The sequence below is a fragment of the Sturnus vulgaris genome, chromosome W (assembly GCF_052056855.1).
Source record: "Sturnus vulgaris isolate bStuVul1 chromosome W, bStuVul1.hap1, whole genome shotgun sequence".
NCBI lineage: Eukaryota > Metazoa > Chordata > Aves > Passeriformes > Sturnidae > Sturnus > Sturnus vulgaris.
Genome location: NC_142282.1, coordinates 37367559 through 37511737, shown reverse-complemented (window position 1 = coordinate 37511737; position 144179 = coordinate 37367559). Strand labels below are relative to the sequence as shown.

Here is a 144179-nt window from a genome sequence, read left to right as displayed (position 1 = left end):
ACCTCTCTCGAGCGAGCGGTGCCACAAGATAGGGGCAGTTGTCAAAAATCAGCTGGAGAAACAAATCTAACAGAGAAACAGGTGATCTTGGCACAGGAAATGGAAGAACTAAGGGAAGAAGATGAGGAGAGGATTCCTTTTAAAAGTGAAGAAAATGAGCATGCAGAAAAGGGACTAAGCATTATGCAGGTACGTGAGCAAGAGAATAAGTTTGAAAGTGAAGGCAGTTTTGTCCAAAAGAAGGAGGAATAGGAAGTATTTTTGCTGAGAATGAATAGAAAGGTTTTTTGCCGTTTAGTTTGTAAACGAAGCACACAGGGCTCTAGATCCTTTTGTGGGAAAATGGAGTGTGTCAAGTTGCCAATCATTTTGGAGCGAATTTTTTAGGTTTTTGGGGTCGTAGGTGAATTTTGGGTCGAATTCTGTGGATTTGGGGGTTCCCAGGTGAATTGGGGGGGGGGGGGCAATCTGGGGAGATCCAGGTGAGTTTTGAGGGGTCCCAAGTTGATTTTGGGGGAGAATTTTTGGAATTTTGAGGGATCCCGGGTAGCGAGGTTTGGGGTGATTTTGTGGAATGTGAGGACTCCCAGTTGAATTTTAGGGGGAATTTGTGGAATTCTAGGCATCTCAGGGGAATTTTGGTGGTAATTTCGTGAATTTTAGGATATACATGTGAATTTTAGGGTTCTCAGGTGAGTTTTGGGGATGCCAGGAAGATTTTGGGGTGAATTCTGTCGATTTTGGGGTATCCAGGTAAGCATTTGGGAGTCGTGGGAGAATTTATGGATGAATTTGGGGGGATGCAGGTGGATTTTCCGGGGAATTTTGGTGATTTTTGGGAGTTCCAGATGGGTCTTAAAGTGAATTTGATGGAATTGGGGGTATCTGGGTGGGTTTTGAGGTGGATTGGAGAGATTTTGGGGTGAATTTGGGAGGTGTTGGGGAAACTGGGTCTTGGGGGCGATTTGAGGGATTTTGGGGGTTGCAGGTGGGATTTTGGGGTGAAGCCCTGGGATTTGGGGGTCCCCCGTTATTTTTGGGGTGAATTTGTGGAATTCTGGGAGTGGCCAGGTGAGTGCTCAGCATCCCAGGGAGGATGTCGGGGTGACTTTTGGGGATTTTGGGTTTCCCAGGTGAATTTCTGAGGTTAAAAGGTTCAAAAGGTTTTTTTTTTTTTGAAAACAAGTTAAATCCAGAAGGTTATTGAAAATTAATAGATGTGATGCAAGTAGCTAATATGCAGACAATACACAGCGAGACAAATCATGGGAAAAATACAGTGGTAACACATGAGTGTGTGAGGATGGGATCAGTATAGCTAAGGCTCAGTTGAAGCTGAATTTGGAAAAGCATGCCAAAAATAAGAATAATAAAGGCACCTACGGGTATTTCAGTGGGGAAAGGGAGATGAAAAGAAACCTATCACACCTCCCCTATCCCCCCCCAGCCCCATAAGCCAGACAGGACTAGGGACAACAGACAAGGAGAAGGCTGAGGTACTCAACAAGTGTTGGTCTCAATTTTTACTGCCAGTCACTATTTCCACATCTGTCAAGTTATTGGACTGGTGGACTTGATTCTAAGCCATTGTAGCAGGTCAGCTTTCAGACCGCTTGAGGAACCTCAACATGCAAGGCCATGGGACCCACCCAGAGGCATGTCAGGGCCCTGAGAGAACTGGCAGCTGTAGTTGCTAAGGTGCTTCCTCCATCATATTTGAGAAAACAAGGCAACCAGCTGAAGTCTCCAGACACTGTGTTGTATTGACTCCAATACTCTTGGTCTTTTTTGTAAATCTTAGAGCTCTGAGTCAATTTCTGCAGAGGATTCCCAATGCAGTTTCAAAAATGGAATCTTTGTTTTTGGTCCTCATATTGATCTTGGATATTTCCATTTTCTGCACTCCTATATTTTTGAAACATTTGTAATGACTGAAAAGAAAGCTGAGATGAGGCATTATGCTCTTTCCAGTGATATAAATGGACCAGAATTCTTTTCAGACAAATATATTTTTGCTGTGTCTAAGCACATGTGCATACCTGTGCTTGATTTATGTGTCCAGGTTTTGGCAATGGGGCAGCCACAGGGCCGTCCTGTGACAATGGCCCGGGTGCTGCCCTATCCCGCTTTCTTCGAAATGCCTCCACTTCAGGATGTCCTCCCTGCTGAGAGAAGAGGCTGGGACAGCACCTTTAGAAATGTGACATTCTGGGTTTGTTTTGTTTTGTTATTTTTAAAGTTACTAAAAACATTCACCCTAATTTTTTGATGTGTTGGGTTTGGAGGTTTTTTTCAGTTTTGGGTGGGTTTTTTTGTGGGCTTTTTGTCTCTTTGTGGATTATTGGTTGGGTTTTTTTCTGTGTTTGTTTGGTCTACTTTGTTTGTTTGTTTGTTTGTTTGTTACTGTTTTGTCGTGTTTTTTAAGCAAATTGATTGGAAAACTGAATAGTCCTCCACTAAAGTCTCCTGGATTCACCTGAGACTCTTCCTAGGCATTACCCTGATCCTTTTTGCAATGAGTCTCACATCATTGTCCTGAGGAAACTGTCTGCTTATGGTTTGGATGGGTGGGCTGTTTGCTGGGTGACAAACTGGGTGATGGCCAGGCCCACAGAGTGGTGGGAAATAGAGTTCATCCAGCTGGTCCCCAAGGCTCAGTCTTGGGTCCAGTCCTGTTTAATATCTTTATCAGTGATCTGGACAAGGGGATAGAGTACATGCCCAGGAAGTTCACAGATGATGCAAAGTTGGCTGGTAGTGTTTTTTTCTTCTGGAGGACAGCACCCTCTGCTTCTTCTTCCTCCTCTTCTGAGGTGGCTGCTCCCTCTTCATCCCTCATTAAGTGTGCTGATTTTGTCACTTGGATGAGAAAACAAACAATTTTAGCAACAATACTAGTGGCAGGGTAAAAGAAAGGAAGAGTTCACATGAATCCCCCCCCAACAACAGACAATACCTGATGGCTCCTCTGCCCAGCTTACTGACTACACCGGAACCCACTGTCCCCCAAAGATACTCCCTTCTCCCTGCCCCCAGCCATGATGTGAGATGGAATAGAATAACTAAGATTAAGATTCTCCCTATGCAACTCCATCATACTTCGATTCTGGGAAAAAAAATTTCTTGAAGTTCTGTCATTTCAGATCGTTTGAATTTGAATTTGCATACTAAAAAGTCTAGCAAGAAACTCATGACAATATTAATAGCCCATTCTAGAATGTCCGAGATGATATACACTTCTTTCAAGAGAATGTGATACCTCACGTGACTTCTCCAGAATTTAAATGAAAAGCAGGAGTAGTCTACAAGATTCTTGTTGCCATCTGGATTTCCTGGTATTTGGCTGGTCTATGTAAGCCAACCAGCTACTCAGTAGAGGGAATATTAGTGTGATACTTGATGGTATGTGAGATGGAACACAGTAATTATGGCTTTTTGCATAGTGATGAAGCTGTAAAGAAAGCTCCATAATGGTCAGAAAAGGAAGCTGCTGGACTTCAAGCAGCAAAGGCCCAAAACTCACCAGTGAAAAGGTGCCATTGAAATAGAAAAAAAAGTCAGGTGGGGAGCAAAGTGATACTTAAGGGCACTTTACTGAAAGAGGAAATCTAGTGAAAAAAAGGCCAAGAGTGAAGGAATAACAGGGAAAATGAAACTAAGGAAGGAAATCAATCTCAGCTCATCATTTCAGAAGCTAACAAGTTGTCCTTGCAATGATGCATAAAGTGAGAAATAATAAATATGTCTGCACCAAAATCTGTAATATGACCTTTATTGCATTCTGTCTTTCACGGAATCGTACAACAGTCTGTGATTAAAGATCATCTACTCCACCTTCCTTGCCAGGCAGATCTTACAGTAGATCAAATTGCTCAAGACTAGCCAAACTGATAAGGAGCACTCTCAATGATGGGGCATCCACAACTTCTCTGGAACACCCGTTTGAGTGTCTCACCAGCTTCATTGTAGGAAAGTTGTCCTTTTCGCCAATCTAAACCTAGTCTCAGTTTGAAAGCATGGCCCCTTGTCCTCTCTATGCCAACCTTCCTAAAAAGTCTTTCTCCATTTGTCTTATACCCTCTTTACATATTCAAAGGCCACAATACTGTCTCTCCAGAAACCTCTCTTCTCCAGGCTGAAAGATCCTACTTTTCACAAGAACCAGGTCATAAACTGAGATGGAAGACATCTCAGGAGATCAGATCATCCAACAGCTCAGCATAAGAATAGCTCTGAAGTCAGATCAACTAGCTTAGGGCTGTGTCGATTTAAATTTTGAAAATTGCCAGGAATTGAAATACTTCAAGGAAGAGAACTCTGCGTGGCTCCAGAAACAGCCTGAGAAACTCTAGCAAATTCGAAACCTCAGAAACTACCACTGCTTTCTCTCCCTCAGCCCAAGCAGTCACAAAGAAGAAGTGCTCCCAGAAGGCTGGGATAGCACACATATACACTACATATACATGACAGGCATTGCCAGCAGCCACATCCTGCTCCTTTCTGTGGCTGGCAAGAGTGAGACTGGATGTTTACATGTGGGCAAACTGGGTCCCTCCAGCAGCTCAGACACTCAGCCTGCCCAGTGACCCCACTGAATTCCAGTATTTGCACTGTCCCAAGGCCAGAGTACTACTCCTCTTGCTGGCACAGACCATCACACACCTCCTAAATCAGTCAGGACTCCCCTGGTCCCACAGCCAGCACCTCACGTGCTCACCCCCAGTCCACTGCCATTGTTCACCAACTTCTCCACTTTGATCTTTGCTGGTGCTCTCAACACTGGCACACCCAGATGTTCTGCAGCTGTTGTCTCCTGGTGGAAAGGACTTGTAAAGCCATGTTTCCTAACAGGACTTCCACAACCTTTCAAAGCAACTTTTTCTGGGGTATGAACAATCTCATTCAAATGTCAACATTTCTTTTCCCATATGTGAAATCAGAATTTACTTCTTGCGGGCATGCCCAAAACAAGGCACAAACTACATTGCGCTTTCTGTTTCACATGATGACTTATTTGTAAACAATGCTAGGAGAATACCTGTTTTGATCCAAGCTAATCTTTGGCCCTTATAGTGCTTTCGGTAGTTAGTTTTACTTTGCTATTTACTTGATGTCCCACTGAATTGTTGAATCATAAACAGACTATCTGTCTGTATAGCAGCGTAGCAGTGATGAATAAATGCAAGAGAAGGAGCAAGGTGATTGTTTGCTAGACTCTTCCTAGAAACTGAGAAATCTGTTACTTAATGCTGACCACAGCAGATGGAGGAAACGTCCTACATGATGTCTAAGCAATCAAACTGTAATCACTTTTATGATTACAGTCAAGGCACTGCTTTTTCCACCATAAGTGGAGTGCAGGGAATCTTAAAAGACGACACTGTAACTGTTGTCCATGCTCACTGAGAAAATATGCTTTTACAGTGGAGCACGTCTCACCGCAGCTAAATCATGGCTTCAACTGTACACCGCCTTCAAAAAAGCCCACAAAAACACAAATGAAAGGATTTGGAACCCAAGGGAATCTCGGATGGTGACATCAGCTCACTTTGGTTTCTTTCCAAAATCTCAATTCCATTTTCTTCCGAGCCAATTATCCCACCTAACCTGAGATGTAATTTATGGATTTCCAACACATCCAGTTACCTTAGAATTAGATTGCCACTAGGCAAAAAGACAGAAACAAGCAGTTAATTTCAGACTGAAACCAAGGGTGTTTAGAAGAGCAATACTTGGACGAAACTATTCTTAATAAAACAAAAACTTTTAGGACTTAGCCATGTATTTTTGGAGGTGGAAAAAGTTTTACATCCAAATGTCCCTAGGTTCTGCCCGAAACCCCAAGTAAAACACAAACTAACAGAGTGTCAGTTTATGCGGTGCTTTATTCAGGGCCCGGGGACCTGCGGACTCGCGTCCCAAGTCAGGATCCCGCTGGGTCCCTTTTTAAAGGGTTTTTTATACCCTTTTTACAAATGGTTTATGTGCAGAAGTACACATTCTTCTGTAGATACTTTCACCTTGAAGATAGCATTTTGGCGTCATAAATCCTACATGGTTGCTTATTTTAGGACTATAGTGTTCTCCTCCTCAATCTCTCTCTGGCGCCACTGCCTTAGGACTATAGTGTTCTCCCCCTCAATCTCTCTCTTATGCCACTGCCCACCACCAGTACTTTATGTTTATACTTTAACCTTATCACTAACGGTTCTGCATGCTCTTAGCACAGCACATTCTTAAGTTAGTTTCCCAGGGCCTACTCTGGGGACTGCAGTCTTCAAGCCTTAGCATTACTACTACTATTATGGTTTATACACTTTATATTCTAATATTCAGGATTTCTAGTCCATACGGTAACAACTCCCCCCTTTTGAGCATTCTTTAGAGTCTTCTGCAAGGATGCTCAATTCTTCCAAGTGATAGTTTCCAGATATGATGGTGGAGGGTTGTTTCAGGAAGTTGGTTGAATCACTTCTTTTCGAGTCAGGGCCTTCATGATTTGCCGTGTATGTGTTCCTTCTTTAGCAATTATTCCTAAAAGACACCTATACATAATCACAATTACTACAATGATTATTACAATCATTATTCCATTTTGAATAATTGAGGATAACCAACCAGAGACCTGGATTCCTAAAGAACTGAATAAAGCTCCAACCCAATTATGTTCTGCATTCTTTTGTACTTCATGTATGTTTAGTTCAATTCGCTCCAATTGACCTATATCCTTTTCTACTTCCTTCGTGACATTTGGGATATGTACACAACAGTGATCATCCCTTCCTTGTAAATATCCACAAACTCCGTGTTCCTTTAATAAGAGCAGATCTAATGCCATTCTATTCTGGATTGTCATCCTGGTTGTGGCTTGTAATTCTATATTAAGATCTCTAAATCCCTTTTTGTTACTGCTGCCAATCTTTATGTCCGCTCTAGTAATTTATATAACATTTCCCGGTTTCTATATGTAGATACAGGTGCAAATAAAGATTCAAGCATCCAACTGAATTTTACACTTTCCCCTGGCTCGTGCCATTCATTCTCTAGATTTACTGCTTCGACTGTCTCAGGGCTTAATCCTCTTTTTGTCCTTTTCTCTTGGTCCTCCTTGGTTAATTTGGACTGTTTCCAAAATGGACATAAGGTTGGTATCCCTAACGTTATTTGAATAATCGGACCACCTATCGGTAGATGTGTAGTCCATTGGCCATGTCCCATTACCCAGACTGAATTTTCGGGGCTTCGTACTGTGGTTGATTGACAATCTTTCCGAGCTCCTTTTAATTCTCCCGTTATTGTATGGTTGTATCTCTGACATTCACATCCCCATTTCAACAACACCCGAATGGGTACTAATCCAATTTGGGATTCTGGGGTATCACAGGTTATGACTTTACTACAGTTCCAACCTGATATTCGGGCTAGTCTGTTGTGGTGCACTGTTTCAGCTTCAAGGGCCCCTGGATATTCCTGTTTTCTTGACCACTCGATACACCAGTGTATTGATCCGATATAACTATAGGGTTCCAGTAGGCTAGGACCCCAAATTGCTTTCCATTGCTCCCACTCTTCTTTCCCTTCTTGACACACTATCTCATGATAATAATCTACTACAGGTTTTCTTCTTTTCTGATTTACTTCAAATGTGCACCACCCAACATTTTTGTATTGACCTATTTCAGTGAATACAGAATTTGGAAATTTTAAACATTCCGATCTTTGCCCTGGGGTTGACCACCGTCTTCCATAGGTATAAACCTCTTCTACTATTCTAGTGCGATTTCGTAGCTCTCTGTGGCATTTCCTCGTTCCATTTACTATTTTTGGGGGCATTTCTCCTAATGGGATGATTCCCCACGGTATAGGGTCACTTGCTGCCTTTGGCAAGGGCAAACACGCTGTTATCGCTGTTACATTTTGCATTTTCCCAAAATCCCTAATTAATCCCACTACCAAATTCTCTTGCCCCAATTCCTGTTTCACATTTTCCATTTCTTTTGCTTGTTGGACCATTCTAGTTTCTCTCATCCTGCAAAGATTCCCTAATTTGAGAGTGCAATTGATTCTCAATGAAGGACCATCCCACATGTCAATTCTCATACTTGTGGGTGTTACTTGTATTGGATAAGAATACCCTTTTGTCTTAAAACCCTCCGCCAAAATTTTTACATCTAAGTTCCCATAATCGAAGCTTTCCCTGATCCATACCATGCATGAAAATTGACCAACCTGGGCTTTTTGCAAGTGTGAGATCATTAGGGTAGTATTACCTTTCTGCTGTTTCATATCCCAAATTGTCACAATTCCTTCTGAAAATACCTTATTTGTAGTGATCAATTTCCATTTCGTCTTTACTTCATCGAATCCAGCTCCCTGGTCATCAGAAAACAAACAGGTTACATTTACATTTGCCCCTTGTGGTACAATCACTGTTGGTTTAGGGACAGTAACTTTAACAAAGGCATCTCCGATACGAGCAATGCTCAACATTAACATCGCAATCGAGGCCTTGCCCTGAACACCAGTTTTGTGTCGGTTAAAGGTTGGACTTCCCATCGTGACGGGACTTTCTTGATTCGGGTGTAGTGTATCCAATTGTCGATCCCTTGGACCTTTACGGCTGTGTATGTAGTCATAATCACTTGTCGGGGGCCTTCCCATGTTTCTTTTAGTGGTTCCACATTCCAGTTTTTTATGTAGACTTGGTCTCCAGGCTGTATATTGTGGACGGGATTCTCCAGAGGCAAAGGTCGATTCCACTGCAACGCCCCCCGTAGTGCTGTAAGAGTCTTATTGAGAGACAAAATGTAATTTACCAGTACCTGATCTCCCACCACATTAGGGTCCCCTTTGTAAGTTGCAGCATGATAGGGTTTGCCGTATAAAATTTCATACGGACTTACTCCTACCTTGTCTCTAGGTTTGATTCTGACCCTTAACAGAGCTAAAGGTAATGCTTGAGGCCATTGTATCTTTGCTTCTTGGCAGATTTTCTTAATTTGGCCTTTTAGTGTCTGATTCATTTTTTCTACTTGTCCACTAGACTGAGGTCTCCAAGGTGTATGGAGATTCCATGTTATCCCAAGTACCTTAGCCACTTCTTGCACTATTCCTGCCACAAAATGAGGTCCCCTATCTGAGGACATCCCTAGCGGGATTCCAAACCTAGGGATGATTTCTCGAAGTAAAGTTTTAATCACTTCTTTTGCTTGGTTTGTTCTACATGGGAATGCCTCTGGCCAGCCTGAGAAGGTACATACATAGACTAAAACATACTTATACCCCTGTGCTTTTGGTAATTCTGAAAAATCTATCTGCCAATAATCTCCTGGTTGTGGGCCTATTTGCAATTTTCCCATTTGCACTTGCCTACGTGTCATTGGGTTGTTCTTAATACAAACTGGACACATTGCATTGATCCTTTTGGCCATTGTTAACATCTGATTGGAGATTATTTCTTGTTTTATAAATTGCACTAAAGCTTCTGCTCCCCAATGGCATTTGTTATGTTCAATTTCTAATATCATTTTCATTATTTTTGTTGGCAATATCACTTGTCCTACGGCAGTTACATACCATCCGGCCGCATTCTTCTTAGCTTGTACTAGCCGTGCTAATTTTTCGTCTTCTGGTAGGTATACTGGTACTTGGTCCATAAAAGCTTCCGCAGGGTTGGTACGTGCTGGTAGCAACGCCATTTGGGTCCATACCTCGCGAGCAGCCTGTCTGGCTGTTCTGTCAGCCATACGATTTCCCTGGAATGCTCTTTCTTCTCCCTGCTGGTGTCCTTTTACATGCATTACTGCCACCGCCTGGGGCTTATGTACTGCTTCCAGTAGTTGCACAATTTGTTCTCGGTGTTTAATTGACGAACCCTGTGAATTTAATAGTCCTCTCTCCTTCCATAATGCCCCATGTACATGTAGTACCCCAAATGCATATTTAGAATCAGTCCAAATATTTACTCTTTTCCCTTGACTCAATTCCAAGGCTCGGATGAGGCTTGGATTTCAGCTTTTTGTGCTGATGTTCCGGGAGCCAAGGCTCTGGCTTCTATAACCTGTCTTAGAGTTACCACTGCATACCCGGCGTACCTGGTTCCATTCTCCACGAAACTAGATCCATCGGTATACAGCTCCCATTCAGGTTTGTCTAAGGGCTCATCCTTTAGATCCTTGCGGGTAGCGTATACCTGTTCGATGGTCTCCACACAGTCGTGTACCAGGTTGCCTTCTTCTTGGGTGGCTCTAAGAAATTCGGCTGGATTGAGATGGTTAGTTACCTTCATTTCAACATCATCATGTTCTCTAAGGATTGCCTGGTATTGCAGCATACGGCTAGAGGAGAGCCAATGCCCCCCTTTTTGTTCCAACACTGCTATTACCATATGTGGGACAAACACTTCCATTTTCTGCCCCATAGTTAGTTTTCTAGCTTCTTGTATCAGAAGCACTGTTGCAGCAACAGCTCTAAGGCAGCCAGGCCATCCAGCGCTTACTGGATCCAGTTGTTTTGAGAAGTACCCCACCGGGCGCTTCCATGTTCCCAATTTTTGTGTCAACACCCCAATCCCCAGTCTTTGCCTTTCATTTACATATAGTTGAAAGGGTTTTGTGAGATCTGGCAACCCTAATGCAGGTGCCTCTTTTAGAGCTTGCTTCAAGTTCTGAAATGCCTTTTCTTGTATTTTATTCCATTTAAATTCAGGATCCTTGACTGCCTCATACAGAGGTTTTGCTTTTAGTCCAAATTCTGGAATCCACAACCGGCACCACCCTGCCATTCCTAAAAAGGACCTTAACTCTTGTGGATTTCGAGGTGTCGGTATAGCACATATTGCCTGGATCCGGTTCACCCCTAATTTCCGAACTCCTTGTGATATCTCGCATCCCAAATAAATGACTTGTGTTCTTACTAGCTGGGCCTTTTCTTTTGACACTCGGTATCCAGCTTGTCCGAGCATGTTGAGGAGTTCAATGCTGAGTCTTTGACAGATGTCTTCTTCTGTTGAGGCTAGAAAAATATCATCTACGTACTGTAGAAGAATAAATGAGGAAGGTGACTCCTTTACCTGGATTAGTCTCCATTCTTCCAGTTCCCGGGCTGATTGGTTTCTGAAGATGGTTGGAGAATTCTTGAATCCTTGTGGTAAACGTGTCCAGGTGAGCTGTCTTTTCCGTCCTGTAGCAGGGTTTTCCCATTCGAAAGCAAAAATTTTCCTACTTTCAAATGCCAAAGGGATACAGAAGAATGCATCTTTCAAGTCAATTACTGTGAACCATTTAAATTTCTCCGAGACAGCTGTTAGCAATGTATATGGATTTGCTACTACTGGATGAATATCCTTTGTTATATTATTAATTGCCCTCAGATCTTGAACTAACCTGTACTTACTATTGGACTTCTTTACCGGAAATATGGGGGTATTGAATTCTGATTCACATTCCTGTAATATCCCTAAACTAACAAACTGATCTATTAAGGGTGCTACTCCTTTCCGAGCCTCTAGTTTCAGAGGATACTGCCTTATCCGTACGGGTTGTGCTCCTTCCTTCAATTCCACAACTACCGGTTGTGCTGCTTTTGATTTTCCAGGAATCCCTGTTTCCCATACCCATGGTACCACAGCCTGTTCTATTTCTGTGGGGATTTCTGTTGCCTCTACTTCTTTCACTGTAAATAATTTGGCTATATTATCTTCTGGAATTTCTAATTTTACTCTTCCTTTTTCAAAGATTATTTTTGCCTCTAACATTGATAACAAATCCCTCCCCATTAATGATTCTGGGCTATTTGGCATGTATAAAAATTGATGATCAAATTCTTTCCCCCCAAACTTTATATCCAACGGACGTAAAACTGCCCTTTCTTCCACCTGTCCCGTAACCCCTACCACCCGAATGGTAGAATCACTTAGAGGTCCTAATTTGGTGTTAATTGCAGAATATGTAGCCCCCGTATCTACTCTAAATTCCAATGGTTCCCCGTCTACTTCTAAAACTACCTTCAGATCCCGATCTAGTCAGCTTTGTCTGGTAGCTTCCCATCATAAAGGCTTGGGCGACACCTTGTGGCCCTCCCTGAACTGCACTTGAATTATTTGTCAACCCCTCCCCGCTATTCAGCCCGAATCCCATACCTTAATTAAGTGGACATTCGTTTTTCCAGTGTCCTCTGTTCTTGCACAAGGCACACTGATCCAATCCCAATCTCATTTTTCCTTGTCCCATTTGTAATTGGTTTGGGAATCCCCTTCCACCCATCGAAATTCCTCCCCTAGCCATTCCTCGCCCCCGTCCGCGCCCCCGGCCACCTCCCCACATACCATTCCCCGTTATCTGCTGTAGTACTGCCAACATACTAGCTTGTTGCTTCTTAGCAGTCTCTTTTTCCCTATTATTATATACCTTCCAGGCAACTTTAAAAGTTTATCCAAATTCCATGTATCTTCCCCTTCTAATTTCTGCAACTTTTTCCGAATATCCTCTTGGGATTGTCCCATAAAAATTAAAGCTAGCTGCAATTTCCCTGATTCCCCTTCAATTTCTAAACTGGTATATTTTCGAGCAGTTTCCTTAAGCCTTTCTAAGAAAGCTGACGGGGACTCATTTTTCTCCTGCCTTACTGAATACAGCTTGGACCAGTTTAACGTCTTAGGTATCCCGCTCCGTATTCCTTCTATCAACAATTCTTGATAAGCCTTAAGTCTATGGTTACCCCCTGTTGAATTAACATTCCACTCTGGATCCTCCCGCGGCACCAAATCATTTAATGTACCGTCCGCTATTTGCAACCTAATCATTTCTCGTGCCTTTTCCCTCATAGCTTTAAACACCATCTCTTTCTCAGTAGAGTCCATTATTGTATCCAGTAAGACCTGTAAATCATTCCAGTCTGGATTCTGTGTTTTCATCACCATTTTCACTACCCTTGCCGCCCGTTCAGGATCCTCCCGATAAGCCCCCACAGACTGCTTCCAAATTAACAAATCATTAAGAGAAAAGGGAACTTTCACCATTACTCGTTCCCCGTGGGGTCCGACCACTTCCCGCAACGGAGCCATCAATTGTGCACCCCTTTTTCCCTTCTTCTCCCGCCCGCTACGGGTCCTTTCACATAGAGGAGTACGCGGCTTATCAACGACTTTTCCTTTCTCTAAATCCCCCCCCCCCCCTTTTCTTCCTCATTCACCTCTTCGTCCGACTCACTCGGTTCACTCTCTTCCGGGGGGGGGGTGCACTAGGTGCTACCAACAGAGAAACATCCTCCTCAGGGTCTGACAATTTAACAGAATACTCCTTCCCTTTTTGCCACCCTTTGCAGCCCGCACAACCATCTGTTGCTGTTTTTAAGACCATGATGCCACACTCCTTCTGCCATTCTGGCTTATTTTTCAAATAATAAAACAAATCAAGATACGGGATTTCTTCCCATTTCTCATTATTTTGTAAGAAATGCATAAGAGGAGTTATAATATCAGGATTTAGAGTACCATTTCGGGGCTATTGCATACCCTCAGGTTCGTATTGGGGCCACACATGATTACAAAAATCAATCAATTTCTTTTTACTCAGTTCTTGACCAAATTTCCCCACCTTCCAATGTTGCAACAAACAGCCCAAGGGTGAATCATTCGGAATTTCCATCCCCGAACTAGCCAGAACTTTAAAGGTTTTAAAAGGCATCATAACACACACACTCACACACTTTACTATTATTTCCACACTCACACACCCTTTACCACAATTCTTGCCTTTCTCGTCGCCGCGAGTGGCAAGTGCTGGATCTGCGCAATCACTGTTGCGTCTGACGACCAGCGCCTAGGCTTCCTTTTCCACAACCTTTAAGACGTCCTTTGCTCCCGGTGCGGGATCACCGTCCCGTCTTAATCGGCGGGCTTTCCCTTTCAATAAAGAATAAAGCACCTTGCGGGCTTACCTCACAGTCGTCCGTCAGGCGCGGGGTTGGGCACGGGTTGATGTCTCCCCAGAAATCACCTGGTCTCCGGAGTGGAGTAGATCAGCTCGCGAACCGCCCCTGCCGCCTCCGGAGTCCTGCCGCGGTCGCCAAAACTGCTGCCCGAAACCCCAAGTAAAACACAAACTAACAGAGTGTCAGTTTATGCGGTGCTTTATTCAGGGCCCGGGGACCTGCGGACTCGCCTCCCAAGTCAGGATCCCACCGGTTCCCTTTTTAGAGGGTTTTTTATACCCTTTTTACAAATGGTTTATGTGCAGAAGTACACATTCTTCTATAGATACATTCACCTTGAAGATAGCATTTTGGCGTCATAAATCTTACATGGTTGCTTATCTTAGGACTATAGTGTTCTCCCCCTCAATCTCTCTTACGCCACTGCCCACCACCAGTACTTTATTTATGTTTATACTTTAACCTTATCACTAACGGTTCTGCATGCTCTTAGCACAGCACATTCTTAAGTTAGTTTCCCAGGGCCTACTCTGGGGACTGCAGTCTTCAAGCCTTAGCATTACTACTACTATTATGGTTTATACACTTTATATTCTAATATTCAGGATTTCTAGTCCATACGGTAACAACAACAGACAAGGAGAAGGCTGAGGTACTCAACAAGTGTTGGTCTCAATTTTTACTGCCAGTCACTATTTCCACATCTCTCAGGTTATTGGACTGGTGGACTTGATTCTAAGCCCTAGTAGCAGGTCAGCTTTCAGACCACTTGAGGAACCTGAGCATTCAGGACCATGGGACCCACCCAGAGGCATGTCAGGGCCCTGAGAGAACTGGCAGCTGTAGTTGCTAAGGTGCTTCCTCCATCATATTTGAGAAATCAAGGCAACCAGCTGAAGTCTCCAGACACTGTGTTGTATTGACTCCAATACTCTTGGTCTTTTTTGTAAATCTTAGAGCTCTGAGTCAATTACTGCAGGGGATTCCCAATGCAGTTTCAAAAATGGAATCTTTGTCATTGGTCCTCATGTTGATCTTGGATATTTCCATTTTCTGCACTCCTATGTTTTCGAAACATTTGTAATGACTGAAAAGAAAGCTGAGACGAGGCATTATGCTCTTTCCAGTGATATAAATGGACCAGTATTCTTTTCAGACAAATATATTTTTGCTGTGTCTAAGCACATGTGCATACGTGTGCTTGATTTATGTGTCCAGGTTTTGGCAATGGGGCAGCCACAGGGCCGTCCTGTGACAATGGTGTTGCCCCGTCCCGCTTTCTTCCAACGGGCTCCACTTCAGGATGTCTTCCCTGCTGAGAGAAGAGGCTGGGACAGCACCTTTAGAAATGTGACTTTCTGGGGTTTTTTTTTTTGTTTTGTTTTGTTATTTTTAAAGTTACTAAAAGCATTCACACTGGTTTTTTATGTGTTGGGTTTGGAGTTTTCTTTCAGTTTAGGTTTTTTTGTGGGCTTTTTTGTATCTTTGGGGATTATTGGTTGGGGTTTTTTGTGTGTTTGATTGGTCTGCTTTTTTTGTTTGTTTGTTTGTTTGTTTGTTTTTTTATTATGGTTTTGTGGAGTTTTTTAAGCAAATAGATTGGAAAACTGAATAGTCCTCCACTATAGTCTCCTGGATTCACCTGAGACTCTTCCTAGGCATCTCCCTGATCCATTTTGCAATGAGTCTCACATCATTCTCCTGAAGAAACTGTCTGCTTATGGTTTGGATGGGTGGGCTGTTTGCTGGCTGACAAACTGGGTGATGGCCAGGCCCACAGAGTGGTGGGAAATAGAATTCATCCAGCTGGTCCCCAATGTTCAGTCTTGGGCCCAGTCCTGTTTAATATCTTTATCAGTGATCTGGACAAGGGGATAGAGTACACGCCCAGGAAGTTCACAGATGATGCAAAGTTGGCTGGTAGTGTTTTTTTCTTCTAGAGGACAGCACCCTCTGCTTCTTGTTCCCCCTGTTCTGAGGTCGCAGCTCCCTCTTCATCCCTCATTAAGTGTGCTGATTTTGTCACTTGGATGAGAAAACAAACAATTTTAGCAACAATACTAGTGGCAGGGTACAAGAAAGGAAGAGTTCACATGAATCCCCCCCCAACAACAGACAATACCTGATGGCTCCTATGCACAGCTTACTGACTACACTGGAACCCATTGTCCCCCAAAGATACTCCCTTCTCCCTGCCCCCAGCCATGATGTGAGATGGAATAGAATAACTAAGATTAAGATTCTCCCTATGCAACTCCATCATACTTCGATTCTGGGAAAAATATTTCTTGAAGTTCTATCATTTCAGATCATTTGAATTTGAATTTGCATACTAAAAAGTCTAGCCAGAAACTCATTACAATATTAATAGCTCATTCTAGAATGTCCGAGATGATATACACTTCTTTCAAGAGAATGTGATACCTCACGTGACTTCTCCAGAATTTAAATGAAAAGCAGGAGTAGTCTACAAGATTCTTGCTGCCATCTGGATTTCCTGGTATTTGGCTGGTCTATGTAAGCCAACCAGCTACTCAGTAGAGGGAATATTAGTGTGATACTTGATGGTATGTGAGATGGAACACAGTAATTATGGCTTTTTGCATAGTGATGAAGCTGTAAAGAAAGCTCCATAATGGTCAGAAAAGGAAGCTGCTGGACTTCAAGCAGCAAAGGCCCAAAACTCACCAGTGAAAAGGTGCCATTGAAATAGAAAAAAAAGTCAGGTGGGGAGCAAAGTGATACTTAAGGGCACTTTACTGAAAGAGGAAATCTAGTGAAAAAAAGGCCAAGAGTGAAGGAATAACAGGGAAAATGAAACTAAGGAAGGAAATCAATCTCATCTCATCATTTCAGAAGCTAACAAATTGTCCTTGCAATGCTGCATAAAGTGAGAAATAATAAATATGTCTGCACCAAAATCTGTAATATGACCTTTATTGCATTCTGTCTTTCACGGAATCGTACAACAGTCTGTGATTAAAGATCATCTAGTCCACCTTCCTTGCCAGGTAGATCTTACAGTCGATCAAATTGCTCAAGACTAGCCAATCTGATAAGGAGCACTCTTAATGATGGGGCATCCACAGCTTCTCTGGAACACCCGTTTGAGTGTCTCACCAGCTTCATTGTAGGAAAGTTGTCCTTTTAGCCAATCTAAACCTAGTCTCAGTTTGAAAGCATGGCCCCTTGTCCTGTCTCTGCAAACCTTCCTAAAAAGTCTTTCTCCATTTGTCTTATACCCTCTTTACATATTCAAAGGCCACCATCCTGTCTCTCCAGAAACCTCTCTTCTCCAGGCTAAAAGATCCTACTTTTCACAAGAACCAGGTCATAAACTGAGATGGAAGACATCTCAGGAGATCAGATCATCCAACAGCTCAGCATAAGAATAGCTCTGAAGTCAGATCAACTAGCTTAGGGCTGTGTCGGTTTGAATTTTGAAAATTACCAGGAATTGAAATGCTTCAAGGAAGAGAACTCTGGGTGGCTCCAGAAACAGCCTGAGAAACTCTAGCAAATTCGAAACCTCAGAAACTACCACTGCTTTCTCTCCCTCAGCCCAAGCAGTCACAAAGAAGAAGTGCTCCCAGAAGGCTGGGATAGCACACATATACACTACATATACACGACAGGCATCGCCAGCAGCCACATCCTGCTCCTTTCTGTGGCTGGCAAGAGTGAGACTGGATGTTTACATGTGGGCAAATTGGGTCCCTCCAGCAGCTCAGACACTCAGCCTGCCCAGTGACCCCACTGAATTCCAGTATTCGCAGTGTCCCAAGGCCACAGCACTACTCCTCTTGCTGGCACAGACCATCACACGCCTCCTAAATCAGTCAGGACTCCCCTTGTCCCACAGCCAGCAGCTCACGTGCTCTCCCCCAGGCCACTGCCATTGTTCACCAACTTCTCCACTTTGATCTTTGCTGGTGCTCTCAACACTGGCACACCCAGATGTTCTGCAGCTGTTGTCTCCTGGTGGAAAGGACTTGTAAAGCCATGTTTCCTAAAAGGACTTCCACCACATTTCAAAGCAACCTTTTCTGGGATATGAACAATCTCATTCAAATGTCAACATTTCTTTTCCCATATGTGAAATGAGAATTTCCTTCTTCCGGGCAAGCCCAAAACAAGGCACAAACTACATTGTGCCTTCTGTTTCACATGCTGACTTGTTTATAAACAGTGCTAGGAGAATACCTGTTTTGATCCAAGCTAATCTCTTGCCCTTATAGTGCTTTCAGTAGTTAGTTTTGCTTTGCTGTTTACTTGATGTCCCACTGAATTGTTGAATCATAAACAGACTATCTGTCTGTATAGCAGCGTAGCAGTGATGAATAAATGCAAGAGAAGGAGCAAGGTGATTGTTTGCTAGACTCTTCCTAGAAACTGAGAAATCTGTTACTTAATGCTGACCACAGCAGATGGAGGAAACGTCCTACATGATGTCTAAGCAATCAAACTGTAATCACTTTTATGATTACAGTCAAGGCACTGCTTTTTCCACCATAAGTGGAGTGCAGGGAATCTTAAAAGACGACACTGTAACTGTTGTCCATGCTCACTGAGAAAATATGCTTTTACAGTGGAGCACGTCTCACCGCAGCTAAATCATGGCTTCAACTGTACACCGCCTTCAAAAAAGCCCACAAAAACACAAATGAAAGGATTTGGAACCCAAGGGAATCTCGGATGGTGACATCAGCTCACTTTGGTTTCTTTCCAAAATCTCAATTCCATTTTCTTCCGAGCCAATTATCCCACCTAACCTGAGATGTAATTTATGGATTTCCAACACATCCAGTTACCTTAGAATTAGATTGCCACTAGGCAAAAAGACAGAAACAAGCAGTTAATTTCAGACTGAAACCAAGGGTGTTTAGAACAGAAATACTTGGACGAAACTATTCTTAATAAAACAAAAACTTTTAGGACTTAGCCATGTATTTTTGGAGGTGGAAAAAGTTTTACATCCAAAAGTCCCTAGGGAGCTCTCACTCAGTGCAATGTGCCTGGAAAGGAGCTCTCGTTCGTCTTTCAAGGAACGATTCGTCACAGCAGAGGCAGCAGGAGCACAAGCTTGATGACGAGAAGGGACAATGTAGAACACGTCCCTGTCGTGACACATTTTCGTGTGCGATATGTCCCTCCAGGTCTTGGGACCATGCGAAGCTCTCTGTACTGTGAGCGCTTCTACTTGCAGCTGAGAAGGACCGTGGAGCTAGCAGCGAATTCGGAGAGTGCTGAGCAGGTAGTCAAGGAGCGACATGTGCCCCTGCAATGCGGTGCTAATAGCAGCTTCCTCGCTGCGGGGGCGAGCTCCGGCCACAAGACCTTCACGTCCTGGCAACAGATCTCTGTGAAGGGTGTAGGCGAAAAGCTTTAGTTTTCCATTCGAACTGCGAGAGAGGCAGACTGTTGCACGGAGCTCTGAGAACAAAGGTGCACGCCCTAGGCGGGCTTGGGCAGAAGCAGCGTTCTCGAGCGCTTGGCTGCCTGCACACTGCTGGCTGTGTGGCTCGGCTTCAGCGGCTTCTGGCCGCCGGGGAGTGAAAGGGGCGCCAGGAGTGGGCGAGGGAGGTGAACGAAGAAGCACAAGTACCGTGCTTGTGTGCACCACGTTACAGGCTACTAGGAGAGGAAGGTGGCTGCCTCTCACTTGCCTTCCCAAGTGCCCTTAGCAGTCGAAAGGAGGAAGCTGAAGCACTGCTGCTTGTGCTGCTCCTTGTTTCCCTTGCAGTCCGCTGTGGAAACATTGGCGGTCACGTCTAGGCTCCGAGTTGCAGAGAGCACCACGGTAAATGCCGCGGAGAAGGGAAATACAGAGTGCAGCGAGGAGCTGGACAGGGCTTACGTGCAATAAGTACAAGGTGAACCTAGGCACTGCCTCTTCAATCTGGCCCCCTCAGTTTTGGTAGCAACTTTTGCAAGTAGGCAAAGGGCGTGGCGAGTATGTAGAAGAGAGGGCAGCGAGACGCCGTGTGTTATGCACCCTTTCAGCGCTGCTTGACAGAGGGCTACTTTAAGAACGCCTTCTTCTTCCTCGCGTCCTTCTCGCTTCACTCTAGCTGCATGGATTACACCATAACAAAGGTGTGAGGAAGGGCACTGCCCCAGCATTTTCCCTGCCGTGCAACGGCTGTGTGCTACTTTTCCGAGCAGCAAGAGCACTGAGAAGTGAAAGTGATTGTGAAGGAGCTATTTGGCTGCTCGTGTGCTCTTTGCTGCACTGCTCTCGCCAGCCCGGTGCGCTGCGGCTTCGTTCTTCGCCTTCTGCCGTCCAGACAGAGCTAAACTCCAGCGGACAGTTTCAGCTCTGCCCAACAGCTTCTCCTCAGTTCTGGGGGCAAGCAAGCCCTGTTGCCTTGGCTCCGAGTGCAAAGACCCTAGCAAGCTCTCACTCAATGCAATGCACCCAGAAAGACGCTCTCGCTCATCTTTCAAGGAGTGATTCCAACCAGAGTTTGTGTTGTACCACCAACTGAAGAGTGCTTGACCGTACCTGTCTCCTGCAGCACCACACAATGGTCCATAAATCTTCCCACCTCTTGGCCAGAGGCCACTCACTTTGGAGAAGGACTATAAAAGAGCAATCCTCTGAGAAAGACCCTTTGAGATCTCTCCACTGACGAAGACCCGTCTATCGGATGACCCATGAGGACGCCCGTCTCGTCTGTTGGTAGCTATTTTCCCATCCCTTTCTTACCTTCCCCTCTCCCTATACTTGGTTTCCTATACCTCTCCCCCTTACTGTAACTGAGGTGTTGGTATTTGATGAAATGCATTGCTGTTGTTGAATAAACTGATTTTCTGCTGTTGAATAAACTGATTTTGTCCCCTGCACTTTGCCTGTTTGCACCTTTAAGATCAAAAGAACCATCATGACCCCCGCTCTGTATTAATAGCGGATGGAGACATTAAATTGGCGTCACGGACAGGATATTCTGACAGACAGAAGGGATGCAAGGTTGTCTGTAGTCTGTATCAGAGGAAGGAAGTCTTACTCCAGCCTCACCTAGCTGGCCACCTTGGATGGGTGAGCCTGTCTAGAAAGCAAGGGGGGGTTTTCTGATTTCCCACAGACTGCAGACACCTTGGTGTGGAGCATCCCCAGACTCGCTTGAGGGCTCTGTCATCAGAATTTCACAAAAGATCTACTGGTGCAAAAGGCGGGACACTGTTGTTGTTGTTGTTGATGATGTTTTTGATACTTGGTGGAGTGAAGAGACAACCTGGTGTTTTGTAACTAAGGAGTGCCTCCCAAGTAGTTTGGTCTCTTCACCCGCGAAGGGGGGCACACAGCGCAAGCTGTTTCGTTGTGTGTGGTAACTTAAGCAATAGACCTCCCTGTTGTGGTTTTTACTTATCCCTTCACAAAATGACTGAGAATTCCACCGTAACAGATAAAGCTGCATTTTATGCTCTATTAGCTAAGTGTAGCACCAGACCGTCCCAAGGTGGGGAGGAATGGGCGATCAATAATTGGCTCAATCTGGAGAATGTGACTGATAGAATATATTCTTTGCAACATGAATCAAAGTTCAAACTGGACAAAAATAAAGCCATACTCTGCTCAGTTTTGGGAGCTTGTCTTACGGCAGCCATAGAAACTCCCTCTAAGCGAGTTAGTGAAGAAAGTACAATTATAGATTCTTTGCAAAATCTTGTTCAAATTCTGCAAAAACAATTAGATCCAGAAAGGAATGAGAGCCGTTTGTTGCGAGATGAAAATCATTTGCTACAGGCTGCCCCAAGAGAAGAAAATACCAAAAAAGTAAAGCAGAATGAAACACACGCAGAAACAGAAGAGAAGGAGATTGTTCACATTAATCAAATTTATCCCCAAAAGGAGTTAAGTATAATGAAAAATCTTGGGGAACACTGCTGTCCGAAGTTGAGACCTATGGTTAAAACACAATATACTTATCTTGGTCCTGATGATTTTCTACCAAATATTTCTACAAAAGAAATCCCATATTCTGCCACTGAATTAGCAAAACTGACAAAGGAATATGGGCGACTCCATCATGAGGCTTTTACTTGGCCCTAAAATGGGGTTTCCCCCTTTCTTCCAGTCTAGCTCAGGTGTTAGGGTGAAGTTTCCTTGGGCCCTTGCCTAATGGACGTAAATAAGATAACAAAGGAGGGTCTTTTCCCTAATGAATTTACAGGGTTTATTTCTCGTGGGTAGCGAGGGAAAGAGGGAGGGGGAGAAAAGAGGGGAAAAAGAGACAGAGGCCAGGGGGTACCGACCTTTTCTCAGGTCTGGAAAGGGGGGCTGGGAGAAATTGGATCCCAGCCAGCCCTGTATGGCCAGGAGGGGAGAGGGACCAAGATACAGGGCACAGCAGGGGTCACAGAATGTACCATTTACAATGTATCTAGGAAATGCAACAAAGTTGAAAGAAGGATATTAGTTTCATTCAAATTATGATTTTGCCCACCTCTTGCAGTTGGTGGGAGGGTTAGATTGTTCTAAGATTTTCATTTCTATGTGATTGACTACTGAGGTAGAGGGAATGATACCATTAATGGCCTTGAAAACTAAGTGACCTAGGGTCCCGAATGCCATTATTACAAGGAAAAGAATAAGAAAAATTAACATAATTGTTTTGACTATAGATGTCCACCACCCTGTGAGTCCCCAGCTTTTGAACAGTCCATTGAACCAATCTTCAGATTCTTGTTTCACTTGTCCGATTAAGTTGTTCATGTTTCGGAGGGCAGCATGGATGTTAGGAGCTCTCGAGGTCAGGTCCATACAGCAAAGTCCTTCAAATTCCTGGCACTCATGTCCGTGCAGTAGCAAGAGAAAATCTATAGCAGCACGATTTTGTAGTGTGGCCTGCCTGGTAATTTCCTCGTCTTCTAGGAGGGAGCTGATTGCGGTGCATGTTAAGTTTGCTTGTTTGACTACCCAACACTTTAGGTGGCCCAATTCACCTAGAGCTTTAGTTGCTGCAACCCACGGAAGAAACAGGGACACAGCAATTCTTTTGGACTTGGCCCAATGGAAAATTTCAGAATCACAGTTTGGGTCCAAATTGTCTGCACTTCTTTTTTGGATTTTATTACCTGATTTGTTTTTGTGAGTCCAGTCGTTTATTAAGGTTTCGTTGGGTGCCAAAAGGGACAACCGACCGAAGGTGCATGGCCCTCCTAAGACCCGAGAAGGAATCCCTGCCCACGCCCGGTCTCCACAAATTAAGAACAATCCCTTTGGGAGGCTTTTGGGGCTTGAATAAGTTGGGGTGTCAGCTGCAATATGGCTTATAGTATTGCACCACCTTTTGGCAGTGAATTCCCCACGATATTGCATTATGTTGTGGAATTCCTTTATGCTAGAAGGTTTTGGGAAGATCCTAAAGTGAATGCAATATTGTGCCGGGTAGGAACCTAACAGCTCTAGTTCTTGGGGTTCCTGAGTTGATTTGGGCAAACTTGGCAGCAACTCCTCTATGGGGTTCTTACTTACCCCAGCTTGCTGTCTATGATTTTTGTGTGATGAAATGGTGTGTGACTCAGGAATTTCATTGGACAAGTGTGTTTTAAAACTGGCTGAATATTCTCCAGCCTTCAATGGGATTCCTACCAGGCAGGTGGACATAGGGTTTGCTGTTTCTGCTGTGGACAGACATACGTTTTCTTGTTGGAGCGTTTGTGCCAGGGTCACCCAGATGTTCTGACGTGGTTGAGGGACGATCCATGCAGCTGCCAGACTGTTCAGTGTTAACAGGAAGACAGCTTGGATGGGGTTCATCAGGGGACTGAGAGAAGAGAAGCTTTTTTCTAAAAGGAAAGACAACCATTATAAAACCTGTTAAAAGTCTCTATCTGCCGCAATGCCAGCCTCGATGAGGATTTTTTTCCTTTTTTCTGGCGGCGTCTTCTTTTTGAAGCCACAGCCACCTGCTCCTCATTCCCCTCAGTTGGAGCAGGATGTTTGGGAACATACGGTTTCACCCACTTTTGGGGAATCCACCGAGGGCCTGAGGGAGTGGGTACACACGCATAGCCACGCCCCCAGGTAACAAGCTCATAGGGACCTTTGATTTCCCAGGTTTCTGGGTCCCTAATCAAAACTGGATTATGTTGGGATAACTTGAACTGTTTACCACTGTTAAAGTGACGTACCACAGGTGGACTCATGTTCTCAAATGAACAATTCAGGAAATTGATAGTGAACATGGCTTTGCAGAGCTTCTGCTGTGGAGACATCCACACAGTTGAACTGCTCTGTGTAGCCAAAACCTGCTTGAGTGTCTGATTAGCTCGCTCAACTACACCTTGGCCTGTGGGGGAGTGGGAGGTGCCAGTTTTATGTTCCACTCCCCACTGCTGGACGAATTCCAGGAACTCCTTGGACATACACGCTGCGCCCTGATCAGTTAAGATTTCCTTAGGGATCCCCAATACTGAAAAGGCTTGCACTAGGTGTTGTTTGGCGTGCACTGCCCTTTCTCCTGCATGGGCAGAGGCATAGACTGTGCCTGAATACGTGTCTATGCTAACATGCACATATTTGAGGTGACCAAAACTAGGAATGTGTGTGATGTCTGTCAGCCATACTTCACAACTGCTAAGACCTCTGGGGTTAACCCCCATGCCTACTGAGGGTATGGTGTGCAGCTGACAGTTGGGACAGGTGGCCACAATGGCTCGAGCCTGACTCCGTGTTAGCTGGAACTGACGCATTAGATCTGGTGTATTTTGGCGATACTGCTGGTGGCTCAGCTTTGCCTGTTGGAAGATGTCAGGAAGGCGTGCTTGTTCTGCTGGGGTTGCAAGGGAGTCTGCCTGATGGTTCCCTTCTGCAATTTCACCTGGCAAATCTGTGTGTGATCTCACATGCATCACATAGAACAGATGTTCTCTATGAGAAATCAAATAAATTAGTTTGGAAAGCAACCTGAAAAGCTGCTCATTTTTGATGTCTCTGAGCACTGCCTGCTCTGCCGGGGACACTATCTCTGCTACATAGGCTGAGTCTCTTACCAAGTTTATTGGCTCTGAGAACTTCTCAAAGGCTCTCACGACTGCTGCCAGTTCAGCTACCTGGGGTGATCCCTCTAGAAACTCAACATCAGCTTCCCAATGCTGAGTTTGAGGATCTCGCCAAGTCATCAGCAACTTGTGGGACGCCCCGGATGCATCCGTGAACACTGTGAGAGCTTTGAGTGGTCTCCGACTCCTCACGAGGAATGAGGTGGAATTCCTCATTAAACAGCTTGTGAGACGGGGCATGGACTGATATTTGTCCTCTATAGCTGTCCAGGGCTAATTGGAGACGGGCATTTCTCTGGAGCAAGTGCTCAAACATCTCTTTAGCCAATCTTTCAGGAGAGTTCCTTCCCTTTTCAGACAGTTTAACAGGGAGGTGAACACATGTGAAGTCAAAAACAGCTAGTTCATACAGTCTCATCCTTGCTTTCCGAATCAGCTGAGCTATTAACTCTTGTGGCTTAGTGGTAGTTATGGATCTTTGGTGGGAGGGGAAGACCCACTCTATGATTAAGAGTGACTCTCTCTGCTCCTTGATCCATTGGAATATTAACCTGTGTAAGTGTGGCAGTTTTCCTAAGACAATGAATTTGAAGGGCAGCTGGTAACGGTGAGCTTGCCTCTCGCCTAAGGTCTTTTGTACCTTTTAGATTGCAGTCTTTGCCTCTGGGGTCAGTTCCCTGGGAGAAAGCAGCTCTCTCTCCCCATTCAATAAATTGAAGAGAGGTTCTAGGTCCTCATTAGTGAGGCCTAGCCAGGGCCTAACCCAATTCAATGACCCACACAGGGAATGGAGATCTGCTAAGGTTTTTGGATTACAATTAATTTCCAATTTCTGCGGAACAATGGTCGGTGCAGTAATTTCCAGGCCCAGGTACTTCCAAGGTGGCATCCTTTGGACTTTGTCCTCCTGCAATTCAAATCCAGCAGAGGTTAAAACTTTAACCACTAGGTCAAGTGTGTCTTGGAGTAGAGAATTATCGGGGGCACACACAAGCACATCATCCATGCAATGAAGGATGATGGCCTCCCCTCTCTGGGCACGCACCTGGGACAGCAATGAGGCCACATGCCACTGGCAGATGGAGGGACTACATTTTAATCCCTGGGGCAAAACTTTCCAGTAGTAGGGCTTCATTGGGGCTTTCTCGATTGATGGTAGGAACCGAGAAGGCGAACCGTGGGGCATCCTCTGGGTGTAGGGGAATGTGGAAGAAACAGTCCTTGATGTCTAGAACAGCCAATTGCCAATCTTTAGGAAGCATTGTTGGAGAAGGCATTCCAGGTTGGAGAGACCCCATGTCCTCAATCACTTTGTTTATTTCCCAGAGGTCGTGGAGCAGCCTCCACTTGTCCTTCCCGGGTTTCTGTATCACAAAAACTGGGAAATTCCACTCACTTGTGGTCTCCTCTATGTGGCCTTTAGCCAATTGCTCCTCCACAAGCTCCTCAAGCGCCCTGAGCTTCTCCTTACTCATCGGCCACTGTGCTACCCACTTTGGGGTATCATCTAGCCATTTCAACTTTTGGGTAGAGGGCCCCACATTGGCCGCTTCTGAAAATCCTGAGAAGTTTTAGGACTAATTAATTTCACCCCCCACTGGGTCATGGTGTCTCTTCCACATAGAGGGCATTAATAGTCTGTAACAAATGGACGGATGCTAGACAATTTTCCATCTGGCCCCTCAATTTGTACGATGCTTTTTGATATTTTTGCCAATTTGACTCCACCTACACCCTGGGTTCTGCCTGCCACAGGCTGAAGTTTCCAATGTGACGGCCACATCCTTTCAGGTATGATAGTCACATGAGCATCTGTGTCCAGTACCCCCTCCACATGGAGGTGATCTCATCCACGGGTTAGGTTGCATGCCAGAGAAGGTTTGTCCTCACCCACCACTTCTGCCCAGTAGACTTCAGGTGATTTTCCATCTACTGGGAACTCTGCTGGAACAGGAATGGCCTGGGCAAGGATTTGTCCCTCCACCAGGTAATATGGTGGTAGAGAACATCGTGCCAGGAGAATGAGGCCAGTTATGCTTCCCTTGATGGTCATGGGAGCTACCTCAATCTCTGGGGGTGTGTGTGCTGTGTTCCCGACAACAAAGCACTCACTGTCCAGTTTCATGTGGTTTAACATCACGTCCTGTGTACTGTTAGGTAAGTCCACTGTAATGACTGTCCAATCAGGTGACCTGAAATGAAAACCTTTGATAGTCACAAGCCTAAAACGGCCTAGTGGCTTCCAAACCTTGTTAATTGAACATTTAATATTTTCATTGCCATGCATCCCCACACCCTCTATCCCATCCTCCCCCTTTTTGTTTATTAAGAGAGAGTCTTTTGCGAGTGTGGAGCCCGCAGTATTTATAACCGAGCGCGCTATTGTGGTAATGGCGGGTACACACTGTAAAGCTAGATTTTTGTTTGTTGGTCTTCTTCTGTTTCTGGTTGTGTGGACAGTCTCTGGCGAAGTGTCCTGGCTGCTTGCACTGGAAGCAGATGATGTGCTGCAGTTGCTCTGGTGACATTGGTTGCTTCTTGGCTTCTGGTGTTACAGCTGCCATGGTCTTTGGGTGTGCCAGTCCTGGATTTCTCTCGTGTCCACTGAGCAGTTCTGCTTTCCTGATGTAGGCTTCTATCATCTATGCTAAGCTAGGTGCTGGCTCCAGGGGAAGGCCAAGAATAACCCTACGGCAGGTATCGTTAGCATTCCTCTGAGCCATCTCTTTAATTAATTCAGCTTGTACCACTGGATCAGACACCTGTCTTTCCACTTGCGCACGAAGGCGGTCCACAAACTGTAAGAAATTCTCAGAAGCAAACTGTTTAATGTTAACATAACTGCCTTTAGTATCTACTGTTGGTAATTGATTATAAGCCTTTTCTGCAACATTGCTTATTTTATCCAGGACAGACTTGGATAGTACTCTGGTTTGGCTTTCGGGGCAATGCCAATCCTTTTCCCCACATAGGTCTTCATATGTTATGTCATTATTTTCAGCATCTTTTGCATCATCGGAGCTTTTCAAAAGCTCTAGTAAAAGCACTTTCAAAGATCTTTTCCACAGGCTTTCCCATAGATCATATTCTGAAGGAGTTAACAGACATCGGAAAAGCTCTTTGATATCATATGGAACCAGTTCGTTTGAGTTAAAGGTGGCTCTCATCATGCCTTTAAAGATGTCACTATTTCTACCAAATTCTCTCTGTACTTTACAAATTTCCTTTTTTATCTTGATAGGTCAAAGGTTGATAACTTCTTCTACCATTCCTCTTACCAAGATAAACTACAGGAGCAACTGATGCTATATACTCTTTTCACTGGTGTTGACTTTCAGGGCTGGGCATCCCCCCCCACCCGGACCGGGGGGCTGCCCACTCCCCCCCCACCACAGGGACACCATCCGTTCCGCAGGGGCTGTGAGCTGACCCCTCCCCACCCCCACCCCCACCGGTACTGAACTCATCAGGGGGTCCACTGCCCTCCCCCACCCCGCAGCAGCTTGGAGGGAAGGAATGTGAAACCGGAGCAGGGGAGGGGTGGTGGGATCCAGGGTTGCAACACCTGTGGGCGGGGTCGCTACGTGCCGTGCAGGGCTGGGTCTTGGAGGGGGGAGGGGACAGTGGAGCCGAGGGCGGGGATGGGTTATGGGAGGGGACAGGCTTAGGGGCAGGGACCAGAGGGTGAAGGGGGTTGTGGGATGAAGGAGGAGACACCCGGCTGCCACCATATGGGACCCCCCCCCTACGAGCTGTATCGCATGGCCAGAGCTATCTGGGACCCCGACACCTTCAGGCGTAGCCAAGTGGCCGTTGCCCAGAGGGGCAGGGAACACAGAAGGAGTGAGGGCAATTTTCGAAAAATTGTCAGAACCGGGATACCGGGGAGGACCCAGGGACTCAGAGCAGCCACAGCAGTGCTGGGAGCCCTGCACCCCCCAGGGAGACCCATGGGTCCCCTCCAGGTCCGGGTTATAGGGTTTTGGGATAAGGGAAGGTGAGTCTGAACCGTTTTGCTGCTGCTCCCTGCTGTTTTCTGTCTGAATTAAGTTTCCGAATTTGTAAGAAAATCAGGAGGAATACAGAAGCTCTTTTATCTCCATTTTCCACTTTTAAAGTAAATAAATCCCCTATTTCATCCCAAAATGAAATCGAATTCATATTTTGCAATTCAAGGTCAGATTTTTCAACAGACAACCAGCTGGCAAAACGGGCTAATTTTTTCTTAGATATTAAAACATTTCCTGAACTTAATATTTCCCTTAGTTGGTTTCTTATACTCTTTTGTAAGGCAGATTGCTGTAAGCCCATGATGTTTAGCAATTTGCCACTATATCTACCCCACTACAGTTAAAAACACAGGAAGAGAGTTAGTTGTTAAAACGTGCCAGGTACACTACGGTTTTCAGGCTTTACTGGATGCGGAGCCGATGTTAATTTTGCCGTTTCTGTCCGTAAAACCCACATGGCGCCCGCAGCGCTGTAGGGACCGACCCCGCCGCAAAAACCCGCAAAAACAGCAAAAAACCGCAAAAAAACCCTTCGTGACACCGCTTTGAAACCGATCAAATCTGCCTGCCTGTCGCTGCGCCTGTGTGACTGCATCCAGCCCCCCCAGTTCGCGCATCACACAACGTGGCCTCGGGCACACTGAGTTGCGCGCACACCTCACACACGCCCCCGCCGTCTCTCTCCTCGAGAGCTGTGCCCGTGCCAGACAAATGCCACCAGTGAGACCCCCACGCGGAGATCCAGGAACCCACCCGCCGCAAAAGGAGGCTTCCAGTCACCTTTTTTTTTCTTGCAGGCAGAGGCGTCTGAGTAACTGTAGTGGGTCTACGTCCAGAACCGACCTGCCTGGGCTTCTGACAGGCTCCCGGTTCGTGCTTAATCGTCATCGAACTGCACAAAATGCAGGTTAAAGGAATTTAAGCTAGTTTATCAGCTCCAAGGCTTCTTGAATCTAGAAAATAGGAGTCACAGCAGAACGTGGTGTGCTCTGTAGGGACGATTCAAGTTGGGAGCCAACTGAGGCTTTTTCTCGGCCCTAAAATGGGGTTCTTCGCCCTTCCTCTGTTCTAGCTCAGGTGTTAGGGTGATGGCTCCCGGAGCCCTTGCCTCATGGATGTAAATTAGATAACAAAAGAGGCTCTTTTCCCTGATGAAGTTACAGGGTTTATTTCTCCTGGGTAGCAAGGAAAAGAGGGAGCAAGAGTAAAAGAGACAGAGGTCAGGGGGCACAGATCTTTTCTAGGATCTGAAAAGAGGGTCTGGGAGAAATTGGATCCCAGCCAGCCCTGTATCGCCAGAAGGGGAGAGGGACCAAGCTACAGGGCATAGCAGGGGTCACGGAATGTACCATTTACAATGCATCTAGGAAATGCAACAGTCTTTCCTACCTGCTCGATCAGAGGCACATTAGAAGATCAGTATGGACCTGAGGGGCAGATGCACATACCTTCACACACCTCGCAGTGGGACTGTGGTTAGAGCTGGAGGTTTGATACTCTTCCTAACAATTTGAGCCGTTAAAACAAAGCCAGAGGCAACAGACCAAGTGAAAATACAATGCCAGGTTGCGGAAAGAGAATGTTACCTATCTGAACACCTACATAAATTCCCCATCATTCTCTTTGTTTAGGAGACCAAGCCAATGCCCGTGTAAATGAAAACAAGTGTGAATATTGATTTTTCTTGAATCAAGATTCAGCTTTATGTCCAAGTCAAAGGCCAATAAACCAGAAAGGCTCCGCTGAGCACAGTGCAGAACTAACATGGAAGACAGTAATTTGACCTCTTATGTAAGCAGTGTTTGCTGGGGTCTTCATGCTGGAGAACAGGAATCAATAACACACACTCAATATGAATGCAAAGAGCAGAGTCTTTATTTTTAACAAAGAGATGATTTTTATACGTTTTCAGTGGTTACTTAGAGTTTGTTACAAAGAGTACAAAAGACGTATTGTCTTGGGGTGACTGTATGATGCCTATATCCCCAAATCGTCTGTTCTGTTGGTGTTGAATATTAAATTCTTCAACTTTAAGACTGGTTCCAGGAGTGAAAGGGCAGAGGGGGGAAGAAGAAGTGCAGAGTTTGTTATCAGAGACTGCACTGGCTCCCCCGCATTCCTGCTCTCAGACTGTGTTGTCTGCGGTGGACAGCGAGAGAGAGCTCTCCTTTGCTCTTGGTTAGTTTTTTGGCTAGCTGAGGCAGAGAAGCCCCCTGGATTGTTTTTTTGTTGGTTTTTTTTTTTTTTTTTCTATTTTTTTTCCTGTTTTCCTGGAACTGTTTGAACCTGCTTTGGACTGAAAACCCAGAAGAGCACCGGGAGCTCACACCTGTGGCCCACTGGGCCTGGCCTGGGCCGCAGCATTCCCCAGCACAGGAGGGACTGAGAGCAGACTGAGTGAGCTGGGCAGCCCACGGAAAGAACTCTTCTAAATCTGCCATCTCCTCGGAACCGTGAGAGGTTTTGCTGTTTGATATTGTTCATTGTTGCACTGGGAAGTGTGTTGCCTGTTGAATAAACAGTTCTTTTTTTCCATTTCTCTCCAATTTTTTTTCCTTTTCCTTTTTCCCGAGGGACCTCATTCAGAGGTTTCCTCCCAAATTTGCCCTAAACCAGGACAAATACTTTTGTCGCCCAAACGCGGGGCTCGAGAAAGTGGAAAAAAAAACCTGTTCTGATTGCATTTTGATTATATTTACTCTGTATTGGGGTAAAGCAGCCAGTAACCATGTTGTTTGAAGTCATAATGTCTGCTGTGTCTGTCGGGGTAGAGGCCTTTATGGGTCTCGGGTCCCTAGGCTTTTTTGAGGTTTTAATACCTTTCTGGTCTCTAGGCTTATTTTCTTATCCAGAGATAGCTCCAGTAGTGTCCCTAACGTGCAGTTTTTTCAGTAGAGGAGCACGAATTAGAATAGCTATTGTGCTGGGCTCAGTGATAATGATTTATAGAAAGTTCATAAAGCTACTGGAGTTTGTTCTAGGTATCTATGGTTTATGGTTTCTTTGTCCTACCCTGCATCCCAGTTCTAATAGCATGTTTTGGGGGTTCATTAGTAATTGCACCCAGTTTGTTAGAGGAGGAGCAGGGGATGAGGCTTTTCAGCCTTTGCTTTCTTTTTTCTCCCTTGAATCTGTTAAGTCAATTTTTGAGGATGTTCAGTTTCCCCTGAATGTCAAGGAAACTGCAGTCCTGGTATTTAATCTAGTAAGCTTTCTCTACATAGTCTGCAGCCTCTCTAGAGTGAGGGCTGAGGTGTACCAGAGGAGCTGATGGGACCCCTGACCCAGGAGTACGCCCAGGTGTGGAAAATTCTGAGTGGTGTGGGGAATGGGAGAGAATGGGCAGAACCCTGAAGAAATTTTCTGATCCCCCAGCCTGGGAATTTTCACATGAACAAATTCAGAACCCAGACGAGGTGGGGAAATACCTGGAAGAGAAGTGTCATGATGATTCTAATGAGAAAAGGATCATTGCAATAAGCTGGGCCCTAGCATATGCTTATCGCACACTGCTAGATACTGTAGGGCAGCAGAGAGAGGCAGGGGGGCATGGAGATAAACCAGCCAATACCCCAGTCACTCCGGTTGTAGCTAAACCAGATAGTAAACCTAAGCCACTGGCAGTTGCTGCAGGAAGAAAACACACCAGCAAAACTGATCGGCCAGTGGACAATGATGATGAGGGGGAAGGACCCTCAAGGCAGGCTTCTGATACAAAATCAGAAGTCAGGACAACTGGCACAGGATCAGAAGCCAATATTGAGTCCCTATCTCTGAAAGACCTTCGTGGCCTGAGAAAGGATTACACCCGACGACCTGATGAATCTATAATTAGTTGGCTGGTCCGTCTCTGGGATGCTGCAGGCGAGGCTACAATTCTGGATGGCACTGAAGCCAGGCATTTGGGATCTGTGTCACATGATCCAGCTATTGACCAAGGAATGATGAGGGGGGCTAATCCTCAGAGTCTCTGGGCACGGGTCCTGGAAAGTGTGGCACAAAGATACCTGTGTGCAGACGATCTCTATATGGAGACCATAGAACAAGGGATTCAATGCTTGGGAGAAATGGCAGTGGCAGAGATTGTCTTTTCAGATGACCTAACAACTAGGAATCCAGACTTGGTACCATGTACACCTGTGATGTGGCAAAAAATTGTACGACTTGGGCCACAAGAATACTCTTCTGCTTTAGCAATAATGAAGGGGGATGACAGGGAGGAGACCGTGCTTGATATGGCGAAGAAGCTCTGAGCATATGCAGATGCTGTGCATGGCCCAACACATGCCAGAATTGCAGCTGTGGAAACACGTCTGCAGAAATTAGAAGATAGGATGGAGGAGAATCATAAGAGACTCAGGGAGGAGATTAAAGAGGACATTCTCCAAATCTCGGCTATACGGATCAAAGGTTCTGGCCCCAAACATAAACGCTCCCCAGATGGGGAGAGAAGACCCTTCTCACGAGCTGAATTGTGGTCTTTCCTGAGTGATTCTGGAGAAAACATGAAGAAGTGGGATGGAAAATCTACTACTGCTCTGGTAAAACGGGTGCTTGAATTGCAGGACAGCGAGATGCAGAGAGGGAGTTCCACTAAAAGGGAAGCAGCTCCAGTTGCCCGTAGCCAAACTGCCAAGTACGATGATGATGATGATGATATGTCCGATCCCCTTGAAGGAACCTCCAAGACATATGCTCAAGGAAAGAAGAATAACCAGGCTTAGAAGGGCCCTGCCTCTAGCCAGGTAGAGGCTAGGGAAAACCGTGTTTTTTGGACTGTGTGGATTCGTTGGCCTGGCACATCTGAACCACAAAAATATAAGGCCTTGGTTGACTGGTTCGCAGTGCACACTAATCCCATCCAGACATGTGGGGACAGAATCTGTTTCTATTGCTGGTATAACAGGGGGATCACAGGATTTTACTTTGGTGGAAGCAGAGGTGAGCTTGACTTAAAATGAATGGAAGAAACACCCTGTTGTGACTGGCCCAGGGGCCCCACGCATTTTGGGCATAGACTTCCTCCAAAATGGGTATTTTAAAGATCCAAAGGGACTCAGGTGGGCTTTTGGAATAGCTGCTGTAGAGGCAGAGGGCATTAAACGATTGAACACCTTGCCAGGACTATCAGAAAACCCATCTGCAGTAGGACTCCTGAAGGTGAAGGAGCAACAAGTGCCAATTGCCACCTCAACAGTGCACCGCCGGAAGTACCGGACGAATCGAGATGCTGTGGTCCCCATCCACAAAATGATCCGTGAGCTGGAGAGCCAAGGGGTGGTCAGCAAAACCCACTCACCCTTCAACAGCCCCATCTGGCCTGTGCGTAAATCTGAAGGAGAATAGAGATTGACCATAGACTATCGTGCATTAAATGAGGTGAATCCACCGCTGAGCGCTGCTGTGCCAGACATGCTGGAACTCCAGTACGAGCTGGAGTCCAAGGCAGCAAAGTGGTACGCCACCATTGACATCGCCAATGCATTTTTCTCCATTCCTCTGGCAGCAGAGTGCAGGCCTCAGTTTGCTTTCACCTGGAGGCGTGTGCAATACACGTGGAACCGACTGCCCCAGGGGTGGAAGCACAGCCCCACCATTTGCCATGGGCTGATCCAGGCTGCATTAGAAAAGGGTGATGCTCCAGAACATCTGCAGTACATGGATGATATCATCGTGTGGGGGAACACAGCAGCAGAAGTATTTGAGAAAGGAAAGAAAATCATCCAGATTCTCCTGAAAGCTGGTTTTGCCATCAAGAAAAGCAAAGTCAAAGGACCTGCCCGAGAGATCCAGTTCCTGGGAGTGAAGTGGCAAGATGGATGGCGCCAGATTCCCACTGAGATCATCAATAAGATCACTGCAATGTCTTCACCAACCAGCAAGAAGGAAACACAAGCTTTCCTAGGTGCCATAGGTTTTTGGAGAATGCACATTCCTGAGTACAGCCAGATTGTGAGCCCCCTTTACCTCGTTACCCGCAAGAAGAACGATTTCCACTGGGGCCCTGAGCAGCAGCAAGCCTTTGCCCAGATCAAGCAGGAGATCGCTCATGCAGTAGCCCTTGGCCCAGTCAGGACGGGACCAGAGGTGAAGAACGTTCTCTACTCTGCAGCTGGGAACCATGGTCTGTCCTGGAGCCTGTGGCCGAAGGTGCCTGGTGAGACGCAAGGCCAACCACTGGGATTCTGGAGTCGAAGCTACAGAGGGTCCGAGGCCAACTACACTCCAACAGAGAAGGAGATCTTGGCCACCTATGAAGGGGTCCAAGCTGCCTCAGAGGTGGTTGGCACAGAAACACAACTCCTTCTGGCACCCCGACTGCCAGTGCTGGGGTGGATGTTCAAAGCAAAGTTTCCTCCTACCCACCATGTCACTGACGCCACATGGAGTAAATGGATTGCCCTCATCACACAACGCGCCTGTATTGGAAACCCGAATCGCCCTGGGATTTTGGAGATAATTACCAACTGGCCGGAAGGTGAAAACTTCGGTCTTGCCGACGAAGAGGAACAGGAACAAGTGACCCTGGCCGAAGAAGCCCCACCGTATAACCAACTGCCAGCAGATGAAACATGCTATGCTCTTTTCACTGATGGTTCCTGCCGCATCGTGGGGATGAACCAGAAGTGGAAAGCATCCGTATGGAGCCCCACACGACAGGTCGCACAAGCTACCGAAGGAGAAGGTGGATCAAGTCAACTTGCTAAACTCAAAGCTGTTCAGCTGGCCCTGGACATTGCTGAAAGAGAGAAGTGGCCAAAGCTCTACCTTTACACTGATTCAGGGATGGTAGCCAATGCTCTGTGGGGTTGGCTGGAAAGGTGGAAAAAGGCTAACTGGCAACGTAGGGGAAAACCAATTTGGGCTGCTGACGAGTGGAAAGACATTGCCACTCGGGTAGAAAGGCTACCTGTGAAAGTCTGCCATGTAGATGCCCATGTCCCCAAAAGTAGAGCTAATGAGGAGCATCAATACAACAAACAGGTAGATCAGGCTGCACAGATAGAGGTGTCAAAGATAGACCTAGACTGGCAGCACAAGGGAGAGTTGTTCCTGGCTCGATGGGCCCATGATGCCTCAGGCCACCAGGGTAGAGATGCTACCTATAAGTGGGCACGAGACCGAGGGGTGGATCTAACCATGGACAGTATTTCTCAAGTTATCCATGACTGTGAGACGTGCGCTGCCATCAAGCAGGCCAAGCGGGTGAAGCTCCTCTGGTATGGGGGGCAATGGGCCAAATTTAAGTATGGAGAGGCCTGGCAGATTGACTACATCACACTGCCCCAGACACGCCAAGGTAAGCGCTATGTACTGACCATGGTGGAAGCCACCACTAGATGGTTAGAGACCTATCCTGTGCCTCATGCCACTGCTTGGAACACCATCTTGGGCCTTGAGAAACAAGTTTTGTGGAGGCATGGTACCCCTGAGAGAACTGAGTCAGACAATGGGACTCATTTCAAGAATAACCTTATCAACACCTGGGCCAAAGAACATGGTATTGAGTGGGTGTACCATATCCCCTACCATGCACCAGCTGCAGGGAAGGTGGAGAGGTACAATGGACTGTTAAAAAACACTTTGAAAGCATTGGGTGGGGGATCTTTTAAGAATTGGGAGCAGCATTTAGCAAAGGCCACTTGGTTAGTTAACACCCGAGGTTCCACAAATCGAGCAGGCCCTGCCCAGTCTGAGTCCTTGCATAAAGTAGATAAAGTCCCAGTGGTGCATGCCAGGGGTTTGTTAGGGAAGAGAGTTTGGATCAATTCTGCCTCAAATACAGACAAACCCATTCATGGGATTGTTTTTGCTCAAGGACCAGGTTGCACATGGTGGATAATTCAGAAGGATGGGACAACATGATGTGTACCTCAGGGAGATCTAATTGTTGGGTGACAACCATATGTAAATATTACTATTGAATATCACTGTCATTGTCTGTCTATAGTTGTACCTTGCATATATATATGTGTGTATGATAATGATGTATGTGTTTATAGAATTAGTGTGTGTATCAGATATGGTAGTAAGCTGACGATATGGGGAGGAATGTCTTGGGGTGACTGTATGATGCCTATATCCCCAAATCGTCTGTTCTGTTGGTGTTGAATATTAAATTCTTCAACTTTAAGACTGGTTCCAGGAGTGAAAGGGCAGAGGGGGGAAGAAGAAGTGCAGAGTTTGTTATCAGAGACTGCACTGGCTCCCCCGCATTCCTGCTCTCAGACTGTGTTGTCTGCGGTGGACAGCGAGAGAGAGCTCTCCTTTGCTCTTGGTTAGTTTTTTGGCTAGCTGAGGCAGAGAAGCCCCCTGGATTGTTTTTTTGTTGGTTTTTTTTTTTTTTTTTCTATTTTTTTTCCTGTTTTCCTGGAACTGTTTGAACCTGCTTTGGACTGAAAACCCAGAAGAGCACCGGGAGCTCACACCTGTGGCCCACTGGGCCTGGCCTGGGCCGCAGCATTCCCCAGCACAGGAGGGACTGAGAGCAGACTGAGTGAGCTGGGCAGCCCACGGAAAGAACTCTTCTAAATCTGCCATCTCCTCGGAACGGTGAGAGATTTTGCTGTTTGATATTGTTCATTGTTGCGCTGGGAAGTGTGTTGCCTGTTGAATAAACAGTTCTTTTTTTTCCACTTCTCTCCAATTTTTTTTTTCCTTTTCCTTTTTCCCGAGGGACCTCATTCAGAGGTTTCCTCTGAAATTTGCCCTAAACCAGGACACATATATATGTTAATAGTAATTCTATTGGTTCATCTAAGATCTATCTTTCTACAGTCTAGTTATTGCGTAAGATACTCTTTGAAGTGGACATGGTATGTCAACTAAACAGGATCTTGCTTCCCCAGATGTCTTTTCCTTTGTTCTTGCTTATCTCAATGTTAAAATTTATGATTTTGTTTTTCTCCTATAGTCACGCCAAGGACACGGTAACCTTGAACAGGCCTTTAACATAACTAAGGTAGTTTTCTATAGACAGGCTGCAGAGCCAGAGCTCCTACTAGGCCGCCAACATCTCCCCCTTTCTTTTCAAGAACAGCATTGGCCATACGTCGAATTTGAAAGGAAAAACTCTGGATGATGCAAGGTCCCATACATAACACAATTACTACAATAATAATTCCTATCTTAAGGATATCTTTTACCCATGCAGAAATCCTAAAAGACATTAACCCGTCATCAAGGGGGTTGTGATTGACAGTAATCTTCTTAGCGTGATCTTGAAGCCATTCTAGCTGCTTATGGATTGAATCACTATGATCAGACAAGTTAAAACAACACATTCCTTCAAAATCTTCACAGCCTTTACTTTGGGCCAACAAAAGGTAATCAATAGCTGCTCTGTTTTGAAGAATAGCTTGTCGGAGACTACTCATATCTTGAGCCATTTGGGACAGAACTTGTGTAGTGACATTGGCCTGTTTAGATGTCCAGCATGCTAGGTGTTGGATCTCAGTTAGCGCTTGTCTTGTTCCCTCTGGGGGTAGTAATGCTGAAAAAAATCGAGCGGTTCTACTCCATAGTTCCACTTCATCATCGCATTTATCATCTAATTCTGAGACTTGTCATTTTTTCCTTCGATTTTTGGAAATGTTCCAGGCAATCAAATGATTATAAGAGTTTAGCATTAAAGATAACTTGCCAAGGTAACAAGGATCCCCATAAGCATGATGAGGTATTCCTTGCCAGGCTCTATCTCCACAGATTAAATATAGGCCTTGAGGTAGGGAAAGGGGCTTAGAAATATCTAAGTGAATATGACCTGAACACCACCCATAGGGGGATGATCCACAATGTTCACTACTATTGTAAAACTTATGAGGGGTTAGCCAGACTTGTTTTTTAGATTCATTAATGTTCCAACTAGTCTGCCCAAAATACACACATCCGGAGTGATTTGCTTTTCGACTGTCTAGTAAATTTAACTCTTGAGGATCCCATGGCAGGGTTGTATTTAGAGATTTGATTATTTTTGCCAGGCAGTGACTGTTGTTTTTTTCTTCTGAGCAATTGATAGGGGGGGCTATAGTAATTTCTTGTGGTTGTACCGGTGACCCAATGAGGCAAGTTTTAAATGGTTCAGTGGCTGCAATAAGATGTAAACAAAAATTTGTGTTACCAGTTTTATTGGCCCAAGCGATCCAGAAGTTCTCTTGAGGGAGGGTGATTGCGAAAAGCACTGGGTAAGAGTCAAACATAGTGTTAGTAGCTTAATTAGCATCATTATTGCTATGGATTTTGCAGGCAACAGTATATTGGCTAGATATAATAATAGTACACCAAGCAGTCTCAACTAGCTTTGTATAATTTAAAATATACCACGCATGCAATGCTAAATTCCTTTCTTCTATTGATTCAAATAAACTTATAGCTTCACTAACAGTTAAGTCAGGCAGTTTTAACCACTTTCTAAGTGATTCTAAAGGTCTTACTGATTGGCGTTCCTGACATTCATTACATCCATAAAAGCAAGTATAAATATCACTGGAGTTATACTCCCTTTTACAATTTCCATGTAAGAAAGTTCCTAATTTCCATACTACACAACCGCAACGAGGAAATAATACTTCTTGTATTCTAGACCTAAGATATTTCTGTACTAGTCTACGCAAATCAATCACATCTGGAAAGTCTGGGATATTAGGGTGTGTTCTTATTGGTTCCTTGAGAATAATGATTAGGATCGGGATGAGATCTTGCACTCTATTCGTCCACCGTTGAATTTGGCTCCGTGTCTTCTCCAGTTTCCTCAATCTTTGATATCCAAGGCTTGACCCACTTGGCTGGGATCCAATTAGGTTTAGCACCTGTTAATACACAAGCATAACCCTGTCCCCATGTCAATAATTGGTGGGGACCAGTCCATTGTTGTGATTGGGGTTCCCATACAGATACTTGTATCTTATGAACAGTCAAAGATTCATCCTTGCAAAAATGCAGTGTAATGGGCAACATTTGGGTTTTTAGCTCAGGGCGTTCCATCCACATTTTCCAATTGTGGACATACAATGTTTTTGCTACGATTTCTTGTGGAGAGAGGGTGACATTCCCCTCCCTTTGTAAAGCAGAGAAAAGGCGTTTAAGGTCTTGATGTTTGCGTTCTACAATAGCTTGCCCAGTACTATTGTGAGGTACTCCTGTGACATGGGTAATGTTCCATCTACGTAGGAACTCACGTGAAGTAGAACTAACATAATTAGGACCGTTATCTGTTTTTATTTGTTGTGGGACACCAAGCACTGCAAAAGCTTCTAACCAGTGTCTGCAGGTTGCCTTACTTTTGGCGTTTATCATAGGCGTTGCCCATACTAGTCTGCTACAGGTATCAACAGTGACATGTACATGTTTAAAGCGTCCAAATGATGGCACGATTGTGACATCTGATTGAAACAATGTTCTAGGGTGGAGACCACGAGGGTTCACTCCTTGTAACTGAATTGGGGGTAGTTTTGCACAATCAGGACAACATGCTATGATACCTCATGCCTCTCGTTTTGTTAGATGGAATTCCTTCTGTAGGCTTAATGCTGACTGGTGAAAAAAGGCATGAGAGGCAACGGCAAGGTCAAAATTACTGAGTCCAATGGCTGGTGAACATACAATTTGGTCAATTTTGGCATTTCCTTCTGATAAAAACCCTGGTAGATTGAGATGGCTGCGGATATGTGTTGAGAAAAAGGAATGGTGCCTGATATTAATTACATTTACTAGAAGAATGAGTTCATGATAAATTAAGGAGTTTGAGATTCGACCTATTAATGCGTCCTCAATTCTTTCCAAGATAGAGGCAACATACAAGGAATCGCTAACGAGATTAATTTCTTGAAAGTCAAAGTGTTGAAAAGCTAAGGTTACAGCCTTGAGTTCAAGTAATTGCACTGATCCTTCCGGATGTTGGTAAACTACGACATCCCAGTTGCCATTTTTCCATATTGCATATCCGAACCTTTTGGTCCTTCCACTGGCATCAGTAAAAACAGTGATCGCATTGGGAATTGGCTTAGAGTTTCGCAATGCTTGACCTTTTAGTGGGAGGTTAGTGGAAAACAAGGCATGTGACGGATAATGATTATCAAGTTCTAAGCCAATAGTGGCTGTAGTGAATGTATACGATAGTGATTGCCATTCAGTGCAAAGAGACAAATTATTTATGGGCACATAAAGAGAAGATGCATCAACTCCAAAAACAGTACGCACTCGTTGGCGTGCTTTCAGAATTAAGGATCCTAAATGATCAATACGTCTTGTAACAGAGGAAGTGGGGCTACATGCTAAAAACACCCATTCCAATAAGAAGAAAGTATTGAATGATTCCTGCCCAATTATAGCAATTTGTTCAGCAGGGTAGTTAATGATACAAAGGTTTATTGGTATGGTAGGATCAAACCTAAAAGCAGTTGTACAATGCAACTTTTTAGCAATTATTTGCAGTGCTTGTTTCCCTTCTTGGGTTAATTCCCTTTTATCATTAATGTCCTTTGAACCTTGTAACAATTTTCTTAAAGGATCTAAGTCTTGATTTGAAATAGCTGCCCATGCACGTATGCTTTGAATGTCTCCTAGAAGCTTTTGCACATCATTGACTGTTTCAATATTTGCATGTAAAGTTACCTTTTGAGGCACAAAGCGAGCTTGTGTTATTTTAAAGCCCAAGTAAGACCAAGGGTTGGAGAATTGCACCTTTTTTTCTGCCACTTTCAATCCCCACTTTTCTAATTCTAGCAATAATTCCTTTTGTTTTAAGTGGGGTAATGGAAATTCACTTGCGACTAAAATGTCATCCATATAATGATATGTTAGAAAATTTGGATTATTAAGTCTCCATTGATGTAAGGCTTGGTCTACAAACCATTGACAAATTGTACGACTATTTTTCATACCTTGAGGGAGTACCACCCACTCATATCTTTTCATAGATGCACTGTGATTAATGGAGGGCACACTAAATGCAAATCGTTTGGTATCTTCAGGGTGCAACGGAATGCTAAAAAAGCAATCTTTGATATCAATAATAAACAGGTGATAGTTTTTTGGTAAACCAGCTGGCAATGGCAAACCTGGTTGCAGAATTCCTAAAGAGTGCATTTGATTATTGACTGCCCTTAAGTCATGTAAAAATCTCCATTTTCCCGACTTTTTTTAATAACAAAAACGGGGGTATTCCAGGGACTCATAGAAGGTTGTAAATGACCAAAGGCTAATTGTTCCTGTACTAATGAATGGAGATGCTCTAATTTATCTTTAGTGATGGGCCACTGAGCCACCCATACTGGTTGGCCAGATTTCCATGTTAGTTGTATAGTGGGTCGAGCACCTATCGGCTCAGTGGCCGCCCCTGAAAATGTTGGTTGGTTAAAATGGCATTCCATTGACTAAGCGTGTCTCTACCAAGGATCCAAAGAGGAGTGTCTAGTACATAAGGTTTTACTACAGCCTTGTTTCCCTCTTTATCAGTAATTTCTACGAATTCCTGACTTTGTAAAGTACGGGTGGTTCCAGCAACTCCTAAGATTTGCTCATTTAAGAGTGTAGTGGGCCACTGCTGAGGCCAAGCAGTTAGTGGTATTATGGTGACATCTGACCCAGTGTCTAGCATCATTGAATGTTCAAGCATTTTGGAATCATCGATATTATCAGAATACAATTTTACGGTTACTTGCCGGGTCGGTCTATCACTAGTCATGACTTGAGCAAAGGCAATTAAGGGTCCGGTACTACCAAAACCACCAGATCTTTGTGAATTAGTAGCTGTTGGAACCTGGGGAAGAAAAGGAACAAGTTGAGCAATTACACTACCTTGTGGAATGAACATTGGTGGGGAAAAGACTTTCACTACTATTCTGATAACACCACTATAATCAGCATCAATTACACCAGGTAAAACGAAAATGCTGTCTAAAGTGGCCGACGATCTCCCTAGCAATAATGCGGCCATAGAGACACCTAGTGGACGTTTGGTAGTACTATCAATGACGGTAACAGAATCATCAAAAATAGTCACGGAGTCTCTAGTTACCAAATCGACTCCAGCGCTCCTTTTTGTGGCGGGGAGCATGTTGTAGAGACAGCCATGGCTACTGAGGGGTTCTTTTTGTTCGCAGAGCCCCCCTCGTGGCTCATCTCGTTTCCCGCCAACGGTGTCCCATCCTTTTTAAATTTGGATCGGCATTCATTTGCCTTGTGGCCAAACTTTTCACATCGTCGGCAAGTGCCCACAAATGATGTAGATGTGAGGTTCGTATTGTTATTTTGTTGTTGTTTTGCCAAACTTGAAGGACAATGCTTTCTAATATGTCTGGTATGACGGCAATTATAGCATGTGTTGGGAGGGCCTTTGTCCCTGTTCCCTTGTTTGTGTGCTTGAGTGATGGCTGCAGCTAAAGCAGCAGCATGAATTCGAGCTTTGTCCTTTTCAATTTCTAAAGGGGCTCTTGAACATTGTTCAATCATTTGTATTATTGTCATATGAGCTGGTAATGCTGCTAATAATCGCTTGCAGGTGGCATTTGCATTTTGCATAGCTATTTCCTTTACTAAATTATCTTTCGTATCAGGAGGGACATCTGGTGCTACCTCTACTCCTTCTTTAATCCTGTCCACAAAAGACAAAAAGGATTCATCTTCCTTTTGCTGAATATGTAAATAAGGTTGTCCAGGCTTACCTACTTGGGGCAAGTTGTTAAAAGCTTCTAAAGCAGCAGACTTGCTTTGAGCTAAAATGCGAGCCCCTAACATTGCCTGTCTTTGTGGATCGATGAATTGACCATTTCCCATAAGCATATCTAGCGTGGCAAAGCGTAGAGGATCACCTTGCGGCAAATTGACATTATCTAATTGTTTAAGCTCCAATCTTTGTTGCCACTTTGCTAAAAATAACATATAACTAGTAGGTCCTAGTATAAGCTCAAACATAGCCTTAAGGTCGGCAGGGACGAGTTCTTGATATTTTAGCAATGCTTCTACTTGCCGCCTTACCAAGCGATTATCAACACCGTAGTCCATTACAGATTTTTGAACCCTTGCTATCATTTGCCAGTCTAAGGGCTGCCAAGCATTATTACCACCAGTTCCTCGCACCACCGGAGCTGAGACAAACTGAAAATCTCCCGTCAACTCAGCATTTGTTACCACTCCTTTCCACCTCTTATTCATGTCAAAAGAAGGGTCTTTGGGGATGGGAGTTAAGTCAGGACCTTTCCCTGAGCCTCCCTGAGCCTCCCAAGCCTCCCGAGCCTCCCGAGCCTCCCTCCCCTCCTTTGTTCCACCAACGCTGAAAAGAGTCATTAAAGGTAGTTAACAATCCCATCCCTTCCTTTTCTGTAGAATGAGAAACATTTGTGTTTTCAATTTCAGAAAGCATTATTGGGGGTAAACCTTTAGATGTTAGAAATTGATTTGCAGTAGGCATATCCCACTCCCCCGCCTTAACCAAATTGATAATGTTCTGTCGGCGTTGAGATGTAGAAGTATTCAGTGCAGAAAAAGAATTTTCCTCTAAAGTTTTGAGGCCGGAGAGAATGGCGTTAGGGGCCTTTTTATATGCTTCCCGAATCGTTTAACTTTTGGAACCCTTATCAAGCCGCTTCATTTCACCTAACAGTTCAAGCATGGTTTCGGTCTGCTTTTGCAGTGTGGACTGTAAATCGTCCGTGTCCATTTCTGTTTCTTCGGGAAGAGGCACAGTCGCTGGGTCGAAAGTGGGAGGTGAGGGCAGATGTAACACGGGGTCAGTATTAGTGGGATTAGTGGGCGCTACGCTCATTGTTACTGGGGGTGCCGTAGGTACTGAGGGCGCAGAGGGTGCCGTAGGTGCCGGGGGTGCAAAGGAAGGCACATTATGAACATCGGTAGGGTCCCAGGGTGGTATTAAATCATCATAGGGGCCACGGGCAGCAGGGGCTGACACGTACGCGGGTGGGACAGTAGCAGACTCTGGGGTGAGTTTACCAGCTACGGAAGTGACCATGGTCTATGCTGCGAGTTCCAGCTCAATTTCAGCACCCATTTGTTCAATTAACATGCGCAGCTGCCGGTACGTAGGAGCTAAGGATTTTACCTCCTTATTCCCAGTTTGTATAGCTTCCCACAAATCTGCCCCGACTTCTTGCCAAGTAGTCTCTTTAAAAACATCGGAAGAGTCTTTTAAAAAACCACGACGTTTAGCCCAATACAGTAAATGCACGAGCGAAGACCGATCAACAGTCTCTCCTTTCTTTTGGGCAAGTTTCATTAAGGCATCAACAGTAGCTTTCTCGATAGCTGATACCGTGTTTCCCATCCCGCAAATTTTTTACAGCCGTCTAAGGCTCTGACTCACTGGTCGACAGTGGCCACTCGCGCCTCTCTCGGATGCCCGGTCACAACCGCTGCGGGAAGTCAACGTTCTCCTAGGCAGCACGCACAAAGACCCTCCACATAAAAGTCCGTCTGTTAAGCAGTCTGGCCCCTTCAAATCATCACGTCAGGGTCACCAAGATGCTGGGGTTTTCATGCTGGAGAACAGGAATCAATAACACGCACTCAAGATGAATGCAAAGAGCCGAGACTTTATTTTTAAGAAAGAGATGATTTTTATACGTTTTCAGTGGTTACTTAGAGTTTGTTACAAAGAGTACGATTGGTTACACAAAAGACGTATATATGTTAATAGTAATTCTATTGGTTCATCTAACATCTATCTTTCTACAGTCTAGTTATTGCGTAAGATACTCTTTGAAGTGGACATGGTATGTCAACTAAATAGGATCTTGCTTCCCCAGATGTCTTTTCCTTTGTTCTTGCTTATCTCAACGTCAAAATTTATGATTTTGTTTTTCTCCTATAGTCACGCCAAGGACACGGTAACCTTGAACAGACCATTAACATAACTAAGGTAGTTTTCTATAGACAGGCTGCAGAGCCAGAGCTCCTACTAGGCCGCCAACAGTGTTGGAATGGTTCCCCATCCAAAAGGAAGGATGTCAAATGCTTCTTTGGAAATATTTTAACTTCTGTGCATTTCTTTCTTTGTAATGAACTAATCTCTAACAAGCCAGAACGTGATTGTGTTCAATAGAAACAGATCAATGGCAACATTTAGCCTAAAGGTTTTATGAGATTGATCAGGAAGTTCGATTTAGATTTAAAGGCACTGTAGTCATATTTAATTTTATTTCTCTCCGTACTTGAGTCTCTTAAACAGGGACCTTCAATTGGACAGGAACGGGACACTGAAGCAAATTTTAATGGATGACGTAATGGCTTACCCGGAAGCATTTTGTGGGAATTGATTTCTTCTAGGTATCCATCAGCCAGCATTTGAGTGTGAAGGAAATCTTCAAACAGGTAAAACAAAAATTCCCGTTGGTTTAAAACCTGACTGCTCCATTAATTTTTCACTTTTGAGAAAATTTTCATGACCTTTAAAATTCAGACTATATCAAGTATTGTTTCAGCCATTGAACAAAGTGCTTTTGAGAGAGATAGGAGAGGGAAACCAAAACATTTCTCAGAGCCACACTTTCAACTCTGTCCTTGTTACAAACGGCACTTGAGCAAATTCATTTGCCTTTGGAACAGAAAACGACAAGGTAACAGGCTTATCATTACGGATTTGAGTGTTCCAGGTTCTTTAGATAGTAAGTGATCTATTCAAGATGACCTCTTACTGAAGTAGATCCCTTTTGAGAAGGGATATGGATTTCTTAGAAGAAAGCTCATCCCTATGTTAAAACAGCGTGGTGGGTTGTTTTGCTTGTAATTTTCCTTTTATAACTTGCAAGGCACAATCGACTTCATAGTTCGAGATCCAAATACCACCACGACATTCCAAACAGTTGTTTCTTTTTGGTTGTTTTTCAATCGGTATATCTTTGGATTGCAACCAGTAGAACTGTGCATGAACTGGAAGGTAGTAGCTGAGGTTTCAGAAGTGGAACATGCAGTGGAACAGTAAGCTGAGAGCATTGTGCAAGGAGAGGAAAGAGGGGAAAATGGTAAGAGTTTCCTGAGTCAGAAGGGACCCCTAGGGATCGTCAAAGTCCAACTCCTGGCCCTGCACAGACACTCCAACAGTCCCACCCTCTGCATCCCTGAGAGCATTGGCCAAACGCTCCTGGATCTCTGTCAGCATTGGGGCTGTGCCCATTGCCTGGAGAACCTATTCAGTGCCTGACCAGCCTCTGAGGAAAAAAACCTTTCCCTGATAGCCAGCCTAATCGTCCCCTGACACAGCTCCTGGCATTCCCTTGGCTCCTGTCCCTGGTCGCAGAGAGCAGAGAGCAAAGCTGTCCCTGTGCTGCCCTTGAGGGGAGCTGAGAGGTCCCAAGTGAGGTGTGAGCTCAATGTCCTCTCTGCAGCTGAACCAAATGCCCTCAGCCACTCTTTGTATGGCTTCCCCTCCAGCCTCTTCACTATCTCGGTGTCCCTCCTTTGGACATTTCTCCATTAGCCTGAGGTCTTTCTGACGTTGTGGCATCCAAAATTGCCCCCAGGGCTTGAAGAGAGCGCAGTCCCAGCCCAGAGCAGAGCAGGACAATCACCTCTATCGAGCGAGCGGTGCCACAAGATAGGGACAGTTGTCAAAAATCAGCTGGAGAAACAAATCTAACAGAGAAACAAGTGATCTTGGCATAGGAAATGGAAGAAGCAGGGGAAAAAGAAGATGAGGAGTGGATTCCTTGTAAAAGTGAAGAAAATGAGCATGCAGAACAGGGACTAAGCATTATGCATGTAAGTGAGCAAGAGAATAAGTTTGAAAGTGAAGGCAGTTTTGTCCAAAAGACGGTGGAATAGGAAGTCTTTTTGCTGAGAATGAATAGAAAGTTTTTTTCCATTTAGTTTGTATACGAAGGGCACAGGGCTCTAGATCCTTTTGTGGGAAGGTGGAGTGTGTAAAGTTGCCAATCATTTTGGAGCGAATTTGGAGGTTTTTGGGGTCCCAGGTGAATTTTGGGTTGAATTCTGGGGACTTGGTGGTTCCCAGATGAATTGGGGGGGGGGAAGAGTGGGGATTTGGGGAGATCCAGGTGAGGGGTCCCAGGTTGATTTTGGGGGAGAATTTGTTGAATTTTGGGGGATCCCGGGTAGTGAGGATTAGGCTTGTGTTGGTTTGAATGTAAAACCAGTGCGAGACTCCAAGTCAGTAATATGATTACATAGGGGAAAAGAGAAAAAATAAAATACATGCAGTAATATAAAAGAAAAACCACCAACAAAGTCAGAAATGCAACCTGACACCCTGTCAGTCAGTGTGTTGGTAGCATTCCGTATAAATGGTGGCTGCAGTCCTCCTGGATGACAGATGTGGTTCAGTTGAAGCAGTGCTCCTGTAGAAGGTGCAGTTTTCCTCCAAAGATCCAGCGATGATGTGGAAAAAAGTCCAACTTTCCACTGGGATCGAGTAGCAAGGAGTGCCTTGGTGTTCCAAATCTCACTTTTTATCTAGGTAGGAAATGTTTGGCTCCTCCCCCTGTCTGGAGCATCTCCCAATGGGATGATGTAATCTTATCAGTCACACAATAGGATTTAATGGCCCATTAACAGAATATATCTCCCGGAGGAAGGATGGGTTGTAAAAAGATAATGATGATCATCCCCCTGATCTTATCAGATGGCACATCAGCAGAGGATATCTCCCACAGTGATAAGGATGACCACCCCTCCCACATTTTAACAGATGGTGATACAATACACATTTTTGCATTGTACCCCAGGACATAATCCACCCCTTATTCTATTACCATCTACATCAGACCCAAACCAATACCCTGTTACAGATATATAATACAAAATGAAACCTCACATACAGTTCTCTCTAACAATTAGGTCTCCTTGCAGGACACAACGGGTTTCCCCATCTTTCTGCATTACCCACCAAGTGCAAACAGGTCCTTGAGCAAAAACAATCCCACGGATTGGTTTGCCTTTGCCTGTGGTGGGATTAATCCAAACAGTCTTTCCTAAAATACCTTTCATGTGTGCCACAGGGACCTTGTCCCCATCCACTGTGTGCAGGGGTTCAGAGTGGGCAGGACAGGCTCGATTGATGGACCCTGGGGTGTTAACCATCCAGGTGGCTTTCGCCAAGTTCATTTCCCAATTTCTGAAGGTTCCACCACCTGGTGCTTTCAAAGTAGTCTTAAGGAGTCCATTAGACCTTTCAACTTTCCCGGCAGCTGGCGCGTGGTAAGGGATATGATATATCCATTCGATACCATGTTCTTTGGACCAGGTGTTGATAAGGCCGTTCTTGAAATGGGTTCCCTTGTCTGATTCAATTCTCTCGGGGGTACCATGCCTCCAAAGGACTTGTTTTTCTAGGCCCAAGATGGTGTTCCGGGCAGTGGCATGAGGCAGAGGGTAGGTTTCTAACCATCCTGTAGTTGCTTCCACCATGGTCAGTACGTAGCGCTTGCCCTGGTGGGTTTGGGGAAGGGTGATGTAGTCAATTTTCCAGGCTTCCCCATACCTGTACTTTGACCATCGTTCACCGTACCACAGAGCCTTCAACCGCTTGGCCTGTTTGATTGCGGCACAGGTCTCGCAATCGTGGATGACCTGTGAGATGCTGTCCATGGTAAGGTCCACCCCTCGGTCACGGGCCCATCGGTATGTTGCATCTCTCCCCTGATGACCAGAGGCATCATTGGCCCAACAAGCTAGGAATGATTCTCCCTTGTGCTGCCGGTCTAGATCCACCTGTGATACTTTCACTTTGGCAGCTCTGACCACCTGCTTGTTGTTGTGATATTCTTCATTAGCCCAGCTTTTGGGTACATGTGCATCCACGTGTTGAACCTTTATGGTCAATTTCTCTACTTGGGCAGCAATGTCCTGCCAAATTTCAGCTGTCCAGATGGGTTTCCCTCTGTGTTGTGTTTCCTAGATACATTGTAAATGGTACATTCCATGACCCCTGCTGTGCCCTGTGTCTTGGTCCCTCTCCCCTCCTGGCCACACAGAGCTGGCTGTGATCCAATTTCTCCCCCCCCCCCCCCTTTCCAGACCCTAGAAAAGGTCAGTACCCCCTGGCCTCGCTCTCTTTTCTCTCTTTTTCCCTCTTTCTGGATTTTTTCCCTCTTTTCCCCTCCCTTTTCCCTTCCCTTTTTCACTCGCTACCCACGAGAAATAAACCTGTAACTTTATTAGGGGAAAGAGCCTCTTTTGATATCTTATTTACGTCCATGAGGCAAGGGCCCAGGGGAACTTCACCCTAACACCTGAGCTAGACCGGAGGAAGGGTGAAAAACCCCATTTTGGGGCCAAGTAAAAGCCTCACCTCTGCGCGGCCAGTTGGCCTTTTTCCAGCGATCCAGCCATCCCCACAGAGCATTAGCTACCATCCATGAGTCAGTGTAGAGATAAAGCCTTGGCCACTTCTCTCGTTCAGCAATATCCAAAGCCAACTGGACGGCTTTTAGCTCTGCGACCTGACTCGATCCAACTTGTCCCTCTGTAGCTTGTGCAACTTGTCATGTGGGGCTCCATACGGATGCTTTCCATTTCCGGTTAGTGCCTACAATTCGGCAGGAACCATCAGTGAAGAGGGCATATTGTCTTTCATTCTCTGGTAGCTCATTATATGGTGGGGCTTCCTCAGCACGTGCCCCTTGCTCCTCTTCTTCTTCAGAAGACAATCCAAAAGTCTCACCTTCAGGCCAGTTTGTAATTATTTTCAGAATCCCAGGGTGATTTGGATTCCCAATATGAGCGCGCTGAGTGATGAGGGCAATCCACTTGCTCCATGTGGTGTCAGTGGCGTGATGTGTGGAAGGCACCTTTCCCTTGAACATCCAACCCAGCACTGGGAGTCGGGGTGCCAGGAGGAGTTGTGTTTCTGTGCCAATCACCTCTGAGGCAGCTTGAACTCCTTCATAGGCGGCCAAGATCTCCTTCTCTGTGGGAGTGTAGTTGGCTTCAGATCCTTTGTAGCTTCTGCTCCAGAATCCCAGTGGTCAGCCCCGAGTCTCACCAGGCACCTTCTGCCAAAGGCTCCAGGACAGACCATGGTTCCCGGCTGGAGAGTAGAGAACGTTCTTCACATCTGGTCCCGTCCTGACTGGGCCAAGGGCTACTGCATGAGCAATCTCCTGCTTGATCTGGGCAAAGGCTTGCTGCTGCTCAGGGCCCCAGTGGAAATCGTTCCTCTTGCGGGTAACCAGGTAGAGAGGGCTCACAATCGGACTGTACTCAGGAATGTGCATTCTCCAAAAGCCTATGGCACCTAGAAAAGCTTGTGTTTCCTTCTTGTTGGTAGGTGGAGACATAGCGGTGATATTATTAATTACCTCTGTTGGGATCTGACGACGTCCATCTTGCCACTTGACTCCTAGAAACTGAATTTCCTGAGCTGGTCCTTTAACTTTACTTCTCTTAATGGCAAAATCTGCTTTCAGCAGAATCTGGATAATCTTCTTTCCTTTCTCGATGACTTCCCCTGCTGTGCTGCCCCATACAATGATGTCATGGATATACTGTAGATGTTCGGGGGCTTCACCCTTTTCCAGTGCAGCCTGGATGAGTCCATGACAGATGGTGGGACTGTGCTTCCACCCCTGGGGCAGACGATTCCAGGTGTACTGCACGCCCCTCCAGGTGAAAGCAAACTGAGGCCTGCATTCTGCTGCCAGAGGAATGGAGAAAAATGCATTGGTGATGTCAATGGTGGCATACCACTTTGCTGCCTTGGACTCCAGCTCGTACTGGAGTTCCAGCATGTCCGGCACAGCAGGGCTCAGCGGTGGAGTCACCTCATTCAATGCACGATAGTCTACGGTCAATCTCCATTCTCCTTCAGATTTACGCACAGGCCAGATGGGGCTGTTGAAGGGTGAGTGGGTTTTGCTGACCACCCCTTGAATCTCCAGTTTACTGATCATTTCATGGATGGGAGTCACTGAGTCTCTGTCAGTATGGTATTGCCGATGGTGTACTGTTGTTCTGGCGATTGGTACCTGTTGCTCTTCAACTCTCAGTAGTCCCACAGCAGAGGAGTCATCTGCAAGACCAGTAAGGTGTTCCGTTTTCTAATGCTGTCTGTCTCTACAGCAGCTATCCCGAAAGCCCAGCGATATCCTTTTGGGTCTTTGAAGTATCCATTTCTAAGATAGTCTATGCCAAGGATGCATGGGGCCTCTGGGCCAGTCACGATGGGGTGTTTCTGCCACCTGTTCCCAGTTAAACTCACTTTGGCCTCCACTACAGTCAGCTGCTGGGATCCTCCTGTTACCCCAGAAATAGAGATGGATTCTTCTCCTACATACTTTGATGGCATCAGAGTACATGGGGCGCTGTTGACAACCAAAGCCTTATGTTTTTCTGGGTCGGATGTGCCAGGCCATTGGATCCACACAGTCCAATAGACCCGATTACCCCTCTCCTCTACCTGGCTGGAGGCAGGGCTCCTCTATTCCTGATCTTGGTACACGTCGCTCTCTTCCTGTAAATAGGTTCTTGAGGTCCCTTCAAGAGGATCAGTCATATCATCATTCTGATACTGTCTGGAGTTCTGTACACGAGAGACTGGAGCAGCATTGACTCTAGATGAGCTTCTTGTGGTAGGTGTCCCTCTTTTCAGCTCACGTACCCGGGCTGCTAAGGAGGAGGTGCGTTTTCCATCCCACTTCCTCATGTCTTCTCCATGCTTCTGAAGGAAAAAACCAGAGGTTACCTCGTGGAGTGTGTCTTCTCTCCCTGCCTGAGGATTGCCGGCTCCTAATGGCAGAAACTCTTGTTGGTTTTGGAGAGATCTGGTAGTTGTTTTCCTTAAGTTCTTTTTTTGGTTTCTGATGGCCCTCTTCAATCAAGCTTTGGACTTGCTCCACCAGCCTTGTTTCCACGGATGAGACATGGGTACGAAATGGGGCTGTGACAGTGTCCTCATAAATTCTTAGTTTATTGGCCAAGACGCCTACCATGTCCTCACCTTCCCTCCACTGCAGCGTTGCCAGGTAACGGGAATACATCTCTGATCTAAGCCATGCAAATCTCAACCACATCTGTGACGTGCACCGGACACAGTCTAGGCTCTTAGGAAATCTCTCATCTTCTGAGAAAATGATCTCCAGCATGGCCAATTCCCTCAGGCATCGGATACCTTGTTCTATTGTGCTCCATTTTCCTTGGTGCACCTGGAGATCTTCTTTACAAAGCTATCTGTCCTTCACACTTGTCAGCAGTCGCCGCCAGAGTCTGAGAGTTTCTTGGGTTCTCCCAATCCCCTGGTCAATGACCACATCCCGGGACAGAGATCCCAGTTGCCTGGCCTCACTTCCATCCAGAATGGTGTCATTGGCTGCAGCTCCCCGGTGCGGAGCAGCCAGGTCAAGATGGACTCATTTTTCTGGTGAGGGAATTCCCTCCGCAGGTCACGCAGCTCACCCAGGGATAGAGAGCGAGTGATGATTTCTGGCTCTGTCTCTTCCGCTGGGTGTGAAGGTCCTGCCACGTCCTCGTCAGTCACTATGTGGACTGATTTGCTCTTTGATTTCTTCTTCTGAAAGGGGGCAAATGCTACTGGTCTAGGCTGTTCTGGTGCAATGATGGTTTGTGTGGAGATGCTGATGGTGCTTCTGTCTTTTTTCTCCTCTGTGGCAGACTGCGTAGACACGGACACTGTTGCTTTGCTTTTGGCTTTTTCCTCCTTTGTGGCAGTCTGCATAGACACGGGCACTGTTGCTTTTTGCTTGGTTCTTCTCCTCTTTGTGACATTCTGTGCAGTCATGGACGAAGTTGATTTGTTTCTTTTTTCCTCTTCCTCAAGAATACGCATCAATACGCCATGTAGTGTTCTGTTTCTAAGCATGTTGTAGGCTGTAAAGGCTGTGCAGAGGAGACAAAGCAGAACTAACAACAATATTATGCTGTCCTTAGCATCCAGCGGGAACTCAACATTTCCAAAAACTACTGAATCAGGCCGGAAAGATTGGAAAAATCATTCTTTACCCCTCCCCCCAAGGGCTGGGTGTGATTGTTAAAACCCCGGATGTAGCAACCTAGACTAGGTCAAGCAAAAAAATTCGACTATATATTCGGAATTATGTTCATTGCCTCAGAAGTTATAATGCAGTAGACATAATAGGCCAATAAAGCAATTTTTATACCATATCCTGGTCTACACAGGAGCATTACAGCTGGCAGATAGTTCCCCATGTGCGGAAAAATATAGACAACAAGATATAAAACCCATGTAAGCATGTTGAGAATCATGGTGAATACAAAATTGTAATACTGACCTTTCTCAGTACCCTTCGTGCCCCACGTTGGGCGCCAATACATGTGTTGGTTTGAAAGTAAAACCAGTGCAAGACTCCAAGTCAGTAATACAATTTAATAGGAGAAAAGAGAAAAAATAAAATACATGCAATAATATAAAAGAAAAAACCACCAACAAAGTCAGAAATACAACCTGACACCCTGTCAGTCAGGGTGTTGGTAGCAGTCCGTATAAATGGTGGCTGCAGTCCTACTGGATGACAGATGTGGTTCAGTTGAAGCAGTGCTCCTGTAGAAGGCGCAGTTTTCCTCCGAAGATCCAGCGATGATGTGGAAAAAAGTCCAACTTTCCTCTGGGATCCAGTGGAAAGGACTGCCTTGGTGTTCCAAATCTCAGTTTTTATCTAGGTAGGAAGTGTTTGGCTCCTCCCCCTGGCTGGAGCATCTCCCAATGGGATGATGTAATCTTATCAGTCACACAGTAGGACTTAATGGCCCATTAACAGAATATATCTTCTGGAGGAAGGATGGTGTTGGGGGTTGAATGCTTCCCTTTTCTTTCTGTGGAATTTCTCCCATTGTTATACTAAGTAATTGCGGCTACACCTTAAAATGACAGATAATATTCTCTTGTAGGGGGGTGGGTGGAGGGGGAAGGGGGGGAACAGGAAAAGGAAGGGTGGGACGGAGGGTCTGGAGCAGGGGACTTGCTCTCGCTTGGCTCGTAGAGTGGGAGTACAGCCCGGGGCTCCGGTCTGGCATCTCCCCTGCCATCCCAGCACTGAGATCCACGCTCCTTGCCGTTGGACATCGCTCTGCTGCTCTCCCATCTCACCCTACTATCTCCAGACACCCTGCTGAGCATAACGAACGACACCGTGAGGGGGAGTCACTTTCCCAGCCTCTCTCACCCCTGGGACGCCGCCGCCATCACTCCAGCCCTCTTCAACTGCCCGGGAACTGCCCTGCCCCCACAGCAACGGTAACTGAGCGCAGGGAGACGGCCTGCCGCCAAAAGGGACTGGAGCTGAGCTATACTGTTCTGTTCTGTTGTCAATTTTTATAGCTGTTGTTGTTTTTTCTGCCTTGTTAGATATCAGTATAGAACTGTTACCCTTATGCCCACATCTCCTGCCTGAAGGCTTCTGATTTGGACCTAAAATAATTAAAAGGGAGGGGGTTGCATTCCGCATCTCAGGAAAGGGGTTCTTGCCTTTCCTTAGCAGATACCTGTCTTTCAAACCAAGACAATAATACAACATAATATAACATAACAAGGTGATTTTAAACAGAATTCTTTTATCATATAATTTCCTTTATCAAGTGTCCATGCTTCACTTCAGAGCTTAGTATTCTGGTTTATGCAAACCCCAATGCTTTTGTGATTAACACGAATCTTTTATTAATTGCCACAATTTCCCCACTTCTCTTTCTTTATCCCATTGATTCCTGTTCTGGTTTCAAATTTTATCAGTACCTCTTGTACTGCCATTAATTTTGTTGCCTTCTCAGGGTCTATTGGTATTGTAGCAACTTGCATTCCTTGAACCACCGACTGGATTAGTCAAATGAAGCATGGAACAAGACAAGGAATGAACAGTAGTCCTAATAATGCACATGTTAACATAAATCCTAATTTCTTCCACCAAGTTTCCCCCAACAGGTTATTCCACCAATTATCATTTAGCATAGAGTTCCCGGTTTGTACAGGTACATGGCTATTCGTTTTATTTCTTCTGCAATTTTAGTAATTACTTCACCATTATCATCAATTTCTAAGCAGCATTCAGAATTATTAAACTTTCCACACACTCCCCCTTCTTCAGCTAACAGATAGTCTAGAGCCAGTCAGTTTTGATATACTGCTGCTCTAGTTTGGGTAAGTTGTTTAGCTATCAATTCCATTGCTCGGGCTGTCCAGTTTGAAGTAATTTCTACCACGGCTTGTAGCCTGATAATTCTATTTAGCATATAAATTGGAGTGCGATAGCCCCAGCTCCCATCTTGAGCCCAGGTAGCTGGTCCATAATATTCAATAATTCGTTCTGGGGGCCATTCATCATCCTTCCATATTTGTGTTCCCCCTATGTCTATGCTCCTTTTATTTCGATACAAAGTTTCATACAAAGGAACTCCTAACACTCTATTACCCTTTTCCTTTGGTAATGTAAAAAACGCAGGCTGGATAATCCCTAGAGTACATGTCCCTCTCCATCTTTTTGGTAGGGTATTATAAGCTATTTTCCCACAGATCCAAAATATTCCATCTGGGGCTTTCCAGCTTAGTTTAACTGATTCAGGTTGTTGCCAATAGGTCCTTACACTTTTTACTTCTTCATATGGGTTGGCTCCATTTTTATTATACCAGCATAATCCTGTAAAATTGTTCTTTATACAATTACCTTTACTTAACTTTCCCCAATATCCTTCTGGAGCTTTGGGCCACCAAGACTGTTTGCTTGCATTTATAATCAGGATAGTCTTACAGGGGGTGTGCCCCACATATTGGGTAAAGTTAGTTCCCTGACATGTTATACATACCTCTCCTATTACCTCATGACTTAGAACCCACCCTTCAGGTCTATTGACTCCCCTCGATATTTCCATTTGATTCCACTGTAACAACTGCTCTGGGCCCAATCCCTCCCCCCTCCATGGCCATTGTTCAGTCATTTGCATTCCTCCACAGATCCAACAGTGAGTTCAGTTCAGTTCAGTAGTGATTTCTTTCATTAATTCTACAAATAAATTTTTCCCCAAGGTGGGTAAGTCCCGTTCGCTGAGTTGTTGTTTTGTTTTCTCATACAAGTTAAAATTTCCCCCATGGTTTGTCTTTGTTCCTTTGAACACCTTAGTTATATTTTTTATCAATTCTTCCTTGTAGTGATCTTGCACTCCTCCCTGATCTGAATATCCCCACATACCTTCTTTTGTGAAGCAGAGGTGTGTCTCTCCTACTGGACAACTTTGGTATGCTGATGGAGCCCACCCTCCTTTTCCCAAATTGGTGGCTACCCAGTAACTTCTTCCCATAATAGTGCAAGTTTCTAAGTTGTGTTTATTATAGCAGGCCGAATTGATATGTGTATGGAAGGCAAGGGTGGATACCTTGCGTCTGCCATACTTAATTGTCTGGTAACACTTGGAACAAGCTTCAGCACTATTTCCTTTTATCATCATTAGCAATAGGATGACTCCCATGACCATTTTCATCCCTCTGCCTCCCTCAAGGCCTACGGGGTTGCTGCCAGTAGCCGAGGTTTGTTTAATCTTCTCGGCAGCAGGGAATATGTCCTGGGGTCTCCCACATTGTCTTTCTCTTTTGGTAGTGTTTCTTAATTTTGTCCCAGCTTTTAGCTTTAACATTCCAGTACAAGGTACAGCAGTAACAGCACAGTATACACAACCCTTCTGACACTTTCTTGTCAATACCTCTGCTCTGGCTCTCTTTTTTTTCCTTATTCCTCTGTTGGAGGTTGAATTAAGCCCTTTTCTTTCAGTGGAATTTTCTCCCATTGTTATGCTAAGTAATTGTGGCTACATCTTAAAACGACAGATAATGTTCTCTCGTAGGGGGGTGGCTGGAGGGGGAGGGGGGGGGGGAACCGGAAAAGGAAAGGTGGGACGGGGGGGTCTGGAGCTGGGCTCTCTCTCTCTCTCTCGCTTGGCTCGTGGAGTGGGAAGACAACCTGGGCTCTGCTCTGGCATCTTCCCCTGCCATCCCAGCACTGAGATCCACGCTCCCTGCCTTTGGACATCGCTCTGCTGCTCTCCTAGCTCACCCTACTACCTCCGGACACTCTGCTGAGCACCACGACCGACACCGTGAGGGGGGAGTCACTTTCCCCATCCCCGCTCACCCCTGGGCCGCGGGCGCCATCACCCAGCCCTCTTCAACTGCGCGGGACCTGCCCTGCCCCCACAGCACCGGTAACAGCACAGGGAGACGGCCTGCGGCCAGAAGGGACTGGAGCGGAGCTAGACTGTTTCTGTTGCCAATTTTTATAGCTGTTGTTGTTTTTCTGCTTTGTTAGATACCAGTAAAGAACTGTTATTCTTATCCCCATATCTCCTGCCTGAAGGTGTCTGAATTGGACCTAAAATAATTAAAAGGGAGGGGGGTTGCAACTCTGCATCGCAGAAAAGGGGCTCCTGCCTTTCCTTAGACCATACCTGTCTTTCAAACCAAGACATCCTCCCACCAGTTATGATCATCAATTTCGATTTCTCCTTGTGCTGATAGGGTATTAATACTTTAATAGTTTCCTTACATTCATTTCTTCTACACTGGACACATAATGCGAATGGGGGATACCCACCATAGGAATAACACCACAACAACTCAGTACAATATGGACACCTTTTCTTGATGAACAGGCTACACCCGGGTTTGGGGCAGGTGACTTTCAGTCCTGATTAGGAGACCTTTCAGACGAATTGATCCGGTATTGACATCAAGTCTTCCGAATTCGCACTTTGAGGTCTCCAGGCTCAGATGTCACTGTCCAACCTGCAGTAGGAGGGGTTACAGGACCCTTGCCTCTACTCACATGTGTCCATCCCTTTTCAGCTGTCCTCACAGCTGTTTCAGTCGTTAACAGAACTAAATACGGTCCTTCCCATTTTGGAGCTAGATTTTCTTCTTTCCATACTTTCATTAACACATGTTGTCCTGGCTTAATTTTATGTATGGCAAATCCTAGAGGGACAGTTTGAGCTAAAATCCCCTTCTCTCTTAATTCTTCCAAGATTTTGCTGATTGTTATTATGTAATTCTGAAGAGAAGGGTCCTGAACTAACGTCGGATCAAGGTGTACTCCTTTAGGGTAAGGCATACCATACAGCATTTCATATGGTGAAATCCCTGTTTTTGAATTTGGCATTGTTCGTATATTAGACAGGGCTAGTGGGAGGCGCTTTGTCCATGGCATTTTAGTCTCAATCATTAATTTTGACAGCTGTTGTTTTAATGTTTGATTCATCCTTTCAACCCTCCCAGAACTCTGAGGGTGCCAAGGTGTATGATACTCCCAGCTGATGCCCAGCGCCAAGGTCAGTAACTTAAGCACCTTTGATGTAAAGTGCGTCCCCTGGTCTGAGTCTATTGCTTGAACCAGGCCATACCTTGGGATTATGTGTTCCAACAATATTTTGGCTACCACTTGTGATGCAGCCCTAGCTGCAGGGTATGCCTCTACCCAGTGGGTTAATTGGTCTACTCTCACTAGCAAGTATTTCCACCTTCCTATTTTTGGTAATTCTGTAAAATCTACTTGTATTCTTTCAAAGGGCCTGTAAGCAGTTTTCCGTCCTCCTAATGGACCTTGTCGCATACCTTTTTTATTAATTTTCTGACAAGTTAAACAACCCTGTACATTCTGCTTTGCAATATCAAAAATGCCGATGCATCCAAAAAATTTTAAAAACTGGTCTGCTAGCGCTCTGGTTCCCCAATGTGTTTGTTGGTGTAATTGTTCAATAATTTGTCTAGCCTGGGTCTTTGGTAAAATTTCCCTGCCATCTGGTAAAACTCATTTGTTCTCATGCTGTTCTGCCTTTAATTTTTTTATGGCTTCTTTTTCCTGAGGACTAAATACCTTCTGTAATTCCTGGTTGGGGCTGAGATCTTTAACTGTAGTACTTAATACGGAAACCGGTTTTTGCTCCAATGCTGCTTTTTTTGCTTCTTTGTCAGCCAGATTATTCCCCCTTGTATGGTAGCTTGTTCCTTTTTGGTGCCCTCTTATATGTGTTACCGTATGGACTAGAAATCCTGAATATTAGAATATAAAGTGTATAAACCATAATAGTAGTAGTAATGCTAAGGCTTGAAGACTGCAGTTCCCAGAGTAGGCCCTGGGAAACTAACTTAGGAATGTGCTGTGCTGAGAGCATGCAGAACCGTTAGTGATAAGGTTAAAGTATAATCATAAATAAAGTACTGGTGGTGGGCAGTGGCGTAAGAGAGAGATTGAGGGGGAGAACACTATAGTCCTAAGATAAGCAACCATGTAAGATTTATGACGCAAAATGCTATCTTCAAGGTGAATGTATCTATAGAAGAATGTGTACTTCTGCACATAAACCATTTGTAAAAAGGGGATAAAAAACCCTCTAAAAAGGGAACCAGTGGGATCCTGACTTGGGACGCGAGTCCGCAGATCCCCGGGCCCTGAATAAAGCACTGCATAAACTGACACTCTGTTAGTTTGTGTTTTACTTGGGGTTTCGGGCAGCATATGGACCACAGCAATTTCAGTGGGGCCCCTAAGAGCCTCTAGTATTCTAACAATTAATTCTTGATGTATCAACCCCTGTCCTTGAGTGTTAATTAACCCCCTTTCTTCCCAAATTTTACCAAATGTGTGGACTATGCCATAGGCATACTTAGAATCTGTATATATCATCCCTTTTTTATCTTCTAAATAAGATAATGCCCTATAAAGAGCAAATAGTTCACAAGCCTGAGCGGACCATGCTGCGTTTAAGGGTCCAGATTCTAATAATTTCAATTCTTCTCCTCCTACTATGGCATATCCGGATTATTTTCGTTTTCCTTCCACCACTCGAGAAGATCCATCTATAAACAATTTTACTCCATCCTTAAATTCAACTTCTCCCAAGTCAGGTCTAATTTTTGTTTGTAATTCTATAACATCCACACAATCATGTTCTAAATTTTCTCCTGGTTCCCCATATAGGAATTGTGCAGGACTTTGAGCAGTTGTTGTTTTTAGCTCCAAATCTGGGGAAGTGATTAGAATAGCTTCATATTTTAATATTGGGGCATCGGTTAAGCATTTCTCAGCTTTTTGATTCAGAATTCCCCTTACGTTATGAGGGGTGTGGACCACTAGGGGTGCCCCAAAGGTAATTTTTCGGGCTTCTTCAATTAAAAGTGCTGTGACCACTAGGGCCGGGAGGCATGTGGGCCAACCCCGACTGACAGGGTCGAGCACTTTAGAATAATATCCCACTGGCTTTCTACTGCCTGCCCATTCCTGGGTGAGTACCCCATATGCTGTTTGATCAGAGGTATTTACAAATAACTGAAATGGTCTCTCCAAGTCTGGGAGACTGAGTACAGGGGCTTGAATTAAAGCATGTTTGACCTTTTCAAAACTTTTATCATCCTCTTCTGTCCATTTTAGGCGATTAGTGGTAAGTTTTCCATATAGAAATTTTACTTTCCCACTAAATCCCTCTATCCATTGGCGACAATATCCCAGCAATCCCAAAATTTTCCTCACTTCTTTTTTGGTTTTTGGAGGTCCCAGACTTAATATTCCAGAGATTCTATTAGGATCCAATTTCTTTTTCCCTTTACTTAGCCAATGTCCCAAATATTTTACTTCTGGTTCTGTGAACTGTAATTTGGCTTTGGATACCTTCAATCCCTGTTGTCCCAAAAAGTTTAAAAGTTTTATAGTCCCATCTCTAGTAGATTTCTCATCCTTTCCTGCTATTAATAGATCATCTACATATTGTAACAATTTCACCCCGTCTGGTGACTCAAAAGACTGCATTAATTCTTCTAGGGCTTGTCCAAAGAGATTAGGGGATTCTGTAAAGCCCTGAGGCAATACTGTCCAAAGCAGTTGTTGTTTCCTGCCCTTATCAGGATCTTCTCATTAAAAGGCAAAGTAATCTCTACTACTTTCTTCTAATGGGCATGCCCAGAAGGCATCTTTTAGATCTATTACACTATACCAAGTGTAGTCAGGGGACAACTGGCTTAAGAGTGTGTAAGGGTTTGCTACTACGGGAAATTTGGTAACAGTTTGCTGATTTATAGCTCTCAAATCCTGTACCAATCTGTAATTCCCGTCTGTCTTTTTGACAGGCAGAATAGGAGTATTATGTGGGGACATACATGGTTCCAAAGCCCCCTGTTGCAAAAGGTTTTCTATGAGAGGCTTAAGGCCCCGTCTCCCTTCCAGAGATATTGGATATTGACGAACTCGGATAGGCAAATCGGGATCAGTGATTTTCACTTTGATAGGTTTCATTTTTAACTTCCCTATTTCTCCAGGGGTGTACCACACCTCAGGACATATTTGCTCCTCGTCCTTTTGAGTTAAAGCAAAAATTTTAAGCTGACCTTGGGACACTTCAATTTTCAAATCCAATGCTATTATTAAATCCCTCCCCAATAAATTATTTTCTGCCTCTGGCAGTAACAGCAGATCTTTTAATTCAATTTTGGTTTGGGTCTCAATTTGCACATTTTTAATAATAGGGACCCGAAATGGTTCACCTTTTGCTCCAACCACGAGTGCTGTTTCTCTACTAGGTTTACACCCTTTTGGTAGGTGTTTAATTGTGGAATTTTCGGCTCCTGTATCTACTAAAAATTCCACCTCCTCCCCCTGGGGACCAATCTTTAAATTTATCAAAGGCTCTTTGGATGCTATGGTCCCTAATACATACAGCCCCTGACACCCCTATTCATCTTCCTGGAACATTTTTTCATCCCGTATCCGTTCTTTATAATTTTTCTTTATATGACCTTTCTTGTTACAGTAAAAGCAGGTTCACCTTGGTGAATTATTTCCTGCTTTATTTCCTTGTTTTGGTGGGGGTTTTCGTGGTTTTCCTCCCCCTTTCTGCTGGGTTTCTTTCTGTGTTTCACGAACTGCAGCTATAAAGATTTTTGCTTTTGCTTTCTGCTTCTCTTCATCCCTCCTTACATAAACTTTTTGTGCTTCTCTTAGCAATTCTTGTAACCCCCGATCTTGCCAATCATCTAACTTGTCTAATTTCTTTCTAATATCTCCCCATGATGGAGCAACAAATTGGGTTTGGAGGAGTGCCTGACCCACTTGTGTATCAGGGTCTATCCCGGAGTACATTTGGAGATCTTTCCTCAGCCGCTCCAACCAGTCAGTCGGGATTCATCCTTTTTTTGTTGTTCACTAAAGGCTTTATTAATATTTTGTCCTTTAGGAACTGATTCTCAGATACCTTTAAGGAGTATCCATCTTAAGTCCATCATATTCTGGCGATGGATATCATTCTGATTATCCCAGTTAGGATTATTTAATGGCCATTTCTGGTCTCCCCTAGGTCCAATCTGATGCTCCCGGTCCCATACCCTCATTCGAGCCTGTCTGATAATTTCCCGTTCTTCCGTGGTGAATAGGATACTTAATATAGATTGTAATTCCATCCAAGTATACATACTTGGTCCGAGGAATTGATCTAGTCTCTCTGATACCCCTATAGGATCTTTTAATAGTTTTCCCATTTCTTTTTTAAAGTTTCTCACTTCCCCTGTGTTCAAGGGAACATTTACAAATCCAATTAAGCCAGCCTGTTGTCCTGCTAATGGCACTTCCCACAGGGGGTAAAGGCTAGCCTTTGTATTGTTATCTCCCTCCTCTCTGGTGATACTATCTCTCCTGGTATTCCTTTGACTGGAGCGAGTTCTTAGAGCTATGGGAGTACCAGGAGGAGAAGTGGGTGCGTGGGGGGGGGGGGTCTCCTGTATTTTCTGTATTATACGGAGGTGGGAGATTATCGAGGGGTTCCCAGGTAACCTTTTTTTTTATCTTCATCCTCTTTTTCTTTTAAAGTATATATCAAGGATGGCTTGGACTGTTTTGCCCACAGGGCAGCATACTCACATTCCTCTCTGTTAAATGGTTCTTTATGAGCCAAATATGAGTTTAATGCCCGACAAATCCAACCCTCAAATGAGCCGAACATGGGCCATTATAGGTTATCTTTACGGATCATTTCTCTGGTCCACTCCACCATGCAATATTGAATCAATTTTTCTTTACTTTTTCCTCTGTATACCACCCCTGTGTCCCAACATTTTAATATTACTCCCAAAGGGCTGCCTGGTGGTATTTCTGGCAATCTACTTGTCTTGTCTTTATTTTCCCAGTCTCCTTGTGGACCAAATGAACTTGAACCTCTTCGTGGGTCCCTGGGACTCATAATCTTACTCCCTCTTTTTCCCATTTTTACCTCAAGGGACTGTCTTGAGGTGTTTGTACTCCCCGATGTGTTCCGTCCGAACCCCTGCCTCTCCTTGGGTCAGGATGGACTGGAACCTGCCTCTACCTGGTCTGGGATGGGAAAAGCAGCTTTTCCCTTCTCCCTCCGTGACTGGTATGTTGCAATCTGCTTTTCTTTTTTTCCCCCTTCCCCGCCCCCCCCCCTCCGCCGCCTTCCCGGGTCCTGCCTTTTCCTGAACTAGGATGGGAAGGACCTAGCCTCTACCTGGACTAGGATGGGATGGATCTAGCCTCTACCTGGACTAGGATGGGAAGGACCTAGCCTCTACCTGGACTAGGATGGGAAGGACTTAGCCTCTACCTGGGCTAGGACAAGAAAATCAGTCTCTCCCTTTGTGCTCACTCACTTCGTCCGGTCACCGGCCAGGTCCCTCGCGGGATGCTGGAAACGCAGATAGAAGGACTCCACTCTCGCTTCGCAGCAAAGGCCACGTCTCATTCAGACAAACACACAGTCATCCCCACCAAACCAGACAGATACTCATAGTCTGATACCCCTGTCTGGGTTTTCGTGCACAAGAATTACAGGTGATTTTGCCGCGGCCTTCCGGGGAGATTTTCCTTGCTCAGTCTATATGGTGCGGTACGTCCATGGGTCCTGAGAATCACTGACGAACCGGGGCCAGAGGAGTGGGGCGCCTCCCCGAAATCGCAGTGCCTCTCAGGGCTCCAAGGACGTCCCGGGTTTCTGGACCAAATTGTTATAAATGAGAGACAAAAGTCTCGATATTCAGCAAAATTTTGGATTGCTTTATTTGATCTAGAAAGAGCAAGCAGTGCGCTGGGGAACGCGAGGGGTCACTGCCCACTCCACGCTCCAACGAACCTTGGTTTGCAGCCTCTTCTTATACTGTGGTTCCTCGTTGTAATCAATAATTTTTGGGTTTCTTTTGCTGTCATAATTTTGCCAGGTAAGCAGTGGTGGTCGAATAAACATCCTTACACAAATTCTCAAAGCCTCCGGGCGATAATCAGTCACAGATAGCCATCTGGTCCTTGTAGATAACCACCAGAGAAGTTCTGGAAGTCTGGTCCTTGAGATAAGCAGTATTGATGAGACAAAGACAGGAAGGGCTTTTTGGGAAGTCCGATTTCGCAAGCTGGCAGCCTATACAAATTATTTGAAAAGCATAAGATAATATAACATAATGTAATGTAACATAATATAACAGAATATAACATAACAAGGTGATTTTTAACAGAATTTTTTAATCATATAATTTCCTTTATAAAGTGACCATGCTTCACTTCAGAGCTTAGTATTCTGGTTTATGCAAACCCCAATGCTTTTGTGATTAACATGAATCTTTCATCAATTGTCACATCTGCTTCCGGGTGTGTGGGCCAGCATGAGCCCGCAGCAGCTGCCGAGGACACTGTGGATTGTGGATGAGGCTGGGCTGGCCCCCCGTCCCCCTTTGGTCTGACAGCAGCAGGAGTGGTGTCCGAGCGGCATCGTCTGAGGGCCCCATGGAGGGCGGGGAGAGAGCCGGGAGTGACCCTGAGCAACACCGGAAGCGATATCCGTAGGGCCCGGAAGGCCTGCGGTGGCATCGAATTTCATAGATAGGAGCCTGCTAAGCTGCTTTGAAGGCTGGAGCTCCTCTGCTCTAGGACAGACTGGGAGAGCTGAGGGTGTCCAATCTGGCGAACAGAAGGCTCCAGGGAGAAGTTCGAGCCCCTTGCAGTGACTGCTGGGGCTCCAAGATAGATGGGGAGGGACTTTGGAAAAGGGTCTGGACTCGCAGGACAAGGGGGAATAGCTTCAAACTGCCAGAGGGCTGGGGTAGATGGGATATTGGAAAGGAATTCTTCCTTGTGTGGGTGCTGAGGCCTGGCACATGTTGCTCAACGAGGCTGTGTGGGAGCCCCATGGCAGGAAGTGTCCAGGGCCAGGCTGGAGCAGACATGGAGCAACCTGGACTAGTGGAAAAGTGTCCCTGCCCATGTCAGGATGTGGGAAGAAGATAATCTATCATCTCTAAGGTCGCTTCCAGTCCAAACCATGCTGGGATTCTAGGATTCATGGAAGGCCCTTTTCCAAGTGAAGTGTTGTATCTCTTGGCTCCCAGCTTGTAGTTGCCAGTTCTTCTGGAAGCAGGCCTGGCCAAGCAGCTGTGATGAGCCATGGGTTCCCAATAAGACGAGTGTGATATATTTGCAGAGAGGAAGGCTGCAGACAGATCTTCAAGGCCCAGGTAAAACAAGCAAAGGATTGAATAAAAGCCAAAGTTTGGTTGTGCTAGTCAGTTTGCTGGCTGTTGAAATGGCCCCAGGTCATTTTCAACATTTCTAATTTGGATTTGTTTGAGTAGAAATTGAATGTGTTACCTCCAGCGTAGGCTCTCCAATGCATCTCCATGTGCTCCCATCTCTTTGTTGTATATCAAGTTCTATTAACTTGATACCGAAATAATGAGAAAAAGGACTAATGTAGATATAGTAGTAGTCATGCTAAGGCTTAGAAAACTGCAGTTCTCAGACAGGCCCTGGGAACCAGCCCTGGGAATGAGCTGGGGACTGTGGAAACAATAATTAAAGATAATTAAAGAATTTAGTGGAGCATATAAGAACATCTAGAATCTTTCAGGATAAGGCTGAAGTATAATAATAAATAAAGGGTTCTGGTGATGGGAAAACATGCAAGGGGGAATTAAAGGGGGGTAGCCTATAGTTTTGAATAGACAAGCATGCAAAATTTATAACTTTTAGGAATGATATCTACAAGATTTATGTATCTGTATTGTCTTGAAGAATGTGTACCTCTGCACGTGGACTACTTTGTAAAAAGGTATAAAAAACTTGACGAAAAAGGGAACTGTGGGACCCTGACTTTGGACGCTAGTCCGCAGGTTCCCCGGGCCCTGAATAAAGCACCGCATAAACTGACACTCTGTTAGTTTGTGTTCTGTTTGGGGCATCAGGCAGCAGTTTTCTGGCGACCCAGATGGGACTCCGGAGGCGGCAGGGGCAGTTCGCGAGCTGATCCACTCCACGCCGGCACCAGGTGATTTCTGGGGAGGACATCAACCCGTGCCCGACCCCGCGCCTGACGGACGACCAGGAGGTAAGCCCGAAGGTGCTTTATTCCTTTTATCGAGGGAAAGGGGGGCCTGCCGATTAAGTCGGAACGGCGTTTCCGCACGGGGGTCACAGACGTCTTTAAGGTTGTGGAAAAAGCCTAGGCGCTGACCGTCAGACGCAGCAGTGACTGCGCAGGTTCAGCACTTGCCACTCGCAGAGACGAGAAAGGCAAGATTTGTGGAAAGGGTGTGAGTGTAAAGGGTGTGAGTGTTGTGTGTGGTGTGTATTGGAAAGGGTGTGAGTGTTGTGTGTGGTGTGTACTGTGTAAAAAAAAAAAAAAAAAAAAAGAAAAAAGAAAAAAAAGTGTAATGATGCCTTTAAAAACATTTAAAACTCTAGCAAGTTCCAGGATGGAAATCCCGGACGATTCACCATTGGGCTGTTTATTACAACACTGGAATGCGGGGAACTTTGGTCAAGAATTAAGTAAAAGGAAATTGATTGATTTCTGTAATCATGTATGGCCTTTATATGAACCCGATGGTATGCAATGGCCTAGGAACGGTACACTGAATCCTGACATTATTACACCTTTGATGCATTTCCTGCAAAGTAATGAAAAATGGGATGAAATACCGTATCTAGACCTCTTTTATTATTTGAAAGATAAACCAGAGTGGCAAAAGGAGTGTGGGATCATGGTTTTGAAAACATTAAACCTGAATTGTGAAGGATGTAAGGGGTGGCAGAAAGCGAAGGAATGCTCATTTAATGGTTCCGCTGCGTGAAGCAGTCGGGCCGCAGGGGGAACGGGTCATAGTGAAAGTTCCCTTTTCTCCGAATGATTTGCTAATTTGGAAACAATCAGCGGGGGCGTATCGGGAGGATCCTGAACGAACTGCGCGGGTGGTAAAAATGGTAATTAAGACTCAAAACCCAGATTGGAATGATTTACAAGTTCTGTTAGACACAATAATGGATTCTACTGAAAAGGAAATGGTGTTTAAAGCCATGACAGAGAAAGCACGGGAAATGATTAGGTTGCGGCTTGCAAAGGTACAGTAAATGACTTAGTGCCTAGGGAAGATCCGGAGTGGGATCCCAACTCGACGGGCGGGTCTCGGAGACTTAAAGCTTATCAGGATTTGTTAACAGAAGGAATACGGAATGGAATACCAAAAACTTTGAATTGGTCTAAGTTATATTCGGTCAGACAGGAAAAGAATGAGTCTCCATCAACCTTTTTAGAGCGGCTTAAGGAGACAGCTCGTAGATACACTAATTTAGAAGTTGAGGGAGAATCGGGAAAATTACAGCTAGCATTAATGTTTATGGGGCAGTCCCAGGAAGATATTAGAAAGAAATTACAAAAATTGGAGGGAGAAGATACTCGGAATTTAGATAAACTATTGGAAGTTGCGTGGAAGGTATATAATAACAGGGAAAAAGAAACGGCCAGGAAACAACAGGCTACTATGTTAGCGGTGTTACAGCAAGTGGCTGGAAATAATATGAGAGGAGGGAGCCGTGGACGTGGACGAGGAAGGGGAAGAGGAATAGCAAAGGGGGAAATGCCAATGGGGGCGGGAGGACTCATGGAACAATTGAATATGGGAAGAGGAAGAATGCAGCTGGGGATAGATCAATGTGCTCTATGTAAAAATAGAGGACATTGGAAAAATGAGTGTCCTCTCAACCAAGGAATGGGTTTTGGGGGAGGAATTATAGCCAGTGGGGATGGAAATCAGGGACTGATGAATAATACAGGTGCTTTCCCGGGAAATCCACAAGGTGTCGCCCAGGCCTTTATGATGGGGAATTACCAGAATCAGAGCTGACTAGACCAGGATTTAAAGGTAATAATGGAAGTAGATGGGGAACCGTTAGAATTTAGAGTAGATACTGGGGCATCATTCTCAGCTGTCAACACTAAGATAGGACCTTTGAGTGATTCTACTATTCAAGTAGTGGGAGTTACGGGACAAGTTGAGGAACGAACATTTTTTTGCGGCCATTAGATATAAAATTTGGGGGGAAGGAATTTGACCATCGATTTTTATATATGCCAAATAGCCCAGAATCACTATTTGGGAGGGATTTATTGTCAATGTTAGAAGCAAAGATAATATTTGAAAAAGGTAGAGTAAGATTGGAATTTCCCGAGGAGAATATTGCTAAGCTGTTTGTAGTGAAAGAAGTAGAAGCAGTAGAAATACCACAAGAAATAGAGCAAGCTGTAGCACCATGGGTATGGGAAACAGGAGTACCTGGAAAATCAAAAGCGGCACAACCGGTTGTAATAGAACTAAAAGAAGGAGCCTCCCCAGTAAGGGTAAAACAATATCCTTTGAAATTGGAAGCACGAATAGGAATAGCACCTATGATTGAACAATTTCTTAGCTTAGGAATTTTACAGGAATGTGAGTCAGAATTCAATACTCCGATATTCCCAGTTAGAAAGCCAAATGGTAAGTATAGATTAGTTCAAGATTTAAGAGCAATTAATAATATCACTAAAGATATACACCCAGTAGTAGCTAATCCGTATACATTGTTGACAGCTGTGTCGGAAAAGTTTAAGTGGTTCACAGTGATTGATTTGAAAGATGCATTTTTCTGTATCCCCTTGGCACTTGAAAGTAGGAAATACTTTGCTTTTGAGTGGGAGAACCCAGACATGGGACGCAAGAAGCAGCTCACCTGGACGCGTCTACCACAAGGATTCAAAAACTCACCAACTATTTTTGGAAATCAATTGGCTCGAGAGTTAGAAGAATGGAAGATGACTCAGGTAAAAGAATCACCTTTTTTTATATGTTCTCCTACAATATGTTGATGATATCTTTATAGCCTCCGCAGAAAAAGATGTTTGCCTTAGACTCACCATTGAATTACTTAATATGCTGGGACAAGCTGGATACCGAGTATCGAGAGAAAAAGATCAGCTGGTAAGAACCCAAGTGATTTACTTAGGCTGCGAAATTTCACAAGGGGTGCGAAAGTTAGGAATCAATCGAGTACAAGCAATTTGCACCATATCCACACCACGAAATCCACAAGAGTTAAGATCCTTTTTGGGCATGATAGGGTGGTGCCGCTTGTGGATTCCGGAATTTGGACTGAAAGCAAAACCCTTGTATGAAGCAGCCAAAAGCCCTGTGTTTCAGTGGGGACAAACGCAAGAAAAGGCATTTCAGAGTCTGAAACAAGCTTTAAAGGAAGCCCCAGCACTAGGATTGCCAGATCTCACAAAACCTTTTCAACTATACGTAAATGAAAGACAGAGACTGGCAATAGGGGTTCTCACCCAAAAATTGGGCTCATGGAAGCGCCCGGTGGGGTACTTCTCAAAGCAGCTAGACTCTGTAAGTGCCGGATGGCCCAGTTGTCTTAGGGCTGTGGCAGCAACAGTGCTCCTAATTCGAGAAGCCAGAAAATTGACTTTGGGAAAAAGGATGGAAGTATTTGTTCCCCATATGGTCATTGCAGTTTTGGAACAAAAAGGGGGGCATTGGCTCTCGTCGAGTCGCATGTTACAATATCAGACACTCCTCCGAGAACAGGATGACATTGAATTAAAAATAACCAATCATCTTAATCCAGCAGAATTTCTTAGGAGCAGCAGCCAGGAAGAAGGAGGCGAATTGACACATGATTGCATAGAAATCATTGAACAGGTATATGCCAGCTGGAAGGACCTGAAAGATGAGCCTTTGGAAAATCCAGAATGGGAACTGTTTACAGATGGATCCAGCTTTGTGGGAAACGGAATCAGGTATGCGGGATACTCAGTAGTGACTTTGACACAAATAATAGAAGCTCGAGCTTTAACCCCGGGAACTTCAGCCCAGAAAGCTGAGATACAAGCTCTGGTAAGAGCCTTAGAATTGAGTCAGGGGAAAAGAGTAAACATTTGGACTGATTCAAAATATGCCTTTGGAGTAATACATGTACATGGAGCACTGTGGAAAGAAAGAGGACTGTTGAATTCTCAAGGATCAGAAATTAAGCACAAAGAACAAATATTAGCACTATTGGAAGCAGTGCATAAACCTCAGGCAGTAGCAGTGATGCATGTAAAAGGACATCAAAAGGAAGAGGGAAAAGCGTTCCAAGGAAACCAGCTGGCTGACAGAGTTGCCAAACAGGTTGCTCGAGAGGTATGGACACAATTAGCTTTACTGCCAGTGCAAATTAACCCTGCCACTTCTTTTCTTGAGCAGAAACCATGGTATACACATGAAGATGAGAAGCTTGCTCAATTTGTTCAGGCCCAGAAGAATGAAAAAGGATGGTATGTCACAGCTGAAGGTCAGGTTGTATTGCCAACAAAAGTAATGAAAACAATTTTAGAAATCGAACATAACAAGTGCCATTGGGGAGCAGACGCATTGGTACAGTTTTTAAAACGTGAGATGATTTCCAATCAGATGTTAACAATGGCAAAACGGATTAACGCCATGTGTCCAGTCTGTATTAAAAATAACCCAGTGACACGAAGGCAGATACAACTAGGAAAGTTACAAGTGGGGCCGCAACCAGGAGACTATTGGCAAATAGATTTCTCAGAGCTACCAAAAGCACAAGGGTACCGTTATTTACTGGTGTATGTGTGTACCTTTTCAGGGTGGCCAGAAGCCTTCCCATGCAGGACTAACCAAGCAAAGGAAGTAATTAAAACTTTACTACGGGAAATCATCCCTAGATTTGGAATCCCATTAGGAATGTCCTCACATAGAGGACCTCACTTTGTAGCTAGAGTAGTCCAAGAGGTAGCCAGAGTGTTAGGGATAGTTTGGAATCTCCATACGCCCTGGAGACCACAATCTAGTGGCCAAGTGGAACGGATGAATCAGACATTAAAAGGGCAGATTAAGAAAATTTGTCAGGAAGCGAAGATACAGTGGCCTCAGTCATTACCTCTAGCCTTGCTAAGAATCAGGATTAAACCCAGAGAAAGGATAGGAGTAAGTCCATACGAAATTTTGTATGGCAAACCATATCATGCTACAACCTACAAAGGGGACCCTCACTTAGTAGGAGATCAAGTATTGTTGAGTTACATTTTGTCTTTAAATAAAGTCCTTACAGCGCTGCGAGGAGCATTGCAGTGGAACCGGCCTCTGCCCTTGGAGAATCCTGTCCATGACATACAGCCAGGAGATCAAGTATATGTGAAAAACTGGAATACGGAACCCTTGAAAGAAGTATGGGACGGTCCTCACCACGTGATCATGACTACCTACACGGCAGTGAAAGTCCAAGGGATCGAAAACTGGATTCACTACACTCGAATCAAGAAGGTCCCGTCAAGATGGGAAGTACAGCCTCTGTCAGCAACAAAGCTGGTGTTCAGGGCAAGGCCTTAGTTTTTTTTAACATTAGTCTGTATAATGCAGGTGGGAGAAGCGTTTGTTAAAAATTACAGTTCCGGAGCCAGATGTAATGGTGCCTGAGGGTGCGGGAGTAAATTTAACCTGTTTGTTTTCTGACAACCAGAGAACTGGATTAAAAGAAGTACATGCAGCCTGGAGACAAATCACCACAGACGAGGTATTTACAGAAGGAATTGTGACACTTTGGGATATGGAACAGCAAAGAGGTAACACCACATTGACAATATCTCATATGCAAGCTGATCAGGTAGGACAATTCTCATGCATTGTGCGAATTAAAGAAAGTTTTGATTATGGGAACATAAATGTAGGTATTCTAAAAGAGAATGGGAGAACATGGCAGGTGACAGAAGCTGGAAAAACACAACAAGAATTGGGACAAGAAAATTTAATAGTGGGATTAGTTAGGGATTTTGGACAAGTACAAAATACTACGTCCATCACTGCATGTTTACCTTTACCTAAAGCAGCGGGAGATCCAATACCATGGGGCATCATTCCCGTTGGGGAAATGCCTCCAGTAACTATAAATGGGACAAAAAGATGTAATAAAGAAGTACGGAATCATACTAAGATGATAGAGGAAACCTATACAGTTCGAGGGAAATGGTCAACACCGGGACAAAAGAGTGAGTGCCTAAAATTACTAAATCCAGTTTTTACAAGAATTGGACGGTTCAAGAATGTAGGATGGTGTACTTATGACATAAGACAAAAAAGACAAAAACCAGTCACAGAATTTTCTTATGAGATAGTATGTCAAGAAGGGAAGGAAAAATGGGAACATTGGAAAACGATTTGGGGTCCTAGTTTGTTAGAACCTTACAGTTACATAGGACCAGTACATTGGTGTGTCGAATGGTCAGGCCAGAGAGAGCAAGGACATCTAGGAGTGTTAGGAACTGAAACAGTAAGACGGGATCGAGTGACCCTCACACCTAGCTGGAATTGTAGCAAAATCATCACCTGTGATACCCCTGAATCCCAAATTGGTTTAGTGCCAGTACGGATACTATTAAAATGGGGCTGTGAATGTCAAAGGTATAATCATACAATAACAGGTGAAATAAAAGGGGCATAGAAAGACTGTCAGACGACTACCATCAGGAGTCCAGGGCATTCAGTGTGGGTAATGGGGCACGGACAGTGGACTACTCATATGCCTATTAATGGCCCGGTCACACAGATTACTTTAGGAGTCCCTACACTTTGCCCTTTTTGGAAACAGTCTAAATTAACGCAGAAAGAGATGCAGTCACGAACAAAGAGAGAAACAAATGAAGTGGCAGAAGAACTAGGATTGGGAGATGAAGATGAATGGCATGAACCCTCATCAGGAGTTAAATTTGGATGGGTATTGGAGTCCTTGTTTGCACCAATTTCTACATATAGAAACCGGGAGATGCTGTACAAATTAGTAGGACAAACTGAGAGGCTAGCCGCAGTTACAAAGAAAGGATTTAGGGATCTAAACTTACAGTTGCAGGCAACGACAAGAATGACAATTCAAAATAGAATGGCATTAGATTTGCTTTTATTAAAAGAACATGGAGTCTGTGGGTACCTCCAAGGAAAGGTTGACCATTGCTGCGTACATATCCCAAATGTCACAGAAGAAGTAGAAAAAGACATAAGCCAATTAGAACAAATTGAAACAAAAGTGCATGAAGTCCAGGAGGAAGCTGAACATAACTGGGTAGGAGCACTGTTTAGCTCCCTAGGAATCCAAGTCTCTGGTTGGATATCATCAATTGTACAATATGTAATAATGATTGTATTGATTATTGTAGTATGCCTGATTATGTATAGATGTCTTTTAGGAATGATTGCCAGAGAAGGAACTCATACTCGACGTGTTATGAGAGCACTAACCCGGAAAGAAGTAATCCTGCCAACTCGAAAAGAAGACTCACCATCCTACTTAGAAACCATAACTTGAAGAATTGAGCATCCTTGCAGAAAACCTGAAGAATGCTCAAAAGGGGGGAGTTGATACCGAAATAATGAGAAAAAGGACTAATGTAGATATAGTAGTAGTCATGCTAAGGCTTAGAAAACTGCAGTTCTCGGACAGGCCCTGGGAACCAGCCCTGGGAATGAGCTGGGGACTGTGGAAACAATAATTAAAGATAATTAAAGAATTTAGTGGAGCATATAAGAACATCTAGAAACTTTCAGGATAAGGCTGAAGTATAATAATAAATAAAGGGTTCTGGTGATGGGAAAACATGCAAGGGGGAATTAAAGGGGGGTAGCCTATAGTTTTGAATAGACAAGCATGCAAAATTTATAACTTTTAGGAATGATATCTACAAGATTTATGTATCTGTATTGTCTTGAAGAATGTGTACCTCTGCACGTGGACTACTTTGTAAAAAGGTATAAAAAACTTGACGAAAAAGGGAACTGTGGGACCCTGACTTTGGACGCTAGTCCGCAGGTTCCCCGGGCCCTGAATAAAGCACCGCATAAACTGACACTCTGTTAGTTTGTGTTCTGTTTGGGGCATCGGGCAACACCAGTGGGGGGTGAAATTGATTATTCCTAAAACTCTTCGGGATTTTTAGAGGCGGCCACTGTAGAGCGCCCTACCCAAAAGTTGAAATGGCTAGATGATACCCCAAAGTGGGTAGCACAGTGGCCGATGAGTAAGGAAAAGCTCAGGGGGCTTGAGGAGCTTGTGGAGGAGCAATTGGCTAAAGGCCACATAGAGGAGACCACAAGTGCGTGGAATTTTCTGGTTTTTGTGATACAGAAACCGGGGAAGGACAAGTGGAGGCTGCCCCACGACCTCCGGGAAATAAACAAAGTAATTGAGGTCATGGATGGGGTCTCTCCAACCTGGAATGCCTTCTCCAACAATGCTTCCTAGAGATTGGCAATGGGCTGTTCTAGACATCAAGCACTGTTTCTTCCACATTCCCCTACACCCAGAGGATCCCCCACGTTTCACCTTCTCGGTTCCTACCATCAATCGAGAAGCCCCAATGAAGCGCTACCACTGGAAGGTTTTGCCCCAGGGATTAAAATGTAGTCCCTCCATTTGCCAGTGGCATGTGGCCTCATTGCTGTCCCAGGTGCATGCCCAGAGAGGCGAGGCCATCATCCTTCATTACATGGATGATGTGCTTGTGTGTGCCCCCGATAACTCTCTACTCCAAGACACACTTGACCTAGTGGTTAAAGTTTTAACCTCTGCTGGATTTGAATTGCAGGAGGACAAAGTCCAAAGGATGCCACCTTGGAAGTACCTGGGCCTGGAAATTACTGCACGGACCATTGTTCCGCAGAAATTGGAAATTAATTGTAATCCAAAAACCTTAGCAGATCTCCATTCCCTGTGTGGGTCATTGAATTGGGTTAGGCCCTGGCTAGGCCTCACTAATGAGGACCTAGAACCTCTCTTCAATTTATTGAAAGGGGAGAGAGAGCTGCTTTCTCCCAGGGAACTGACCCCAGAGACAAAGATGGCAATCGAAAAGGTACAAAAGACCTTAGGAGAGAGGCAAGCTCACCGTTACCATCCCGAGCTGCCCTTCAAATTCATTGTCCTAGGAAAACTTCCGCACTTACACGGCTTAATATTCCAATGGATCCAGGGGCAGAGAGAGTCACTCTTAATCATAGAGTGGGTCTTCCTCTCCCACCAAAGATCCAAAACTATCACTAAGCCATAAGAGTTAATAGCTCAGCTGATTCAGAAAGCAAGTGTGAGACTGTATGAACTAGCTGTTTTTGACTTCACATGTATTCACTTCCCAGTCAAACTGTCTGAGGAGGGGAGGAACTCTCCTGAAAGATTGACTAAAGAGTTGTTTGAGCACTTGCTCCAGAGCAACGCCAGTCTCCAATTAGCCCTGGACAGCTACAGAGGACAAATATCAGTCCATGCCCCGTCTCACAAGCTGTTTAATGAGGAATTCCACCTCATTCCTCGTGAGGAGTCAGAGACCACTCAAAGCTCTCACAGTGTTCACGGATGCATCCGGGGCATCCCACAAGTTGCTGATGACTTGGCGAGATCCTCAAACTCAGCATTGGGAAGCTGATGTTGATATTCTGGAGGGATCACCCCAGGTAGCTGAACTGGCAGCAGTCGTGAGAGCCTTTGAGAAGTTCTCAGAGCCAATAAACTTGGTAAGAGACTCAGCCTATGTAGCAGGGATAGTGTCCCCGGCAGAGCAGGCAGTGCTCAGAGACATCAAAAATGAGCAGCTTTTCAGGTTGCTTTCCAAACTAATTTATTTGATTTCTCACAGAGAACATCTGTTCTATGTGATACATGTGAGATCACACACAGATTTGCCAGGCGAAATTGCAGAAGGGAACCATCAGGCAGACTCCCTTGCAACCCCAGCAGAACAAGCACGCCTTCCTGACATCCTCCAACAGGCAAAGCTGAGGCACCAGAAGTATCACGAAAATGCCCCAGGTCTAATGCGTCAGTTCCAGCTAACACGGAGTCAGGCTCGAGCCATTGTGGCCACCTGTCCCAACTGTCAGCTGCACACCATGCCCTCAATAGGCATGGGGGTTAACCCCCGAGGTCTTGGCAGTTGTGAGGTATGGCAGACAGACATCACACACATTCCTAGTTTTGGTCACCTCAAATATGTGCATGTTAGCATTGACACATATTCAGGCGCAGTCTATGCCTCTGCCCACACAGGAGCAAGGGCAATGCACGCCAAAAACACACCTAGTGCAAGCCTTTTCAGTATTGGGGATCCCTAAGGAAATCTTAACTGATCAGGGCACAGCGTATAAGTCCAAGGAATTCCTGGAATTCGTCCAGCAGTGGGGAGTGGAACATAAAACTGGCACCTCCCACTCCCCCACAGGCCAAGGTGTAGTTGAGCGAGCCAATCAGACGCTCGAGCAGGTTTTGACTAAACAGAGGAGTTCAACTGTGTGGATGTCTCCACAGCAGAAGCTCTGCAAAGCCATGTTTACTATCAATTTCCTGAATTGTTCATTTGAGAACATGAGTCCACCTGTGGTACGTCACTTTAACAGTGGTAAACAGTTCAAGTTATCCCAACATCCTCCAGTCTTGATTAGGGACCCAGAAACTGGGGAAATCAAAGGTCCCTATGAGCTTGTTACCTGGGGGCGTGGCTATGCGTGCGTATCCACGCCCTCAGGCCCTCGGTGGATTCCCCAAAAGTGGGTGAAACAGTATGTCCCCAAACATCCTGCTCCTACTGAGGGGATCGAGAAACAGGTGGGTGTGGCTACAAAAAGAAGACGCCACCAGAAAAAAGAAAAAGAAATCCTCCTAAAGGATGACGTTCCAGCAGATAGAAACTTTTAATAGGTTTTACAATGTTTCTCTTTCCTTTTAGAGGAAAGCTTCCCTTCTCTAGTTCCTGTGATGAACCCCATTCAAGTTATCTTCCTGTTAACACTGAACAGTTTAGCAGCTGCATGAATCGTCCTTCAGCCACATCAAAACATCTAGATGAACCTGGCACACACACTCCAGAATCGTGCTGCTATAGATTTTCTCCTACTACTGCACGGACATGAGGGCCAGGAATTTGAACGACTTTGCTGTATGGACCTGAGCTCGAAAGCTCCTAACATCCATGCTACCCTAATCTGAACATTGGTTCAATGGACTGTTCAAAGGCTGGGGATTCACTGGGCGGTGGGCAAAGTCATAATTTAAATGAAACTAACATCCTTCTTTCAATTTTTTAAAACAAAAAAAGGGGAGATATTGCATTTCCTAGGTGCATTGTAAATGGCACATTCCGTGACTCCTGCTATGCCCTGTAGCTTGGTCCCTATCCTCTCCTGGCCATACAGGGCTCCCTGGGTTCCAATTTCTCCCCGCCCCCCTTTTCAGACCCTAGAAAAGACCTGTACCCCCTCACCTCTGTCTCTTTCTTGCTCTCTTTCTCCCTCTTTTCCTCGCGACCCACGAGAAATAAACCCTGCAACTTCATCAGGGAAAAAAGCCTTTTTTCTTATCTTTTTTAGGTCTATGAGGCAAGGGCCCAGGAGGCTTCATCCTAACACCTGAGCTAGACCAGACGAAAAGGTGAAGACCCCATTTTTAGGGCCGAGAAAAAGCCTCAGCACTGCTGCTTGTGCTACTTCTTGGTTCCCTTGCAGCCCGCTGTGGAAACATTGGCGGTCACTTCTAGGCACCGAGTTGCAGAGAGCACCACGGTAAATGCCGCGGAGAATGAAAATGCAGAGTGCAGCGAGGAGCTGGACGTGGCTTACGTGCAATAAGCAGAAGGTGAACCTAGGCACTGCCTCTTCAATCTGGCCCCCTCTGCTGTGCTAGCAACTTTTGCAAGTCAGCAAAGGGAGCTGCAAGTATGTAGAATGGAGGGCAGTGAGACGCCGTGTGTTAATCGCCCATTCAGGGCTGCTTACAGAGGACTACTTTAAGGTCGACTTCTTCTTCCTCGCATGGAGTACACCACAGCGAAGGTGTGAGGAAGGGCACTGCCCCAGCTTTTGCCCTGGCGTGCAACGGCTGTGTGCTACTTTTCCAAGCAGCAAGAGCACTGAGAAGTGAAAGCGATTGTGAAGGAGCTCTTTGGCTGCTCGTGTGCTCTTCGCTGCACTGCTCCCACAAGCCCGGTGCCCTGTGGGTTCGTTTTTGGCCTTCTGCCGTCCAGACAGAGCTGAACTCCAGCGGTCAGTTTCAGCTCTGCCCAACTGCTTGTCCTCAGTTCTGCAGACAAGCAAGCCCTCTTGCCTTGGCTCCGAGTGCAAAGTCCCTAGCAAGCTCTCACTCAGTGCAATGCACCCAGAAAGACGCTCTCGCTCGTCTTTCAAGGAGCCATTCCTAACAGCAGAAGCAGCAGAAGCACAAACTGGATGACGAGAAGGGACAATGTAGAACACCTCTCTGTCCTGGCACATTTTCTTGGGCGATATATCCCTCCAGGTCCTCGGTCCATGCGAAGCTCTAAGTACTGTGAGCGCTGCTACTTGCAGCTGAGAAGGACCGTGGAGCTAGCAGCGAATTCGGAGAGCGCTGAGCACGTAGTTAAGGAGCGAGAAGTGCCCCTGCAATGCCGTGCTAATAGCAGCGTCCTCGCGTCAGGGGCTGTAAGGGTCGGTCCGAAGTTCTACTCTATTTTGCCTCCCGACCGTCGCAAGGAGACCTCGAGGACCCCCACCCAGGCTGACTCTGAACAATGGTTTCCTGGCCCGGCCAAGGTGGGTGCTCGTGACTGTGTGCTGGTGTATTGTGTTCACTGGACTGTGCTGTCATGGCACCAACCAGAGGTTGTGTTCTACCACCAGCTGAGGACTGCTTGACTGTACCTGTCTCCTCCAGCAAAACACAATATTCCATAAATCTTCCCACCTCTTGGCCAGAGGCCACTCGCTTTGGAGAAGGACTATAAAAGAGCGATCCTCTGAGAAATACCCTTTGAGATCTCTCCACTGATGAAGACCCGTCTACCCCCTGGATAAGACCCCTGAGATCTCCCCACGGACGAAGACACGTCTATCGGATTACCCGTGAGGACGCCCGTCTCGTCTGTTGGTAGCTATTTCCCCATCCTTTTCTTTCCTTCCCCTCTCCCTATACTTTGTTTCCTATACCTCTCCCCCTTAACATAACTGAGTTGTTGGCATTTGATGAAATGCATTGCTGTTGTTGAATAAACTGATTTTCTGCTGTTCAATAAACTGATTTTGTCCCCTGCATTTTGCCTGTTTGCACCTTTAAGATCAAAAGAACCATCATGACCCCCGCTCTGCATTAATAGCGGATCGTGACATTAAATTGGCATCACGGACTGGATATTCTGACAGACAGAAGGGATGCAAGGTTGTCTGTAGTCTGTATCAGGGGAAGGAAGTCTTACTCCAGCCGCACCTAGCTGGCCACCTTGGATGGGTGAGCCTGTCTAGAAAGCAAGATGGGTTTTTCCGATTTCCCGCAGACTGCAGACACCTTGGTGTGGAGCATCCCCAGACTCGCTTGAGGGCTCTGTAGTCAGAATTTCACAAAAGATCTACTGGTGCAATAGGCGGGACACTGTTGTTGTTGTTTTTTATGATGTTTTTGATACTTGGTGTAGTGAAGAGACAACCTGGTGTTTTGTAACTAAGGAGTGCCTCCCAAGTAGTTTGGTCTCTTCACCCGTGAAGGGGGGCACACAGCGAAAGCTGTTTCGTTGTGTGTGGTAACTTAAGCAATAGACCTCCCTGTTGTGGTTTTTACTTATCCCTTCACAAAATGACTGAGAATTCCACCGTAACAGATAAAGCTGCATTTTATGCTCTATTAGCTAAGTATAGCGCCAGACCGTCCCAAGGTGGGGAGGAATGGGCGAACAGTAATTGGTTTAATCTGGAGAATGTGACTGATAGAATATATTCTTTACAACATGAATCAAAGTTCAAACTGGGCAAAAATAAAGCCATACTCTGCTCAGTTTTGGGAGCTTGTCTTACGGCAGCCATAGTAACTCACTGTAAGAGAGTTAGTGATGAAAGTACAATTAGAGATTCTTTGCAAAATCTTGTTCAAATTCTGCAAAAACAATTAGATCCAGAAAGGAATGAGAGCCGTTTGTTGCGAGATGAAAATCATTTGCTACAGGCTGCCCTAAGAGAAGAAAGTACCAAAAAAGTAAAGCAGAATGAAACACACGCAGAAACAGAAGAGAAGGAGATTGTTCACATTGATCAAATTTATCCCCAAAAGGAGTTAACTATAATGAAAAATCTTGGGGAACACTGCTGTCCGAAGCTGAGACCTATGGTTAAAACACAATATACTTATCTTGGTCCTGATGATTTTGTACCAAACATTTCTACAAAAGAAATCCCATATTCTGCCACTGAATCAGCAAAACTGACAAAGGAATATGGGCGACTCCCTCATGAAACAGAGACTGAATATGTATTTCGAGTGTCTCTTACTGGGGGAGATCAGATTAAATTATCAGAAAGTGAAGCTAGTGGGTATTAGGGACATGGGGTCTTCTTAACAACCGGAGATAAGAGCTACCCATGGTCCTTGACCCAACGTGCAGCTTTTTGGGCCGGGGGGCTTAACCCCCTGGAAAGGGGAGACCCTATAGCTTTAGTTGGTACTCCCGACCAACTTTTGAAAAACCTTCACAAAGCTGCTTGCCTGCAAATGATACATGAGAGAAAACTGACTACCACCTATGAATCACCTATGCAATTGCCTGTAATGCCTGAAATCATGACCCCTTTAATTCGTGGTCTCCCAGAAACACTCAAATCTCCTTCAAAAAACTATCGCATCCATGACACCTGTAGAAAGATTAAATCGATTTCTTGGAAACTCACGTGAGCGATCTGGTTCCGTGGGCTCTTTCCCTCCCTATGAATCCCCCTCTAGATGGACTCCAGAATCTCCTGACAATAACCGTAAAGTTTGGACATGGAGCGAAGTTGCAGAGGAATTGTTGAATTACAGCAGGAAATATGGACCGGTAAAAGTCCCAGAGGATAAAGTGGAGAAAACTAAAGGTGTTAGACACATTGCTTCTCCTAGTGATAAGCCGGAAAGGGGGAAATTGATTACTTCTCGTCAGTACTGGTGGTCGTTGGGGTTAAAGAAACAAATTCCTAAAGATGTTATGGATGGCTTACCACTTGACAAGTTGATAAAAATTGTTGTGAATTGGCATTGCCCTAAGATCCTTACATCAAACTCTCCTACTGTCCAGCCTAGAGCACCTCCTCCTCCACCGGTTGTGGTCAGTGAGTCAAACTTAACCCCTCCACAGATTCTGGGCAGTGAGCCAAATCAATCTCCTCCACAGGTTCTGAGAGCTGAGTCAGAGTTTCCTCCTTCTCAGTTTTTGGGAATGGAACTGAAACGGCTTCAGAAGCAGGGAAACTAGAAACCCCGTCTCTCGTGGGTGGGCAGTGGGATGGGGGGGAGGGGGGGGAACTGGTTATTTATTAGAACGCTCACCAGAAATCCTAATACTGGGGACCTCCTGATAACAGCAATGGTTGGCCCTAAAAGGTCACCTGTTACCTTTGTGGTTGACACTGGAGCCCAAATTTCTGCACTAACAAGAAAAGCTGCGCAGAAATGTGGAGTTGCTCCAACAAGGAGACAATGCTTTGTTCTCAATGCCTTGGGGACCACAGAAGCTATGGATATAGCTCTGATAAAAATCTTACTACCTGGAGAAGAGAATTTGTTACTTATCAAAATTGTAATTGGAGATATTCCAAATGATTTATTGGGAATGGATATCGTTGCTGGAAGACAGTGGGAAGACGAGGAGGGTTGTCTCTGGTCCTTTGGCACACCACGTTTTAATATTAATCTGCTTCAATCCGCACCTTCCTTACCTTTCAGTAAAATTACTAATGTGAAACAATACCCACTTCTCACTGGTGCCAAAGAAGGAATCAAGCCAGTTATTCAGGACCTGAGAGATCAGGGAGTGATAATTGACACTCATTCTCCCTTTAACTCTCCAGTGTGGCCAGTCCGTAAACCTAACGGAAAGTGGAGGCTGACAGTAGATTTTTGCAGACTAAATGCAAACACAGATCCTCTCACAGCAGCTGTCCCAAATTTAGCTGAACTTATAACTTCAATTCAGGAGAAGACTCATACAATCATGGCAACTATAGATGTCAAAGACATGTTCTTTATGATACCTATACAGCCAGAGGACATGGACTGTTTTGCCTTCACGTGGGAAGGACAGCAATACACCTTCACTAGGCTTCCTCAAGGGTACAAACACTCCCCTACTCTAGCCCACCATGCTTTAGCACAGGAATTAGAAAAGATACCCAAACCTGACAATGTAGCTGTCTATCAATACATTGATGAAATTCTGGTGGGGGGAGATGAAATAGAAGTAGTGGGGGATAGCCAACAGAAAATAATCTCTCATCTGGAAAGCCTTGACTTACAAATTCCCCCAGAGAAAATTCAGAAACCTTCTCAGGAGGTGAAGTATTTGGGGATTTGGTGGAAAGGAGGTATGACATGCATTCCACCTGATACCCTAACCTCCCTAGATCAAATTAAAATGCCTGGATCCAGGAAAGAGCTTCAACAAGCTCTGGGATTATTAGTGTTTTGGAGAAAACACATCCCTGATTTTTCAATTATTGCTAGACCTCTTTATGAGGAAAGGGGTAAAATGGGATTGGACTCCTTCTCAGGAGGAAGCATTACAACTGCTGATTTTTGAAGCAACTGCACATCAAGCTCTAGGCCCTATTCATCCCACAGATCCTTTCCAGGTAGAATGGGGATTTGCCACCTCGGGGTTGTCAGTGCACATATGGCAACGAGGCCCAGAAGGCCCTACAAGGCCTGTTGGTTTTTATTCTCGTGGTTTTAAAGATGCTGAAAAAAGATACACTACTTGGGAAAAGGGGCTTTTTGTTGTCAGCATAGCTCTCATAGAAGTGGAGAAAATTACACGTCAGCAAACAATTGTATTAAGAGGCCCTTTTAAAGTTATTAAAACAGTCACCAGCGGGACCCCTCCCCCTGACGGGGTGGCCCAGAGATCCTCAGTTAGCAAGTGGTATGCCCAGATAGAACATTACTGTAACATCTTCTCTGTAACAGAAGGAGCTGTAAAAAATGTGGCTATACAAGAAACTGAGAACTTGGCTAGCAGCCACGATAAACCTGCCTCAGTAATTAAAGTGGCCCCTCCTTTCTCCCCTGAACAATCAGTGAATTCTTGGTTTACTGATGCTTCTGCTAGACGAGAAGGAAAGGTGTGGAAATACAGGGCAGTAGCTCTCCATACTTCATCTGGTGAACGAATTATTTCTGAGGGAGAAGGCAGTGCTCAGGTTGGTGAGCTGATTGCTGTATGGAGTGTTTTCAAGCATGAGGTACATAATACCTCTCTTGTTTGTATTTACACTGACTCCTATGCTGTGTTTAAAGGATGTACAGAGTGGCTTCCTTTCTGGCAGCAAAATGATTGGGAAGTTAACAGGATCCCAGTATGGCATAAGGAAAAATGGCAAGAAATTCTAGATATAGCCAATCAAGGAAACTTTGCTGTGGGGTGGGTGGCTTCTCATCAGACAGATGGAAATTTAGCTGGTGAGTGGAATAATGCTGCTGATGAGTTAGCAAGACTAAGTCCCCTGAAAAAGGAACAAATTACAGAGGATTGGGAGCACCTGCTAGAATGGCTGCATATAAAAAGACAACATACAGGTGCGAAAGATTTGTACAAAGAAGCCCTTGCTTGTGGCTGGCCTGTCACCAGGGAAATGTGTAAAACATGCATATCAGCTTGTGAACAATGCCGCAGACGACTAGAAAGGCATCCTTTGGAAGATGACCCTTTGCACTTAAGGAAAGGTAAAGGTTTATGGGACGCGTGGCAGGTAGATTATATCGGTCCCTTTAAGAAGTCTGGTGGTAAACATTTCGTGCTGGTAGGAGTGGAAATAATATCAGGGTTAGCTCAAGCTGAAGCCTTTAACAGAGTTACGGGAGAAAACACTGTTAAGGCATTACAAGAATGGTTTGGAACTTTTCCAAAGCCACAGGAGATTCAATCTGATAATGGGTCTCGCTTTACTGCTAAAGTAGTACAGGAATGGGCAAGGGAGGAAGGAATAAAGTGGACTTTTCACACCCCCTATTACCCTCAATCCAACGGGATTGTAGAAAGGACAAATGGTCTTCTGAAGCGACTCCTAAAACCACATGAGGGAAGTTGGGATCTTCGATTATGGCAAGCTGTAAAAGGTATAAATGATAGATGGGGGGTAAACGGGTGTCCCAAAATAACTGCTTTTTGTCCAAAAGCCCCAAGCATCATTCCTGCACTACAGGGACCTAAGGATCCTAAAAATCCAGCCCATTACCCTGGGCAACCTGTTTTAGTAAACCTCCCTGCTGTAGGAGAAGTACCACTGGTACTAAAAACTCCTCTGAATAAATATGCATGGGTAGCTACCAATGCTCTGGGAAAGGAGCATCGGATAAGTACCCGTTGGATTGTTCCATCATTTTGACCTCCTGCCTCTTGGTGGCAGACTCTGTTGTGTTTACTTTTCACAGAAGAACGCCGAGGGACATGGGAACCGGACAAACCATGATCACCTTTTTGATACTTCTCTGTATCCTACCACAACACCATGGCCAAAACTCGGCCGAGTGGCCGTGGTCTGAAGCTTCCATCAGATATACCAGTGCTTTAGGACCCTACCCCAGAGATCGTCACCCAAGCCTTGCGACCGTAGTACTGCACGATTCTGAGGTATACCCTTCAAGTGACTGGGGTTGGGACAAAAAGGACTGGGCTAGGCTACTAATGGGAACAATTGGTGAAGAAATCAAGGTAGGATGCAGAAAAGTGGAGAAATCCCTTCATGAGAAAGCCACTACCATTGCAATCGCCGGGAATTACTTATAATCAGATATAACTAGTAGCTTGCACCCTAACATCACGGCGAGTCTCTGCCCCACGACAGTATGGACATGTAAAAAGCAAGTCCCCCTAATACTGTGCTGTGGCCAAAGGAAGGTTGGTAACTATACCTTAGACCCTGACGCCAACAACGTTGAAGTTACAAAGCTTTGTGCGGATGAACTTACAGACTGTTGGCATAACTTTACTTTAACCAGACCAACCTATGTAACATGCTCCTGGCAGAATAACACAACAGGTGAGTCCAGCTTGAAAGGTCTGACCTATAGGTTCAAAATAAATGCCATAGAAAAACCCACACTGACCACAGTAGTTGCATACCATGGTGTAAGCACCCCCTTAGTGTTGGATGACAAAAACAAGGTTTTCCCTCCTTTCATGGTGACGCAAGGAGATGACGTCGCAATAACTTGTAAATTAGTGGCTGGATCCCTCACCGAACCTGCATACAGTTATGGCATAGGACCCCATGGCCGGACTTTATGTTGTAGAACCCAACACCAAGACTGTTGGCTAAATTTAACTGCTATACAATTTTCCTATAAAGTCATGTGTGGAAAAAACAATACAAAATACTGGGGGGAACTTGATGTTAATGTTGTAACACCTACCACCCAACCACCGGTTGTGTTGAGCCCTACGATTTTTCAATTTGGGCCATACGTAATTAGAAAAACTGGCCAACAACAAATATTGTTTAATCCGGCATGGTCTCTCAAACAAATCAAATTGCTGATGCAAAATAATGTCTCAGAAGTCCAACCAGCTTGTTCACCCTTTCTACAGACTTCTTTTGAGGGATGGACAACCTGGTTGCGGAAACGTAATCCTTCCAAAAAACGAATGGCAAGAGACATAACCGGTGTTGTGGGAACAGGATTGGGAATTTTGAATAGCATTGATTCAGAAGTACTAATAAATAAATTGGCTACCACAGCTGGAGATGTAACCAAATTACAACGGCCCCTGCAAACAGCCTTAACAGCTTTGGGGACTCAACAGTGGTTGTTATCAGACATATTACCATGTTCGGAAAAGGTAAATGTAAATGACCACAAATTGATAATCGATGCACTTGGTGCTACACAAAATAACATCTCTTTGGCTCTCAGTTGTATCCAGGCCCAGTTGTGGATGCAGTCGGTTGCTGCTTTAATTATAAGAGAAGGTGAGGAAGGCACTTTTCCCACTGAAATTCGAAAGATAGTCTGGGACAGTGCCACTGATTTTGAAAAAGAATTCCAGTCCTGGTGGAACTTAGTAAATTTTACCTATGATCCCAGCACAAACACAGCCACAGCCTTTGTACTGACTATACGTAATGCTTCAGTGCATTCAATATTCCCCATCATTGCATTAGGGTTGAACCATGACGGAGCTATTCTCTATCCTTTCGAGCATAGGGAATGGGCCCGTCAAATTGGTGGGAGGTGGCAAACTGTCAATTTGGAAACTTGCGTTGTCCGGGAACAACAAGGGTTTATCTGTGAAAGTAATGCAATCAGAGCTCAAGATATTTGCTTGGATACAGAACAGAATGTTTGCAATTTTGAAATTCATCCAAACGAGATTCCTGAAACAGTACTGGTATATGTAGGCAATGGATGTACATGCTTTAGAACTGCTTGTGATAATATTTTCATAGAAAATTTGGTTGTGAATACTAAGAATCATTCAAACTTTTGTGTCTGTAACTTTACTAGGATTTCAGGATGTGATTTTTCCTATGTAGCCCCGGTTACTTCTCACCATCTTTTGCAGTCAAATTACACACTGATTCACCATCTATTGCCCACTCCAATTGGAATGAACCTCTCTCTGGTGAAGCAATTGATGCTCCACCAAGATTTGATCGAAATTTTGGAGAAGATCAAGAAAAATGGACAGAAAACTCTAATAGCTGTTCATCACAATGTGGAAAAAATACATCGTGTTTTGGAAAGGGTAAAGACAGATGCTGAACACAGGTGGTGGGATACTCTATTTGGGTGGTCACCTACTGCTACAGGTGTCCTGAACAAATTGTGTCATCCCACCATTGTTCTCTTGATTTTGGTTTTAATTGGTTTTGTTTTATCAGCAATCCTATACATTATGAGTTGGAGAATAATGAAACGGTTAGCACAATTGGCATCTGTGACAAATGTATCCAGATTGGTTACTGTTGGCATCCCTAGGGTTATTGACACAAGGTTTTAAATAGGATAACATATGATTTTTAACTAGAACTGATTATCTTCAAATTGCAATTAAAATTGTTTAATCAAAATTTTGCTTTAAAAAATTGATTTATTTCTAATCAAAAATTGAAAAATTAAAGACCTGAACAAATTGTTTAAGATTGTTAGTAATCAAAAATTGAATATAATTGATCTGTTTTGTTTTCCTTTTTTCTCCTTTTCCTTATCCTGTCCCTTATCTTTTTCCTACTTTCCTGTCTCTGTTTTCCAGGATATGCTACCAACTTGGACGAGTCCTGAAGACACCACAACTGATGACTCCACCAGGACTGTACAAAGGGGTGCTCTTGACGACGATCGTGAGTCACGGGGTGGTGTAAGGGTTGGTCCGAAGTTCCCCTCGATTTTGCCTCCCGACCTTCGCAAGGAGACGTCGAGGACCCCCCACCGAGGCTGACTCTGAACAATGGTTTCCTGGCCCAGCCAAGGTGGATGCTCGTGACTGTGTGATGGTGTATTGTGTTCACTGGACTGTGCTGTCATGGCACCAACCAGAGGTTGTGTTGTACCACCAAGTGAGGATTGCTTGACCGTACCTGTCTCCTGTAGCACCACACAATGGTCCATAAATCTTCCCAGAGGCCACTCGCTTTGGAGAAGGACTATAAAAGAGCGATCCTCTGAGAAAGACCCTTTGAGATCTCTCCACTGATGAAGACCCCCTGGAGAAGACCCCTGAGATCTCCCCACGGACGAAGACTCGTCTATCGAATGACCCGTGAGGACGCCCGTCTCGTTTGTTGGTAGCTATTTCCCCATCCCTTTCTTTCCTTCCCCTCTCCCTATACTTTGTTTCCTATACCTCTCCCCCTTACCGTAACTGAGTTGTTTGCATTTGATTAAATGCATTGCTGTTGTTGAATAAACTGATTGTCTGCTGTTCAATAAACTGATTTTGTCCCCTGCACTTTGCCTGTTTGTACCTTTAAGATCAAAAGAACCATCATGACCCCCGCTCTGTATTAACAGAGGATCGTGACAGGGGCGAATTCCGGCCACAAGACCTTCTCGTCCTGGCAACAGATCTCTGTGAAGGGCGCAGGCAAAAAGCTTTCATTTTCCATTTGAACTGCGAGAGAGGTAGACTGTTGCACGGAGCTCTGAGAACAAAGGTGCACGCCCTAGGCGGGCTTGGGCAGAAGCAGCATTCTCTAGTGCTTGGCTGCCGGCACACTGCTTGCTCTATGGGGCCGCTTCAGTGGCTTCTGGCCGCTGAGAAGTGAGAGCTGCGCCAGGAGTGGGCGAGGGCCGTGAACAAAGCCGCACAAGTACCGTGCTTGTGTGCACTATGATACAGGCTACTAGGAGAGGAAGGTGGCTGCCTCTCGCTTGCCTTCCCACATGACCCTAGCAGTCGAAAGGAGCAAGCTGAAGCTCTGCTGCTTGTGCTGCTCCTTGGTTCCACTTGCAGCAGGCTGTGGACACATTGGCAGTCACTTCTAGGCTCCGAGTTGCAGAGAGCACCACGGTAAATGCTGCGGAGAAGGGAAATACAGAGTGCAGCGACGAGCTGGACGTGGCTTACGTGCAATAAGTAGAAGGTGAACCTAGGCACTGCCTCTTCAATCTGGCCCTCTCTGCTCTGGTAGCAACTTTTGCAAGTCGGCAAAGGGAGTTGCGAGTATGTAGAATGGAGGGCACCGAGACGCCGTGTGTTATGCGCCCTTTCAGGGCTGCTTGACAGAGGGCTACTTTAAGAAGGCCTTCTTCTAGCTGTCGTCCTTCTCTCTTCGCTCTAACTGCATGGAGTACACCACAGCTAAGTTGTGAGAAAGGGCACTGCCCGAGCTTTTCCCCTGGCCTGCTTGTGCTGTGCCTTTAGCTGCGCACCAGAACAATGGCATTTCTTACCCGCAATGCGAAAGAGGCGTTACTGAAGCCTCAGAAATGGCAAGGGCCTAGGCATTTAGTTGAGAGTCGGAGACTGAGCATTCTTTGACCTTTCCTCCCCCAGTGCGGAGGTGTATTCTCATGCTCGTGCTGAACTGAAAGGTTCGGGCATGGCAGTTCTGGCCTGCCTTGTGCAGAGATGAACACAAATGTGGGGCTATGATCCTCAGTTCCGGAGCTTTCCTTCCGGGTTTGTGGGTCGCCATGAGCCCGCAGCAGCCGCCGCGGACACTGTGGATTGTGGAGGAGGCTGGGCTGGCCTCCCGCCCCCCGTTGATCTGAGAGCGGCAGGAGTGGCGTCCGAGTGGCATCTCCCGAGGGCCCCATGGGGGGCGGGGAGAGAGCCGGGAGTGACGCAGAGCGACACCAGAAGCGATATCCGTATGGCCCGGAAGGCCAGCGGTGGCGTCGAGTTTCATGCGTAGAGGGCTGCTAAGCTGCTTGGAAAGCTGGAGCTCCTCTGCTCTAGTGACGTTTCTTCCACCCGCTGCCCACCTCACCTGGGCTACCGGCTAGCTCCGGGAAGGCTACGTCGGTGAGTGGTCCCTCCCCGGCACCACTCCGGGAGCAGCAGAAGGGGTGTAGCAACAGCTACGCCTGGGCGAGTCGTCAGGGAGGGATAAAGAGTCGCAGGAGAGACCTTTTACGGTTCTGGGGGAAGGGATTTATTGAAGGAAGAGGTAACAGGTCAGGAGGTTGGGAGAGGGAACCGCAAAAGGCAGTTAGAATGGGTTCTACACCGGCTTAAGTATGGGGGAGGAGCAAGGGGAAGGCACAAAACTCTGGCCAATAACGGGCAACAGGGGGAGGTACAGAAGGTGGGGAAAGGGGTACATTGAGCCAATAACGCAAACCGAGGGTGGGGATACATACAATATAACCAATCATGAAGACAAGAGGGAATGCTTGACACAGAAACTTCTAGAACAAAGGGAGGGGCTACAAAGGATTGACATGCCATAGGGCAGGGTTTAGGGTGAGGGACGGGGAAGGTTCCAGATAAAGGGGAGGGGTTTAAGATGACTGACTAGGACAAGGGCGGGAAAGGGAAAAACCATTATGCACTTAACTTAGGGGAAAGAAACTGGGATGAACCATAAACACAGAAGGAAAATTAACATTAAACAACATAACACAACACTCTAGGACAGACTGGGAGAGCTGAGGGTGTCCAGGGTGGAGAACAGAAGGTTCCAGGGAGACCTTCGAGCCCCTTGCAGTGCCTGCTGGGGCTCCAAGATAGCTGGGGAGGGACTTTGCAAAAGGGTCTGGACTCGCAGGACAAGGGGGAATAGCTTCAAACTGCCAGAGGGCTGGGGTAGATGGGATATTGGAAAGGAATTCTTCCTTGTGTGGGTGCTGAGGCCTGGCACATGTTGCTCAAAGAGGCTGTGTGGGAGCCCCATGGCAGGAAGTGTCCAGGGCCAGGCTGGAGCGGACATGGAGCAACCTGGACTAGTGGAAAAGTGTCCCTGCCCATGTCAGGATGTGGGAAGAAGATAATCTATCATCTCTAAGGTTGCTTCCAGTCCAAACCATTCTGGGATTCTAGGATTCATGGAAGGCCCTTTTCCAAGTGAAGTGTTGTATCTCTTGGCTCCCAGCTTGTAGTTGCCAGTTCTTCTGGAAGCAGGCCTGGCCAAGCAGCTGTGATGAGCCATGGCTTCTCAATAGGACGACTGTGATATATTTGCGGAGAGGAAGGCTGCAGACAGATCTTTAAGGCCCAGGTAAAACAAGCAAAGGATTGAATAAAAGCCAAAGGTTGGTTGTGTTAGTCAGTTTGCCGGCTGTTGAAATGGCACCAGGTCATTTTCAACATTTCTAATTTGGATTTGTTTGAGTAAAAAATGAATGTGTTACCTCCAGCGTAGGCTCTCCAATGCATCTCCATGTGCTCCCATCTCTTTGTTGTATATCAGGTTCTATTAACTGAAGACAGAATCATAACACAGTAGTAAAACATTTAGAGGTGTAGTTAGCCAGCTTCAGGAGTTTTCAATTCTGCTGTTGACTTTTCTGGTAACTGTAAGCAAGGCAACACAATCCAGTTACTCCACTTTTCCTCTCTGTGGAAAAGATGATTTTTTTTTTATTTTTTCATTTTAAAAATAGCCTTGAATGAAGAGAGTTATGCATGTGGCATGTAGGATTCATTATTTTACCTTTCTCTTCTGCTGTCTTTCGCGTACTAGTTTTTTTAAATTTTTTTTGCTGCTGTTCTCCATTCAGTAGGTTTGAAAGAATTCTAATTGTTGAGATGATGGTTCTTTGAAGGCTCACTTAGCCCACCTTTTGGGTGAAGGAAAGAAGAAGACAAGGTCTTCTAAGAAGAGTAAAAAGCATACTTTAAAGAGACATTCAGAGATGTCTGCTGATGCCATGCAATTACCGTGTAATCAGCAGAAATGTGTTGGAAAAACACCCATCAGTGACTTCACAAGAAAGCCACACTCAAGACAGGTACAGAACAGAAGCATAAAACCCCAAAGGTATGAAATGGACAGATTTTCATCGGGAATGAGCAACTCCTGGATTCTTGGTTCCAGAACTAGGGGCTTTGTCTTGGTTTGAAAGAGAGATATTTTATAAGAAAGGCAAGAGCATCCTTCCTGAGATGCAGTATGCCACCCCACCCCTATTAATTATTTTAGTTTTAAATCAGAGGCCTTCCTGCTGGAGATGTGGAGATAAGGATAACAGTTCTTTACTGGTATCTAACAAGGCATAAAACATCAACAGCGATAGAAATTGACAACAGAACAGAACAGTATAGCTCAGTTCCAGTCCCTTTTGGCAGCAGGCCGTCCCCCTGCACTCAGTTACTGGTGCTGTGGGGGCACGGCAGGTCCTGCGCAGTTGAAGAGGGCTGGGTGATGGCAGGAGCACCCTAGGGTGAGAGGGATGGGAAAGTGACTCCCCCTGCACGGCATCTGTCGTGGTGCTCAGCAGAGTGTCCGGTGGTAGCAGGGTGAGTTTGGAGAGCAGCAGAGCGATGTCCAACGGCAGGGAACGTGGATCTCAGTGCTGGAGTGGCAGGGGAGATGCCAGATTGAAGCCCGGGCTGTCCTCCCACTCCACCAGCCATGCGAGAGGGCCCGCCTGCTCCAGGCCCTCAGTCCCACATTTCCTTTTCCGGTTCCCCCCCTCCCCCTCCACCCACTCCCCTACGAGAGAACATTATCTATGGTTTATGCGTGTGTTATGCGCCCTTTCAGGGCTGGTGACAGGGGGCTACTTCGAGAACCCCTTCTTCTCCCTCGCATCGTACTCGCTTTGCTCTAGCTGCATGCAGTACACCACAGCGAAGGTGTGAGGAAGGGCACGGCCCCAGCTTTTGCCCTGGCGTGCAACGGCTGGGTGCTACTTTTCCAAGCAGCAAGAGCACTGAGAAGTGAAAGCCATTGTGAAGGAGATCTTTGGCAGCTCGTGTGCTCTTCGCTGCTCTGCGCTCGCAAGCGGCTTCGTTCTTCGCCTTCTGCCGTCCAGACAAACCTGATCTCCAGCGGTCACTTTCTGCTCTGCCCATCAGCTTGTCCTCAGTTCTGCGGGCAAGCACGCCCTGTTGCCTTGGCTCCGAGTGCAATGTCCCTAGCGAGCTCTCACTCAGTGCAATGCACCCGGTAAGACGCTCTCGCTCGTCTTTCAAGGAGCCATTCCTAACAGCAGAAGCAGCAGAAGCACAAACTGGATGACAAGAAGGGACAATGTAGAACACGTCTTTGTACTGACACATTTTCGTGTGGGATATGTTCCTCCAGGTCCTCGGTTCATGCGAAGCTCTATGTACTGTAAGCACTGCTACTTGCAGCTGAGAAGGACCGTGGAGCTAGCAGCGAATTTGGAGAGCGCAGACCACGTAGTCAAGGAGCAAGAAGTGCCCCTGCAATGCGGTGCTAATAGCAGCTTCCTCGCGGTGGGGGCGAGCTTTGGCCACAAGACATTCTCGTGCTGGCAACAGATCTCTGTGAAGGGCGTAGGCAAAAAGCTTTCGTTTTCCATTCGAACTGTGAGAGAGGCAGACTGTTGCACGGAGCTCTGAGAACAAAGGTGCACGCCCTAGGCGGGCTTGGGCAGAAGCAGCGTTCTCGAGCGCTTGGCTGCCGGCAAACTGCTGGCTGTGTGGCCCCGCTTCAGCGGTTTCTGCCCGCTGAGAAGTGAAAGCGGAGCCAGGCATGGGCGAGCGCAGTGATCGAAGCAGCACAAGTACAGTGCTTGTGTGCACCATAGTACAGGCTACTAGGAGAGGAAGGTGGCTGCCTCTCACTTGCCTTCCCAAGTGCCCTTAGCAGTCAGAAGGAGCAAAATGAAGCACTGCTGCTTGTGCTGCTCCTTGTTTCCCTTGCAGCCCGCTGTGGAAACATTGGTGGTCACTTCTAGGCGCCGAGTTGCAGAGAGGACCACGGTAAATGCCGCGGAGAAGGGAAATACAGAGTGCAGCGAGCAGCTGGACGTGGCTTTCGTGCAATAAGTAAAAGGTGCACCTAGTTACTGCCTCTTCAATTTGGCCCCCTCTGTTCTGGTAGCAACTTTTGCAAGTCGGCAAAGGGAGCTGCGAGTATGTAGAATGGAGGGCAGTGAGACGCCATGTGATATGCGCCCTTTCAGGGCTGCTTGACAGAGGGCTACTTTAAGAACGCCTTCTTCTTCCTCGCGTCCTTCTCGCTTCACTCTAGCTGCAGGGAGAACAGCACAGCAAAGGTGTGTGGAAGGGCACTGCCCCAGCTTTTGCCCTGGCGTGCAACGGCTGGGTACTACTTTTCCAAGCAGCAAGAGCACTGAGAAGTGAAAGCGATTGTGAAGGAGCTCTTTGGATGCTAGTGTGCTCTTCGCTGCACTGCGCTCGCAATCCCGGTGCCCTGCGGCTTCGTTCTTCGCCTTCATTAGCATTTAAAGCGGATTTGGACTTCTTGTAGACTGGTGGGGTGAACTTCAAAAACTGTGTGATGGGTTGAGAAAAAATTTCACCTGCTGCCACTGCCTCACAATAAATACCAATATTGAAGTAGTCCCAGAAACACACACTTAGAGTGCAATAGCTCTGAATCCATGTGGCCATCTTCCAGAGAAAATTAAAAATCCATTAATTCCTCAACTGATCAACCCACAAAATGAACCGGATGATAGCCACAGTAACCTTGGTTATGAGACTCATGTTTAAAAAAGGCCTTGCAAATGGGAGAGATATAGCAGTGACCACATGGAAGCCAATCCAGGGCAAGCTGGACAGCACGTTGTCACCTACCACAAGCTTGGGTAATTCAAGAACTGTTATTCCCTTTTCTACCCCTCTCTCAATGTCCTCAGGCAATGCCTCATGTCCCGGGTGCCAAAATCTGTCTTGGTTTGAAAGACAGGTATGGTCTAAGGAAAGGCAAGAGCCCCTTTCCTGTGATGCAGAGTTGCAACCCCCCTCCCTTTTAATTATTTTAGTCCCAAATCAGAGGCCTGCAGGCAGGAGATGTGGGGATAAGAATAACAGTTCTTTACTGATATCTAACAAGGCAGAAAACAACAGCAGCTATAAAAATTGACAACAGAACAGAACAGTGTAACTCAGTTCCAGTCCCTTTTGGCCGAAGGCCGTCTCCCTGTGCTCAGGTACATTTGCTGTTAGGGCAGGGCAGGTCCCGCGCAGTTGAAGAGGGCTGAAGTGACAGTGACAGCGGCCCAGAGGTGAGAGGGATGGGGAAAGTGACTCCCCCCTCACAGCGTCAGTCGTGGTGCTCGGCAGAGTGTCCGGACGTAGTAGGGTGAGATGGGAGAGCAGCAGAGGGATGTTCAATGTCAGGGAGCATGGATCTCAGCGCTGGGGTGGCAGGGGAGATGCCAGATCCGAGCACGGGGCGTCCTCTCCCTCCACAAGCCAAACGAGAGAGTTTTCCAGCCTGCTCCCGACCCCTGTCACACCTTTCCTTTTTCTGGATTGCCCCCCCCCCCCTCCCTCCACCCACCTCCCAGCGAGAGAACATTACCTTAAGGTGTAGCCAGTTAGCATAACAATGGGATAAATTCCACAGAAAGAAAAGGGAAGCATTCAACCCCCAACAATGTCGTACACAACAGCGAAGGTGTGAGGAAGGGCACTGCCCCAGCTTTTGACCTGGCGTGCAACGGCTGGGTGCTACTTTTCCAAGCAGCAAGAGCACTGAGAAGGGAAAGCGATTGTGAAGGAGCTCTTTGGCTGCTCGTGTGCTCTTCGCTGCACTGCGCTCACAAGCGGCTTCGTTCTTTGCCTTCTGCCGTCCAGACAAACCTGATCTCCAGCGGTCAGTTTCAGTTCGGCCCAATAGCTTGTCCTCAGTTCTGCGGGCAAGCACGCCCTGTTGCCTTAGGTCCGAGTTCAAAGTCCCTAGCGAGCTCTCACTCAGTGCAATGCACCCGGTAAGACGCTCTCGGTCGTCTTTCAAGGAGCGACTCCTAACAGCAGAAGCAGCAGAAGCACAAACTGGATGTCGAGAAGGGACAATGTAGAAAACGTCACTGTCCTGGCATATTTTTGTGTGCGATATGTTCCTCCAGGTCCTCGGTACATGTGAAGCTCTATGTACTGTAAGCACTGCTACTTGCAGCTGAGAAGGACCGTGGAGCTAGCAGCGAATTTGGAGAGCGCAGACCACGTAGTCAAGGAGCGAGATCTGCCCCTGCAATGCGGTGCTAATAGGAGCTTCCTCGCGGCTGGGGAGAGCTCTGCCCACAAAACCGTCACGTCCTGGCAACAGATCTCTGTGAAGGGCGTAGGCGAAAAGCTTTCGTTTTCCATTCGAACTGCGAGAGTGGCAGACTGTTGCAGGGAGCTCTGAGAACAAAGGTGCACGCCCTAGGCGGGCTTGGGCAGAAGCAGCGTTCTCGAGCGCTTGGCTGCCGGCAAACTGCTGGCTGTGTGGCCCCGCTTCAGCGGTTTCTGGCCGCTGAGAAGTGAAAGCGGAGCCAGGCATGGGCGAGCGCAGTGATCGAAGCCGCACAAGTACCGTGCTTGTGTGCGGCACGTTACAGGCTACTAGGAGAGGAAGGTGGCTGCCTCTCACTTGCCTTCCCAAGTGCCCTTAGCAGTCAGAAGGAGCAAAATGAAGCACTGCTGCTTGTGCTGCTCCTTGTTTCCCTTGCAGCCCGCTGTGGAAACATTGGCGGTCACTTCTAGGCTCCGAGGTGCAGACAGCACCACGGTAAATGCCATGAAGAAGGGAAATACAGAGTGCAGCGAGCAGCTGGACGTGGCTTACTTGCAATAAGTAAAAGGTGAAGCTAGGCACTGCCTCTTCAATCTGGCCCTCTCTGCTCTGGTAGCAGCTTTTGCAAGTCGGGAAAGGGAGCTGCGAGTATGTAGAATGGAGGGCAGCAAGACGCCGTGTGTTATGCGCCCTTTCAGGGATGCTGACAGAGGGCTACTTTAAGAACGCCTTCTTCTTCCTCAACTCCTTCTTGCTTCGCTCTAGCTGCACGGAGTACACCATAGCGAAGGTGTGAGGAAGGGCACTGCCCCAGCTTTTGCCCTAGCCTGCCTGTGCTGCGCCTTTAGCTGCACACCAGTACAATGGCATTTCTTACCTGCAAGGTAAAAAAGGTGTTACTGTAGCCTCAGGATTGGCAAGTGCCTAGACATTAAGTTGAGTGACCACGTATGAGGGTGTCTTTAGCGGTTTCCTCCCCCATGGGGCAGGTGTATTCTCATTCTCATGCTGAACTGAAAAGTCCGGGCATGGCAATTTTGGCCCGCCTTGTGCAGAGACGAACACAAATGTGTGGCTTTTATCCTCTGTTCTGGACCTCTGTGTTATAAATGAGAGACAAAAGTCTCGATATTCCTCAAAATTTTGGATTGCTTTATTTGATATAGAACGAGTAAGCAGCGCGCTGGGGAACATGAGGGGTCACCGCCCACTCCACGCTCCACCGAACCTTGGTTTGCAGCCTCTTCTTGTACTGTGGTTCCTCATTGTAATCAATAATTTTTGGGTTTCTTTTGCTGTCATAATTTTGCCAGGTAAGCAGTGGTGGTCGAATAAACATCCTTACACAAATTCACAAAGCCTCCGGGCGATAATCAGTCACAGATAGCCATCTGGTCCTTGTAGATAACCACCAGAGAAGTTCTGGATATCTGGTCCTTGAGATAAGCAGTATGGATCAGACAAAGACAGGAAGGGCTTTTGGGGTGGTCCGATTTTGAAAGCTGGTAGCCGATACAACTTATTTGATAAACATAACATAATATAACATAATGTAATGTAACATAATACAACATAATATAACATAACAAGGTGATTTTAAACAGAATTTTTTAATCATATAATTTCCTTTATCAAGTGTCCATGCTTCACTTCAGAGCTTAGTATTCTGGTTTATGCAAACCCCAATGCTTTTGTGATTAACACGAATCTTTTATCAATTGTCACAATTTCCCCACTTCTCTTTTTTTATCCCATTGATTCGTGTTCTGGTTTCAAATTTTGTCAGTACCTCTTGTACTGCCATTAATTTTGTTGCCTTCTCAGGGTCTATTGGTATTGTAGCAACTTGCATTCCTTGAACCACCGACTGGATTAGTCAAATGAAGCATGGAACAAGACAAGGGATGAACAGTAGTCCTAATAATGCACATGTTAACATAAATCCTAATTTCTTCCACCAAGTTTCCCCCAACAGGTTATTCCACCAATTATCATTAAGCATAGAGTTCCAGGTTTGTACAGGTACATGGGCTATTCGTTTTATTTCTTCTGCAATTTTAGTAATTACTTCACCATTATCATCAATTTCTAAGCAGCATTCAGAATTATTAAACTTTCCACACACTCCCCCTTCTTCAGCTAACAGATAGTCTAGAGCCAGTCGGTTTTGATATACTGCTGCTCTAGTTTGGGTAAGTTGTTTAGCTATCAATTCCATTGCTCGGGCTGTCCGGTTTGAAGTAATTTCTACCACGGCTTGTAGCCTGATAATTCTATTTAGCATATAAATTGGAGTGCGATAGCCCCAGCTCCCATCTTGAGCCCAGGTAGCTGGTCCATAATATTCAATAATTCGTTCTGGGGGCCATTCATCATCCTTCCATATTTGTGTTCCCCCTATGTCTGTGCTCCTTTTATTTCGATACAAAGTTTCATACAAGGGAACTCCTAACACTCTATTACCCTTTTCCTTTGGTAATGTAAAAAACGCAGGCTGGATAATCCCTAGAGTACATGTCCCTCTCCATGTTTTTGGTAGGGTATTATAAGCTTTTTTCCCACAGATCCAAAATATTCCATCTGGGGCTTTCCAGCTTAGTTTAACTGATTCAGGTTGTTGCCAATAGGTCCTTACACTTTTTACTTCTTCATATGGGTTGGCTCTATTTTTATTATACCAGCATAATCCTGTAAAATTGTTCTTTATACAGTTACCTTTACTTAACTTTCCCCAATATCCTTCTGGAGCTTTGGGCCACCAAGACTGTTTGCTTGCATTTGTAATCAGGATAGTCTTACAGGGGGTGTGCCTCACATATAGGGTAAAGTTAGTTCCCTGACGTGTTATACCTACCTCTCCTATTACCTCATGACTTAGAACCCACCCTTCAGGTCTATTGACTCCCCTCGATATTTCCGTTTGATTCCACTGTAACAACTGCTCTGGGCCCAATCCCTCCCCCCTCCATGGCCATTGTTCAGTCATTTGCATTCCTCCACAGATCCAACAGTGAGTTCAGTTCAGTTCAGTAGTGATTTCTTTCATTAATTCTACAAATAAATTTTTTCCCAAGGTGGGTAAGTCCCATTCGCTGAGTTGTTGTTTTGTTTTCTCATACAAGTTAAAATTTCCCCCATGGTTTGTCTTTGTTCCTTTGAACACCTTAGTTATATTTTTTATCAATTCTTCCTTGTAGTGATCTTGCACTCCTCCCTGATCTGAATATCCCCACATACCTTCTTTTGTGAAGCAGAGGTGTGTCTCTCCTACTGGACAACTTTGGTATGCTGATGGAGCCCACCCTCCTTTTCCCAAATTGGTGGTTACCCAGTAACTTCTTCCCATAATAGTGCAAGTTTCTAAGTTGTGTTTATTATAGCAGGCCGAATTGATATGTGTATGGAAGGCAAGGGTGGATACCGTGCGTCTGCCATACTTAATTGTCTGGTAACACTTGGAACAAGCATCAGCACTATTTCCTTTTATCATCATTAGCAATAGGATGACTCCCATGACCATTTTCATCCCTCTGCCTCCCTAAAGGCCTACGGGGTTGCTGCCAGTAGCCGAGGTTTGTTTAATCTTCTCAGCAGCAGGGAATATGTCCTGGGGTCTCCCACATTGTCTTTCTCTTTTGGTAGTGTTTCTTAATTTTGTCCCAGCTTTTAGCTTTAACATTCCAGTACAAGGTACAGCAGTAACAGCACAGTATACACAACCCTTCTGACACTTTCTTGTCAATACCTCTGCTCTGGCTCTCTTTTTTTTCCTTATTCCTCCCACCAGTTATGATCATCAATTTCGATTTCTCCTTGTGCTGATAGGGTATTAATACTTTAATAGTTTCCTTACATTCATTTCTTCTACACTGGACACATAATGCGAATGGGGGATACCCACCATAGGAATAACACCACAACAACTCAGTACAATATGGACACCTTTTCTTGATGAACAGGCTACACCCGGGTTTGGGGCAGGTGACTTTCAGTCCTGATTAGGAGACCTTTCAGACGAATTGATCCGGTATTGACATCAAGTCTTCCGAATTCGCACTTTGAGGTCTCCAGGCTCAGATGTCACTGGCCAACCTGCAGTAGGAGGGGTTACAGGACCCTTGCCTCTACTCACATGTGTCCATCCCTTTTCAGCTGTCCTCACAGCTGTTTCAGTCGTTAACAGAACTAAATACGGTCCTTCCCATTTTGGAGCTAGATTTTCTTCTTTCCATACTTTCACTAACACATGTTGTCCTGGCTTAATTTTATGTATGGCAAATCCTAGAGGGACAGTTTGAGCTAAAATCCCCTTCTCTCTTAATTCTTCCAAGTTTTTGCTGATTGTTATTATGTAATTCTGAAGAGAAGGGTCCTGAACTAACGTCGGATCAAGGTGTACTCCTTTAGGGTAAGGCATACCATACAGCATTTCATATGGTGAAATCCCTGTTTTTGAATTTGGCATTGTTCGTATATTAGACAGGGCTAGTGGGAGGCACTTTGTCCATGGCATTTTAGTCTCAATCATTAATTTTGACAGCTGTTGTTTTAATGTTTGATTCATCCTTTCAACCCTCCCAGAACTCTGAGGGTGCCAAGGTGTATGATACTCCCAGATGATGCCCAGCGCCAAGGTCAGTAACTTAAGCACCTTTGATGTAAAGTGCGTCCCCTGGTCTGAGTCTATTGCTTGAACCAGGCCATACCTTGGGATTATGTCTTCCAACATTATTTTGGCTACCACTTGTGATGTGGCCCTATGTCCTAGGGTGATGTTATGGTGTTTGTATCTCCAATCTTGTGTTCTGATTATGTTTGGTATTATGTCCTGTGCTTCCAGGACTGACCCTGAAAGTGAAGCTTTGTTTTGTCTTGTTATCAGCTGGCTCACATCCCCCATGGTCTATGTTTAGGAGAGGTTTTAGCTCGGCTTGCTTGCTTGCTTGCTTGCTTGCCTGCTTGCTCGCTTCTGCCTCTTTTTCTTTCCTTTGCTTTGCCCTTGCTTTTTGCTTATTAGTTAGTTCCGCTAGGCAGTCCAACTTTTTCCCTGGACTGTTTTCTTTTCCACCCCGTCCCCTCCCTCTCCTGGATACCATCTGAACCTGTTCTGGATGGGAACCTGGGAAACCCCAAGAAACACTGGGAGTCTGCATTCTGTCACCTGCAGCAGTCATTCCCCAGCGCCAGAGACTGATAACTGAGCGACCACTCGCCGGAGAGACTGAGTTTGTCATCCCTTCAGAACGGTGAAAGAGTTTTTTTGTCAGCTGGTGTTGGTTTTTTTTTCCCTGTACTGGGGAGTGTCTTGCTTGTTAAATAAACAGGTTTTTTCTCCCACTCTTCTCTGAGGAAATTCTTCCCGAACCCGGTGGTGGGGGGGGGGGGGAGGAGTGGTGGGGTTTGCTGTCTGGGGGCTCCTTCTGGAGGTTTTCCCCCAAATTTGCCCAAAACCAGGACAAATATATTGGCGCCCATCTCGGGGCTTGAGAAAGTGGGAAAAAAACCCTGTTCTAATAATAATTTGGTTCAAATTATTTTGTGTTGGTATAGAGCAGTTATTGGCTATGTTGTTGGAATTCATGTCTTTTGGGGTGGAGGCCTGCATGGGTTTTTGGTCCCTAGGGTTTTTTGAGGTCTTAATACCTCTGTGGTCCCTAGGTTTATTTGCTTATCCCGAAATAGCTCCGGTATTGTCCCTAATACGTAGTTTCTGTAGCAGAGGGGCATTGACCAAAATATCCATCAGTCTGGGCTTGGTTTTAATGGCCTGCAGGAGATTTATAAAGGTGCTGGAGTCTGTTCCAGGAATGTATGGTTCTTGGTTGTGGTTGTGCACTCAGTTTGTTAGAGGAGAAGCAGGGGATGAGGCTTTTCAGCCTTTGTTTTCCTTCTTCTCCTCTGAATTTGTTACATCTTTTTTGGAGAATGTTCAGTTCCCCCTGAATGTTAAAGAGACCATCTTTCTGGTGTTTAATATGGTAAGCTTTCTCTATACAGTCTGCAGTTTCTCTAGAATGAGAGCTGAGATTTCTAGAGGGGCTGAGACCCCTGACCCCAGAGTAGAGCCAGGCGTGAGAAATCCTGAGTGGTGTGGGAAATGGGAGGATATGGGCCAAATCTTAAAGGAATTTTCTGACCCTACATCCTGGGATTTTCCATGTGAACAAATTCAGAACCCAGCTGAGGTGGCAAAGTACATGAAAGAGAAGTGCCATGGTAATTCTAAGGAGAAGAAGATCATTGCAGTGAGCTGGGCCCTGGCATATGCTTACCATACCCTGCTAGATACTGTAGGGCAGCAGACAGAGGAAGGGGGACAGGCAGATAAATCAGCCACTATCCCAGTCACTCAGGCTGTAGCCAACACCCCAGGCTCGAGGCCAACAACTACACCAGACAGTGAGCCTAAGCCAGCAGCTAAACCTGTCAGTAAGCCTCAACCAATGGCTGTTGCTACCAGCACGAGAAGTGGAAAGTGCACAGACAAGACTGATCGACCAGTGGCTGACGATGATGATGATGATGCAGGAGAAGGACCCTCAACACCTCCTGACATAAAACCAGGAGTCAAAGCAACTGGTACAAGATCAGAGGCCAATATTGAGTCTTTTTCCCTAAAGGACCTCCGTGGCCTAAGAAAGGATTACACCCGACAACCTGATGAGTCTATAATTAGTTGGTTGGTCCGTCTTTGGGATGCTGCAGGCGAGGTTACATTTATGGACGGCACTGAAGCCAGGCATTTGGGATCCCTGTCACATGATCCTGTCATCGACCAAGGAATGATGAGGGGGCCTAACCCTCACAGCCTCTGGGCACGGGTCCTGGACAGTGTAGCACAAAGATACCTGTGTGCAGACGATCTTTATATGCAGCAGACCCAGTGGAAGACGATAGAACAAGGGATCCAACGCCTGAGAGAAATGGCAGTGGCAGAGATTATCTTCTCAGATGACATAACAACTAGGAATCCGGACTTGGTACCGTGTACATCTGTGATGTGGCGAAAACTTGTGCGGCTTGGGCCCCATGAATACGCTTCTGCTTTAGCAATAATGAAGCGGGACGAGAGGGATGAGACCGTGCTTGATATGGCGATGAAGCTCCGAGCATATGCAGATGCCGTGCATGGCCCAACACATGCCAGAATTGCAGCTGTGGAAACACGTCTGCAGAAATTAGAAGACAAGATAGAAGAGAATCATAAAAGACACAGGGAGGAGATTAAAGAGGACCTTCTCCAAATCTCAGCAGTACAAATTAGAGGCCCTGGTATCCAACGCAGACGTTGCCCTGATGGGGAGAGGAGGTACACCCCACGAGCTGAGCTGTGGTTCTTCCTACGTGATTGCGGAGAAAACATGAGGAGATGGGATGGAAAATCTACTGCTGCTCTGGCACAACGGGTGCGTGAATTGAAGGAAGGCAAGACTCAAAGAGGAAGTTCCACCAAAAGGAGAGCAGCTCCAGTTGCCCGTAGCCAAGCTGCCAAGTATGATGATGATGATGATATGTCTGATCCCCTTGAAGGAACCTCTAAGACATATGCCCAAGGAAAGAAGGATAAACAGGCTTAGAGGGGCCCTGCCTCTAGCCAGGGAGAGGCGAGGGAAAATCGTGTTTTCTGGACTGTGTGGATTCGTTGGCCTGGCACATCGGAACCACAAAAGTATAAAGCTTTGGTTGATACTGGTGCCCAATGCACATTAGTCCCATCAAGATATGTGGGGGCAGAATCTGTTTCTATTGCTGGTGTGACAGGTGGATCACAGGACTTTACCTTGGTGGAAGCTGATGTGAGCTTGACTGGACATGAATGGAAAAAAACATCCTATTGTGACTGGCCCAGAGGCCCCATGCATTTTGGGCATAGATTACCTCCGAAGGGGGTATTTTAAAGATCCAAAAGGATTCAGGTGGGTATTTGGGATAGCAGCTGTGGTGACAGAGGGCATCCAACAATTGAACACCTTGTCTGGACTGTCTGAGAATCCAAGTACAGTAGGACTTCTGAAGGGAGAAGAGCAAAAGGTACCAATTGCCACTTCCATAGTGCATCGCTGACAATACAGAACAACTTGAGATGCTGTGGTTCCCATCCATAAAATGATCCGTGAGCTGGAGAGCCAAAGGGTGGTCAGCAAAACCCACTCACCCTTCAACAGCCCCATCTGGCCTGTGCGTAAATCTGAAGGAGAATGGAGATTGACCGTGGACTATCGTGCATTGAATGAAATGACTCCACCACTGAGCGCTGCTGTGTCGGACATGCTGGAACTCCAGTACGAGCTGGAGTCCAAGGCAGCAAAGTGGTACGCCACTATCGATATTGCCAATGCATTTTTCTCCATTCCTCTGGCAGCAGAATGCAGGCCTCAGTTTGCTTTCACATGGAGGGGTGTGCAATACACGTGGAACCGACTGCCCCAGGGGTGGAAGCACAGTCCTACCATCTGCCATGGACTGATCCAGACTACACTAGAAAAGGGTGAGGCTCCAGAACATTTACAATATATTGATGATATCATTGTGTGGGGGAACACAGCAGCAGAAGTGTTCAAGAAAGGAGAGAGAATCATCCGAATCCTCCTGGAAGCCGGCTTCGCCATCAAGAAGAGTAAAGTTAAGGGACCTGCTCGAAAGATCCAGTTCCTGGGAGTGAAGTGGCAAGATGGACGGCGTCAGATTCCTACTGATGTCATCAACAAAATCACAGCTATGTCCCCACCAACCAACAAGAAGGAGACACAAGCTTTCTTAGGCGACATAGGTTTTTGGAGGATGCACATTCCTGAGTACAGTCAGATCGTGAGCCCTCTTTACCTGGTTACCTGCAAGAAGAACGATTACCATTGGGGCCCTGAGCAGCAACAAGCCTTTGCCCAGATAAAGCAGGAAATTGCTCATGCAGTAGCCCTTGGCCCAGTCAGGACGGGGCCAGATGTGAAGAACGTGCTCTACTCTGCAGCCGGGAACCATGGTCTGTCCTGGAGCCTGTGGCAGAAGGTGCCTGGTGAGACTCGAGGCCGACCATTAGGATTTTGGAGTCGGAGCTACAGAGGGTCTGAAGCTAACTACACCCCAACAGAGAAGGAGATCTTGGCCGCCTACGAAGGAGTCCAAGCAGCCTCAGAGGTGGTTGGCACAGAAGCACAACTCCTTCTGGCACCCCGACTACCGGTGCTGGGGTGGATGTTCAGAGGAAAGGTTCCCTCCACCCACCATGCCACCAGTGCTACATGGAGCAAGTGGATTGCCCTCATTACACAGCACGCCCGAATTGGAAAACTGAATCGCCCTGGGATTTTGGAAGTAATTACAAATTGGCCTGAAGGTGAAAGTTTTGGTGTCACAGATGAGGAACAAGAACCAGTGACACGGGCTGAAGAAGCTCCACCATATAACCAACTGCCAGCAGAGGAAACACACTATGCTCTATTCACCGACGGTTCCTGTTGCATTGTGGGGATGAATCGGAGGTGGAAAGCAGCTGTATGGAGCCCCACACGACGGGTAGCAGAGGCCACTGAAGAAAAGGGTGAATCCAGTCAACTTGCTGAACTCAAAGCAGTTCAACTGGCCTTAGACATTGCAGAAAGAGAGAGGTGACCAAAGCTTTACCTTTACACCGATTCATGGATGGTAGCCAATGTTCTGTGGGGATGGTTAGAGAGATGGAAAGAGGCTAACTGGCAGCGTAGAGGAAAACCAATTTGGGCTGCCAAAGAGTGGAAAGATATTGCTACCCGGTTAGAGAAATTACCTGTGAAGGTTCGCCATGTAGATGCCCATGTTCCCAGAAGTAGGGCAAATGAAGAGCAGCAAAACAATCAGCAGGTAGATCAGGCTGCAAAGATAGGGGTGTCAAAGATAGACCTTGATTGGGAACACAAGGGAGAGTTGTTCCTAGCACGATGGGCCCATGATGCCTCAGGCCACCAGGGTAGAGATGCCACCTATAAGTGGGCACGAGACCGAGGGGTGGATCTAACCATGGACAGTATTTCTCAAGTTATCCATGATTGTGAGACGTGCACTGCCATCAAGCAAGCCAAGCGGGTGAAGCCCCTCTGGTATTGGGGGCGGTGGTCCAAGTACAAGTATGGGGAGGCCTGGCAGATTGATTACATCACACTGCCCCAGACACGCCAAGGCAAGCGCTACGTGCTCACCATGGTAGAAGCCACCAGTGGATGGTTGGAAACCTACCCTGTGTCTCACGCTACAGCCCATAACACCATCCTGGACCTTGAAAAGCAGGTCCTTTGAATATGGTACCCCTGAGAGGATTGAGTCAGACAATGGGACTCTTTTCAAGAATAGCCTTATCAACACCTGGGCTAGGGAACACGGCATTGAGTGGGTGTACCATATCCCCTACCATGCACCAGCTGCAGGGAAAGTGGAAAGGTACAATGGACTTTACAAGGGCTTTTGGGGAAGTCCGATTTCGCAAGCTGGCAGCCGATAAAACTTATCTGAAAAACATAACATAATATAACATAATGTAATGTAACATAATACAACATAATATAACATAACAAGGTGATTTTAAACAGAATTATTCAATCATATAATTTCCTTTATCAAGTGTCCATGCTTCACTTCAGAGCTTAGTATTCTGGTTTATGCAAAACCCAATGCTTTTGTGATTAACATGAATCATTCATCAATTGTCACATCTGCTTCCGGGTTTGTCGGTCACCATGAGCCCGCAGGACACTGTGGATTGTGGATGAGGCTGGGCTGGCCCCCCTGCGCCTCGTTGGTCTGACAGCGGCAGGAGTGGCATCCGAACAGCATCTCCTGAGGGCCCCATGGGGGGCGGGGAGAGAGCCGGGAGTGACCCTAAGCGACACCGGAAGTGATATCCCTAGTGCCCGGAAGGCCAGCGGTGGAGTCGAGTTTCACGGGGAGGAGGCTGCTAAGCTGCTTTTAAAGCTGGAGCTCCTCTGCTCTAGGACAGACTGGGAGAGCTGAGGGTGTCCAATCTGGAGAACAGAAGGTTCCAGGGAGACCTTTGAGCCCCTTGCAGTGCCTGCTGGGGCTCCAAGATAGCTGGGGAGGGACTTTGGAAAAGGGTCTGGACTCGCAGGACAAGGGGGAATAGCTTCAAACTGCCAGAGGGCTGGGGTAGATGGGATATTGCAAAGGAATTCTTCCTTCTGTGGGTGCTGAGGCCTGGCACATGTTGCTCAAAGAGGCTGTGTGGGAGCCCCATGGCAGGAAGTGTCCAGGGCCAGGCTGGAGCGGACATGGAGCAACCTGGACTAGTGGAAAAGTGTCCCTGCCCATGTCAGGATGTGGGAAGAAGATAATCTATCTCTAAGGTCGCTTCCAGTCCAAACCATGCTGGGATTCTAGGATTCATGGAAGGCCCTTTTCCAAGTGAAGTGTTGTATCTCTTGGCTCCCAGCTTGTAGTTGCCAGTTCTTCTGGAAGCAGACCTGGCCAAGCAGCTGTGATGAGCCATGGGTTCCCAATAGGACAAGTGTGATATATTTGCGGAGAGGAAGGCTGCAGACAGATCTTCAAGGCCCAGGTAAAACAAGCAAAGGATTGAATAAAAGCCAAAGGTTGGTTGTGTTAGTCAGTTTGCTGGCTGTTGAAATGGCCCCAGGTCATTTTCAACATTTCTAATTTGGATTTGTTTGAGTAAAAAATGAATGTGTTACCTCCAGCGTAGGCTCTCCAATGCATCTCCATGTGCTCCCATCTCTTTGTTGTATATCAGGTTCTATTAACTGAAGACAGAATCATAACACAGTAGTAAAACATTTAGAGGTGTAGTTAGCCAGCTTCAGGAGTTTTCAACTCTGCTGTTGACTTTTCTGGTAACTGTAAGCAAGGCAACACAATCCAGTTACTCCACTTTCCCTCTATGAGGAAAGAATGGTCTTTTTTTCTTTTTTTTTTCCGCATTTTGAAAATAGCCTCGAATGAAGAGAGTTATGCATGAGGCATGTAGGATTCATTATTTTACCTTTCTCTTCTGCTGTCTTTCGCGTACTAGTTTTTTTTAATTTTTTTTGTTGCTGTTCTCCATTCAGTAGGTTTGAAAGCATTCTAATTGTTGAGATGATGGTTCTTTGAAGGCTCACTTAGCCCACCTTTTGGGTGAAGGAAAGAAGAAGACAAGGTCCTCTAAGAAGAGTAAAAAGCATACTTTAAAGAGACATTCAGAGGTGTCTGCTGATGCCATGCAATTACCGTGTAATCAGCAGAAATGTGTTGAAAAAACACCCATCAGTGACTTCACAAGAAAGCCACACTCAAGACAGGTAAAGAACAGAAGCATAAATCCCCAAAGGTATGAAATGGACAGATTTTCATCGGGAATGAGCAACTCCTGAATTCTTGGTTCTTGAACTAGGGGCTTGTAATAAATAGACTGTATCCTTGCCAAACGTAAATTTGGTGTAATGAACTGCTCACTGCCCGTTGAAGTGCAGGGCTAGTAGACTAATATTTGCCATGGCAGGCATATTGTATGGCTTTCCTGTTAAAAAGAAATTGGTTTTGGTCATAGCAATCTAGATATGTACCCAGTCTGATACCTATTTTTTAGGCTATATTTCCAAGTAAATGGCTTCCATGATGATGCAGTAAGTTTATGTCATGAACAGGAATGAAGTGATTGCATGCATCCTTTTTTGCCCTAAGTCAGCTGCTGCATAATGAGACAGAGACTCTCACTGACACCAAGGAGTGCCAAGCTTTTGGGAAAAGCACTGAGCAGATAAAGCCTATTTCCACATTTCTTGCTAGTGTCTTCTTCAAAGTTCATGGGTTTCTTCATCTTTTAGAGCTGTTCTAGATGTCTTTGTAGTTTACATGTACTAAATGTAGCAGGTATTGCTTTCATGCCGTCCTAATAGATTTGAAGTCGGGATCTACTCAGGCTTCAATGTCTCAGAGGAAGCAGTGTTGATTCTTTGAATTCTATTCTTGAACGTGAGAATGATACATGTGTAGTTAATGAATTAATTAAATTGAATTCACTTGATGGAAAAATTGTCTTGTTCATGTAGATTTTAACTTGGAAATTGATAGTTGAGTTCTACTTTTCATTGTTGTTGCTTTTCTGTATTCTTTGATTGCACAGATAGCTGATGTACTGTCCAAGTATTCGGTGAAACTGGAGGAAATGTCCTTCCTCTTGGCAGCTGATGTTCACAAGCTGTCACGATCCACTAATAATGCAGAGCTCTTTTATAGTCCTTCTCCAAAGCGAGTGGCCTCTGGGAAGATTTATGGACCATTGTGTGGTGCTACAGGAGACAGGTACGGTCAAGCAATCCTCACTTGGTGGTACAACACAACCTCTGGTTGGTGCCATGACAGCACAGTCCAGTGAACACAATACACCATCACACAGTCACGAGCATCTACCTTGGCTGGGCCAGGAAACCATTGTTCAGAGTCAGACTCGGTGGGGGGTCCTCGACGTCTCCTTGCGACGGTCAGGAGGCAAAATCGAGGGGAACTTCGGACTGACCCTTACACCACCCCGTGACTCACGATCATCGTCAAGAGCGTCCCTTTGTAGAGTTGTGGTGGAGTCTTCAGTTGTGGTGTCTTCAGGACTCCTTCAAGTTGGTAGCATATCCCGGAAAACAGAGACAGGAGAGTAGGAAAAAGATAAGGGACAGGATAAGGAAAAGGAGAAAAGGGGAAACAAAACAGATTAATTATATTAAATTTTTTTGATTGTTAACAATTTCAAACAATTTGTTCAATTCCTTAAATTTTTCAATTTTGATTAGAAATAAATCAATTTTTAAAGCAAGTTTTTGATTAAACAATTCTAATTGCAATTAGAAGATAATTCTAGTTAAAAATCATATTTTATCTTATTTAAAACCTTGTGTCAATAACCCTAGGGATGTCAACAATAGCCGATCTGGGTACCTCTGTCACAGATGCCAATTGTGTTAATCTTTTCGTTATTCTCCAAGTCATGATGTATAGAATTGCTGATAAAACAAAACCAATTGAAACCAAAATCAAAAGAACAATAGTGGGATGACACGATTTGTTCAGGACACCTGTAGCAGTAGGTGACCACCCAAATAGAGTATCCCACCACCTGTGTTCAGCATCTGTCTTTACCCTTTCCAAAATACGATGTATTTTTTCCACATTGTGATGAACAGCTATTAGAGTTTTCTGTCCGTTTTTCGTGATCCTCTCCAAAATTTCGATCAGATCTTGATGGAGCAACAATTGCTTCACCATAGAGAGGTTCATTCCAATTGGAGTGGGAAATAGATGGTGGATCAGTGTGTAATTTGACTGCAAAAGATGGTGAGAAGTAACTCGGGCTACATAGGGAAAAATCACATCCTGAAATCCTAGTAAAGTTACAGACACAAAAGTTTGAATGATTTTTAGTATTCACTACCAAATTTTCTATGAAAACACTATCACAAGCAGTTCTAAAGCATGTACATCCATTGCCTACATATAACAGTACTGTTTCAGGTATCTCGTTTGGATGAATTTCAAAATTGCAAACATTCTGTTCTGTATCCAAGCAGATATCTTGAGCTCTGATTGCATTACTTTCACAGATAAACCCTTGTTGTTCCTGGACAACGCAAGTTTCCAAATTAACAGTTTGCCACTTCCCACCAAGTTCACGGGCCCATTCCCTATGCTCGAAAGGATAGAGAATAGCTCCGTCATGGTTCAACCATAATGCAATGATGGGGAATATTGAATGCACTGAAGCATTACGAATTGTAATGTACAGTACAAAGGCTGTGGCAGTGTTTGTGCTGGGATCATAGGTAAAATTTACTAAGTTCCACCAGGACTGGAATTCTTTTTCAAAATCAGTGGCACTGTCCCAGACTATCTTTCGAATTTCAGTGGGAAAAGTGCCTTCCTCACCTTCTCTTATAATTAAAGCAGCAACCGACTGCATCCACAACTGGGTCTGGATACCACTGAGAGCCAGAGAGATGTTATTTTGTGTAGTACCAAGTGCATCGATTATCAATTTGTGGTCATTTAGGTTTACCTTTTCCCAACTTGGTAATATGTTTGATAACAACCATTGTTGGGTCCCCAAAGCTGTTAAGGCTGTTTGCAGGGGCCGTTGTAATTTGGTTACATCTCCAGCTGTGGTAGCCAATTTATTCATTAGTACTTCTGAATCGATGCTATTCAAAATTCCCAATCCTGTTCCCACAACACCGGCTATGTCTCTTGCCATTCGTTTTTTTTAGAAGGATTCCGTTTCCGCAGCCAGGTTTTCCATCCCTCAAAAGAAGTCTGCAGAAAGGGTGAACAAGCTGGTTGAACTTCTGAGACATTATTTTGCATCAGCAATTTGATTTGTTTGAGAGACCATGCCGGATTAAACAATATTTTTTGTTGGCCAGTTTTTTTAATTTCATAAGGTCCAAATTGAAAAATCGTAGGGCTCAGCACAACCGGTGGTTGGGTAGTAGGTGTTACAACATTAACATCAAGTTCCCCCCAGTATTTTGTATCATTTTTTCCACACATGATTTTATAGGAAAATTGTATAGCAGTTAGATTTAGCCAACAGTCTTGATTTTGGGTTCTACAATATAAAGTCCGGCCATGAGGTCCTATGCCATAACCGTATGCAGGTTTGGTGAGGGATCCAGCCACTAATTTACAAGTTATTGTGACATCATCACCTTGTGTCACCATGAAAGGAGGAAAAGCCTTGTTTTTGTCATCCAACACTAAGGGGGTGCTTCTTCATGTCCCTCGGTGTTCTTCTGTGAAAAGTAAACACAAACAGAGTCTGCCTCCAGGAGGCAGGAGATTAAAATGATGGAACTATCCAGTGTGTAGCGTGGACTGGAATTCTGTTAACTTCCCAATCATTTTGCTGCTGAAAAGGGGGCCACTCTGTACCTCCTTTAAACACAGCAAAAGGAGGCCACTCTGTACCTCCTTTAAACACAGCATAGGAGTCAGTGTAGATGTAAACAAGAGAGATATTCTGTACCTCAAGTTGGAAAACACTCCAAACAACTGTCAGCTCACCGGTCTGAGAGCTGCCTTCTCCCTCAGTAATAATTTGTTCACCAGCAGAAGTGGGGAGGGCTACTGCCCTGTATCCCCCCACCTTTCCCACTCGTTTGGCAGAAGCATCAGTGAACCAAGAATTTGCTGATTGTTCAGGGGAGAAAGGAGTGGCTACTTTACTTATCAAGGCAGGTTTGTCATGGCTATTTGCCAAGCTCTCAGTTTCTTGTATTGCCAGATTTTTTACAGCTCTTTCTATCACTGAGAAGATGTTACAGTCATGTTCTATCTGAGCATACCACTTCCCAACTGAGTATCTTTGGGCCACCCCATCAGGGGGAGGGGTCTCAATAGTGACTGTGATGTGTTTCCCCCGGAACACTAATAATTCTAGAGCCTGTTGGATCTCTTTCCTGGATTCAGGCAATTTAATTTTATCCAGGGAGGTTAGAGTATCAGGTGGAATACATGTCATACTTCCTTTCCACCAAATTCCCAAAAACTTCATCTCCTGAGAAGGTTTTTGAATTTTCTCTGAGGAAATTTGCAAATCAGGGTTTTCCAAATGAGAGATTATTTTTTGTTGGGTATCCCTCACTACTTTTATTTCATCCCTTCCCACCAGAATATCATCAATGTATTGATAGACAGCTGTATTGTCAGGTTTGGGTATCTTTTCTAATTCCTGGGCTAAAGTGTGGTGGGCCGAAGTGGGGGAATGTTCAGACCCTTGGGAAAGCCCAGTGCAGGTGTACTGCTTTGGCTCAACTCCCAGAGCCTGTGGAGGAGATTGATTTGGTTCATTGTTCAGAACTTGTGGAGAAGTTTGCTCGGGGGGTGCATCACTGATATAATCATATTCTATTTTAATCACAGTTTTCAAGTTGGGGCAGCAGTGTTCCCCACAATTTTTCATCAAAATTGGGTCTTTTTGAGAGTGTATTGGATTAATGTGAATAGCTTCCGTCTCCTCTGTTTCTTTTGGTGTTATACCCTGCGCTGAATTTTTGTCCCATTCTTCTCTTAAGGCAGCTTTTAACAAATTATTTTCATCTAGCAACAAATGGTTCTCATTCCTTTCTTGATCTAATTGTTTTTGCAAAATTTGAACAAGATTTTGTAAAGAATCTATAATTGTGCTTTCTTCACTCACTCGCTTAGAGCGAGTTTCTATGGCTGCCGTAAGACAAGCTCCCAAAACTGAGCAGAGTATGGTTTTATTTTTGCCCAGTTTGAACTTTGATTCATGTTGCAAAGAATATATTCTATCAATCACATTCTCCAGATTAAACCAATTATTGCTCGCCCATTCCTCCCCACCTTGGGACGGTCTGGCGCTATACTTACCTAATAGAGCATAAAATGCAGCTTTATCTGTTACAGTGGAATTCTCAGTCATTTTGTGAAGGGATAAGTAAAAACCACAACAGGGCGGTCTATTGCTTAAGTTACCACACACAACGAAACAGCTTTCGCTGTGTGCCCCCCTTCGCTTCCCTGTGTGGGTGAAGAGACCAAACTACTTGGGAGGCACTCCTTAGTTACAAAACACCAGGTTGTCTCTTCACTACACCAAGTATCAAAAACATCATAAAAAACAACAACAACAACAACAACAACAACAACAGTGTCCCGCCTTTGGCACCAGTAGATCTTTTGTGAAATTCTGACGACAGAGCCCTCAAGCGAGTCTGGGGATGCTCCACACCAAGGTGTCTGCAGTCTGCGGGAAATCGGAAAAACCCCCCTTGCTTTCTAGACAGGCTCACCCATCCAAGGTGGCCAGCTAGGTGCGGCTGGAGTAAGACTTCCTTCCCCTGATACAGACTGCAGACAACCTTGCATCCCTTCTGTCTGCCAGAAAATCCTGTACGTGACACCAGTTTAATGTCACGATCCGCTATTAATGCAGAGCGGGGGTCATGATGGTTCTTTTGATCTTAAAGGTGCAAACAGGCAAAATGCAGGGGACAAAATCAGTTTATTCAACAGCAGAAAATGAGTTTATTCAACAACAGCAATGCATTTCATCAAATGCCAACAACTCAGTTACGGTAAAGGGGAGAGGTATAGGAAACAAAGTATAGGGAGAGGGGAAGGAAAGAAAGGGATCGGGAAATAGCTACCAACAGACGAGACGGGCGTCCTCACGGGTCATCAGATAGACGATTCTTCGTCCGTGGGGAGATCTCAGGGGTCTTCTCCAGGGGGTCTTCATCAGTGGAGAGCTCTCAAAGAGTCTTTTCCAGAGGGTCCGTCTTTTATAGTCCTTCTCCAAAGCGAGTGGCCTCTGGCCAAGAGCTGGGAAGATTTATGGACCATTGTGTGGTGCTGCAGGACACAGGTACGGACAGGCACACCTCAGTTGATACAACACAACCTCTGGTTGGTGCCATGACAGCACAGTCCAGTGAACACAATACACCAGCACACAATCACGAGCATCCACCTGGCCCGGCCAGTAAACCATTGTTGGGAGTCAGCCTGTGTGGGGGTCCTCGAGGTCTCCTTGCGACAGTCGGGAGGCAAAATCGAGGGGAACTTCGGACCGACGCTTACAATACTTGGTTGCAGAGACCCCATGTCCTCTATCTTTTTATTTATTTCACGAAGGTCGTGAAGGAGCCGCCACTTGTCCTTTCCCGGCTTTTTGATGACGAAGACCGGAGAATTCCAAGGGCTCCAGGTTGTCTCGTTGTTAACTTTGGCTAACTGCTCCTCCACGATTTCGTTGAGCGCCTGCAATTTCTGTTTGTTAAGCGACCACTGATCTATCCATACTGGTTCATCAGATAGCCAATTCAGTTTCTGGACAGGGCCCTGCACAGTGGCCGCTAAGAAAAATCCCACGGGGTTTTCGGGATCTCAATACGAACACCCCATTGCGACATGGCATCTCTGCCCCACAGGGGAGCTTTATACTCCATAACAAAAGGGCGGACATTAGCCACCTGCCCTTCAGGTCCCTCAATTTTAATTACGCTTTTTGATTGCCCAGCCAATTGGGCCCCCCTGACTCCTTGTATTCTGCCAACTCCCAATGTGACGCCCAATTCTCAGTTGGTATAATTGTCACATCTGCTCCTGTATCGAAGAGTCTGTCGAGGTAAAAGTAGTCTTCACCCCGACGGAGTCAGCATCCAATGATTGGTTTATCCTCACCAATGACTTCCTCCCAATAGACGCAGGGATTAGCCGGTTTCGCCACAATGGTGTTGGGCACCGGAATCGCCTGCTCTACTAGTTGTTCCTTTGGCAGGAAGTATGGTGGCTGGATGCACCGTGCCAGGAGAGAGAAACCGTCCGGACACAAAAGCTGCGTCAGCGGCACGATTTCAATCTCCGGAGGGGTACACTTTGTATCCCCAAGCACGACATACGTGCAGTCGAGTCCAGCGAACAAACCTGGTGATGTGGGCTTCACCGACACCAACCGCCAGTCCTGTGTTTCAAAATAAGTGTTATCTGTCAGGGCCAAGCTCAGGGGAGGACGAGGAGTCCACCCTGGCGCTATTCGTAGTGTTCGGTAAATGTCGGGTCAGGTGGGAATGTCACATCCGGTATTAGTTTTGCCCCCCCCCCCCAAGGTCCCCCTCGAGGCCCGCCTCATTTTTGTTTTCACGCAAGGCGGGGTAGCTCTCCCCAGTTAGTTTTTTTTTGCTTGTGTGTTTCCTCCCACCTCCCCCTGCCCCTGCCCGTTATCGATTTTATTTTGAAGAGGGCACATGTGCGCGATGTGACCAAGCTGGTTGCAGAGGAAGCAGCACACAGGGAAAGTCTTTGCAGCTGCAGTCATCGCCGCCATCTTCACTCCTCCTCTGGTGGGAATAGGTGGCGCTGGCACAACTGCCCGCTTGACACAGGCCTCCACTATAAGCTGGAGAGACGGCTCAGGGTAGAGAGGTAGAGACGTTATAACCTGTTTACATGCATCGTTAGCGTTTAACTTTATCATTTCCATTATTAGTTCTTCTAGGGTGTCCTGGTTTTTCACTTGCTTTTCAATTTCAATCTTTAGCCTCTCCACGAACTCAATGATAGGTTCCGCCGGCCCCTGTTTGATGGAGGCATAGTGGACACGGGGCTCGGTGTTCGGCATCACCATGAATGCCTTCTCAGCAGCAGCTTGAATTTTTAAAATCACAGGCTTTGGGATTTTTTCTGCCTGTGCTTCTGCCTGGGACCACTGCCCTTTGCCTCACAAATGATCCATCGTGATCGGTTTTTTGTCTGCGTCAATGGCACACTCGGGGGTCTGTAAGAGCTCCAGCAGCAGTTCCCCTAGCATCCTTTTCCATGTGTCCTCCCACAATCTGTACTCAATTGATAGGAGGAGACATTTAAACAATCCTTTCAAGTCGCTAGGGACCAAGATATTGGAGGAGAAAGTAGCTTCCAATAAGCCTTTAAAATATTTGCTCTTTCTCCCGAACTCCTTCTGTGCCCTACAGAGCTCCTTTTTATGGGAGTATTCAAATGGCCGCCAATTTGGAATACCCCTTTGCCAAGAATAAAAAACCAGAGCGGCAATGAGTGTGGTCTCCGGTTCCAGGTTCCGATCCCCTGGCCTGTCACTTCTGGTTTCCGGAGCGTGGGAATCGGAAGTTGGAAGCGGAGGGGCAGGACCACTTACCAAGGAGGAGCCAGAACACTGGCAACATTCATGGTGATGGGTGGGACCTGTTGAGCTCGGGGGCCGCCTCTCTGGGGGTGGAGTAAGAGGAGGAGTTTTAGTAGTAGGAGGAGGAGGAGCCTGGGGAGGAGGAACACCCCTCCCGTGGGAGGAGACAGGGGCAGGACTTGGGGAAGGAGGCGGGAACAGAAAGGGGTTGGGACACGGTGTAGGGGGGGGAGCCACAGTTGGAGGAGGGTAGGGATCCATGAGAAAGGGATTCTGGGGAGAAAAAGGAGCCAGAGCACAAGGGACCGGCCACGCCACTTAGCCGGCCCCATCTTGTGCGCCAGAGTCCAGGAGGCTATTTTGTGGCGCCGGGGGGGATGACTGGAACCTCACTGACTTTGGTGGTTTTGGGGTAGAGCCTGGGGGAGGAGCGGGGGAGGGTTTCGGGGTACATTTACAAACTTTACAACTCTTTAAAACAGGTTTCAGGGTAGAACTCGGGGTGCAACTGGGAGAGACGGAACTGCGGGAAGAGGGATTAGGGGAAGGCTCCCTGACGGCTGGCGCCTTGCAACCAGGGCTAGGGTATCGGGAGGACCGAGAGGGGCCGGGCTGGCCTGCGATCATTTCCAAGCTGCCGGTCTCGGATCCCCCGATGCAGGGGAAGAGGGATTGGAACGAGGGTTAGGAGAGGGGGGAACAACTGGGGGAACCTGGGATGGCTTGCTTCCCTTCCCCGCCCTCTCCTGGTGGGGTGGGGCAGCGCGCGCGCCCCCCGCCTTTTCTTTTACAGCTGTACGAATTTGAATGTATAAACTGAAAAGCCGATCCACGGAGGTGTCGTCCTGATTGCTCAACGCCATGAGCCTTTGTCCTACTAGTTCCCAAAATTGGACCGACTCCATTTTCTGGGGTGACACCCTGGGGAATTGGGAAGCAAGCCATTTTATGAACTTCTTTAACGAACCCCGTGAAAACTTTTTTTTCCCTCCCTCCAGGATACCCACAACTTGGAAAACCATATCCCGCTGCTGTGTGGACAGCTTTGCGCCCATTATGGTGTGCCTACCCATACAGCAGGACTCACTCTCCCACTGCAGCAAAAGAAAACTGAAACAACTGAGAATAAAGGTCCCAGGGCCAGTGAGTCCCCCACCCTCAGGGACTAAAGGAAGGGGTGTTCTTACGGGCCCCCACACCTAGGGCTGCACACCCCGCCCCGTCTAATGGTAAGCCCCCTGCACCCCATTGGGGGATACTTACCGGCTTCGTTGGCCTCTGGAACAGGAGCTGCAACAGGAGGCCCCTCCCTCGAAAGTGGTCCTCCGGGCGCAGAGGTTTGCCACCTTCTCCCCGGGAGCGCTGTCGACCTGGCCTGCTCCGATCGGGGTAGTCGACGCCCAATGCCTCTGATCCTCAGATCTAAGAAGCTCTTCGTAGGGACACCGGCGAAGTGGCCCCGCGGTGAGCGCCAAACTGACATTTCTTCCACCCACTGCCCACCTCACCTGGGCTACCGGCTAGCTCTGGGAAGCCTGCGTCAGAGAGTGGCCCCTCCCCGGCACCACTCTGGGAGCAGCAGAAGAGGCATAGCAAGAGCTATGCCTGGGCGAGTCATCAGGGAGGGACAAAGAGGCGCAGGAGAGAACTTTTATGGTTCTGGGGGAAGGGATTTATTGAAGGAAGAGGCAACAGGTCAGGAGGTTGGGAGAGGGAACCGCAAAAGGCAGTTTGAGGGGTTCTACACAGGCTTAAGTACGGGGGAGGAGCAAGGGGAGGGCCAATAACGGTTAACGGGGGGAGGTACAGAAGGCAGGGAAAGGGGTACATTGAGCCAATAAGGCAAACCGAGGGTTGGGATGCATAGAATATAACCAGTCATGAATACAAAAGGGAATGCTTGACATAGAAACTTCTAGAACAAAGGGAGGGGCTACAAAGGATTGACATCCAGTGGGGCAGGGTTTAGGGTGAGGCACAGGGAAGGTTCCAGATAAAGGGGAGGGGTTTAGGATGACTAACTAAGGAAAAGGTGGGAAAGGGAAAAAACGTTATATACTTAGAGGAATGAAACGGGGACCAACCATCAACACAGAAGGAATATTAACATTAAACAACACAACACAACAGATGTACGTTTCTTTTATTTGATGACATATATTTTCATCACTTCTTGGGATTAGTCTGTTCTTCCTGTGCTCCCACCTGGAATGCCTTCTGCATGGTAGGCTACTGATGTCACCTTAGAAAGAGGTCCATAGTGTGACAAAACACTCCAAAGAAATAGTTTGGTGTGGACGAGTTTCATGTGAAAGTATTCATAATTCTTGTGTTTATTATTTGTAATATAAATAGATTGTATTTTTATGATCATTTCTATCTGAAATACATATGATAGCGATGAATGACGTATGGCCCAGTCTGCTTAAGATCAGACTTTAGGAATAGCTGGAAATGATCTCCCAAATGTCTTCCAATCGTTTCTATACATAAAAAGAGTCGGGCAGTTGTTTCTACAGGAATAAATTATAGATTGTGATTTGGTGCTTTATGGTGCCAGAATAAACAGAAGTTTTGATAATCTGCATTCTTAGCAGTTTACTTGGAGACTGATTTTTTTACTCTCCAGATTGAAGATGCCAGGTTGGATACCAGTCGTAAAATTCCAGGCAGCCTTTTATAATGTTACATACCGTCTTATTCATTTCACCTTCCAGCAGTATAGAAAGAACTTGTTCACTTGAATGATTTTCTTTGGAGTGATTTTAAGGAGACGGCTAAATGGCCATAATACAGGTAGAAACATAAAAACAAGGGTGTGCTATAAAGACAGGACTTCTTAATGCAAAGAGCCCTCTGAAATTCAAAATACCTGCTATAAAATTAAAAATGTAATCTTTTACATGGGAATTTCTACTCTTCAGTTTCATTCTGTCAGGTGCATTTTTGCTAACTGCTTGATTCACGCTGAATGGACAGTCCTGTCTTATTCTTGGTATGGCAACAGTGATAGAGATCACTGCTGCTTTCTGTAGAAAGTGGCTGCAAGTTGTTATTACAAGATCTTGTGCAGGTCTAGAGTCTGATTGGATGTGAGGTTCTCATTGTTTCAACAAGCAACTTGGGGTGGCAGTGTCAGAGGTGTTCATTATCTAGGAAGATTTTCATAGGCGATGAGTTTTGCTGAGGTAGCTTTCTATTCTGGGTGTCGAATATATGTGCATAATTAACTTCCTTGAATCCTAAATAGTTGGGGTGATTTTAGTATCTATGAAACCATTTTTACTAGCTTTTTTATGTGGCCTTAGATGATGAAAGTGATCTGGATAGAATTTTAGATAAAAGGAAAATGGTGAGCTGTGAGGAAGAGCTGAAGGAGTATTTGGAGAACACCCTTTCTTCTTGAGATCAAATTAGAACAAGGTATGAATTTTGTATCGTCAACTTAAAAGGGAGAGCATCTTTGAACATTGGTTGTACTACTTAGGCCTTGATTTAATGCTGTTGTGTGAAGGTATGGAAAAAGAGTGCTTTTCACTTCATGTAAGAATATAGAATAATGACCCTACTGAACAAGGTTAAGGCAAATAATGCCCACCCTTTAGGAATGGGACAAAGGAAGACTGCTATCATTCAAACATCATAGCACATCAGTATTGCTGTGCATACCATCACATCCATGCCTTATTCAGAAGGCCAAAGTAGTAGCGCAGATTCTTGGATCACCGGAATCAGAAGTTGGTCTGCACCATCATCTCTTCACTCATAGCTTTGATCTCATTCAAAGTTCTAGGAACTCAGACGTTTAAGATTGCAAAGCACTTGCAACTTTAAAAACCATCTAAAAATTGGTACAATACCGCTCTCCTTCCTGAAGATCTTAGCAGCAGCTCTGAAGCCATAGAGTAAGCAGCACTGTTCACACACCCAGGAGGTCTTTCCTACCTGCTCGATCAGAGGCACATTAGAAGAGCAGTATGGACCTGAGGTGCAGATGCACATACCTTCACACACCTCGCAGTGGGACTGTGGTTAGAGCTGGAGGTTTGATACTCTTCCTAATAATTTGAGCCGTTAAAACAAAGCCAGAGGTAACAGGCCAAGTGAAAATACAATGCCAGGTTGCAGAAAGAGAATGTTACCAATCTGAACACCTACATAAATTCCCCATCATTCTCTTTGTTTAGGAGACTAAGCCAGTGTCCATGTAAATGAAAACAAGTGTGAATATTGATTTTTCTTGAATCAAGACTCAGCTTTACGTCCAAGTCAAAGGCCAATAAACCAGAAAGGCTCCGCTGAGCACATTGCAGAACTAACATGGAAGACAGTAATGTGACCTCTTATGTAATCAGTGTTGGAATGGTTCCCCATCCAAAAGGAAGGATGTCAAATGTTTCTTTGGAAATATTTTAACTTCTGTGCATTTCTTTCTTTGTAATCAGCTAATCTCTAACAAGCCAGGATGTGATTGTGTTCAGTAGAAACACATCAATGGCAAAATTTAGCCTAAAGGTTTTATGAGATCGATCAGGAAGTTCGATTTAGATTTAAAGGCACTGTAGTCATATTTAATTTTATTTCTCTCTGTACTTGAGTCTCTTAAACAGGGACCTTCAATTGGACAGGAACGGGACACTGAAGCAAATTGTAATGGATGACATAATGGCTTACCCGGAAGCATTTTGTGGTAATTGATTTCTTCTAGGTATCCATCAGCCAGCATTTGAGTGTGAAGGAAATCTTCAAACAGGTAAAACAAAAATTCCCGTTGGTTTAAAACCTGACTGCTCCATTAATTTTTCACTTTTGAGAAAATTTTCATGACCTTTAAAATTCAGACTATATCAAGTATTGTTTCAGCCTTTGAAGAAAGTGCTTTTGATAGAGATAGGAGAGGGAAACCAAAACATTTCTCAGAGCCACACTTTGAACTCTGTCCTTGTTACAAACGGCGCTTGAGCAAATTCATTTGCCTTTGGGACAGAAAACGACAAGGTAACAGGCTTATCATTACAGATTTGAGTGTTCCAGGTTCTTTAGGTAGTAAGTGATCTATTCAAGATGATCTCTTACTGTGTGTTGGTTTGAAAGTAAAACCAGTGCGAGACTCCAAGTCAGTAATACAATTTAATAGGAGAAAAGAGAAAAAAATAAAATACATGCAATAATATAAAAGAAACAACCACCAACACAGTCAGAAATACAACCTGACACCCTGTCAGTCAGGGTGTTGGTAGCAGTCCGTATAAATGGTGGCTGCAGTCCTCCGGGATGACAGATGTGGTTCTGTTGAAGCAGTGCTCCTGTAGAAGGTGCAGTTTTCCTCCGAAGATCCAGCAATGATGTGGAAAAAGGTCTGACTTTCCTCTGGGATCCAGTAGAAAGGTCTGCCCTCGCGTCCCAAACCCCAGTTTTTTTATCTAGGTAGGAAAGGCTTGGCTCCTGCCCCTGGTTGGGGCATCTCCCAATGGGGTGATGTAATCGTATCAGTCACACAATAGGACTTAATGGCCCATTAACGGAATATATCTTCTGGAGGAAGGATGGGTTGTGAATAGATAACGATGATCATCCCCCTGATCTTATCAGATGGCACATCAGCAGAGGATATCTCCCACAGAGATAAGGATCACCACCCCTCCCACATTTTAACAGATGGTGATAGAATACACATTTTTGCATTGTACCCCAGGACATAATCCACCCCTTATTCTCTTACCATCTACATCACACCCAAACCAATACCCTCTTACAGATATATAATCCAAAATGAAACCTTACATACAGTTCTCACTAAAAATTATGTCTCCTTGCGGTACACAACGGGTTTCCCCATCTTTCTGCATTACCAACCAGGTCCTTGAGCAAAAACAACCCCACGGATTGGTTTGCCTTTGCCTGTGGTGGGATTAATCCAAACAGTCTTTCCTAAAATACCTTTCATGTGTACCACTGGGACCTTGTCCCCGTCCACTGTGTGCAGGGGTTCAGAGTGGGCAGGACTGGCTCGATTGATGGACCCTCGGGTGTTAACCATCCAGGTGGCTTTGGCCAAGTTCATTTCCCAATTTCTGAAGGTTCCACCACCTAGTTCTTTCAAAGTAGTCTGAAGGAGTCCATTAGACCGTTCAACTTTCCCGGCAGCTGGCGCATGGTAAGGAATATGATATATCCATTCAATGCCATGTTCTCTGGCCCACGTGTTGCTAAGGCCGTTCTTGAAATGGGTTCCGTTGTCTGATTCAATTCTCTCAGGGGTACCATGCCTCCAAAGGACTTGTTTTTCTAGGCCCAAGATGGTGTTCCGGTCAGTGGCATGAGGCACAGGGTAGGTCTCTAACCATCCTGTAGTTGCTTCCACCATGGTCAGTACGTAGCGTTTGCCCTGGCGGGTTTGGGGAAGGGTGATGTAGTCAATCTGCCAGGCTTCCCCATACCTGTACTTTGACCATCGTCCACCATACCACAGAGGCTTCACCCGCTTGGCCTGTTTGATTGCGGCACAGGTCTCGCAGTCATGGATGACCTGTGAGATACTGTCCATGGTAAGGTCCCCCCCTCGGTCACGGGCCCATCGGTATGTCGCATCTCTCCCCTGATGACCAGAGGCATCATGGGCCCAACGAGCTAGGAATGATTCTCCCTTGTGCTGCCAGTCTAGATCCACCTGTGATACTTTCACTTTGGCAGCTCGGTCCACCTGCTCGTTGTTGTGATGTTCTTCATTAGCCCGGCTTTTGGCTACATGTGCATCCACGTGTCGAACCTTTATGGTCAGTTTCTCTATTCGGGCAGCAATGTCCTGCCAAATCTCAGCTGCCCATATGGGTTTCCCTCTGCGTTGCCAGTTGGCCTTTTTCCAGCGATCCAGCCAACCCCACAGAGCATTAGCTACCATCCATGAGTCAGTGTAGAGATAGAGCCTTGGCCACTTCTCTCGTTCAGCAATATCCAAAGCCAACTGGATGGCTTTTAGCTCTGCGACCTGACTCGATCCACCTTGTCCCTCGGTAGCTTGTGCAACTTGTCGTGTGGGGCTCCATACTGCAGCTTTCCATTTCCGGTTAGTGCCTACAATTCGGCAGGAACCATCAGTGAAGAGGGCATATCGTCTTTCAGTCTCTGGTAGCTCATTATATGGTGGGGCTTCCTCAGCACGTGCCACTTGCTCCTCTTCTTCTTCAGAAGACAATCCAAAAGTCTCACCTTCAGGCCAGTTTGTAATTATTTCCAGAATCCCAGGGCGATTTGGATTCTTAATATGAGCGCGCTGAGTGATGAGGGCAATCCACTTGCTCCATGTGGCGTCAGTGGCGTGATGTGTGGAAGGCACCTTTCCCTTGAACATCCAGCCCAGCACTGGTAGTCGGGGTGCCAGGAGGAGTTGTATTTCTGTGCCAATCACCTCTGAGGCAGCTTGAACTCCTTCATAGGCGGCCAAGATCTCCTTCTCTGTGGGAGTGTAGTTGGCTTCAGATCCTTTGTAGCTTCTGCTCCAGAATCCCAGTGGTTGACCCCGAGTCTCACCAGGCACCTTCTGCCACAGGCTCCAAGACAAACCATGGTTCCCGGCTGCAGAGTAGAGCACGTTCTTCACATCTGGTCCCATCCTGACTGGGCCAAGGGCTACTGCATGAGCAATCTCTTGCTTGATCTGGGCGAAGGCTGGCTGCTGCTCAGGGCCCCAGTGGAAATCGTTCTTCTTGCGGGTAACCAGGTAGAGAGGGCTCACAATCTGACTGTACTCAGGAATGTGCATTCTCCAAAAGCCTATGGCACCTAGGAAGGCTTGTGTTTCCTTCTTGTTGGTAGGTGGAGACATAGCAGTGATCTTATTAATTACCTCTGTTGGGATCTGACGACGTCCATCTTGCCACTTGACTCCTAGAAACGGAATTTCCTGAGCGGGTCCCTTAACTTTACTTCGCTTAATGGCAAAACCAGCTTTCAGCAGAATCTGGATAATCTTCTCTCCTTTCTCGAAGACTTCCCCTGCTGTGCTGCCCCATACAATGATGTCATGGATATACTGTAGATGTTCGGGGGCCTCACCCTTCTCCAGTGCAGCCTGGATCAGTCCATGACAGATGGTGGGACTGTGCTTCCACCCCTGGGGCAGACGATTCCAGGTGTACTGCACGCCCCTCCAGGTGAAAGCAAACTGAGGCCTGCATTCTGCTGCCAGAGGAATGGAGAAAAATGCATTGGCGATATCGATAGTGGCGTACCACTTTGCTGCCTTGGACTCCAGCTCGTACTGCAGTTCCAGCATGTCTGGCACAGCAGCGCTCAGCGGTGGAGTCACCTCATTCAATGCATGATAGTCTATGGTCAATCTCCATTCTCCTTCAGATTTACGCACAGGCCAGATGGGGCTGTTGAAGGGTGAGTGGGTTTTGCTGACCACCCCTTGGCTCTCCAGTTTACGGATCATTTCATGGATGGGAATCACTGAGTCTCTGTCAGTACGGTATTGCCGGCGGTGTACTGTTGATCTGGCGATTGGTACCTGTTGCCCTTCAACTCTCAGTAGTCCCACAGCAGAGGGGTCATCTGCAAGACCAGGGAAGGTGCTCAGTTTTCTAATGCCGTCTGTCTCTACAGCAGCTATCCCGAAAGCCCAGCGATATCCTTTTGGGTCTTTGAAGTATCCATTTCTAAGATAGTCTATGTCAAGGATGCATGGGGCCTCTGGGCCAGTCACGATGGGGTGTTTCTGCCACCTGTTCCCAGTTAAACTCACTTTGGCCTCCACTACAGTCAGCTGCTGGGATCCTCCTGTTACCCCAGAAATAGAGATGGATTCTTCTCCTACATACTTTGATGGCATCAGAGTACACTGGGCGCCGGTGTCAACCAAAGCCTTATGTTTTTCTGGGTCGGATGTGCCAGGCCATCGGATCCACACAGTCCAATAGATCCGATTATCCCTCTCCTCTACCTGGCTAGAGGCAGGGCTCCTCTATTCCTGATCCTGGTACACGTTGCTCTCTCCCTGTAAATAGGTTCTTGAGGTTCCTTCAAGAGGATCAGTCATATCATCATTCTGATACTGTCTGGAGTTCTGTACACGAGAGACTGGAGCAGCATTGACTCTAGATGAACTTCTTGGGGTAGGTGTCCCTCTTTTCAGCTCACGTACCCGGGCTGCTAAGGAGGAGGTGGGTTTTCCATCCCACTTCCTCATGTCTTCTCCATGCTTCTGAAGGAAAAAACAGAGGTTACCTCGTGGAGTGTGTCCTCTCTCCCTGCCTGAGGAACGCCGGCTCCTAATGGCAGAAACTCTTGTTGGTTTTGGAGAGATCTGGTAGTTGTTTTCCTTAAGTTCTTTTTTTGGTTTCTGATGGCCCTCTTCAATCAGGCTTCGGACTTGCTCCACCAGCCGTGTTTCCACGGATGAGACATGGGTACGAAATGGGGCTGTGACAGTGTCCTCATAAATTCTTAGTTTATTGGCCAAGACGCCTACCATGTCCTCACCTTCCCTCCACTGCAGCGTTGCCAGGTAACGGGAATACATCTCTGGTCCAAGTCGTGCAAATCTCAACCACATCTGTGACGTGCACCAGACACAGTCTGGGCTTTTAGGAAATCTCTCATCTTCTGAGAAAATGATCTCCAGCACGGCCAATTCCCTCAGGCATCGGATACCTTGTTCTATTGTGCTCCATTTTCCTTGGTGCACCTGAAGATCTTCTTTACAAAGGTATCTGTCCTTCACACTTGTCAGCAGTCGCCGCCATAGGCTGAGAGTTTCTTGGGTTCTCCCAATCCCCTGGTCAATGACCACATCCCGGGACAGAGATCCCAGTTGCCTGGCCTCACATCCATCCAGAATGGTGTCATTGGCTGCAGCGTCCCAGATGCGGAGCAGCCAGGTCAAGATGGACTCATTTGTCTGGCGGGTGAATTCCCTCCGCAGGTCACGCAGCTCACCCAGGGATAGAGAGCGAGTGATGATTTCTGGCTCTGTCACTTCTGCTGGGTGCGAAGGTCCTGCCACGTCCTCGTCAGTCACTATGCAAACTGATTTGCTCTTTGATTTCTTCTTCTGAACGGGGGCAACTGCTACTGGTCTAGGCTGTTCTGGCTCAGTGATGGTTTGTGTGGAGATGCTGATGGTGCTTCTGTCTTTTTTCTCCTCTGTGGCAGACTGCGTAGACACTGACACTGTTGCTTTGCTTTTGGCTTTTTCCTCCTTTTTGGCATTCTGCATAGACACGGGCACTGTTGCTTTTTGTTTGGTTCTTCTCCTCTTTGTGACATTCTGTGCAGTCGTGGACGAAGTTGATTTGTTTCTTTTTTCCTCTTCCTCAAGAATACGCATCAATACGCCATGTAGTGTCCTGTTTCTAAGCATGTCGTAGGCTGTAAAGGCTGTGGAGAGGAGACAGAGCAGAACTAACAACAATATTATGCTGTCCTTAGCATCCAGCGGGAACTCAACATTTCCAAAAACTACTGTATCAGGCCGGAAAGACTGGAAAAAATCATCCTTTACCCCTCCCCCCAAGGGCTGGGTGTGATTGTTAAAACCCCGGATGTAGCAACCTAGACTAGGACAAGCAAAGTCGAGTATATATTCCGGATTATGTTCATTGCCTCTGAGGTTATCATGCAGTAGACATAATAGGCCAGTAAAGCAATTTTTATACCATATCCTGGTCTACACAGGAGCATTACAGCTGGCAGATAGTTCCCCATGTGTGGAAAAATATAGAGAGCAAGATATAAAACCCATGTAAGCACGTCGAGAATCATGGTGAAAACAAAATTGTAATACTGACTTTCCTCAGTACCCTTCGTGCCCCACGTTGGGCGCCAATTAATGTGTTGGTTTGAAAGTAAAACCAGTGCGAGACTCCAAGTCAGTAATACAATTTAATAGGAGAAAAGAGAAAAAAATAAAATACATGCAATAATATAAAAGAAACAACCACCAACACAGTCAGAAATACAACCTGACACTCTGTCAGTCAGGGTGTTGGTAGCAGTCCGTATAAATGGTGGCTGCAGTCCTCCTGGATGACAGATGTGGTTCTGTTGAAGCAGTGCTCCTGTAGAAGGTGCAGTTTTCCTCCGAAGATCCAGCAATGATGTGGAAAAAGGTCTGACTTTCCTCTGGGATCCAGTAGAAAGGTCTGCCCTCGCGTCCCAAACCCCAGTTTTTTTATCTAGGTAGGAAAGGCTTGGCTCCTGCCCCTGGTTGGGGCATCTCCCAATGGGGTGATGTAATCGTATCAGTCACACAATAGGACTTAATGGCCCATTAACGGAATATATCTTCTGGAGGAAGGATGGGTTGTGAATAGATAACGATGATCATCCCCCTGATCTTATCAGATGGCACATCAGCAGAGGATATCTCCCACAGAGATAAGGATCACCACCCCTCCCACATTTTAACAGATGGTGATAGAATACACATTTTTGCATTGTACCCCAGGACATACTGAAATAGATCCATTTTGAGAAGGGCTATGGATTTCTTAGAAGAAATCAAATCCCTATGTTAAAACGGTGTGGTGGGTGTTTTTTGTTCTTGTTTAGCTTTTAGTACTTGCAAGGCCCAATCGACTTCATAGTCCGAGATCCAAATAAGACCATGACATTCCAAAGAGGTGTTTCTTTTTGGTTGTTTTTCAATCTGTATATCTTTGGATTGTAACCATTAGAACTGTGCTTGAACTGGAAAGAAGTAGCTGAGGTTTCAGAAGTGGAACATACAGTGGAACGGTAAGCTGAGAGCATTGTGCAAGGAGAGGAAAGAGGGGAAAATGGTAAGAGTTTCCTGAGTCGGAAGGGACCCCTAGGGATCGTCAAAGTCCAACTCCTGGCCCTGCACAGACGCTCCAACAGTCCCACCCTCTGCATCCCTGAGAGCATTGGCCAAACGCTCCTGGATCTCTGGCAGCCTTGGGGCTGTGCCCATTGCCTGGAGAACCTATTCAGTGCCTGACCAGCCTCTGAGGAAAAAAACCTTTCCCTGATAGCCAGCCTAATCGTCCCCTGGCACAGCTCCTGGCATTCCCTTGGCTCCTGTCCCTGGTTGCAGAGAGCAGAGAGCAAAGCTGTCCCTGTGCTGCCCTTGAGAGGAGCTGAGACGTCTCAAGTGAGGTGTGATCTCAGTGTCCTCTCTGCAGCTGAACCAAATGCCCTCAGCCACTCTTTGTATGGCTTCCCCTCCAGCCTCTTCACTATCTCTGTGTCCCTCCTTTGGACATTTCTCCAATAGCCTGAGGTCTTTCTGACGTTGTGGCATCCAAAATTGCCCCCAGGGCTTGAAGAGAGCGCAGTCCCAGCCCGGAGCAGAGCAGGACAATCACCTCTCTCGAGCGAGCGGTGCCACAAGATAGAGACAGTTGTCAAAAATCAGCTGGAGAAACAAATCTAACAGAGAAACAAGTGATCTTGGCATAGGAAATGGAAGAAGCAGGGGAAAAAGAAGATGAGGAGTGGATTCCTTGTAAAAGTGAAGAAAATGAGCATGCAGAACAGGGACTAAGCATTATGCAGGTAAGTGAGCAAGGGAATAAGTTTGAAAGTGAAGGCAGTTTTGTCCAAAAGAAGGAGGAATAGGGATTCTTTTTGCTGAGAATGAATAGAAAGGTTTTTTTTCCGTTTAGTTTGTATATGAATCACCCAGGACTCTAGATCCTTTTGTGGGAAAATGGAGTGTGTAATGTTGCCAATCATTTTGGAGCGAATTTGGAGGTTTTTGGGGTCCCAGGTGAATTTTGGGTTGAATTCTGGGGATTTGGGGGTTCCTAGGTGAATTGCGGGGGGCCCGGGGGGGAATCTGGGGAGATCCAGGTGAGTTTTGAGGGGTCCCAGGTTGATTTTGGGGGAGAATTTTTGGAATTTGGGGGCATCCCGGGTAGCGAGGTTTGGGGTGAATTTGTGGAATGTGAGGACTCCCAGTTGAATTTTAGGGGGAATTTGTGGAATTCTAGGGATCTCAGGGGAATTTTGGGTGGAATTTGGTGTACTTTAGGGTATACATGTGAATTTTAGGGTTCTCATGTGAGTTTTGGGGATTCCAGGTGGATTTTGGGGTGAATTCTGTCGATTTTGCGGTATCCAGTTGAGCATTTGGGAGTCGTGGGAGAATTTATGGATGAATTTGGGGGGATGCAGGTGGATTTCCGGGGGAATTTTGGTGATTTTTGGGAGTCCCAGATGGGTCTTAAAGTTAATTTGTTGGAATTGGGGGTATCTGGCTGGGTTTTGAGGTGGATTGGAGACATTTTGGGAGGTGTTGGGGAAATTTGGTCTTGGGGGGGATTTGAGGGATTTTGGGTGTTGCAGGTGGGATTTTGGGATGAAGCCCTGGGATTTGAGGGTCCCCCGTTAATTTTGGGGTGAATTTCTGGAATTCTGGGAGTTGCCAGGTGAGTGCTGGGCATCCCAGGGGGGACTTCGGGGTGAATTTGGGGGATTTTGGGTTTCCCAGGTGAATTTCTGAGGAGAAAAGTTTCAAAAAGGTTTTTTCTTGAAAAGAAATTAGAGCCAGAAGGTTATTGAAAATTAATAGATGTGATGCAAGTAGGTAATATGCAGACAATACACAGCGAGACAAATCATGGGAAAAATACAGTGGTAACATGAGTGTGTGAGGATGGGATCAGTATAGCTAAGACTCAGTTGAAGTTGAATTTGGGAAAGCATGCCAAAAATAAGAATAATAAAGGCACCTACAGGTATTTCAGTGGGAAAAGGAAGATGAAAAGATACCTATCACTCCTCCCCTCTCCCCCCCAACCCCATAAGCCAGACAGGACTAGTGACAACAGACAAGGAGAAGGCTGAGGTACTCAACAAGTGTCGGTCTCAATTTTTACTGCCTGTCACTATTTCCACATCTGTCAAGTTATTGGACTGGTGGACTCGATTCTAAGCCATAGTAGCAGGTCAGCTTTCAGACCACTTGAGGAACCTGAGTATGCAAGACCATGGGACCCACCCAGAGGCATGTCTGGGCCCTGAGAGAACTGGCAGCTGTAGTTGCTAAGGTGCTTCCTCCATCATATTTGAGAAATCAAGGCAACCAGCTGACGTCTCCAGACACTGTGTTGTATTGACTCCAATACTCTTGGTCTTTTTTGTAAATCTTAGAGCTCTGAGTCAATTTCTGCAGAGGATTCCCAATGCAGTTTCAAAAATGGAATCTTTGTTATTGGTCCTCATGTTGATCTTGGATATTTCCATTTTCTGCACTCCTATATTTTTGAAACATTTGTAATGACTTAAAAGAAAGCTGAGACGAGGCATTATGCTCTTTCCAGTGATATAAATGGACCAGTATTCTTTTCAGACAAATATATTTTTGCTGTGTCTAAGCACATGTGCATACCTGTGTTTGATTTATGTGTCCAGGTTTTGGCAATGGGGCAGCCACAGGGCTGTCCTGTGACAATGGCCCAGGTGCTGCCCTGTCCCGCTTTCTTCCAACTGCCTCCACTTCAAGATGTCCTCCCTGCTGAGAGAAGAGGTTGGGTCAGCACCTTTAGAAATGTGACTTAATGGTTTCTTTTTTTCTTTTGTTTTGTTTTGTTATTTCTAAAGTAACTAAAAACCTTCACCCTGATTTTTTGATGTGTTGGGTTCTGGGTTTTTTTCCGTATTGGGTGGGTTTTTTGTGGGCTTTCTTTGGGGCTTTTTTTGTGTCTTTGTGGATTATTGTTTGGGTTTTTTTCTGTGATTTTTGGTCGGCTTTGTTTGTTCGGTCTGCTTTGTTTGTTCGTTTGTTTGTTTGTTTGTTACCGTTTTGTAGAGTTTTTTCAGCAAATTGATTGGAAAACTGAATAGTCCTCCACTATAGTCTCCTGGATTCACCTGAGACTCTTCCTAGGCATCTCCCTGATCCATTTTGCAATGAGTCTCACATCATTCTCCTGACGAAACTGTCTGCTTATGGTTTGGATGGGTGGGCTGTTTGCTGGGTGACAAACTGGGTGATGGCCAGGCCCACAGAGTGGTGGGAAATAGAGTTCATCCAGCTGGTCCCCAAGGCTCAGTCTTGGGCCCAGTCCTGTTTAATATCTTTATCAGTGATCTGGACAAGGGGATAGAGTACACGCCCAGGAAGATCACAGATGATACAAAGTTGGCTGGTAGTGTTTATTTCTTCTGGAGGACAGCAGGCTCTGCTTCTTCTTCCTCCTGTTCTCAGGTCGCTGCTCCTCTTCATCCCTCATTAAGTGTGCTGATTTTGTCACTTGGATGAGAAAACAAACAATTTTAGCAACAATACTAGTGGCAGGGTACAAGAAAGGACGAGTTCACATGAATCCCCCCCCAACAACAGACAATACCTGATGGCTCCACTGCCCAGCTTACTGACTACACCAGAACCCATTGTCCCCCGAAGATACTCCCTTCTCCCTGCCCCCAGCCATGATGTGAGATGGAATAGAATAACTAAGATTAAGATTCGCCCTACGCAACTCCACAATACTTCGATTCTGGGAAAAAAGATTTCTTGAAGTTCTATCATTTGACATCATTTGAATTTGAATTTGCATACTAAAAAGTGTAGGCAGAAACTCATGACAATATTAATAGCCCATTCTAGAATGTCGGAGATGATATACACTTCTTTCAAGAGAATGTGATACCTCACGTGACTTCTCCAGAATTTAAATGAAAAGCGGGAGTAGTCTACAAGATTCTTGCTGCCATCTGGATTTCCTGGTATTTGGCTGGTCTATGTAAGCCAACCAGCTATTCAGCAGAGGGAATATTAGTGTGATACTTGATGGTATGTGAGATGGAACACAGTAATTTATGGCTTTTTGCATAGTGATGAAGCTGTAAAGAAAGCTCCATAATGCTCAGACAAGGAGGCTGCTGGACTTCAAGCAGCAAAGGCCCAAAACAAACCAGTGAAAAGATGTTATTGAAAGAGAAAAAAAAGCCAGGTGGGGAGCAAAGTGATACTTAAGGGCAGTTTACTGAAAGAGGAAATCTAGTGAAAAAAAAAGTCCAAGAGTGAAGGAATAAGAGGGAAAATGAAACTAAGGAAGGAAATCAATCTCAGCTAATCATTTCAGAAGCTAACAAGTTGTCATTGCAATGATGCATAAAGTGAGAAATAATAAATATGCCTGCACCAAAATCTGAAATATGACATTTATTGCATGCTGTCTTTCCCGGAATCGTACAAGAGTCTGTGATTAAAGATCATCTAGTCCAACTTCCTAGCCAGGTAGATCTTAGAGTAGATCAACTTGTTCAAGACTAGCCAAACTGATAAGGAGCACTCTCAATGATGGGGCATCCACAGCTTCTCTGGAACACCCGTTTGAGTGTCTCACCAGCTTCATTGTAGAACAGTTTTTCCTTTTAGCCAATCTAAACCTAGTCTCAGTTTGAAAGCATGGCCCCTTGTCCTGTCTCTTCAAACCTTCCTAAAAAGTCTTTCTCCATTTGTCTTATACCCTCTTTACATATTCAAAGCCCACAATAGTGTCTCTCCAGAAACCTCTCTTCTCCAGGCTAAAAGATCCTACTTTTCACAAGAACCAGGTCATAAACTGAGATGGAAGACATCTCAGGAGATCAGATCATCCAACAGCTCAGCATAAGAATAGCTCTGAAGTCAGATCAACTAGCTTAGGGCTGTGTCTGTATGAATTTTGAAAATTACCAGGAATTGAAATGCTTCAAGGAAGAGAACTCTGGGTGGCTCCAGAAACAGCCTGAGAAACTCGAGCAAACTCGAAACCTCAGAAACTACCACTGCTTTCTCTCCCTCAGCCCAAGCAGTCACAAAGAAGTGCTCCCAGCAGGCTGGGATAGCACACATATACACTACATATACATGACAAGCATTGCCAGCAGCCACATCCTGCTCCTTTCTGTGGCTGGCAAGAGTGAGACTGGATGTTTACATGTGAGCAAACTGGGTCCCTCCAGCAGCTCAGACACTCCGCCTGCCTAGTGACCCCACTGAATTCCAGTATTCGCAGTGTCCCAAGGCCACAGCACTACTCCTCTTGCTGGCACAGACCATCACATGCCTCCTAAATCAGTCAGGACTCCCCTTGTCCCACAGCCAGCATCTCACGTGCTCTCCCCCAGGCCACTGCCATTGTTCACCAACTTCTCCACTTTGATCTTTGCTGGTGCTCTCAACACTGGCACACCCAGATGTTCTGCAGCTGTTGTCTCCTGGTGGAAAGGACTTGTAAAGCCATGTTTCCTAACAGGACTTCCACAACCTTTCAAAGCAACCTTTTCTGGGATATGAACAATCTCATTCAAATGTCAACATTTCTTTTCCCATATGTGAAATCAGAATTTACTTCTTCCGGGCAAGCCCAAAACAAGGCACAAACTACATTGTCCCTTCTGTTTCACATGCTGACTTGTTTGTAAACAATGCTAGGACAATACCTGTTTTGATCCAAGCTAATCTCTGGCCCTTATAGTGCTTTCGGTAGTGACTTTTGCTTTGCTGTTTACTTGATGTCCCATTGAATTGTTGAATCATAAACAGACTATCTGTCTGTATAGCAGCATAGCAGTGATGAATAAATGCAAGAGAAGGAGCAAGGTGATTGTTTTGCTAGACTCTTCCTAGAAACTGAGAAATCTGTTACTTAATGCTGACCACAGCAGATGGAGGAAGCATCCTACATGATGTCAAAGCAATCAAACTGTAATCACTTTTATGATTACAGTCAAGGCACTGCTTTTGCCCCCATAAGTGGAGTGCAGGGAATCTTAAAAGACGACACTGTAACTGGTGTACATGCTCACTGAGAAAATAATGCTTTTACAGCGGAGCAGGTCTCACCGCAGCTAAATCATGGCTTCAACTGTACACCGCCTGCAAAAAAGCCCACAAAAACACAAATGAAAGGATTTGGAACCCAAGGGAATCTGGGATGGTGACATTAGCTCACTTTGGTTTCTTTCCAAAATCTCAATTCCATTTTCTTCCGAGCCAATTATCCCACCTAACCTGAGATGTAATTTATGGATTTCCAACACATCCAGTTACATTAGAATTAGATTGCCACTAGGCAAAAAGACAGAAACAAGCAGTTAATTTCAGACTGAAACCAAGGGTGTTTAGAACAGAAATACTTGGACGAAACTATTCTTAATAAAACAAAAACTTTTAGGACTTAGCCATGTATTTTTGGAGGTGGAAAAAGTTTTACATCCAAAAGTCCCTAGGGAGCTCTCACTCAGTGCAATGTGCCTGGAAAGACGCTCTCGTTCGTCTTTCAAGGAACGATTCGTCACAGCAGAGGCAGCAGGAGCACAAGCTTGATGACGAGAAGGGACAATGTAGAAAACGTCCCTGTCATGACACATTTTCGTGTGCGATATGTCCCTCCAGCTCTTGGGACCATACGAAGCTCTCCGTACTGTGAGCGCTGCTACTTGCAGCTGAGAAGGACCATGGAGCTAGCAGCGAATTCGGAGAGCGCTGAGCAGGTTGTCAAGGAGCGAGATGTGCCCCTGCAATGCGGTGCTAATAGCAGCTTCCTCGCTGCGGGGGCGAGCTCCGGCCACAAGACCTTCTCGTGCTGGCAACAGATCTCTGTGAAGGGTGTAGGCGAAAAGCTTTCGTTTTCCATTTGAACTGTGAGAGAGGCAGACTGTTGCACGGAGCTCTGAGAACAGAGGTGCACGCCCTAGGCGGGCTTGGGCAGAAGCAGCGTTCTTGAGCGCTTGGCTGCCGGCACACTGCTGGCTGTGTGGCGCCGCTTCAGCGGCTTCTGGCCGCGGGGGAGTGAAAGGGGCGCCAGGAGTGGGAGAGGGAGGTGAACGAAGAAGCACAAGAACCGTGCTTGTGTGCACCACATTACAGGCTACTAGGAGAGGAAGGTGGCTGCCTCTCACTTGCCTTCCCAAGCGCCCTTAGCAGTCGAAAAGAGCAAGCTGAAGCACTGCTGCTTGTGCTGCTCCTTGGTTCCCTTGCAGCCCGCTGTGGAAACATTGGCGGTCACTTCTAGGCGCCGAGTTGCGGAGAGCACCACGGTAAATGCCGCGGAGATGGGAAATACAGACTGAAGCAAGGAGCTGGACGTGGCTTACGTGCAATAATAGAAGGGGAACCTAGGCACTGCCTCTTCAATCTGGCCCCCTCAGTTTTGGTAGCAACTTTTGCAAGTAGGCAAAGGGCGCTGCGAGTATGTAGAAGAGAGGGCAGCGAGACGCCGTGTGTTATGCGCCCTTTCAGCACTGCTTGACAGAGGGCTACTTTAAGAACGCCTTCTTCTTCCTCGCGTCCTTCTCGCTTCACTCTAGCTGCATGGAGTACACCACAGCGAAGGTGTGAGGAAGGGCACTGCCCCAGCTTTTGCCCTGGCGTGCAACAGCTGTGTGCTACTTTTCCAAGCAGCAAGAGCACTGAGAAGTGAAAGTGATTGTGAAGGAGCAATTTGGCTGCTCGTGTGCTCTTTGCTGCACTGCTCCCCCCAGCCCAGTGCCCTGCGGCTTCCTTCTTCGCCTTCTGCCGTCCACACAGAGCTGAACTCCAGCGGTCAGTTTCAGCTCTGCCCAACAGCTTGTCCTCAGTTCTGCGGGCAAGCACGCCCTGTTGCCTTGGCTCTGAGTGTAAAGTCCCCAGCGAGCTCTCACTCAATGCAATGCACCCGGAAAGACGCTCTCGCTCGTCTTTTAAGGAGCGATTCCAACGAGAGTTTGTGTTGTACCACCAACTGAAGAGTGCTTGACCGTACCTGTCTCCTGCAGCACCACACAATGGTCCATAAATCTTCCAACCTCTTGGCCAGGGGCCACTCACTTTGGAGAAGGACTATAAAAGAGCGATCCTCTGAGAAAGACCCTTTGAGATCTCTCCACTGACGAAGACCCGTCTATCGGATGACCCATGAGAGGCCCGTCTCGTCTGTTGGAAGCTATTTTCCCATCCCTTTCTTACCTTCCCCTCTCCCTATACTTGGTTTCCTATACCTCTCCCCCTTACCGTAACTGAGTTGTTGGCATTTGATGAAATGCATTGCTGTTGTTGAATAAACTGATTTTCTGCTGTTGAATAAACTGATTTTGTCCCCTGCACTTTGCCTGTTTGCACCTTTAAAATCAAAAGAACCATCATGACCCCCACTCTGTATTAATAGCGGATGCTGACATTAAATTGGCGTCACGGTCATGATATTCTGACAGACAGAAGGGATGCAAGGTTGTCTGTAGTCTGTATCAGGGGAAGGAAGTCTTACTCCAGCCTCACCTAGCTGGCCACCTTGGATGGGTGAGCCTGTCTAGAAAGCAAGGGGGGTTTTTCTGATTTCCCGCAGACTGCAGACACCTTGGTGTGGAGCATCCCCAGACTCGCTTGAGGGCTCTGTCGTCAGAATTTCACAAAAGATCTACTGGTGCAAAAGGCGGGACACTGTTGTTGTTGTTGTTGTTCATGATGTTTTTGATACTTGGTGTAGTGAAGAGACAACCTGGTGTTTTGTAACTAAGGAGTGCCTCCCAAGTAGTTTCGTCTCTTCACCGGTGAAGGGGGGCACACAGCGAAAGCTGTTTCGTTGTGTGTGGTAACTTAAGCAATAGACCTCCCTGTTGTGGTTTTTACTTATCCCTTCACAAAATGACTGAGAATTCCACCGTAACAGATAAAGCTGCATTTTATGCTCTATTAGCTAAGTGTAGCACCAGACCGTCCCAAGGTGGGGAGGAATGGGCGAACAGTAATTGGTTTAATCTGGAGAATGCGATTGATAGAATATATTCTTTGCAACATGAATCCAAGTTCAAACTGGGCAAAAATAAAACCATACTCTGCTCAGTTTTGGGAGCTTGTCTTACCGCAGCCATAGAAACTCGCTCTAAGCGAGTTAGTGAAGAAAGTACAATTATAGATTCTTTGCAAAATCTTGTTCAAATTCTGCAAAAACAATTAGATCCAGAAAGGAATGAGAACCGTTTGTTGCGAGATGAAAATCATTTGCTACAGGCTGCCCCAAGAGAAGAAAGTACCAAAAAAGTAAACCAGAATGAAACACACGCAGAAACAGAAGAGAAGGAGATTGTTCACATTAATCAAATTTATCCCCAAAAGGAGTTAACTATAATGACAAATCTTGGGGAACACTGCTGTCTGAAGTTGAGACCTATGGTTAAAACGCAATATACTTATCTTGGTCCTGATGATTTCGTACCAAATATTTCTACAAAAGAAATCCCATATTCTGCCACTGAATTAGCAAAACTGACAAAGGAATATGGGCGACTCCATCATGAGGCTTTTACTTGGCCCTAAAATGGAGTTTTTCCCTTTCTTCCTTTCTAGCTCAGGTGTTAGGGTGAAGTTTCCTTGGGCCCTTGCCTAATGGACGTAAATAAGATAACAAAGGAGGCTCTTTTCCCTAATGAAGTTACAGGGTTTATTTCTCGTGGGTAGCGAGGAAAAGAGGGAGGGGAGAAAAGAGGGGAAAAAGAGACAGAGGCCAGGGGGTACCGACCTTTTCTAAGGTCTGGAAAGGGGGGCAGGAAGAAATTGGATCCCAGCCTGCTCTGTATGGCCAGGAGGGGAGAGGGACCAAGATACAGGCCACAGCAGGGGTCACGGAATGTACCATTTACTATGTATCTAGGAAACGCAACATCTCCCCGTTTTTTTGTTTAACAAAGTTGAAAGAAGGATATTAGTTTCATTCAAATTATGATGTTGCCCACCACTTGCAGTTGGTCGGAGGGTTAGATTGTTCTAAGTTTTTCATTTCTATGTGATTGACTACTGAGGTCGAGGGAATGAGACCATTAATGGCCTTGAAAACTAAGTGACGTAGGGTCCCGAATGCCGTTATTACAAGGAAAAGAATAACAAAAATTAACATAATTGTTTTGACTACAGATGTCCACCACCCTGTGAGTCCCCAGCTTTTGAACAGTCCATTGAACCAATCTTCAGATTCTTTTTTCACTTGTCCAATTAAGTTGTTCATGTTTCGGAGGGCAGCATGGATGTTAGGAGGTTTTGAGGTCAGGTCCATACAGCAAAGTCCTTCAAATTCCTGGGACTCATGTCCGTGCAGTAGCAAGAGAAAATCTATAGCAGCACGATTTTGTAGTGTGGCCTGCCTGGTAATTTCCTCGTCTTCTAGGAGGGAGCCGATTGCGGTGCATGTTAAGTTTGCTTGTTTGACTACCCAACACTTTAGGTGGCCCAATTCGCCTAGAGCTTTAGTTGCTGCAACCCACGGAAGAAACAGGGACACAGCAATTCTTTTGGACTTGGCCCAATGGAAAATTTCAGAATCACAGTTTGGGTCCAAATTGTCTGCACTTCTTTTTTGGATTTTATTACCTGATTTGTTTTTGTGCGTCCAATCGTTTATTAAGGTTTCGTTGGGTGCCAACAGGGACAACAGACCCAAGGTGCATGGCCCTCCTAAGAGCCAAGAAGGGATCCCTGCCCACACCCGGTCTCCACAAATTAAGAACAATCCCTTTGGGAGGCTTTTGGGGCTTGAATAAGTTAGGCTGTCAGCTGCAATATGGCTTAGAGTATTGCACCACCTTTTGGCAGTGAATTCCCCACGATATCGCATTATGTTGTGGAATTCCTTTATGCTAGAAGGTTTTGGGAAGATCCTAAAGTGAATGCAATATTGTGCCGGGTAGGAACCTAACAGCTCTTGTTATTGGGGTTCCTGAGTTGATTTGGGCAAACTTGGCAGCAACTCCTCTATGGGGTTCTTACTTACCCCAGCTTGCTGTCTATGATTTTTGTGTGATGAAATGGTGTGTGACTCAGGAATTTCATTGGACAAGTGTGTTTCAAAACTGGCTGAATATTCTCCAGCCTTCAATGGGATTCCTACCAGGCAGGTGGACATAGGATTTGCTGTTGCTGCTGTGGACAGACATATGTTTTCTTGTTGGAGCGTCTGTGCCAGGGTCACCCAGATGTTCTGACGTGATTGAGGGACGATCCATGCCGCTGCTAGACTGTTCAGTGTTAGCAGGAAGACAGCTTGGATGGGGTTCATCAGGGGACTGAGAGAAGAGAAGCTTTTTTCTAAAAGGAAAGACAAACATTATAAAACCTGTTAAAAGTCTCTATCTGCCGCAATGCCAGCCTCGATGAGGATTTTTTTCCTTTTTTCTGGCGGCGTCTTCTTTTTGAAGCCACAGCCACCTGCTCCTCGTTCCCCTCAGTTGGAGCAGGATGTTTGGGAACATACGGTTTCACCCACTTTTGGGGTATCCACCGAGGGCCTGAGGGAGTGGATACGCACCCATAGCCACGCCCCCAGGTAACGAGCTCATAGGGACCTTTGATTTCCCAGATTTCTGGGTCCCTAATCAAAACTGGATTATGTTGGGATAACTTGAACTGTTTACCACTATTAAAGTGACGTACCACAGGTGGACTCATGTCCTCAAATGAACAATTCAGGAAATTGATAGTAAACATGGCTTTGCAGAGCTTCTGCTGTGGAGACATCCACGCCGTTGAACTGCTCTGTGTAGCCAAAACCTGCTTGAGTGTCTGATTAGCTCGCTCAACTACACCTTGGCCTGTGGGGGAGTGGGAGGTGCCAGTTTTATGTTCCACTCCCCACTGCTGGATGAATTCCAGGAACTCCTTGGACTTATACGCTGTGCCCTTATCAGTTTTGATTTCCTTAGGGATCCCCAACACTGAAAAGGCTTGCACTAGGTGTTTTTTGGCGTGCGCCGCCCTTTCTCCTGCATGGGCAGAGGCATAGACTGCACCTGAATATGTGTCAATGCTAACATGCACATATTTGAGGCGACCAAAACTAGGAATGTGTGTGATGTCTGTTTGCCATACCTCACAACTGCCAAGAGCTCGGGGGTTAACCCCCATGCCTATTGAGGGCATGGTGTGCAGCTGACAATTGGGACAGGTGGCCACAATGGCTTGAGCCTGACTCCGTGTTAGCTGGAACTGACGCATTAGACCTGGTGTATTCTGGTGATACTGCTGGTGGCTCAGCTTTGCCTGCTGGAAGATGTCAGGAAGGTGTGCTTGTTCTGCTGGGGTTGCTTGTTCTGCTGGGGTTGCAAGGGAGTCTGCCTGACGGTTCCCTTCTGCAATTTCGCCTGGCAAATCTGTGTGTGATCTCACATGCATCACATAGAACGGGTCTTCTCTATGAGAAATCAAATAAATTAGTTTGGAAAGCAACCTGAAAAGCTGCTCATTTTTGATGTCTCTGAGCACTGCCTGCTCTGCCCTGTACACTACCCCCGCTACATATGCTGAGTCTGTCACCAAGTTTATTGGCTCTGAGAACTGTTCAAAGGCTCTCACGACTGCTGCCAGTTCAGCTACCTGGGGTGACCCTTCCACAAACTCAACATCAGCTTCCCAATGCTGAGTCTGAGGATCTCTCCAAGTCATCACCGACTTGTGGGATGCCCCAGATGCATCCGTGAACACTGTGAGAGCTTTGAGTGGTCTCCGACTCCTCACGAGGAATGAGGTGGAATTCCTCATTAAACAGCTTGTGAGACGGGACATGGACTGATATTTGTCCTCTGTAGCTGTCCAGGGATAATTGGAGACTGGCATTGCTCTGGAGCAAATGCTCAAACATCTCTTTAGTCAATTTTTCAGGAGAGTTCTTTCCCTCCTCAGACAGTTTAACAGGGAGGTGAATACATGTGAAGTCACAACCAGCTAGTTCATACAGTCTGATCCTTGCTTTCCGAATCAGCTGAGCTATTAACTCTTGTGGCTTAGTGATAGTTTTGGATCTTTGGTGGGAGAGGAAGACCCACTCTATGATTAACAGTGACTCTCTCTGCTCCTTGATCCATTGGAATATTAACCCGTGGAAGTGTGGCAGTTTTCCTAGGACAATGAATTTGAAGGGCAGCTCCGGCTGGTAACGGTGAGCTTGCCTCTCTCCTAAGGTCTTTTGTACCTTTTCGATTGCAGTCTTTGCCTCTGGGGTCAGTTCCCTGGGAGAAAGCATCTCTCTCTCCCCTTTCAATAAATTGAAGAGAGGTTCTAGGTCCTCATTAGTGAGGCCTAGCCAGGGCCTAACCCAATTCAATGACCCACACAGGGAATGGAGATCTGCTAAGGTTTTTGGATTACAATTAATTTCCAATTTCTGCGGAACAATGGTCCGTGCAGTAATTTCCAGGCCCAGGTACTTCCAAGGTGGCATCCTTTGGACTTTGTCCTCCTGCAATTCAAATCCAGCAGAGGTTAAAACTTTAACCACTAGGTCAAGTGTGTCTTGGAGTAGAGAGTTATCGGGTGCACACACTAGGACATCATCCATGTAATGAAGGATGATGGCCTCCCCCCTCTGGGCAAGCACCTGGGACAGCAATGAGGCCACATTCCACTGGCAGATGGAGGGACTACATTTTAATCCCTGGGGCAAAACTCTCCAGTGGTAGCGCTTCATTGGGGCTTCTTGGTTGATGGTAGGAACCGAGAAGGCGAACCTTGGGGCATCCTCTGGGTGTAGGGGAATGTGGAAGAAACAGTCCTTGATGTCTAGAACAGCCAATTGCCAATCTCTGGGAAGCATTGTTGGAGAAGGCATTCCAGGTTGGAGAGACCCCATGTCCTCAATTACTTTGTTTATTTCCCGGAGGTCGTGAAGCAGCCTCCACTTGTCCGTCCCCGGTTTCTTTATCACAAAAAACAGGAAATTCCACGCACTTGTGGTCTCCTCCATGTGGCCTTCAGCCAATTGCTCCTCCACAAGCTGCTCAAGCCCCCTGAGCTTCTCCTTACTCATCGGCCACTGTGCTACACACTTTGGGGTATCATCTAGCCATTTCAACTTTTGGGTAGGGCGCCTCACAGTGGCCGCTTCTAAAAATCCCGAGGAGTTTTAGGAATAATCAATTTCACCCCCCACTGGGACATGGTGTCTCTCCCCCATAGAGGGCATTTATAATCTGTAACAAATGGACGGATGCTAGCCAATTTTCCATCCGGCCCCTCAATTTGTATGATGCTTTTTGATATTTTTGCCAATTTGACTCCTCCTACACCCTGGATTCTGCCTGCCACAGGCTGAAGTTCCCAATGTGACGGCCACATCCTTTCGCGTATGATACTCACATCAGCACCCGTGTCCAGTACCCACACCACATGGAAGTGATCTGATCCATGGGTTAGGTTGCATGCCAGAGAAGGCTCGTCCTCACCCACCACTTCTGCCCAGTAGACTTCAGGTGATTTTCCATCTACTGGGACCTCCTGTGGAACAGGAATGGCCTGGGCAAGGATTTGTCCCTCAGCCATGTAATATGGTGGTAGAGGACATCGTGCCAGGAGAATGAGGCCAGTTATGATTCCCTTGATGGTCATGGGAACCACCTCAATCTCTAGGGGTGTGTGTGCTGTGTCACCGACAACAAAGTACTCACTGTCCAGTTTCATGTGGTTTAACGTCACGTCCTGTGTACTGTTAGGTAAGTCCACTGTTATGACTGTCCAATCAGGTGACCTGAAATGAAAACCTTTGTTAGTCACAAGCCTAAAACGGCCTAGTGGCTTCCAAACCTTGTTAATTGAACATTTGATATTTTCATTGCCATACATCCCCACACCCTCTATCCCATCCTCCCCCTTTTTGTTTATTAAAAGAGAGTCTTTTGTGAGTGTGGAGCCTGCAGTATTTATAGCCGAGCGCGCTATGGTGTTAATGGCAGGTACGTGCTGTAAAGCTAGTTTTTTTGTTTGTTGGTCTTCTTCTGTTTTTGGTTGTGTGGACAGTCTCTGGCGAAGTGTCCTGGCTGCTTGCACTGGAAGCAG

The 144179-nt window shown here is 45.8% G+C and overlaps 1 pseudogene; it reads right to left on the bottom strand.

The window, feature by feature from the left end:
- Positions 1-26541: 26541 nt before the first annotated feature.
- On the bottom strand, positions 26542-143154 carry LOC148220121 (uncharacterized; annotated as a pseudogene).
- Between the last annotated feature and the right edge of the window lie 1025 nt (positions 143155-144179).